The sequence below is a fragment of the Daphnia pulicaria genome, chromosome 3, assembly GCF_021234035.1.
Source record: "Daphnia pulicaria isolate SC F1-1A chromosome 3, SC_F0-13Bv2, whole genome shotgun sequence".
Classification (NCBI taxonomy): Eukaryota; Metazoa; Arthropoda; class Branchiopoda; order Diplostraca; family Daphniidae; genus Daphnia; species Daphnia pulicaria.
This window is the reverse complement of record NC_060915.1, coordinates 13,260,721-13,403,230: the sequence shown is the minus strand read 5'-3', so window position 1 is coordinate 13,403,230 and position 142,510 is coordinate 13,260,721. Positions and strand designations below refer to the sequence as shown.

The 142,510-nt window shown below is 40.4% G+C and overlaps 10 protein-coding genes, 8 long non-coding RNA genes and 1 pseudogene across 23 annotated transcripts; 11 read left to right on the top strand and 8 right to left on the bottom strand.

Moving 5' to 3' along the window:
* Positions 1-63,223: 63,223 nt before the first annotated feature.
* On the top strand, positions 63,224-67,549 carry LOC124328603. Of its 3 annotated transcripts, none has more exons than XR_006916336.1 (10): positions 63,224-63,266; positions 63,336-63,534; positions 63,641-63,732; positions 63,794-63,918; positions 64,020-64,151; positions 64,222-64,321; positions 64,391-64,478; positions 64,659-66,703; positions 66,798-67,345; positions 67,432-67,549. It is a non-coding gene; the product is annotated as an uncharacterized LOC124328603 (long non-coding RNA). The 3 variants fall into 3 exon arrangements; XR_006916334.1 differs by having other exon boundaries at positions 67,404-67,549; XR_006916335.1 differs by having other exon boundaries at positions 66,798-67,356.
* Positions 67,550-70,240: 2,691 nt separating this feature from the next.
* On the top strand, positions 70,241-73,672 carry LOC124329481. The gene has a single exon (XM_046788541.1). It carries the CDS (start codon positions 70,241-70,243, stop codon positions 73,670-73,672), a length of 3,432 nt encoding a protein of 1,143 aa, XP_046644497.1.
* Positions 73,673-74,068: 396 nt separating this feature from the next.
* LOC124328612 lies at positions 74,069-75,151 on the top strand. Its single transcript, XR_006916358.1, has 5 exons — positions 74,069-74,286; positions 74,380-74,473; positions 74,536-74,662; positions 74,728-74,840; positions 74,909-75,151. It is a non-coding gene; the product is annotated as an uncharacterized LOC124328612 (long non-coding RNA).
* A 413-nt stretch (positions 75,152-75,564) lies between these two features.
* LOC124328618 lies at positions 75,565-77,030 on the bottom strand. 3 transcript variants are annotated; one of them, XR_006916375.1, is made up of 4 exons: positions 76,695-77,030; positions 76,492-76,631; positions 76,223-76,444; positions 75,565-75,835 (listed from the first exon to the last, which is right to left on the bottom strand). It is a non-coding gene; the product is annotated as an uncharacterized LOC124328618 (long non-coding RNA). The 3 variants fall into 3 exon arrangements; XR_006916374.1 differs by having other exon boundaries at positions 76,223-76,434; positions 76,757-77,027; XR_006916373.1 differs by having other exon boundaries at positions 76,223-76,434; positions 76,695-77,026.
* A 221-nt stretch (positions 77,031-77,251) lies between these two features.
* On the bottom strand, positions 77,252-78,026 carry LOC124329480 (mitochondrial cardiolipin hydrolase-like). Its single transcript, XM_046788540.1, has 3 exons — positions 77,788-78,026; positions 77,523-77,707; positions 77,252-77,466 (listed from the first exon to the last, which is right to left on the bottom strand). Exons 1-3 carry the CDS (start codon positions 78,024-78,026, stop codon positions 77,252-77,254), a joined length of 639 nt encoding a protein of 212 aa, XP_046644496.1.
* A 249-nt stretch (positions 78,027-78,275) lies between these two features.
* LOC124329479 (activating molecule in BECN1-regulated autophagy protein 1-like) lies at positions 78,276-79,186 on the bottom strand. The gene is made up of 3 exons (XM_046788539.1): positions 79,088-79,186; positions 78,880-79,045; positions 78,276-78,808 (listed from the first exon to the last, which is right to left on the bottom strand). Exons 1-3 carry the CDS (start codon positions 79,184-79,186, stop codon positions 78,327-78,329), a joined length of 747 nt encoding a protein of 248 aa, XP_046644495.1. The 3' UTR covers positions 78,276-78,326.
* Positions 79,187-81,169: 1,983 nt separating this feature from the next.
* Positions 81,170-81,852, bottom strand: LOC124328607. The gene is made up of 4 exons (XR_006916353.1): positions 81,738-81,852; positions 81,495-81,541; positions 81,373-81,436; positions 81,170-81,204 (listed from the first exon to the last, which is right to left on the bottom strand). It is a non-coding gene; the product is annotated as an uncharacterized LOC124328607 (long non-coding RNA).
* A 656-nt stretch (positions 81,853-82,508) lies between these two features.
* On the top strand, positions 82,509-83,357 carry LOC124328623. The gene is made up of 3 exons (XR_006916385.1): positions 82,509-82,711; positions 82,776-83,021; positions 83,081-83,357. It is a non-coding gene; the product is annotated as an uncharacterized LOC124328623 (long non-coding RNA).
* A 77-nt stretch (positions 83,358-83,434) lies between these two features.
* LOC124328650 lies at positions 83,435-83,740 on the bottom strand. The gene is made up of 2 exons (XR_006916419.1): positions 83,690-83,740; positions 83,435-83,628 (listed from the first exon to the last, which is right to left on the bottom strand). It is a non-coding gene; the product is annotated as an uncharacterized LOC124328650 (long non-coding RNA).
* A 1,135-nt stretch (positions 83,741-84,875) lies between these two features.
* LOC124328628 lies at positions 84,876-89,608 on the bottom strand. Its single transcript, XR_006916393.1, has 4 exons — positions 89,538-89,608; positions 89,326-89,474; positions 85,232-85,346; positions 84,876-85,159 (listed from the first exon to the last, which is right to left on the bottom strand). It is a non-coding gene; the product is annotated as an uncharacterized LOC124328628 (long non-coding RNA).
* On the top strand, positions 85,611-89,035 carry LOC124328490 (serine/threonine-protein phosphatase 6 regulatory ankyrin repeat subunit A-like). Its single transcript, XM_046787270.1, has one exon. The coding sequence runs from the start codon at positions 85,691-85,693 to the stop codon at positions 88,979-88,981; it is 3,291 nt and encodes a 1,096-aa protein (XP_046643226.1). The 5' UTR covers positions 85,611-85,690; the 3' UTR covers positions 88,982-89,035.
* Positions 89,609-91,737: 2,129 nt separating the features above from the next.
* On the top strand, positions 91,738-94,480 carry LOC124328599 (annotated as a pseudogene).
* Positions 94,481-96,621: 2,141 nt separating this feature from the next.
* Positions 96,622-103,970, top strand: LOC124329478 (ankyrin-2-like). Its single transcript, XM_046788538.1, has 3 exons — positions 96,622-96,944; positions 101,010-103,885; positions 103,938-103,970. The coding sequence occupies exons 1-3, from the start codon at positions 96,827-96,829 to the stop codon at positions 103,968-103,970; spliced, it is 3,027 nt and encodes a 1,008-aa protein (XP_046644494.1). The 5' UTR covers positions 96,622-96,826.
* LOC124328626 lies at positions 97,678-99,075 on the bottom strand. Its single transcript, XR_006916390.1, has 4 exons — positions 98,498-99,075; positions 98,350-98,435; positions 97,968-98,287; positions 97,678-97,791 (listed from the first exon to the last, which is right to left on the bottom strand). It is a non-coding gene; the product is annotated as an uncharacterized LOC124328626 (long non-coding RNA).
* On the top strand, positions 103,966-105,418 carry LOC124328576 (serine/threonine-protein phosphatase 6 regulatory ankyrin repeat subunit B-like). Its single transcript, XM_046787429.1, has 2 exons — positions 103,966-104,610; positions 105,072-105,418. Coding segments are annotated over exons 1-2 (621 nt in total). The 5' UTR covers positions 103,966-103,990; the 3' UTR covers positions 105,073-105,418.
* A 3,548-nt stretch (positions 105,419-108,966) lies between these two features.
* LOC124328529 (prostatic acid phosphatase-like) lies at positions 108,967-111,154 on the top strand. Its single transcript, XM_046787347.1, has 8 exons — positions 108,967-109,316; positions 109,390-109,488; positions 109,552-109,786; positions 109,849-110,039; positions 110,103-110,226; positions 110,299-110,513; positions 110,578-110,758; positions 110,827-111,154. Exons 1-8 carry the CDS (start codon positions 109,212-109,214, stop codon positions 110,949-110,951), a joined length of 1,275 nt encoding a protein of 424 aa, XP_046643303.1. The 5' UTR covers positions 108,967-109,211; the 3' UTR covers positions 110,952-111,154.
* A 2,477-nt stretch (positions 111,155-113,631) lies between these two features.
* LOC124328508 lies at positions 113,632-116,274 on the top strand. 2 transcript variants are annotated; one of them, XM_046787309.1, is made up of 6 exons: positions 113,632-113,719; positions 113,796-113,995; positions 114,053-114,203; positions 114,267-114,504; positions 114,565-115,173; positions 115,230-116,274. In XM_046787309.1, exons 2-6 carry the CDS (start codon positions 113,818-113,820, stop codon positions 115,869-115,871), a joined length of 1,818 nt encoding a protein of 605 aa, XP_046643265.1. In that variant the 5' UTR covers positions 113,632-113,719; positions 113,796-113,817; the 3' UTR covers positions 115,872-116,274. The 2 variants fall into 2 exon arrangements, with proteins under 2 accessions (XP_046643265.1, XP_046643264.1); XM_046787308.1 differs by having other exon boundaries at positions 113,632-113,724.
* LOC124328510 (serine/threonine-protein kinase Sgk2-like) lies at positions 116,228-119,149 on the bottom strand. The gene is made up of 9 exons (XM_046787311.1): positions 118,909-119,149; positions 118,682-118,779; positions 118,325-118,420; positions 118,116-118,252; positions 117,760-118,047; positions 117,407-117,680; positions 116,898-117,347; positions 116,697-116,837; positions 116,228-116,625 (listed from the first exon to the last, which is right to left on the bottom strand). Exons 1-9 carry the CDS (start codon positions 118,949-118,951, stop codon positions 116,455-116,457), a joined length of 1,698 nt encoding a protein of 565 aa, XP_046643267.1. The 5' UTR covers positions 118,952-119,149; the 3' UTR covers positions 116,228-116,454.
* Positions 119,150-119,259: 110 nt separating this feature from the next.
* Positions 119,260-131,767, top strand: LOC124328502 (importin subunit alpha-like). Its single transcript, XM_046787295.1, has 11 exons — positions 119,260-119,398; positions 119,600-119,728; positions 121,566-121,674; positions 128,127-128,274; positions 128,928-129,119; positions 129,185-129,368; positions 129,434-129,689; positions 129,748-130,254; positions 130,314-130,866; positions 130,930-131,210; positions 131,386-131,767. The coding sequence occupies exons 5-11, from the start codon at positions 128,951-128,953 to the stop codon at positions 131,437-131,439; spliced, it is 2,004 nt and encodes a 667-aa protein (XP_046643251.1). The 5' UTR covers positions 119,260-119,398; positions 119,600-119,728; positions 121,566-121,674; positions 128,127-128,274; positions 128,928-128,950; the 3' UTR covers positions 131,440-131,767.
* The last annotated feature ends 10,743 nt before the right edge of the window (positions 131,768-142,510 follow it).

Sequence of the window (142,510 nt, the reverse complement as noted above, 5' to 3'; positions counted from 1 at the left end):
ACCCATACAGCACACAAAACTGGCTCTGCTTTCAGGCCCATCTCAATTTGCGATTTAGCACAAAAATCCTAATTTAAAATCATTTAAACTAAATAGACACAACACTAGCTCTGCTTTCAGGCCCATCTCAATGTGCGATTTAGCACAAAAATCCTAATTAAAAATCATTTAAACTAACCCAAACAGACACAACACTGTCTCTGCTTTCAGGCCCATCTCAATTTGCGATTTAGCACAAAAATCCAAATTTAAGATCATTTAAAAACAGCACACAACACTGGCTCTTCTTTTGGGCCCATCTCAATTTGCGATTAAGCACAAAAACCACAATTTAAGATCATTTAAATCCAAACAGCACACAACACTGGCTCTGCTTTCAGGCCCATCCTAATTTGCGATTTAGCACAAAAATCCAAATTTAAGATCATTTAAACTAACCCAAACAGCACACAACACTGGCTCTGCTTTCAGGCCCATCCCAATTTGCGATTTAGCACCAAAATCCAAATTTATGAATTTTTTACTACCACACACAAATAACACGGCTCTTTTATTCTTCTCTCTTCTTCGGCCAAACCTGTCTAAAAGATTTTTATTTTTTTTCCTCAAACAATAAACTGACCAAAAAGTAGTGAACTCCGATGCAGACATGACAATGACCTCTGTGAGTCTGTTAGCATGACCCCGGAGGGACTCCTTTGACTTAAGGTATTACCACTTAGGTAACGTTAATAAGGCCTATCACATCCCCAACAGACGACCCGGGCTTCGTGCTCCATCTTATAAACAAATAAATGGCGTATTCTGCCTGCCATTGGCTCTTTCATTTCATCTACCTCGGCTGACAGGTGGGGGAGACCATTAACAAAGTATGGAGGACGATGTCGGCTTGGATTGGCGGACGCCTGGATAAGCGAATTCTACCTGTCAACCAAGTCCTCTACCGGGCGTTCGATCTGATATGACAATGGCAGGTGTTTTCAAAGCGGACCACGGCAATGCTCGTTTTCGTTGGCAGAGTCCCTGTGCGATGGATTCCTTTTGCTGGTTATGCCGCGGAATTTGAATAATTTTGTTACGAACATTTTCGTCTCTTCCATTTTCATTTATCTAAAGCGGACTAGTGGGGGAGACCATTAACAAAGTATGGGGAATAATGCCGACTTGGATTGGCGGACGCCTGGATAAGCGAATTCTACCTGTCAACCAAGTCCTCTACCGGGCGTTCGATCTGATATGACAATGGCAGGTGTTTTCAAAGCGGACCACGGCAATGCTCGTTTTCGTTGGCGGAGTCCCTGTGCGATGGATTCCTTTTGCTGGTTCTGCCGCAGAGTTTGAAATTTCTCTTACATAAAAACTGACTACTGAAAACTTCGGTTTCTCATTATCAAATTAATTTTGACAAGCCTCCGGCTCTATTTCCTTGTGTATTCCACTTAAAATCAATTCCGAATTTCGCTCCCAAAACTTACTTATCCCCGTTAAATTGAAATCTTTGGTTTCATATTACAAAATTATTTTTGACAAGCCTCCGGCTCTGTTTAATAGAACCTATTTTATTGTGTGTTCTACATTAATATAACCCAACCTAACCGGGCCTTACCTAACCCAACCTAAAATATTCGCCTCTCATACAATCTATTCATTATCACCCTGAACATTTGGGATAAGATAGGAAATTCATTTTATCTCCATTATTAGATTTCTCAATTAAAACACCCCGATTTCTTGTAAATCATTCCAGTCCTTGACTATCATTCTTTTCTGGACAGTGAAAACCTCCAGTTTTATAAAAATTCATTCGTTCTGAGCCTTCGGCTCAACTACTCTTTAAACAAAGTTTTTTAACATGACATTACCAAACCTAACTTAACCTAACCTAACCTGTCGCATCATATTAATTTCAGTGAATCCAATGAATTTCAAAAAATGACCGCTAGATGGCGCTGCAAATAGTCCTAAAAATGACCGCTAGATGGCGCTGCAAATAGTCCCAAAAATGACCGCTAGATGGCGCTGCAAATAGTCCCAAAAATGACCGCTAGATGGCGCTGCAAATAGTCCCAAAAATGACCACTAGATGGCGCTACAAATAGACTCACGCCGTGACTTTGGTTCATGCCGTTGGCAACGGAAACGGCAGACAAAGGCTTTGAAAAATTTGGTCGAAGTAACGCCACGACCCTTCAAACTCACGGCCATAAGGCTCCATAGATTGCATCAGCTTCCGGTTGGGGGAGTATAAAAAGGCAGCACAAGTGGCTGAGAACCACAGACGGCTCCCACAGCTCGGACGAATAACAAGGCCTCCTGGACGGCTCTTCTGGACCGAAGAAAATTCTCCCTGGATCACCGAGATCTCTTCTGGAATGTAATATATTTAATTTAATTCTTTTCCCTTGGATGTTTACTATGGCTATGGCTGGGCTAACTAAGGACCCCCCTTCCCCCCTAGTAAACTTTGAATTATTTTTTACCCGCGTTCAGCGAAGTGGCAAATCAGAGTAAACTAATTGCTATGCTCGTCTTTAAGAGCCGAATCTTTTATTCCGACTTAAGTCTGATTTTTACTTACATGTTCCACTCAATTTTAAATATTGTTCTCGTATTTACCCAACCATATTCTAAATATTTCTTTTTACCAATGTGCCTTTCCATGTTTCAAACCTTGCTTATAGTGTGAAGACGATTGCCTTGCTCTCCTCGACACCCCCGGGTATGGCCAATGTTAAGATGGGACTTGGAGCTAGTAATCGCTCACCCAGTGAGAATTACACAAGCCCAATTGCCCTAGCATGGTAAGATACACCCGTACCGTAACGATGTTTGATATGGGGTAGCTAGACTGCCTCATTTGAAAAGCACGTATGGGTATTGACACATCCCTGGTCCGCCTTCTCTGAATGGCTCCTTGGAATAGTCTTTAAGCTTGGTTACTAGCACTGGTCACTTGGTTTCCCTCCTTGCCCTTATTAAATTAAGTTTCAATATTAATTTAAAGTTCTTCTGGTATCCAGTGGGGATCGGCTCCTTCCGAGTCGTTCCCTAGTCCCGTCCAAATTTGAGTACTAAGATTTAGGGACCGAAACTCATCGTTTATGCCTATGGTATGAACAATTTGGATTCTTAGCTGAAGAGCTGGAAAAATACCATTTTTACTAAGAAATTAGTTTAAGCCCTTTCCCCATCTAAAAACCCCCTTTTTTTCTCTGTTTATAATTCAATTATGAACTATATGTTCCAAACTACAACCCGGGGTCCCAACCTCTGTGTCAACGAATTCTAGAATTCATTTTTATCAACAACACGGCTCTTGTATTTGACCAAACTCAACCAAAAAATCTACACAAAACACTGGCTCTGTTATCAGACTCATCTTAAATTATAAAATTTACAAATCATTCATTTAAAATAACCCAAACAAACACACAACATTGTCTCTGCTTTCAGGCCCATCTCAATTTACGATCTATCACAAAAAAATACAAATTTACGATCATTTAAACTAACCCATACAGCACACAAAACTGGCTCTGCTTTCAGGCCCATCTCAATTTGCGATTTAGCACAAAAATCCTAATTTAAAATCATTTAAACTAAATAGACACAACACTAGCTCTGCTTTCAGGCCCATCTCAATGTGCGATTTAGCACAAAAATCCTAATTAAAAATCATTTAAACTAACCCAAACAGACACAACACTGTCTCTGCTTTCAGGCCCATCTCAATTTGCGATTTAGCACAAAAATCCAAATTTAAGATCATTTAAAAACAGCACACAACACTGGCTCTTCTTTTGGGCCCATCTCAATTTGCGATTAAGCACAAAAACCACAATTTAAGATCATTTAAATCCAAACAGCACACAACACTGGCTCTGCTTTCAGGCCCATCCTAATTTGCGATTTAGCACAAAAATCCAAATTTAAGATCATTTAAACTAACCCAAACAGCACACAACACTGGCTCTGCTTTCAGGCCCATCCCAATTTGCGATTTAGCACCAAAATCCAAATTTATGAATTTTTTACTACCACACACAAATAACACGGCTCTTTTATTCTTCTCTCTTCTTCGGCCAAACCTGTCTAAAAGATTTTTATTTTTTTTCCTCAAACAATAAACTGACCAAAAAGTAGTGAACTCCGATGCAGACATGACAATGACCTCTGTGAGTCTGTTAGCATGACCCCGGAGGGACTCCTTTGACTTAAGGTATTACCACTTAGGTAACGTTAATAAGGCCTATCACATCCCCAACAGACGACCCGGGCTTCGTGCTCCATCTTATAAACAAATAAATGGCGTATTCTGCCTGCCATTGGCTCTTTCATTTCATCTACCTCGGCTGACAGGTGGGGGAGACCATTAACAAAGTATGGAGGACGATGTCGGCTTGGATTGGCGGACGCCTGGATAAGCGAATTCTACCTGTCAACCAAGTCCTCTACCGGGCGTTCGATCTGATATGACAATGGCAGGTGTTTTCAAAGCGGACCACGGCAATGCTCGTTTTCGTTGGCAGAGTCCCTGTGCGATGGATTCCTTTTGCTGGTTATGCCGCGGAATTTGAATAATTTTGTTACGAACATTTTCGTCTCTTCCATTTTCATTTATCTAAAGCGGACTAGTGGGGGAGACCATTAACAAAGTATGGGGAATAATGCCGACTTGGATTGGCGGACGCCTGGATAAGCGAATTCTACCTGTCAACCAAGTCCTCTACCGGGCGTTCGATCTGATATGACAATGGCAGGTGTTTTCAAAGCGGACCACGGCAATGCTCGTTTTCGTTGGCGGAGTCCCTGTGCGATGGATTCCTTTTGCTGGTTCTGCCGCAGAGTTTGAAATTTCTCTTACATAAAAACTGACTACTGAAACCTTCGGTTTCTCATTATCAAATTAATTTTGACAAGCCTCCGGCTCTATTTCCTTGTGTATTCCACTTAAAATCAATTCCGAATTTCGCTCCCAAAACTTACTTATCCCCGTTAAATTGAAATCTTTGGTTTCATATTACAAAATTATTTTTGACAAGCCTCCGGCTCTGTTTAATAGAACCTATTTTATTGTGTGTTCTACATTAATATAACCCAACCTAACCGGGCCTTACCTAACCCAACCTAAAATATTCGCCTCTCATACAATCTATTCATTATCACCCTGAACATTTGGGATAAGATAGGAAATTCATTTTATCTCCATTATTAGATTTCTCAATTAAAACACCCCGATTTCTTGTAAATCATTCCAGTCCTTGACTATCATTCTTTTCTGGACAGTGAAAACCTCCAGTTTTATAAAAATTCATTCGTTCTGAGCCTTCGGCTCAACTACTCTTTAAACAAAGTTTTTTAACATGACATTACCAAACCTAACTTAACCTAACCTAACCTGTCGCATCATATTAATTTCAGTGAATCCAATGAATTTCAAAAAATGACCGCTAGATGGCGCTGCAAATAGTCCTAAAAATGACCGCTAGATGGCGCTGCAAATAGTCCCAAAAATGACCGCTAGATGGCGCTGCAAATAGTCCCAAAAATGACCGCTAGATGGCGCTGCAAATAGTCCCAAAAATGACCACTAGATGGCGCTACAAATAGACTCACGCCGTGACTTTGGTTCATGCCGTTGGCAACGGAAACGGCAGACAAAGGCTTTGAAAAATTTGGTCGAAGTAACGCCACGACCCTTCAAACTCACGGCCATAAGGCTCCATAGATTGCATCAGCTTCCGGTTGGGGGAGTATAAAAAGGCAGCACAAGTGGCTGAGAACCACAGACGGCTCCCACAGCTCGGACGAATAACAAGGCCTCCTGGACGGCTCTTCTGGACCGAAGAAAATTCTCCCTGGATCACCGAGATCTCTTCTGGAATGTAATATATTTAATTTAATTCTTTTCCCTTGGATGTTTACTATGGCTATGGCTGGGCTAACTAAGGACCCCCCTTCCCCCCTAGTAAACTTTGAATTATTTTTTACCCGCGTTCAGCGAAGTGGCAAATCAGAGTAAACTAATTGCTATGCTCGTCTTTAAGAGCCGAATCTTTTATTCCGACTTAAGTCTGATTTTTACTTACATGTTCCACTCAATTTTAAATATTGTTCTCGTATTTACCCAACCATATTCTAAATATTTCTTTTTACCAATGTGCCTTTCCATGTTTCAAACCTTGCTTATAGTGTGAAGACGATTGCCTTGCTCTCCTCGACACCCCCGGGTATGGCCAATGTTAAGATGGGACTTGGAGCTAGTAATCGCTCACCCAGTGAGAATTACACAAGCCCAATTGCCCTAGCATGGTAAGATACACCCGTACCGTAACGATGTTTGATATGGGGTAGCTAGACTGCCTCATTTGAAAAGCACGTATGGGTATTGACACATCCCTGGTCCGCCTTCTCTGAATGGCTCCTTGGAATAGTCTTTAAGCTTGGTTACTAGCACTGGTCACTTGGTTTCCCTCCTTGCCCTTATTAAATTAAGTTTCAATATTAATTTAAAGTTCTTCTGGTATCCAGGGGGGATCGGCTCCTTCCGAGTCGTTCCCTAGTCCCGTCCAAATTTGAGTACTAAGATTTAGGGACCGAAACTCATCGTTTATGCCTATGGTATGAACAATTTGGATTCTTAGCTGAAGAGCTGGAAAAATACCATTTTTACTAAGAAATTAGTTTAAGCCCTTTCCCCATCTAAAAACCCCCTTTTTTTCTCTGTTTATAATTCAATTATGAACTATATGTTCCAAACTACAACCCGGGGTCCCAACCTCTGTGTCAACGAATTCTAGAATTCATTTTTATCAACAACACGGCTCTTGTATTTGACCAAACTCAACCAAAAAATCTACACAAAACACTGGCTCTGTTATCAGACTCATCTTAAATTATAAAATTTACAAATCATTCATTTAAAATAACCCAAACAAACACACAACATTGTCTCTGCTTTCAGGCCCATCTCAATTTACGATCTATCACAAAAAAATACAAATTTACGATCATTTAAACTAACCCATACAGCACACAAAACTGGCTCTGCTTTCAGGCCCATCTCAATTTGCGATTTAGCACAAAAATCCTAATTTAAAATCATTTAAACTAAATAGACACAACACTAGCTCTGCTTTCAGGCCCATCTCAATGTGCGATTTAGCACAAAAATCCTAATTAAAAATCATTTAAACTAACCCAAACAGACACAACACTGTCTCTGCTTTCAGGCCCATCTCAATTTGCGATTTAGCACAAAAATCCAAATTTAAGATCATTTAAAAACAGCACACAACACTGGCTCTTCTTTTGGGCCCATCTCAATTTGCGATTAAGCACAAAAACCACAATTTAAGATCATTTAAATCCAAACAGCACACAACACTGGCTCTGCTTTCAGGCCCATCCTAATTTGCGATTTAGCACAAAAATCCAAATTTAAGATCATTTAAACTAACCCAAACAGCACACAACACTGGCTCTGCTTTCAGGCCCATCCCAATTTGCGATTTAGCACCAAAATCCAAATTTATGAATTTTTTACTACCACACACAAATAACACGGCTCTTTTATTCTTCTCTCTTCTTCGGCCAAACCTGTCTAAAAGATTTTTATTTTTTTTCCTCAAACAATAAAATAACCCAACCTAACCGGGCCTTACCTAACCCAACCTAAAATATTCGCCTCTCATACAATCTATTCATTATCACCCTGAACATTTGGGATAAGATAGGAAATTCATTTTATCTCCATTATTAGATTTCTCAATTAAAACACCCCGATTTCTTGTAAATCATTCCAGTCCTTGACTATCATTCTTTTCTGGACAGTGAAAACCTCCAGTTTTATAAAAATTCATTCGTTCTGAGCCTTCGGCTCAACTACTCTTTAAACAAAGTTTTTTAACATGACATTACCAAACCTAACTTAACCTAACCTAACCTGTCGCATCATATTAATTTCAGTGAATCCAATGAATTTCAAAAAATGACCGCTAGATGGCGCTGCAAATAGTCCTAAAAATGACCGCTAGATGGCGCTGCAAATAGTCCCAAAAATGACCGCTAGATAGCGCTGCAAATAGTCCCAAAAATGACCGCTAGATGGCGCTGCAAATAGTCCCAAAAATGACCACTAGATGGCGCTACAAATAGACTCACGCCGTGACTTTGGTTCATGCCGTTGGCAACGGAAACGGCAGACAAAGGCTTTGAAAAATTTGGTCGAAGTAACGCCACGACCCTTCAAACTCACGGCCATAAGGCTCCATAGATTGCATCAGCTTCCGGTTGGGGGAGTATAAAAAGGCAGCACAAGTGGCTGAGAACCACAGACGGCTCCCACAGCTCGGACGAATAACAAGGCCTCCTGGACGGCTCTTCTGGACCGAAGAAAATTCTCCCTGGATCACCGAGATCTCTTCTGGAATGTAATATATTTAATTTAATTCTTTTCCCTTGGATGTTTACTATGGCTATGGCTGGGCTAACTAAGGACCCCCCTTCCCCCCTAGTAAACTTTGAATTATTTTTTACCCGCGTTCAGCGAAGTGGCAAATCAGAGTAAACTAATTGCTATGCTCGTCTTTAAGAGCCGAATCTTTTATTCCGACTTAAGTCTGATTTTTACTTACATGTTCCACTCAATTTTAAATATTGTTCTCGTATTTACCCAACCATATTCTAAATATTTCTTTTTACCAATGTGCCTTTCCATGTTTCAAACCTTGCTTATAGTGTGAAGACGATTGCCTTGCTCTCCTCGACACCCCCGGGTATGGCCAATGTTAAGATGGGACTTGGAGCTAGTAATCGCTCACCCAGTGAGAATTACACAAGCCCAATTGCCCTAGCATGGTAAGATACACCCGTACCGTAACGATGTTTGATATGGGGTAGCTAGACTGCCTCATTTGAAAAGCACGTATGGGTATTGACACATCCCTGGTCCGCCTTCTCTGAATGGCTCCTTGGAATAGTCTTTAAGCTTGGTTACTAGCACTGGTCACTTGGTTTCCCTCCTTGCCCTTATTAAATTAAGTTTCAATATTAATTTAAAGTTCTTCTGGTATCCAGTGGGGATCGGCTCCTTCCGAGTCGTTCCCTAGTCCCGTCCAAATTTGAGTACTAAGATTTAGGGACCGAAACTCATCGTTTATGCCTATGGTATGAACAATTTGGATTCTTAGCTGAAGAGCTGGAAAAATACCATTTTTACTAAGAAATTAGTTTAAGCCCTTTCCCCATCTAAAAACCCCCTTTTTTTCTCTGTTTATAATTCAATTATGAACTATATGTTCCAAACTACAACCCGGGGTCCCAACCTCTGTGTCAACGAATTCTAGAATTCATTTTTATCAACAACACGGCTCTTGTATTTGACCAAACTCAACCAAAAAATCTACACAAAACACTGGCTCTGTTATCAGACTCATCTTAAATTATAAAATTTACAAATCATTCATTTAAAATAACCCAAACAAACACACAACATTGTCTCTGCTTTCAGGCCCATCTCAATTTACGATCTATCACAAAAAAATACAAATTTACGATCATTTAAACTAACCCATACAGCACACAAAACTGGCTCTGCTTTCAGGCCCATCTCAATTTGCGATTTAGCACAAAAATCCTAATTTAAAATCATTTAAACTAAATAGACACAACACTAGCTCTGCTTTCAGGCCCATCTCAATGTGCGATTTAGCACAAAAATCCTAATTAAAAATCATTTAAACTAACCCAAACAGACACAACACTGTCTCTGCTTTCAGGCCCATCTCAATTTGCGATTTAGCACAAAAATCCAAATTTAAGATCATTTAAAAACAGCACACAACACTGGCTCTTCTTTTGGGCCCATCTCAATTTGCGATTAAGCACAAAAACCACAATTTAAGATCATTTAAATCCAAACAGCACACAACACTGGCTCTGCTTTCAGGCCCATCCTAATTTGCGATTTAGCACAAAAATCCAAATTTAAGATCATTTAAACTAACCCAAACAGCACACAACACTGGCTCTGCTTTCAGGCCCATCCCAATTTGCGATTTAGCACCAAAATCCAAATTTATGAATTTTTTACTACCACACACAAATAACACGGCTCTTTTATTCTTCTCTCTTCTTCGGCCAAACCTGTCTAAAAGATTTTTATTTTTTTTCCTCAAACAATAAACCTTCGGTTTAAAGCAAACATTAGTTTTTCAAACGAGCCTCCGGCTCTGCTTAATAGAACCTATTTTTCTATCAATATTAAACATATCAGTAAAACCTAACCGGACCAAACCTAACCTAACCTACAAGATTACTCTGAATTACAACTTTCAAATACCCCTACTGGTCGGATATTTTAACAAATCCGATATTGGCAATATTCCTGGGTCAAGATCGATGTGTTTACTTTTATAGTTTTTTTAAATTCCCAAGGATTAAAAATAAATGGCGCTAAAGCTGAAGACTTCAAATATTAATTTGAAACATTTCTATTGGCCGGAATAATTTTTAAACTCGAAATTGGCGCCCCCTGGGTCAAGATCTATAAGATCGGTTATTTTTTTGTCTATTTTTTCAATTTTTTTATAAAAATAGAGGGCGCTGGCTAAATTACTGAGCAGACCGCTCTTGATCTGTACTACCTTCCCAGGAACAGGCTCCATTCAACAGGCATGTTGAATTTTTTGGTCAGAATCATTTGAAATTTTTCAAGAAATTGAACGGATTAAGTACCTTTCATGGAACGAAACACCGACTACGAAATAGCTAAACAAAATGTAACGCAATCTCCTTCTATTTTATGAGAAAAATTTAATTTTTTCATTCGAACGGGTTCAACTGAAGACTATAAACACAGCTCATATTGCCATTTCGACGCATACCATGAATTAAACTCACAAAACATACTTTTATATAGCTGTGACCTCGTTTCACGTCGTTACTTTGGCTTTTGCCGTATGTTAAGATCACGCCGTGAGATGAACTCACGGCGTGACTTCGACAAAAAAATAAAAAAGATAGCCCTTGGTCTCTACTATCCTCTCCTGCAATTTCCTGCAATTGGTCGAACTCACGCCGTGAGTTCGACTCACGCCGTGACTTTGGCTTTGGCCGTATGTTAGGATCACGCCGTGAGGTGAACTCACGGCGTGACTTCGACAAAAAAATAAAAAAGATAGCCCTTGGTCTGTACTATCCTCTCCTGCAATTTCCTGCAATTGGTCGAACTCACACCGTGAGTTCGACTCACGCCGTGACTTTGGCTTTGGCCGTATGTTAGGATCACGCCGTGAGGTGAACTCACGGCGTGACTTCGACAAAAAAATAAAAAAGATAGCCCTTGGTCTCTACTATCCTCTCCTGCAATTTCCTGCAATTGGTCGAACTCACGTCGTGAGTTCGACTCACGCCGTGACTTTCATGCACCCATGGCGCCGGAAACGGCAAACAAAGGCTTTGAAAAATTGGTCGAAGTAACGCCACGACCCGTCAACCTCACGGCCATAAGAAACAATGGTTTTAAAAAATTGGTCGAAGTCACGTAGCGACCCTTCAACCTCACGGCCATAAGGCTCCATAGATTGCATCAGCTTCCGCTTGGGGGAGTATAAAAGGGCAGCACAAGTGGCTAAGAACCACAGACGGCTCCCACAGCTCGGACGAGTAACAAGGCCTCCTGGACGGCTCTTCTGGACCGAAGAAAATTCTCCCTGGACCACCGGGATCTCTTCTGGAATGTAATGTCTTTAATTTAATTCTTTTCCCTTGGATGTTTACTATGGCTATGGCTGGGCTAACTAAGGACCCCCCTTCCCCCCTAGTAAACTTTGAATTATTTTTTACCCGCGTTCAGCGAAGTGGCAGATCAGAGTGAACTGATTGTTATGCTCATCTTTAAGAGCCGAATATTTTATTCCGACTTAAGTCTGATTTTTACTTACATGTTCCACTCAATTTTAAATATTGTTCTCGTGTTTACCCAACCATTTTCCAAAATTTCTTTTTACCAATGTGCCTTTCCATGTTTCAAACCTTGCTTATAGTGTGAAGACGATTGCCTTGCTCTCCTCGACACCCCCGGGTATGGCCAATGTTAAGATGGGACTTGGAGCTAGTAATCGCTCACCCAGTGAGACTTACACAAGCCCAATTGCCCTAGCATGGTAAGATACACCCGTACCGTAACGATGTTTGATATGGGGTAGCTAGACTGCCTCATTTGAAAAGCACGTATGGGTATTGACACGTCCCTGGTCCGCCTTCTCTGAATGGCTCCTTGGAATAGTCATTAAGCCTGGTTACTAGCATTGGTCACATGGTTTCCTTCCCTTATCTTATAGAATTAAGTTTTTAGTTTAAAATTACGGGTATCCAGTAGAGAATGGCTCCTTCTGAGTCATTTTCTGACCCCGTCCAAATTAGAGTATTGAGATTTAGGGGTCGAAACTCGAAGTTTATGCCTATGGTATAAACAATTTGGATTCTCAACTGAAGAACTGGAAATAAATTATACCCTTTGTACTAAGTCATAGATTTAAGGTCTTTCTATCCCAAAAACCCTGTTTCTTAATATCAACCCCACCACTTTCCAAAAAGGAATTAATTTTTTATTCCAAACACAACAAAAAAAACTGACTACATCTATCTTTACTCTGTTTATTGGATCTCAAATTTCCAATAGCTCAAAGAAATGGCCCTAACGTCAAAGTAAAACTTTAAATTAAATTTTAAAAGCACTTCCTCTGGTCGAATATTTTTTAAACCTAATATTCATGTTCCCTGGGTATAATCTATATGATTGGCCACTTTTTTTATCTCCAAGTTGTTACAACTAAGATGGCGCTAACACCAGAAACTTCAAATTTATATTTAAAGCATCGGATGAATTTTAAAACACGATATTCGTGCTCCCCGAATACAAATCTAAATTACCAAAAACCTAATTGAATTTCCAATAACTAAAAATGGTTGGCATTAACGCCTGAAACTTTGAATTAATATTTGAAGCATCTTTACTGACCCAATGAATTTTTAAACTTGTATTTGTGCTCCCTGGATACAAAAATTTATCACCAAATACCTTTTTGAATTTACAATAACTAAAAATGGATGGCATTGACGCCTAAAACTTCTAAATTAATTTTTAAAGCACTTCTACTTGTCTGATTTTAAAAAAATCCAATATTCATGTTCCCTTGGACAAAATCCATATGATTGGCTACTTTTTTCGTTTATTTCAATCTCCCAATGATTGAATATAAGATGGTGCTGGCGCCGGAAACTTCGAATTAATATTTGAAACATTTCTACTGTTTTAAAAAAAATTTTAAACAAACTTAATATTTGTGCTCCTGGATGGAAATATATTTTACCCAAATACTCTTTCAAATTTCCAATATTTAAAAATAGATGGCATTGATACCTGAAACTTTAAAAATCGTAACCAACATTTGGAACCTAATTAACTCTTTTCACCAAGATACGAAAATTTGAATACATTCAATTTTTTGAAAAACTTTAAAAAAAAAGCCAACCTGGAATATACTTGTCTTAAACACTTGCAGCATATTTCTTTACAAAAAATACACCTGAAAATAAATATTTTTTCCGACACAAATATTCTACTTTTGACAATAACACAGTCTGTTTTTTTTCGGCGTAATATCCGATCTGTCAACAATCTTTTTTTGATTAAATTCCCTTGCAAAATAATGAAACTTCTCTTCAAATCCTTTTTTATAAAAGGTCTCTTAATCTCACCAGGACCTCTTACGTTATCGGAGGATCTCACATCAACCTGGATTTCATAATCCTTGCTTCTGACAATGGGCAATGGACTGAATTTTTCCAACGAGTCCCTTGGAATACATTGATACAACCACCAACAAATCTTCTTCGAATAGACCTGGATTCCCAAGGAGCTCTTATTTTTCGTCGCTGCCCTCCTTTCTTTTTAGAACAGGATCCATGTAGTACATGGCTAGAATGGATCATTCTAGAACCCCCCATTACCTCACGAGCTATCAAGGTACTGCGGATCAAATCTGGAAGAAACCCAGCTAACATTAGAAATAGCACGTCTATCTGTACTCATATCAACTATGAATTATATGTCTCCCAAATACAACCTGAGACCCGACCCCCTGTACCGGCCCCAACTAGAATCCGTCTTTGTAGACAAAGCTAAATTGATCTTTTTGTAATAATAAAAGAAAAAACCTGAAATCAACCATAAAACTAACATTTAAAAAAACACCCATCTTTTAATATTTCATTGGCTCTATTTTTAAAGATCTCATTTCAACCACACAAAACACTGACTCTGTTTTTAAGCCCATCTTTTCATTTCATAAAAACCACAAAAAAAACTGGCTCTATTTTTAGGCCCATCTTTTAAGATTTCATTCCATGAAACACGCAAAGAATTGGCTCTATTTTTAGGCCTATCTTTTAAGATTTAATAAAAATCACACGAAAAATGGCTCTATGAGTAGACCCTTCTTTCAAGATGTCTTTTATAAAAACACACACAAAAATTGGCTCTATTTTTAGGCCCATCTTTTAAAATAAACACACACAAAATTGGCTCTATTTCTAGGCCCATTCTTTTTAGAAAAACAAACAATTCTACACAAAAACACGGCTCTTTTATTCTTCTCTCTCCTTCGGCCAAACCTGTCTAAAAGATTTTTATTTTTTTTCCTCAAACAATAAACGGAAGGTCCCTAAATTTCACGAGAACTTCCTACAACAGGTTAATAAAATTGCACAACAAAACTGGCTCCTTATTTCAGGCCCAATTTATTAAAAACAACACACGAATTATTCTTGAAATGGAAAAATGGCTCTATGAGTAGACCGTTCTTTCAAGATCTCTTTTATAAAAACACACACAAACATTGGCTCTATTTTTAGTCCCATCTTTTAAAATAAACACACACAAAATTGGCTCTATTTCTAGGCCCATTCTCTTTAGAAAAACAAACAATTCTACACAAAAACACGGCTCTTTTATTCTTCTCTCTCCTTCGGCCAAACCTGTCTAAAAGATTTTTATTTTTTTTCCTCAAACAATAAACTGACCAAAAAGTAGTGAACTCCGATGCAGACATGACAATGACCTCTGTGAGTCTGTTAGCATGACCCCGGAGGGACTCCTTTGACTTAAGGTATTACCACTTAGGTAACGTTAATAAGGCCTATCACATCCCCAACAGACGACCCGGGCCTCGTGCTCCATCTTATAAACAAATAAATGGCGTATTCTGCCTGCCATTGGCTCTTTCATTTCATGTACCTCGGCTGACAAGTGGGGGAGACCATTAACAAAGTATGGAGGACGATGTCAACTTGGATTGGCGGACGCCTGGATAAGCGAATTCTACCTGTCAAACAAAGTCCTCTACCGGGCGTTCGATCTGATATGACGATGGCAGGGGTTTTTAACAAAGCGGACCACGGCAATGCTCGTTTTCGTTGGCGGAGTCCCTGTGCGATGGATTCCTTTTGCTGGTTATGCCGCGGAATTTGAATAAAGCGGTAAATAAACAAATAAATGGTGTTATTGGCTTAAACATGGGCCCTTCCATTTCCACTATCAAGTACTGACCGAAGAAGAAGAAAGGTTGATTTTCAACGGAAGGAAAGCTGGGAATTCGGAACTGGTTCAGGCTCCCTCGCGGGCATCACGACTGTCCGAGATAGCCTAAGAGCTCGGCATGATCTGGGGGTGACGGGTTCGGTGAGCCTGGACTTCTTCACGTGCCCTTTGGCTCCTCCATTCTAGAGATAATCAACGTAATAAACAGAAGAAAAAAAATGAAGAACATTTTATTTATTTCAGTTCCGAATATCGGACACACAGCAGATTTATGATCAACCTTAAAGAAAACACAGGAAGTTGATTTTATTCCCCCTATTGAAACCTTCGGTTTCATGTTAAATAATTATTTGGCGAGCCTCCGGCTCTGATTAATAAAACCTATTTTGGCATTTAACGTATTAATGGAACCCAACCTAACCAAACCTAACCTAACCTGAACTAACTTTATTTAGTTCCCACCCTGAACATTTATGAAAACAAACCTTCGGTTTAAAGAAAATATTGATTTTTCAAACGAGCCTCCGGCTCTGGTTACTAGAACCTATTTTGTTCCAAACGTCGGTCACCAAGCAGGTTTATGATCACCCTAATCATTTATGAAAATAAACCTTCGGTTTAAAGCAAACATTAGTTTTTCAAACGAGCCTCCGGCTCTGCTTAATAGAACCTATTTTTCTATCAATATTAAACATATCAGTAAAACCTAACCGGACCAAACCTAACCTAACCTACAAGATTACTCTGAATTACAACTTTCAAATACCCCTACTGGTCGGATATTTTAACAAATCCGATATTGGCAATATTCCTGGGTCAAGATCGATGTGTTTACTTTTATAGTTTTTTTAAATTCCCAAGGATTAAAAATAAATGGCGCTAAAGCTGAAGACTTCAAATATTAATTTGAAACATTTCTAATGGCCGGAATAATTTTTAAACTCGAAATTGGCGCCCCCTGGGTCAAGATCTATAAGATCGGTTATTTTTTTTGTCTATTTTTTCAATTTTTTTATAAAAATAGAGGGCGCTGGCTAAATTACTGAGCAGACCGCTCTTGATCTGTACTACCTTCCCAGGAACAGGCTCCATTCAACAGGCATGTTGAATTTTTTGGTCAGAATCATTTGAAATTTTTCAAGAAATTGAACGGATTAAGTACCTTTCATGGAACGAAACACCGACTACGAAATAGCTAAACAAAATGTAACGCAATCTCCTTCTATTTTATGAGAAAAATTTAATTTTTTCATTCGAACGGGTTCAACTGAAGACTATAAACACAGCTCATATTGCCATTTCGACGCATACCATGAATTAAACTCACAAAACATACTTTTATATAGCTGTGACCTCGTTTCACGTCGTTACTTTGGCTTTTGCCGTATGTTAAGATCACGCCGTGAGATGAACTCACGGCGTGACTTCGACAAAAAAATAAAAAAGATAGCCCTTGGTCTCTACTATCCTCTCCTGCAATTTCCTGCAATTGGTCGAACTCACGCCGTGAGTTCGACTCACGCCGTGACTTTGGCTTTGGCCGTATGTTAGGATCACGCCGTGAGGTGAACTCACGGCGTGACTTCGACAAAAAAATAAAAAAGATAGCCCTTGGTCTGTACTATCCTCTCCTGCAATTTCCTGCAATTGGTCGAACTCACGTCGTGAGTTCGACTCACGTCGTGACTTTGGCTTTGGTCGTATGTTAAGATCACGCCGTGAGGTGAACTCACGGCGTGACTTCGACAAAAAATAAAAAAGATAGCCCTTGGTCTGTACTATCCTCTCCTGCAATTTCCTGCAATTGGTCGAACTCACACCGTGAGTTCGACTCACGCCGTGACTTTGGCTTTGGCCGTATGTTAGGATCACGCCGTGAGGTGAACTCACGGCGTGACTTCGACAAAAAAATAAAAAAGATAGCCCTTGGTCTCTACTATCCTCTCCTGCAATTTCCTGCAATTGGTCGAACTCACGTCGTGAGTTCGACTCACGCCGTGACTTTCATGCACCCATGGCGCCGGAAACGGCAAACAAAGGCTTTGAAAAATTGGTCGAAGTAACGCCACGACCCGTCAACCTCACGGCCATAAGAAACAATGGTTTTAAAAAATTGGTCGAAGTCACGTAGCGACCCTTCAACCTCACGGCCATAAGGCTCCATAGATTGCATCAGCTTCCGCTTGGGGGAGTATAAAAGGGCAGCACAAGTGGCTAAGAACCACAGACGGCTCCCACAGCTCGGACGAGTAACAAGGCCTCCTGGACGGCTCTTCTGGACCGAAGAAAATTCTCCCTGGACCACCGGGATCTCTTCTGGAATGTAATGTCTTTAATTTAATTCTTTTCCCTTGGATGTTTACTATGGCTATGGCTGGGCTAACTAAGGACCCCCCTTCCCCCCTAGTAAACTTTGAATTATTTTTTACCCGCGTTCAGCGAAGTGGCAGATCAGAGTGAACTGATTGTTATGCTCATCTTTAAGAGCCGAATATTTTATTCCGACTTAAGTCTGATTTTTACTTACATGTTCCACTCAATTTTAAATATTGTTCTCGTGTTTACCCAACCATTTTCCAAAATTTCTTTTTACCAATGTGCCTTTCCATGTTTCAAACCTTGCTTATAGTGTGAAGACGATTGCCTTGCTCTCCTCGACACCCCCGGGTATGGCCAATGTTAAGATGGGACTTGGAGCTAGTAATCGCTCACCCAGTGAGACTTACACAAGCCCAATTGCCCTAGCATGGTAAGATACACCCGTACCGTAACGATGTTTGATATGGGGTAGCTAGACTGCCTCATTTGAAAAGCACGTATGGGTATTGACACGTCCCTGGTCCGCCTTCTCTGAATGGCTCCTTGGAATAGTCATTAAGCCTGGTTACTAGCATTGGTCACATGGTTTCCTTCCCTTATCTTATAGAATTAAGTTTTTAGTTTAAAATTACGGGTATCCAGTAGAGAATGGCTCCTTCTGAGTCATTTTCTGACCCCGTCCAAATTAGAGTATTGAGATTTAGGGGTCGAAACTCGAAGTTTATGCCTATGGTATAAACAATTTGGATTCTCAACTGAAGAACTGGAAATAAATTATACCCTTTGTACTAAGTCATAGATTTAAGGTCTTTCTATCCCAAAAACCCTGTTTCTTAATATCAACCCCACCACTTTCCAAAAAGGAATTAATTTTTTATTCCAAACACAACAAAAAAAACTGACTACATCTATCTTTACTCTGTTTATTGGATCTCAAATTTCCAATAGCTCAAAGAAATGGCCCTAACGTCAAAGTAAAACTTTAAATTAAATTTTAAAAGCACTTCCTCTGGTCGAATATTTTTTAAACCTAATATTCATGTTCCCTGGGTATAATCTATATGATTGGCCACTTTTTTTATCTCCAAGTTGTTACAACTAAGATGGCGCTAACACCAGAAACTTCAAATTTATATTTAAAGCATCGGATGAATTTTAAAACACGATATTCGTGCTCCCCGAATACAAATCTAAATTACCAAAAACCTAATTGAATTTCCAATAACTAAAAATGGTTGGCATTAACGCCTGAAACTTTGAATTAATATTTGAAGCATCTTTACTGACCCAATGAATTTTTAAACTTGTATTTGTGCTCCCTGGATACAAAAATTTATCACCAAATACCTTTTTGAATTTACAATAACTAAAAATGGATGGCATTGACGCCTAAAACTTCTAAATTAATTTTTAAAGCACTTCTACTTGTCTGATTTTAAAAAAATCCAATATTCATGTTCCCTTGGACAAAATCCATATGATTGGCTACTTTTTTCGTTTATTTCAATCTCCCAATGATTGAATATAAGATGGTGCTGGCGCCGGAAACTTCGAATTAATATTTGAAACATTTCTACTGTTTTAAAAAAAATTTTAAACAAACTTAATATTTGTGCTCCTGGATGGAAATATATTTTACCCAAATACTCTTTCAAATTTCCAATATTTAAAAATAGATGGCATTGATACCTGAAACTTTAAAAATCGTAACCAACATTTGGAACCTAATTAACTCTTTTCACCAAGATACGAAAATTTGAATACATTCAATTTTTTGAAAAACTTTAAAAAAAAAGCCAACCTGGAATATACTTGTCTTAAACACTTGCAGCATATTTCTTTACAAAAAATACACCTGAAAATAAATATTTTTTCCGACACAAATATTCTACTTTTGACAATAACACAGTCTGTTTTTTTTCGGCGTAATATCCGATCTGTCAACAATCTTTTTTTGATTAAATTCCCTTGCAAAATAATGAAACTTCTCTTCAAATCCTTTTTTATAAAAGGTCTCTTAATCTCACCAGGACCTCTTACGTTATCGGAGGATCTCACATCAACCTGGATTTCATAATCCTTGCTTCTGACAATGGGCAATGGACTGAATTTTTCCAACGAGTCCCTTGGAATACATTGATACAACCACCAACAAATCTTCTTCGAATAGACCTGGATTCCCAAGGAGCTCTTATTTTTCGTCGCTGCCCTCCTTTCTTTTTAGAACAGGATCCATGTAGTACATGGCTAGAATGGATCATTCTAGAACCCCCCATTACCTCACGAGCTATCAAGGTACTGCGGATCAAATCTGGAAGAAACCCAGCTAACATTAGAAATAGCACGTCTATCTGTACTCATATCAACTATGAATTATATGTCTCCCAAATACAACCTGAGACCCGACCCCCTGTACCGGCCCCAACTAGAATCCGTCTTTGTAGACAAAGCTAAATTGATCTTTTTGTAATAATAAAAGAAAAAACCTGAAATCAACCATAAAACTAACATTTAAAAAAACACCCATCTTTTAATATTTCATTGGCTCTATTTTTAAAGATCTCATTTCAACCACACAAAACACTGACTCTGTTTTTAAGCCCATCTTTTCATTTCATAAAAACCACAAAAAAAACTGGCTCTATTTTTAGGCCCATCTTTTAAGATTTCATTCCATGAAACACGCAAAGAATTGGCTCTATTTTTAGGCCTATCTTTTAAGATTTAATAAAAATCACACGAAAAATGGCTCTATGAGTAGACCCTTCTTTCAAGATGTCTTTTATAAAAACACACACAAAAATTGGCTCTATTTTTAGGCCCATCTTTTAAAATAAACACACACAAAATTGGCTCTATTTCTAGGCCCATTCTTTTTAGAAAAACAAACAATTCTACACAAAAACACGGCTCTTTTATTCTTCTCTCTCCTTCGGCCAAACCTGTCTAAAAGATTTTTATTTTTTTTCCTCAAACAATAAACGGAAGGTCCCTAAATTTCACGAGAACTTCCTACAACAGGTTAATAAAATTGCACAACAAAACTGGCTCCTTATTTCAGGCCCAATTTATTAAAAACAACACACGAATTATTCTTGAAATGGAAAAATGGCTCTATGAGTAGACCGTTCTTTCAAGATCTCTTTTATAAAAACACACACAAACATTGGCTCTATTTTTAGTCCCATCTTTTAAAATAAACACACACAAAATTGGCTCTATTTCTAGGCCCATTCTCTTTAGAAAAACAAACAATTCTACACAAAAACACGGCTCTTTTATTCTTCTCTCTCCTTCGGCCAAACCTGTCTAAAAGATTTTTATTTTTTTTCCTCAAACAATAAACTGACCAAAAAGTAGTGAACTCCGATGCAGACATGACAATGACCTCTGTGAGTCTGTTAGCATGACCCCGGAGGGACTCCTTTGACTTAAGGTATTACCACTTAGGTAACGTTAATAAGGCCTATCACATCCCCAACAGACGACCCGGGCCTCGTGCTCCATCTTATAAACAAATAAATGGCGTATTCTGCCTGCCATTGGCTCTTTCATTTCATGTACCTCGGCTGACAAGTGGGGGAGACCATTAACAAAGTATGGAGGACGATGTCAACTTGGATTGGCGGACGCCTGGATAAGCGAATTCTACCTGTCAAACAAAGTCCTCTACCGGGCGTTCGATCTGATATGACGATGGCAGGGGTTTTTAACAAAGCGGACCACGGCAATGCTCGTTTTCGTTGGCGGAGTCCCTGTGCGATGGATTCCTTTTGCTGGTTATGCCGCGGAATTTGAATAAAGCGGTAAATAAACAAATAAATGGTGTTATTGGCTTAAACATGGGCCCTTCCATTTCCACTATCAAGTACTGACCGAAGAAGAAGAAAGGTTGATTTTCAACGGAAGGAAAGCTGGGAATTCGGAACTGGTTCAGGCTCCCTCGCGGGCATCACGACTGTCCGAGATAGCCTAAGAGCTCGGCATGATCTGGGGGTGACGGGTTCGGTGAGCCTGGACTTCTTCACGTGCCCTTTGGCTCCTCCATTCTAGAGATAATCAACGTAATAAACAGAAGAAAAAAAATGAAGAACATTTTATTTATTTCAGTTCCGAATATCGGACACACAGCAGATTTATGATCAACCTTAAAGAAAACACAGGAAGTTGATTTTATTCCCCCTATTGAAACCTTCGGTTTCATGTTAAATAATTATTTGGCGAGCCTCCGGCTCTGATTAATAAAACCTATTTTGGCATTTAACGTATTAATGGAACCCAACCTAACCAAACCTAACCTAACCTGAACTAACTTTATTTAGTTCCCACCCTGAACATTTATGAAAACAAACCTTCGGTTTAAAGAAAATATTGATTTTTCAAACGAGCCTCCGGCTCTGGTTACTAGAACCTATTTTGTTCCAAATGTCGGTCACCAAGCAGGTTTATGATCACCCTAATCATTTATGAAAATAAACCTTCGGTTTAAAGCAAACATTAGTTTTTCAAACGAGCCTCCGGCTCTGCTTAATAGAACCTATTTTTCTATCAATATTAAACATATCAGTAAAACCTAACCGGACCAAACCTAACCTAACCTACAAGATTACTCTGAATTACAACTTTCAAATACCCCTACTGGTCGGATATTTTAACAAATCCGATATTGGCAATATTCCTGGGTCAAGATCGATGTGTTTACTTTTATAGTTTTTTTAAATTCCCAAGGATTAAAAATAAATGGCGCTAAAGCTGAAGACTTCAAATATTAATTTGAAACATTTCTAATGGCCGGAATAATTTTTAAACTCGAAATTGGCGCCCCCTGGGTCAAGATCTATAAGATCGGTTATTTTTTTTGTCTATTTTTTCAATTTTTTTATAAAAATAGAGGGCGCTGGCTAAATTACTGAGCAGACCGCTCTTGATCTGTACTACCTTCCCAGGAACAGGCTCCATTCAACAGGCATGTTGAATTTTTTGGTCAGAATCATTTGAAATTTTTCAAGAAATTGAACGGATTAAGTACCTTTCATGGAACGAAACACCGACTACGAAATAGCTAAACAAAATGTAACGCAATCTCCTTCTATTTTATGAGAAAAATTTAATTTTTTCATTCGAACGGGTTCAACTGAAGACTATAAACACAGCTCATATTGCCATTTCGACGCATACCATGAATTAAACTCACAAAACATACTTTTATATAGCTGTGACCTCGTTTCACGTCGTTACTTTGGCTTTTGCCGTATGTTAAGATCACGCCGTGAGATGAACTCACGGCGTGACTTCGACAAAAAAATAAAAAAGATAGCCCTTGGTCTGTACTATCCTCTCCTGCAATTTCCTGCAATTGGTCGAACTCACGTCGTGAGTTCGACTCACGTCGTGACTTTGGCTTTGGTCGTATGTTAGGATCACGCCGTGAGGTGAACTCACGGCGTGACTTCGACAAAAAAATAAAAAAGATAGCCCTTGGTCTCTACTATCCTCTCCTGCAATTTCCTGCAATTGGTCGAACTCACGTCGTGAGTTCGACTCACGCCGTGACTTTCATGCACCCATGGCGCCGGAAACGGCAAACAAAGGCTTTGAAAAATTGGTCGAAGTAACGCCACGACCCGTCAACCTCACGGCCATAAGAAACAATGGTTTTAAAAAATTGGTCGAAGTCACGTAGCGACCCTTCAACCTCACGGCCATAAGGCTCCATAGATTGCATCAGCTTCCGCTTGGGGGAGTATAAAAGGGCAGCACAAGTGGCTAAGAACCACAGACGGCTCCCACAGCTCGGACGAGTAACAAGGCCTCCTGGACGGCTCTTCTGGACCGAAGAAAATTCTCCCTGGACCACCGGGATCTCTTCTGGAATGTAATGTCTTTAATTTAATTCTTTTCCCTTGGATGTTTACTATGGCTATGGCTGGGCTAACTAAGGACCCCCCTTCCCCCCTAGTAAACTTTGAATTATTTTTTACCCGCGTTCAGCGAAGTGGCAGATCAGAGTGAACTGATTGTTATGCTCATCTTTAAGAGCCGAATATTTTATTCCGACTTAAGTCTGATTTTTACTTACATGTTCCACTCAATTTTAAATATTGTTCTCGTGTTTACCCAACCATTTTCCAAAATTTCTTTTTACCAATGTGCCTTTCCATGTTTCAAACCTTGCTTATAGTGTGAAGACGATTGCCTTGCTCTCCTCGACACCCCCGGGTATGGCCAATGTTAAGATGGGACTTGGAGCTAGTAATCGCTCACCCAGTGAGACTTACACAAGCCCAATTGCCCTAGCATGGTAAGATACACCCGTACCGTAACGATGTTTGATATGGGGTAGCTAGACTGCCTCATTTGAAAAGCACGTATGGGTATTGACACGTCCCTGGTCCGCCTTCTCTGAATGGCTCCTTGGAATAGTCATTAAGCCTGGTTACTAGCATTGGTCACATGGTTTCCTTCCCTTATCTTATAGAATTAAGTTTTTAGTTTAAAATTACGGGTATCCAGTAGAGAATGGCTCCTTCTGAGTCATTTTCTGACCCCGTCCAAATTAGAGTATTGAGATTTAGGGGTCGAAACTCGAAGTTTATGCCTATGGTATAAACAATTTGGATTCTCAACTGAAGAACTGGAAATAAATTATACCCTTTGTACTAAGTCATAGATTTAAGGTCTTTCTATCCCAAAAACCCTGTTTCTTAATATCAACCCCACCACTTTCCAAAAAGGAATTAATTTTTTATTCCAAACACAACAAAAAAAACTGACTACATCTATCTTTACTCTGTTTATTGGATCTCAAATTTCCAATAGCTCAAAGAAATGGCCCTAACGTCAAAGTAAAACTTTAAATTAAATTTTAAAAGCACTTCCTCTGGTCGAATATTTTTTAAACCTAATATTCATGTTCCCTGGGTATAATCTATATGATTGGCCACTTTTTTTATCTCCAAGTTGTTACAACTAAGATGGCGCTAACACCAGAAACTTCAAATTTATATTTAAAGCATCGGATGAATTTTAAAACACGATATTCGTGCTCCCCGAATACAAATCTAAATTACCAAAAACCTAATTGAATTTCCAATAACTAAAAATGGTTGGCATTAACGCCTGAAACTTTGAATTAATATTTGAAGCATCTTTACTGACCCAATGAATTTTTAAACTTGTATTTGTGCTCCCTGGATACAAAAATTTATCACCAAATACCTTTTTGAATTTACAATAACTAAAAATGGATGGCATTGACGCCTAAAACTTCTAAATTAATTTTTAAAGCACTTCTACTTGTCTGATTTTAAAAAAATCCAATATTCATGTTCCCTTGGACAAAATCCATATGATTGGCTACTTTTTTAGTTTATTTCAATCTCCCAATGATTGAATATAAGATGGTGCTGGCGCCGGAAACTTCGAATTAATATTTGAAACATTTCTACTGTTTTAAAAAAAATTTTAAACAAACTTAATATTTGTGCTCCTGGATGGAAATATATTTTACCCAAATACTCTTTCAAATTTCCAATATTTAAAAATAGATGGCATTGATACCTGAAACTTTAAAAATCGTAACCAACATTTGGAACCTAATTAACTCTTTTCACCAAGATACGAAAATTTGAATACATTCAATTTTTTGAAAAACTTTAAAAAAAAGCCAACCTGGAATATACTTGTCTTAAACACTTGCAGCATATTTCTTTACAAAAAATACACCTGAAAATAAATATTTTTTCCGACACAAATATTCTACTTTTGACAATAACACAGTCTGTTTTTTTTCGGCGTAATATCCGATCTGTCAACAATCTTTTTTTGATTAAATTCCCTTGCAAAATAATGAAACTTCTCTTCAAATCCTTTTTTATAAAAGGTCTCTTAATCTCACCAGGACCTCTTACGTTATCGGAGGATCTCACATCAACCTGGATTTCATAATCCTTGCTTCTGACAATGGGCAATGGACTGAATTTTTCCAACGAGTCCCTTGGAATACATTGATACAACCACCAACAAATCTTCTTCGAATAGACCTGGATTCCCAAGGAGCTCTTATTTTTCGTCGCTGCCCTCCTTTCTTTTTAGAACAGGATCCATGTAGTACATGGCTAGAATGGATCATTCTAGAACCCCCCATTACCTCACGAGCTATCAAGGTACTGCGGATCAAATCTGGAAGAAACCCAGCTAACATTAGAAATAGCACGTCTATCTGTACTCATATCAACTATGAATTATATGTCTCCCAAATACAACCTGAGACCCGACCCCCTGTACCGGCCCCAACTAGAATCCGTCTTTGTAGACAAAGCTAAATTGATCTTTTTGTAATAATAAAAGAAAAAACCTGAAATCAACCATAAAACTAACATTTAAAAAAACACCCATCTTTTAATATTTCATTGGCTCTATTTTTAAAGATCTCATTTCAACCACACAAAACACTGACTCTGTTTTTAAGCCCATCTTTTCATTTCATAAAAACCACAAAAAAAACTGGCTCTATTTTTAGGCCCATCTTTTAAGATTTCATTCCATGAAACACGCAAAGAATTGGCTCTATTTTTAGGCCTATCTTTTAAGATTTAATAAAAATCACACGAAAAATGGCTCTATGAGTAGACCCTTCTTTCAAGATGTCTTTTATAAAAACACACACAAAAATTGGCTCTATTTTTAGGCCCATCTTTTAAAATAAACACACACAAAATTGGCTCTATTTCTAGGCCCATTCTTTTTAGAAAAACAAACAATTCTACACAAAAACACGGCTCTTTTATTCTTCTCTCTCCTTCGGCCAAACCTGTCTAAAAGATTTTTATTTTTTTTCCTCAAACAATAAACGGAAGGTCCCTAAATTTCACGAGAACTTCCTACAACAGGTTAATAAAATTGCACAACAAAACTGGCTCCTTATTTCAGGCCCAATTTATTAAAAACAACACACGAATTATTCTTGAAATGGAAAAATGGCTCTATGAGTAGACCGTTCTTTCAAGATCTCTTTTATAAAAACACACACAAACATTGGCTCTATTTTTAGTCCCATCTTTTAAAATAAACACACACAAAATTGGCTCTATTTCTAGGCCCATTCTCTTTAGAAAAACAAACAATTCTACACAAAAACACGGCTCTTTTATTCTTCTCTCTCCTTCGGCCAAACCTGTCTAAAAGATTTTTATTTTTTTTCCTCAAACAATAAACTGACCAAAAAGTAGTGAACTCCGATGCAGACATGACAATGACCTCTGTGAGTCTGTTAGCATGACCCCGGAGGGACTCCTTTGACTTAAGGTATTACCACTTAGGTAACGTTAATAAGGCCTATCACATCCCCAACAGACGACCCGGGCCTCGTGCTCCATCTTATAAACAAATAAATGGCGTATTCTGCCTGCCATTGGCTCTTTCATTTCATGTACCTCGGCTGACAAGTGGGGGAGACCATTAACAAAGTATGGAGGACGATGTCAACTTGGATTGGCGGACGCCTGGATAAGCGAATTCTACCTGTCAAACAAAGTCCTCTACCGGGCGTTCGATCTGATATGACGATGGCAGGGGTTTTTAACAAAGCGGACCACGGCAATGCTCGTTTTCGTTGGCGGAGTCCCTGTGCGATGGATTCCTTTTGCTGGTTATGCCGCGGAATTTGAATAAAGCGGTAAATAAACAAATAAATGGTGTTATTGGCTTAAACATGGGCCCTTCCATTTCCACTATCAAGTACTGACCGAAGAAGAAGAAAGGTTGATTTTCAACGGAAGGAAAGCTGGGAATTCGGAACTGGTTCAGGCTCCCTCGCGGGCATCACGACTGTCCGAGATAGCCTAAGAGCTCGGCATGATCTGGGGGTGACGGGTTCGGTGAGCCTGGACTTCTTCACGTGCCCTTTGGCTCCTCCATTCTAGAGATAATCAACGTAATAAACAGAAGAAAAAAAATGAAGAACATTTTATTTATTTCAGTTCCGAATATCGGACACACAGCAGATTTATGATCAACCTTAAAGAAAACACAGGAAGTTGATTTTATTCCCCCTATTGAAACCTTCGGTTTCATGTTAAATAATTATTTGGCGAGCCTCCGGCTCTGATTAATAAAACCTATTTTGGCATTTAACGTATTAATGGAACCCAACCTAACCAAACCTAACCTAACCTGAACTAACTTTATTTAGTTCCCACCCTGAACATTTATGAAAACAAACCTTCGGTTTAAAGAAAATATTGATTTTTCAAACGAGCCTCCGGCTCTGGTTACTAGAACCTATTTTGTTCCAAATGTCGGTCACCAAGCAGGTTTATGATCACCCTAATCATTTATGAAAATAAACCTTCGGTTTAAAGCAAACATTAGTTTTTCAAACGAGCCTCCGGCTCTGCTTAATAGAACCTATTTTTCTATCAATATTAAACATATCAGTAAAACCTAACCGGACCAAACCTAACCTAACCTACAAGATTACTCTGAATTACAACTTTCAAATACCCCTACTGGTCGGATATTTTAACAAATCCGATATTGGCAATATTCCTGGGTCAAGATCGATGTGTTTACTTTTATAGTTTTTTTAAATTCCCAAGGATTAAAAATAAATGGCGCTAAAGCTGAAGACTTCAAATATTAATTTGAAACATTTCTAATGGCCGGAATAATTTTTAAACTCGAAATTGGCGCCCCCTGGGTCAAGATCTATAAGATCGGTTATTTTTTTTGTCTATTTTTTCAATTTTTTTATAAAAATAGAGGGCGCTGGCTAAATTACTGAGCAGACCGCTCTTGATCTGTACTACCTTCCCAGGAACAGGCTCCATTCAACAGGCATGTTGAATTTTTTGGTCAGAATCATTTGAAATTTTTCAAGAAATTGAACGGATTAAGTACCTTTCATGGAACGAAACACCGACTACGAAATAGCTAAACAAAATGTAACGCAATCTCCTTCTATTTTATGAGAAAAATTTAATTTTTTCATTCGAACGGGTTCAACTGAAGACTATAAACACAGCTCATATTGCCATTTCGACGCATACCATGAATTAAACTCACAAAACATACTTTTATATAGCTGTGACCTCGTTTCACGTCGTTACTTTGGCTTTTGCCGTATGTTAAGATCACGCCGTGAGATGAACTCACGGCGTGACTTCGACAAAAAAATAAAAAAGATAGCCCTTGGTCTCTACTATCCTCTCCTGCAATATCCTGCAATTGGTCGAACTCACGCCGTGAGTTCGACTCACGCCGTGACTTTGGCTTTGGCCGTATGTTAGGATCACGCCGTGAGGTGAACTCACGGCGTGACTTCGACAAAAAAATAAAAAAGATAGCCCTTGGTCTGTACTATCCTCTCCTGCAATTTCCTGCAATTGGTCGAACTCACGTCGTGAGTTCGACTCACGTCGTGACTTTGGCTTTGGTCGTATGTTAAGATCACGCCGTGAGGTGAACTCACGGCGTGACTTCGACAAAAAATAAAAAAGATAGCCCTTGGTCTGTACTATCCTCTCCTGCAATTTCCTGCAATTGGTCGAACTCACACCGTGAGTTCGACTCACGCCGTGACTTTGGCTTTGGCCGTATGTTAGGATCACGCCGTGAGGTGAACTCACGGCGTGACTTCGACAAAAAAATAAAAAAGATAGCCCTTGGTCTCTACTATCCTCTCCTGCAATTTCCTGCAATTGGTCGAACTCACGTCGTGAGTTCGACTCACGCCGTGACTTTCATGCACCCATGGCGCCGGAAACGGCAAACAAAGGCTTTGAAAAATTGGTCGAAGTAACGCCACGACCCGTCAACCTCACGGCCATAAGAAACAATGGTTTTAAAAAATTGGTCGAAGTCACGTAGCGACCCTTCAACCTCACGGCCATAAGGCTCCATAGATTGCATCAGCTTCCGCTTGGGGGAGTATAAAAGGGCAGCACAAGTGGCTAAGAACCACAGACGGCTCCCACAGCTCGGACGAGTAACAAGGCCTCCTGGACGGCTCTTCTGGACCGAAGAAAATTCTCCCTGGACCACCGGGATCTCTTCTGGAATGTAATGTCTTTAATTTAATTCTTTTCCCTTGGATGTTTACTATGGCTATGGCTGGGCTAACTAAGGACCCCCCTTCCCCCCTAGTAAACTTTGAATTATTTTTTACCCGCGTTCAGCGAAGTGGCAGATCAGAGTGAACTGATTGTTATGCTCATCTTTAAGAGCCGAATATTTTATTCCGACTTAAGTCTGATTTTTACTTACATGTTCCACTCAATTTTAAATATTGTTCTCGTGTTTACCCAACCATTTTCCAAAATTTCTTTTTACCAATGTGCCTTTCCATGTTTCAAACCTTGCTTATAGTGTGAAGACGATTGCCTTGCTCTCCTCGACACCCCCGGGTATGGCCAATGTTAAGATGGGACTTGGAGCTAGTAATCGCTCACCCAGTGAGACTTACACAAGCCCAATTGCCCTAGCATGGTAAGATACACCCGTACCGTAACGATGTTTGATATGGGGTAGCTAGACTGCCTCATTTGAAAAGCACGTATGGGTATTGACACGTCCCTGGTCCGCCTTCTCTGAATGGCTCCTTGGAATAGTCATTAAGCCTGGTTACTAGCATTGGTCACATGGTTTCCTTCCCTTATCTTATAGAATTAAGTTTTTAGTTTAAAATTACGGGTATCCAGTAGAGAATGGCTCCTTCTGAGTCATTTTCTGACCCCGTCCAAATTAGAGTATTGAGATTTAGGGGTCGAAACTCGAAGTTTATGCCTATGGTATAAACAATTTGGATTCTCAACTGAAGAACTGGAAATAAATTATACCCTTTGTACTAAGTCATAGATTTAAGGTCTTTCTATCCCAAAAACCCTGTTTCTTAATATCAACCCCACCACTTTCCAAAAAGGAATTAATTTTTTATTCCAAACACAACAAAAAAAACTGACTACATCTATCTTTACTCTGTTTATTGGATCTCAAATTTCCAATAGCTCAAAGAAATGGCCCTAACGTCAAAGTAAAACTTTAAATTAAATTTTAAAAGCACTTCCTCTGGTCGAATATTTTTTAAACCTAATACTCATGTTCCCTGGGTATAATCTATATGATTGGCCACTTTTTTTATCTCCAAGTTGTTACAACTAAGATGGCGCTAACACCAGAAACTTCAAATTTATATTTAAAGCATCGGATGAATTTTAAAACACGATATTCGTGCTCCCCGAATACAAATCTAAATTACCAAAAACCTAATTGAATTTCCAATAACTAAAAATGGTTGGCATTAACGCCTGAAACTTTGAATTAATATTTGAAGCATCTTTACTGACCCAATGAATTTTTAAACTTGTATTTGTGCTCCCTGGATACAAAAATTTATCACCAAATACCTTTTTGAATTTACAATAACTAAAAATGGATGGCATTGACGCCTAAAACTTCTAAATTAATTTTTAAAGCACTTCTACTTGTCTGATTTTAAAAAAATCCAATATTCATGTTCCCTTGGACAAAATCCATATGATTGGCTACTTTTTTCGTTTATTTCAATCTCCCAATGATTGAATATAAGATGGTGCTGGCGCCGGAAACTTCGAATTAATATTTGAAACATTTCTACTGTTTTAAAAAAATTTTAAACAAACTTAATATTTGTGCTCCTGGATGGAAATATATTTTACCCAAATACTCTTTCAAATTTCCAATATTTAAAAATAGATGGCATTGATACCTGAAACTTTAAAAATCGTAACCAACATTTGGAACCTAATTAACTCTTTTCACCAAGATACGAAAATTTGAATACATTCAATTTTTTGAAAAACTTTAAAAAAAAGCCAACCTGGAATATACTTGTCTTAAACACTTGCAGCATATTTCTTTACAAAAAATACACCTGAAAATAAATATTTTTTCCGACACAAATATTCTACTTTTGACAATAACACAGTCTGTTTTTTTTCGGCGTAATATCCGATCTGTCAACAATCTTTTTTTGATTAAATTCCCTTGCAAAATAATGAAACTTCTCTTCAAATCCTTTTTTATAAAAGGTCTCTTAATCTCACCAGGACCTCTTACGTTATCGGAGGATCTCACATCAACCTGGATTTCATAATCCTTGCTTCTGACAATGGGCAATGGACTGAATTTTTCCAACGAGTCCCTTGGAATACATTGATACAACCACCAACAAATCTTCTTCGAATAGACCTGGATTCCCAAGGAGCTCTTATTTTTCGTCGCTGCCCTCCTTTCTTTTTAGAACAGGATCCATGTAGTACATGGCTAGAATGGATCATTCTAGAACCCCCCATTACCTCACGAGCTATCAAGGTACTGCGGATCAAATCTGGAAGAAACCCAGCTAACATTAGAAATAGCACGTCTATCTGTACTCATATCAACTATGAATTATATGTCTCCCAAATACAACCTGAGACCCGACCCCCTGTACCGGCCCCAACTAGAATCCGTCTTTGTAGACAAAGCTAAATTGATCTTTTTGTAATAATAAAAGAAAAAACCTGAAATCAACCATAAAACTAACATTTAAAAAAACACCCATCTTTTAATATTTCATTGGCTCTATTTTTAAAGATCTCATTTCAACCACACAAAACACTGACTCTGTTTTTAAGCCCATCTTTTCATTTCATAAAAACCACAAAAAAAACTGGCTCTATTTTTAGGCCCATCTTTTAAGATTTCATTCCATGAAACACGCAAAGAATTGGCTCTATTTTTAGGCCTATCTTTTAAGATTTAATAAAAATCACACGAAAAATGGCTCTATGAGTAGACCCTTCTTTCAAGATGTCTTTTATAAAAACACACACAAAAATTGGCTCTATTTTTAGGCCCATCTTTTAAAATAAACACACACAAAATTGGCTCTATTTCTAGGCCCATTCTTTTTAGAAAAACAAACAATTCTACACAAAAACACGGCTCTTTTATTCTTCTCTCTCCTTCGGCCAAACCTGTCTAAAAGATTTTTATTTTTTTTCCTCAAACAATAAACGGAAGGTCCCTAAATTTCACGAGAACTTCCTACAACAGGTTAATAAAATTGCACAACAAAACTGGCTCCTTATTTCAGGCCCAATTTATTAAAAACAACACACGAATTATTCTTGAAATGGAAAAATGGCTCTATGAGTAGACCGTTCTTTCAAGATCTCTTTTATAAAAACACACACAAACATTGGCTCTATTTTTAGTCCCATCTTTTAAAATAAACACACACAAAATTGGCTCTATTTCTAGGCCCATTCTCTTTAGAAAAACAAACAATTCTACACAAAAACACGGCTCTTTTATTCTTCTCTCTCCTTCGGCCAAACCTGTCTAAAAGATTTTTATTTTTTTTCCTCAAACAATAAAATGACCGCTAGATGGCGCTGCAAATAGTCCCAAAAATGACCACTAGATGGCGCTACAAATAGACTCACGCCGTGACTTTGGTTCATGCCGTTGGCAACGGAAACGGCAGACAAAGGCTTTGAAAAATTTGGTCGAAGTAACGCCACGACCCTTCAAACTCACGGCCATAAGGCTCCATAGATTGCATCAGCTTCCGGTTGGGGGAGTATAAAAAGGCAGCACAAGTGGCTGAGAACCACAGACGGCTCCCACAGCTCGGACGAATAACAAGGCCTCCTGGACGGCTCTTCTGGACCGAAGAAAATTCTCCCTGGATCACCGAGATCTCTTCTGGAATGTAATATATTTAATTTAATTCTTTTCCCTTGGATGTTTACTATGGCTATGGCTGGGCTAACTAAGGACCCCCCTTCCCCCCTAGTAAACTTTGAATTATTTTTTACCCGCGTTCAGCGAAGTGGCAAATCAGAGTAAACTAATTGCTATGCTCGTCTTTAAGAGCCGAATCTTTTATTCCGACTTAAGTCTGATTTTTACTTACATGTTCCACTCAATTTTAAATATTGTTCTCGTATTTACCCAACCATATTCTAAATATTTCTTTTTACCAATGTGCCTTTCCATGTTTCAAACCTTGCTTATAGTGTGAAGACGATTGCCTTGCTCTCCTCGACACCCCCGGGTATGGCCAATGTTAAGATGGGACTTGGAGCTAGTAATCGCTCACCCAGTGAGAATTACACAAGCCCAATTGCCCTAGCATGGTAAGATACACCCGTACCGTAACGATGTTTGATATGGGGTAGCTAGACTGCCTCATTTGAAAAGCACGTATGGGTATTGACACATCCCTGGTCCGCCTTCTCTGAATGGCTCCTTGGAATAGTCTTTAAGCTTGGTTACTAGCACTGGTCACTTGGTTTCCCTCCTTGCCCTTATTAAATTAAGTTTCAATATTAATTTAAAGTTCTTCTGGTATCCAGTGGGGATCGGCTCCTTCCGAGTCGTTCCCTAGTCCCGTCCAAATTTGAGTACTAAGATTTAGGGACCGAAACTCATCGTTTATGCCTATGGTATGAACAATTTGGATTCTTAGCTGAAGAGCTGGAAAAATACCATTTTTACTAAGAAATTAGTTTAAGCCCTTTCCCCATCTAAAAACCCCCTTTTTTTCTCTGTTTATAATTCAATTATGAACTATATGTTCCAAACTACAACCCGGGGTCCCAACCTCTGTGTCAACGAATTCTAGAATTCATTTTTATCAACAACACGGCTCTTGTATTTGACCAAACTCAACCAAAAAATCTACACAAAACACTGGCTCTGTTATCAGACTCATCTTAAATTATAAAATTTACAAATCATTCATTTAAAATAACCCAAACAAACACACAACATTGTCTCTGCTTTCAGGCCCATCTCAATTTACGATCTATCACAAAAAAATACAAATTTACGATCATTTAAACTAACCCATACAGCACACAAAACTGGCTCTGCTTTCAGGCCCATCTCAATTTGCGATTTAGCACAAAAATCCTAATTTAAAATCATTTAAACTAAATAGACACAACACTAGCTCTGCTTTCAGGCCCATCTCAATGTGCGATTTAGCACAAAAATCCTAATTAAAAATCATTTAAACTAACCCAAACAGACACAACACTGTCTCTGCTTTCAGGCCCATCTCAATTTGCGATTTAGCACAAAAATCCAAATTTAAGATCATTTAAAAACAGCACACAACACTGGCTCTTCTTTTGGGCCCATCTCAATTTGCGATTAAGCACAAAAACCACAATTTAAGATCATTTAAATCCAAACAGCACACAACACTGGCTCTGCTTTCAGGCCCATCCTAATTTGCGATTTAGCACAAAAATCCAAATTTAAGATCATTTAAACTAACCCAAACAGCACACAACACTGGCTCTGCTTTCAGGCCCATCCCAATTTGCGATTTAGCACCAAAATCCAAATTTATGAATTTTTTACTACCACACACAAATAACACGGCTCTTTTATTCTTCTCTCTTCTTCGGCCAAACCTGTCTAAAAGATTTTTATTTTTTTTCCTCAAACAATAAATTGATACCTGAAACTTTAAAATTAATTTTGAAGCACTTCTACTGGTCGGAATTTTTCGTGGTCTGTTTGATTGGCTACTTTCTTGTTTTTTTAATCTCCAAATGATTGAAAAATAATGTGGCGCTGACGCCAAGAACTTTGAATCAATATTTCGAGCATTTCTACTAGTCAGATCCTTTTAAAACATGATATTTGTGTTCCCTGGATAAAAATATCTGTTTCCAAATACTTTTTCGAATTTCCAATAGTTTACAATGGATGGCATTGACGCCTTAAAAACTTTGAAATTAATTTTGAAGCACTTCTACCCTAAAAATTGATTCTACCGCATATCCTTATTGCATTTTTTTACTCTTTCTTCTCTGACCAAGTCCGTTTTAACGGGTTTCTGATTTTATCACCAACTTCTCAACACAACACACCTATTCTGCAGATTTTTATATTCACACAAAGAAATACGGCCCTCCTTTGGCTCAACTTGTCTAAAAGACTTTTATTTCATAACTGTTTTGTTCCCTATCACTAACCCTAAAAATTGCATTCTTTCTCATAAAAATTCAATTGGAATTCACAATAAATTAACATCTTTATTGTAACTTTTCCATTTTCAAAAGGCCTTTTCCGCTAAGAAATCCGACTACAATTACCTGTTCCCCAACTGATATTTACCGAATAAACGAAGAAGGGAACGGACCCACACAAATCGTCTGGCTTAAAGTAATTGCAGTCAAAGAAGATGATGAAAATGATGGACCTAGAGCCACTTTCTACGGCCTAACACATATTGATAATATTGCCATCACACCAAAAAATACTACGATCCCGAACACTGCCACTACTTGTGAACTGGTTATGCCCATTGTGAGCCGTTATAATATGTCCCGGATGACTTTTTCCTTCATCCCGACTGCCTCTAGCGATGACGATTATTTAACTGAGCTAAACAAATACTGTTCCCCACTCGTAAATGTCAAATGGAACCTTTTAGCTGGTTTTGAGAACTCCAATATTTATGCACTTCACCTACTCACTCTTCCATTTCTTGAAAATAGTCGAGTCCAGTTTATAAGCCCTCCTTCCATTACGTTCACTTTTCCCATTCTGGACACATTGGAAGATCGAATGGAACTCGAAGAACTAGCATCAACTAGACATCATTGTAGTCTTGTCCCTTGTTCAGAATTTATTATCTGTCCGGCCACTTTTGAAGAACCCATTGCCGAACTTGATTTGCACAAACATTGCACTAATAAAACTTGTGTCCGTTTCTTTGAAAAAATTACCACGGAAGGTCCCTAAATTTCACGAGAACTTCCTACAACAGGTTAATAAAATTGCACAACAAAACTGGCTCCTTATTTCAGGCCCAATTTATTAAAAACAACACACGAATTATTCTTGAAATGGAAAAATGGCTCTATGAGTAGACCGTTCTTTCAAGATCTCTTTTATAAAAACACACACAAACATTGGCTCTATTTTTAGTCCCATCTTTTAAAATAAACACACACAAAATTGGCTCTATTTCTAGGCCCATTCTTTTTAGAAAAACAAACAATTCTACACAAAAACACGGCTCTTTTATTCTTCTCTCTCCTTCGGCCAAACCTGTCTAAAAGATTTTTATTTTTTTTCCTCAAACAATAAACTGACCAAAAAGTAGTGAACTCCGATGCAGACATGACAATGACCTCTGTGAGTCTGTTAGCATGACCCCGGAGGGACTCCTTTGACTTAAGGTATTACCACTTAGGTAACGTTAATAAGGCCTATCACATCCCCAACAGACGACCCGGGCCTCGTGCTCCATCTTATAAACAAATAAATGGCGTATTCTGCCTGCCATTGGCTCTTTCATTTCATGTACTTCGGCTGACAAGTGGGGGAGACCATTAACAAAGTATGGAGGACGATGTCAACTTGGATTGGCGGACGCCTGGATAAGCGAATTCTACCTGTCAAACAAAGTCCTCTACCGGGCGTTCGATCTGATATGACGATGGCAGGGGTTTTTAACAAAGCGGACCACGGCAATGCTCGTTTTCGTTGGCGGAGTCCCTGTGCGATGGATTCCTTTTGCTGGTTATGCCGCGGAATTTGAATAAAGCGGTAAATAAACAAATAAATGGTGTTATTGGCTTAAACATGGGCCCCTCCATTTCCACTATCAAGTACTGACCGAAGAAGAAGAAAGGTTGATTTTCAACGGAAGGAAAGCTGGGAATTCGGAACTGGTTCAGGCTCCCTCGCGGGCATCACGACTGTCCGAGATAGCCTAAGAGCTCGGCATGATCTGGGGGTGACGGGTTCGGTGAGCCTGGACTTCTTCACGTGCCCTTTGGCTCCTCCATTCTAGAGATAATCAACGTAATAAACAGAAGAAAAAAATGAAGAACATTTTATTTATTTCAGTTCCGAATATCGGACACACAGCAGATTTATGATCAACCTTAAAGAAAACACAGGAAGTTGATTTTATTCCCCCTATTGAAACCTTCGGTTTCATGTTAAATAATTATTTGGCGAGCCTCCGGCTCTGATTAATAAAACCTATTTTGGCATTTAACATATTAATGGAACCCAACCTAACCAAACCTAACCTAATCTGAACTAACTTTATTTAGTTCCCACCCTGAACATTTATGAAAACAAACCTTCGGTTTAAAGAAAATATTGATTTTTCAAACGAGCCTCCGGCTCTGCTTACTAGAACCTATTTTGTTCCAAATGTCGGTCACCAAGCAGGTTTATGATCACCCTAATCATTTATGAAAATAAACCTTCGGTTTAAAGCAAACATTAGTTTTTCAAACGAGCCTCCGGCTCTGCTTAATAGAACCTATTTTTCTATCAATATTAAACATATCAGTAAAACCTAACCGGACCAAACCTAACCTAACCTACAAAATTACTCTGAATTACAACTTTCAAATACCCCTACTGGTCGGATATTTTAACAAATCCGATATTGGCAATATTCCTGGGTCAAGATCGATGTGTTTACTTTTATAGTTTTTTTAAATTCCCAAGGATTAAAAATAAATGGCGCTAAAGCTGAAGACTTCAAATATTAATTTGAAACATTTCTAATGGCCGGAATAATTTTTCAACTCGAAATTGGCGCCCCCTGGGTCAAGATCTATAAGATCGGTTATTTTTTTTGGTCTATTTTTTCAATTTTTTATAAAAATAGAGGGCGCTGGCTAAATTACTGAGCAGACCGCTCTTGATCTGTACTATCTTCCCAGGAACAGGCTCCATTCAACAGGCATGTTGAATTTTTTGGTCAGAATCATTTGAAATTTTTCAAGAAATTGAACGGATTAAGTACCTTTCATGGAACGAAACACCGACTACGAAATAGCTAAACAAAATGTAACGCAATCTCCTTCTATTTTATGAGAAAAATTTAATTTTTTCATTCGAACGGGTTCAACTGAAGACTATAAACACAGCTCATTTTGCCATTTCGACGCATACCATGAATTAAACTCACAAAACATACTTTTATATAGCTGTGACCTCGTTTCACGTCGTTACTTTGGCTTTTGCCGTATGTTAAGATCACGCCGTGAGATGAACTCACGGCGTGACTTCGACAAAAAAATAAAAAAGATAGCCCTTGGTCTGTACTATCCTCTCCTGCAATTTCCTGCAATTGGTCGAACTCACGCCGTGAGTTCGACTCACGCCGTGACTTTGGCTTTGGCCGTATGTTGAGATCACGCCGTGAGGTGAACTCACGGCGTGACTTCGACAAAAAATAAAAAAGATAGCCCTTGGTCTGTACTATCCTCTCCTGCAATTTCCTGCAATTGGTCGAACTCACGCCGTGAGTTCGACTCACGCCGTGACTTTGGCTTTGGCCGTATGTTGAGATCACGCCGTGAGGTGAACTCACGGCGTGACTTCGACAAAAAAACAAAAAAGATAGCCCTTGGTCTGTTCTATCCTCTCGTGCAATTGGTGAAACTCACGCCGTGACTTCGACTCACGCCGTGACTTTCATGCACCCATGGCGCCGGAAACGGCAAACAAAGGCTTTGAAAAATTGGTCGAAGTAACGCCACGACCCGTCAACCTCACGGCCATAAGAAACAATGGTTTTAAAAAATTGGTCGAAGTCACGTAGCGACCCTTCAACCTCACGGCCATAAGGCTCCATAGATTGCATCAGCTTCCGCTTGGGGGAGTATAAAAGGGCAGCACAAGTGGCTGAGAACCACAGACGGCTCCCACAGCTCGGACGAGTAACAAGGCCTCCTGGACGGCTCTTCTGGACCGAAGAAAATTCTCCCTGGACCACCGGGATCTCTTCTGGAATGTAATGTCTTTAATTTAATTCTTTTCCCTTGGATGTTTACTATGGCTATGGCTGGGCTAACTAAGGACCCCCCTTCCCCCCTAGTAAACTTTGAATTATTTTTTACCCGCGTTCAGCGAAGTGGCAGATCAGAGTGAACTGATCGTTATGCTCATCTTTAAGAGCCGAATATTTTATTCCGACTTAAGTCTGATTTTTACTTACATGTTCCACTCAATTTTAAATATTGTTCTCGTGTTTACCCAACCATTTTTCAAAAATTTCTTTTTACCAATGTGCCTTTCCATGTTTCAAACCTTGCTTATAGTGTGAAGACGATTGCCTTGCTCTCCTCGACACCCCCGGGTATGGCCAATGTTAAGATGGGACTTGGAGCTAGTAATCGCTCACCCGGTGAGACTTACACAAGCCCAATTGCCCTAGCATGGTAAGATACACCCGTACCGTAACGATGTTTGATATGGGGTAGCTAGACTGCCTCATTTGAAAAGCACGTATGGGTATTGACACGTCCCTGGTCCGCCTTCTCTGAATGGCTCCTTGGAATAGTCATTAAGCCTGGTTACTAGCATTGGTCACATGGTTTCCTTCCCTTATCTTATAGAATTAAGTTTTTAGTTTAAAATTACGGGTATCCAGTAGAGAATGGCTCCTTCTGAGTCATTTTCTGACCCCGTCCAAATTAGAGTATTGAGATTTAGGGGTCGAAACTCAAAGTTTATGCCTATGGTATAAAAAATTTGGATTCTCAACTGAAGAACTGGAAATAAATTATACCCTTTGTACTAAGTCATAGATTTAAGGTCTTTCTATCCCAAAAATCCTGTTTCTACATATCAACCTCACCATTTTCCAAAAAGGAATTATTTTTTATTCACATCACAACAAAAAGAACTGAATACATCTATCTTGACTCTGTTTATTGGATCTCAAATTTCCAATAACTAAACGAAATGGCACTAACGCCAAAGAAAACTTTAAATTAAATTTTAAAGCACTTCCTTTGGTCGAATACTTCTCAAACCTAATATCCGTGTTCCCTGGGTATAATCTATATGATTGGCTACTTTTTTTATCTCCCAGTGATTACAAATAAGATGGCGCTAACACCAGAAACTTCAAACTTGATATTTAAAGCATCGGATTAAATTTAAAAACACGATATTCGTGCTCCCTGAATACAAATCTAAATTACCAAATACCTAATTGAATTTCCAATAACTAAAAATGAATGGCATTGACGCCTGAAACTTTGAATTAATATTTTAAGCATTTCTACTGGTCCGATAAATTTTAAAACTGAACTATTTGTGCCCCCTGGATACAAATATATATTACAAAATACCTTTTTGAATTTACAATAACTTAATATGGATGGCATTGACGCCCTAAACTTTTACATTAATTTTTAAGCACTTCTACTTGTCTGATTTTTCTAAAAATCCAATATTCATGTTTCCCGGGGACAAAAATCTATATGATTGGCTATTTTTTTTGCTCATTTCAATCTCTCAATGATTGAATATAAGATGGTACAAACGCCATAAACTTCGACTAAATATTTGAAGCATTTCTACTGATTCAAAATATTTTAAACAAACGTGATATTGTGCTCCCTGGATGGAAATATATTTTACCCAAATACCCTTTCGAATTTCCAATAGTTAAAAATAGATGGCATTGATACCTGAAACTTTAAAATTAATTTTGAAGCACTTCTACTGGTCGGAATTTTTCGTGGTCTGTTTGATTGGCTACTTTCTTGTTTTTTTAATCTCCAAATGATTGAAAAATAATGTGGCGCTGACGCCAAGAACTTTGAATCAATATTTCGAGCATTTCTACTAGTCAGATCCTTTTAAAACATGATATTTGTGTTCCCTGGATAAAAATATCTGTTTCCAAATACTTTTTCGAATTTCCAATAGTTTACAATGGATGGCATTGACGCCTTAAAAACTTTGAAATTAATTTTGAAGCACTTCTACCCTAAAAATTGATTCTACCGCATATCCTTATTGCATTTTTTTACTCTTTCTTCTCTGACCAAGTCCGTTTTAACGGGTTTCTGATTTTATCACCAACTTCTCAACACAACACACCTATTCTGCAGATTTTTATATTCACACAAAGAAATACGGCCCTCCTTTGGCTCAACTTGTCTAAAAGACTTTTATTTCATAACTGTTTTGTTCCCTATCACTAACCCTAAAAATTGCATTCTTTCTCATAAAAATTCAATTGGAATTCACAATAAATTAACATCTTTATTGTAGCTTTTCCATTTTCAAAAGGCCTTTTCCGCTAAGAAATCCGACTACAATTACCTGTTCCCCAACTGATATTTACCGAATAAACGAAGAAGGGAACGGACCCACACAAATCGTCTGGCTTAAAGTAATTGCAGTCAAAGAAGATGATGAAAATGATGGACCTAGAGCCACTTTCTACGGCCTAACACATATTGATAATATTGCCATCACACCAAAAAATACTACGATCCCGAACACTGCCACTACTTGTGAACTGGTTATGCCCATTGTGAGCCGTTATAATATGTCCCGGATGACTTTTTCCTTCATCCCGACTGCCTCTAGCGATGACGATTATTTAACTGAGCTAAACAAATACTGTTCCCCACTCGTAAATGTCAAATGGAACCTTTTAGCTGGTTTTGAGAACTCCAATATTTATGCACTTCACCTACTCACTCTTCCATTTCTTGAAAATAGTCGAGTCCAGTTTATAAGCCCTCCTTCCATTACGTTCACTTTTCCCATTCTGGACACATTGGAAGATCGAATGGAACTCGAAGAACTAGCATCAACTAGACATCATTGTAGTCTTGTCCCTTGTTCAGAATTTATTATCTGTCCGGCCACTTTTGAAGAACCCATTGCCGAACTTGATTTGCACAAACATTGCACTAATAAAACTTGTGTCCGTTTCTTTGAAAAAATTACCACGGAAGGTCCCTAAATTTCACGAGAACTTCCTACAACAGGTTAATAAAATTGCACAACAAAACTGGCTCCTTATTTCAGGCCCAATTTATTAAAAACAACACACGAATTATTCTTGAAATGGAAAAATGGCTCTATGAGTAGACCGTTCTTTCAAGATCTCTTTTATAAAAACACACACAAACATTGGCTCTATTTTTAGTCCCATCTTTTAAAATAAACACACACAAAATTGGCTCTATTTCTAGGCCCATTCTTTTTAGAAAAACAAACAATTCTACACAAAAACACGGCTCTTTTATTCTTCTCTCTCCTTCGGCCAAACCTGTCTAAAAGATTTTTATTTTTTTTCCTCAAACAATAAACTAACCTAACCTAACCTAACCTAACCTAACCTAACCTAACCTAACCCCCGATTTGAACCACGACCCGAACTGTGGCCGCTCCTTTGGTGATGGGCCGCTGGCCACACGCCACCATCGACATTAGCCAAAAAACCAGTTGCTCATCTTCCACTCATACTTCGGTATGAACGGATTGACTGAAATAAAACTGATCCTGCTACAATAGAGACGGACCACTTGGCTACCAAAAATAAAAAAGGTTTCCACCACAACAAAACAGACGTGGCATTTCGCCCTAGAACACTCCCGTAACTCTACGTTCGTGGACGTCTGATTGAGACTATCACACCTGTCGATGTGACTGGGACATTGCTGCCCCACCGTTTATAGTCGGGTTAGACTCGGTTGCCAACTCCCAGCCCAGCTACCTGGAGAACCGATACCGTCCGCTACGACCGGCACCGCAAACTCACAGGACTGAACCTCGGACTATCTATGAACGTCAACCACAGCATGCATCTCAGAGATGGTAGCGACCCCCGGTTTTAGGAGGCACCCCTTTGACACACACCACAGCCTTCGCCCAACAAGTCATGGACTTACATTGGCATAATCGCCCCGTCACCCACCATTTAAGCGGTGTCTCCGAGATTCGAACCCGGCTCTACTGAATACCAATTCAGCGCACTAACCATTGTGCTAAGTGACATATCAACCAGCTAACATATTTGTGACCACTATGTTGAATCTTAGATACTCAGGGCCATAAATACACTTTTCTGCTGGAGAAAAACATTTATTGGACAACAACTGGGACTTGCCCACCTCTCTCCGGGATAATCTGGAGATTGGATCCACCGGGATTTGAACCCGGACGTTCTGAACACGAGTTCAGCGCTCTACCAACTGAGCTAAGTGACATATCGATCAACAAATCTTCGATTAATCACTATATTGGATTCTTTGCACTTGGTACAACCACTGCAAATTTTAAACGCTATATTGGACGACAAGATCCAACCCGTAGAAATAAACACTGCTGTGCATATACCGGCTACGCCGGAATAAATTCTATGGCCTCGAAAGCAAATAGAAAATAAAACACCGGCTACGCCGGAATAAACTCTATGGCCCCAGTAGCAAATAGAAATGATTTCTATTTTACATATAATCCTAAAACTGGCCCACCTAACCTGACAGGCGGTCTACACATTAAAAGCCGAGCTTAGGTAAAATATCACAACACACCGGCGTCGCCGGAATTAATTCTATGGCATCGGAAGCAAATAGAAACGATTATTACATATAATCTTTAAACTGGCCTACCTAACCTGACAGGCGGCCCAAACATTCAAAACAAGACTAAGGAAAAATATCACAAAACATCGGCGTCGCCGGAATTAAATCCTAAGGACTCGGAAACAATTAAAAACGATTAAAAATGTTACGACGACCCAACCACATCCTGAGACATGGCTAAAAATAGCAAATGTTAAAATAAACTCAAGAAAGCCGCCGAGCCTTGGCAAGATTCGAACACGGAGCGCCTGGACTCGGATCTGGAACTCTGCCAACTGAGCTAGATATCATGCCGGCTGAGGAAAAATTAAATTAACACTATATTGGACGACCAGACCAAAACCTACAATCAAACCTGTAGTAACGAATAAGGCAAAATTCTTCAAAATCGATCCTGGCAAAGCTTAGAAAGCGACCAGATCAAACCTACATTAACGAATCAGGCAAAAATTCTTCAAAATCGATTCTGGCAAAACTCAGAAAACGACCAGATCAAACCCACAGTAGCGAATCGGCAAAAAATTCCTCAAAATCGATTCTGGCAAAGCTTGGAAAACGACCAGATCAAACCTGCAGTAACGAATCAGGCAAAAATTCTTCAAAATCGATCCTAGCAAAGCTTGGAAAATATTTTCCAGCAACACAAAAAATACAAATACGGCATTTTTAATTATCCGACGGTCGACAATTGGCCACCGGCAGCAAACCAGTGGGGAAAGCGGAGAAAACTGAACTCCCTCGCGGACATTACGACCGCCCGGGATAGCCTTAGAGCCCGGGGGGATCAGGGAATGACGGGTTCGGCGAGAACGGTTACTCTTGCGCCCAGTGCTCGGCCCGCTTAACCGGACCTTTTTAGACCAGACGATTCAGCTTAAATGAAAAGCTCACAATTTTAAGCCGAAAATGTATCCAGGGGATACGCCGTAATTTCACGGCTTTTATTTATTTTATAAAAAACATAAGAAAACCTTTCAAAAAAATATAAAATATGGACGACATATCTTGGATTAGTGCAACTTCCACATGAATCCAATACGGAATGTTCTAGAAGATTCTAGAAAGTTCGGGAAGGTTCGAGAAAAATCCTCGAACGCCCGCGATTTATTAACTGACACTATTGTCTACCCAACCCACGGGGAATTCCTTACCCCCTGAACTTTAAACGCCACCGCTGCGAATCTGGGTATATAAACCCCCGACGTTTATCGTTCCTACATCATTCGACTACAAGAGAGCCAAGAACAAGCTCGTTCCGGAATAGTCTAAGTATCCTCCGCCTCTTTTGGTATACCAAACTTTTTTGTTTAATTTTTTTGTTAAAATGTATCCAAAACAGGTGTTTCTGCTCGCGTCGTGTCTGGCTCCCCATAGTCGGCACTTGGTTTGCGGAATTTCGCCACTCTACCCAACGCCACCGCTGCGAATCTGGGTATATAAACCCCCGACGTTTATCGTTCCTACATCATTCGACTACAAGAGAGCCAAGAACAAGCTCGTTCCGGAATAGTCTTCAAAAAAACTCCACTGTTTGGTATACGCTTTTTGTTTTTGATTTTCTTCATTTGTATCCAAATTAGTGCTCGTCTTGCGTCGTGTCTGGCCCCACCAAAAGTCGACACATGGTTTGCGGTTTTTCACTACTCCAACCAACCTAACCTAACCTAACCTAACCTAACCTAACCTAACCTAACCTAACCTAACCTAACCTAACCTAACCTAACCTAACCTAACCTAACCTAACTTGCCACTAGGTGGCGCTGATTTCAATACTTAGAAAATGGCACTTCTACTGCGCAGAACCATTTGAAACAAACATATTCTTGATCAGAATTTAACGCTGAACACGATGCGATCATAATGAAATTTAGTTCCAAAACTTGCCACTAGGTGGCGCTGATTTCAATACTTAGAAAATGGCACTTCTACTACTCAGAACCATTTGAAACAAACATATTCTTGATCAGAATTTAACGCTGAACACGATGCGATCATAATAAAATTTAGTTCCAAAACTTGCCACTAGGTGGCGCTGATTTCAATACTTAGAAAATGGCACTTCTACTGCGCAGAACCATTTGAAACAAACATATTCTTGATCAGAATTTAACGCTGAACACGATGCGATCATAATAAAATTTAGTTCCAAAACTTGCCACCAGGTGGCGCTGATGTCAATACTTAGAAAATGGCACTTCTACTGCTCAGAACCATTTGAAACAAACATATTCTTGATCAGAATTTAACGCTGAACACGATGCGATCATAATAAAATTTAGTTCCAAAACTTGCCACTAGGTGGCGCTGATTTCAATACTTAGAAAAAGGCTTCTACTGCTCAGAACCATTTGAAACAAACATATTCTTGATCAGAATTTAACGCTGAACACGATGCGATCATAATAAAATTTAGTTCCAAAACTTGCCACCAGGTGGCGCTGATGAAAAAGGCACTTCTACTGCTCAGAACCATTTGAAACAAACATATTCTTGATCAGAATTTAACGCTGAACACGATGCGATCATAATAAAATTTAGTTCCAAAACTTGCCACTAGGTGGCGCTGATTTCAATACTTAGAAAATGGCTTTTCTACTGCGCAGAACCATTTGAAACAAACATATTCTTGATCAGAATTTAACGCTGAACACGATGCGATCATAATAAAATTTAGTTCCAAAACTTGCCACCAGGTGGCGCCACCAGGTGGCACTTCTACTGCTTAGAACCATTTGAAACAAACATATTCTTGATCAGAATTTAACGCTGAACACGATGCGATCATAATAAAATTTAGTTCCAAAACTTGCCACTAGGTGGCGCTGATGTCAATACTTAGAAAATGGCACTTCTACTGCTCAGAACCATTTGAAAAAAACATATTCTTGATCAGAATTTAACGCTGAACACGATGCGATCATAATAAAATTTAGTTCCAAAACTTGCCACCAGGTGGCGCTGATTTCAATACTTAGAAAAAGGCACTTCTACTGCTCAGAACCATTTGAAACAAACATATTCTTGATCAGAATTTAACGCTGAACACGATGCGATCATAATAAAATTTAGTTCCAAAACTTGCCACTAGGTGGCGCTGATTTCAATACTTAGAAAATGGCACTTCTACTGCGCAGAACCATTTGAAACAAACAAATTCTTGATCAGAATTTAACGCTGAACACGATGCGATCATAATAAAATTTAGTTCCAAAACTTGCCACCAGGTGGCGCTGATGAAAAAGGCACTTCTACTGCTCAGAACCATTTGAAACAAACATATTCTTGATCAGAATTTAACGCTGAACACGATGCGATCATAATAAAATTTAGTTCCAAAACTTGCCACCAGGTGGCGCTGATGAAAAAGGCACTTCTACTGCTCAGAACCATTTGAAACAAACATATTCTTGATCAGAATTTAACGCTGAACACGATGCGATCATAATAAAATTTAGTTCCAAACATTGCCACCAGGTGGCGCTGATGAAAAAGGCACTTCTACTGCTCAGAACCATTTGAAACAAACATATTCTTGATCAGAATTTAACGCTGAACACGATGCGATCATAATAAAATTTAGTTCCAAAACTTGCCACTAGGTGGCGCTGATTTCAATACTTAGAAAATGGCACTTCTACTGCGCAGAACCATTTGAAACAAACAAATTCTTGATCAGAATTTAACGCTGAACACGATGCGATCATAATAAAATTTAGTTCCAAAACTTGCCACTAGGTGGCGCTGATTTCAATACTTAGAAAAAGGCACTTCTACTGCTCAGAACCATTTGAAACAAACATATTCTTGATCAGAATTTAACGCTGAACACGATGCGATCATAATGAAATTTAGTTCCAAAACTTGCCACTAGGTGGCGCTGATTTCAATACTTAGAAAATGGCACTTCTACTGCTCAGAACCATTTGAAACAAACAAATTCTTGATCAGAATTTAACGCTGAACACGATGCGATCATAATAAAATTTAGTTCCAAAACTTGCCACCAGGTGGCGCTGATTTCAATACTTAGAAAAAGGCACTTCTACTGCTCAGAACCATTTGAAACAAACAAATTCTTGATCAGAATTTAACGCTGAACACGATGCGATCATAATAAAATTTAGTTCCAAAACTTGCCACTAGGTGGCGCTGATTTCAATACTTAGAAAAAGGCACTTCTACTGCTCAGAACCATTTGAAACAAACATATTCTTGATCAGAATTTAACGCTGAACACGATGCGATCATAATAAAATTTAGTTCAAAACATTGCCACCAGGTGGCGCTGATGAAAAAGGCACTTCTACTGCTCAGAACCATTTGAAACAAACATATTCTTGATCAGAATTTAACGCTGAACACGATGCGATCATAATAAAATTTAGTTCCAAAACTTGCCACTAGGTGGCGCTGATTTCAATACTTAGAAAATGGCACTTCTACTGCGCAGAACCATTTGAAACAAACAAATTCTTGATCAGAATTTAACGCTGAACACGATGCGATCATAATAAAATTTAGTTCCAAAACTTGCCACTAGGTGGCGCTGATTTCAATACTTAGAAAAAGGCACTTCTACTGCTCAGAACCATTTGAAACAAACATATTCTTGATCAGAATTTAACGCTGAACACGATGCGATCATAATGAAATTTAGTTCCAAAACTTGCCACTAGGTGGCGCTGATTTCAATACTTAGAAAATGGCACTTCTACTGCTCAGAACCATTTGAAACAAACAAATTCTTGATCAGAATTTAACGCTGAACACGATGCGATCATAATAAAATTTAGTTCCAAAACTTGCCACCAGGTGGCGCTGATTTCAATACTTAGAAAAAGGCACTTCTACTGCTCAGAACCATTTGAAACAAACAAATTCTTGATCAGAATTTAACGCTGAACACGATGCGATCATAATAAAATTTAGTTCCAAAACTTGCCACTAGGTGGCGCTGATTTCAATACTTAGAAAAAGGCACTTCTACTGCTCAGAACCATTTGAAACAAACAAATTCTTGATCAGAATTTAACGCTGAACACGATGCGATCATAATAAAATTTAGTTCCAAAACTTGCCACCAGGTGGCGCTGATGAAAAAGGAACTTCTACTGCTCAGAACCATTTGAAACAAACATATTCTTGATCAGAATTTAACGCTGAACACGATGCGATCATAATAAAATTTAGTTCCAAAACTTGCCACCAGGTGGCGCTGATGAAAAAGGCACTTCTACTGCTCAGAACCATTTGAAACAAACATATTCTTGATCAGAATTTAACGCTGAACACGATGCGATCATAATAAAATTTAGTTCCAAAACTTGCCACTAGGTGGCGCTGATTTCAATACTTAGAAAATGGAACTTCTACTGCGCAGAACCATTTGAAACAAACACATTCTTGATCAGAATTTAACGCTGAACACGATGCGATCATAATAAAATTTAGTTCCAAAACTTGCCACCAGGTGGCGCTGATGAAAAAGGCACTTCTACTGCTCAGAACCATTTGAAACAAACATATTCTTGATCAGAATTTAACGCTGAACACGATGCGATCATAATAAAATTTAGTTCCAAAACTTGCCACGAGGTGGCGCTGATTTCAATACTTAGAAAAAGGCACTTCTACTGCTCAGAACCATTTGAAACAAACATATTCTTGATCAGAATTTAACGCTGAACACGATGCGATCATAATAAAATTTAGTTCCAAAACTTGCCACCAGGTGGCGCTGATGAAAAAGGCACTTCTACTGCTCAGAACCATTTGAAACAAACATATTCTTGATCAGAATTTAACGCTGAACACGATGCGATCATAATAAAATTTAGTTCCAAAACTTGCCACCAGGTGGCGCTGATTTCAATACTTAGAAAAAGGCACTTCTACTGCTCAGAACCATTTGAAACAAACATATTCTTGATCAGAATTTAACGCTGAACACGATGCGATCATAATAAAATTTAGTTCCAAAACTTGCCACCAGGTGGCGCTGATTTCAATACTTAGAAAAAGGCACTTCTACTGCTCAGAACCATTTGAAACAAACATATTCTTGATCAGAATTTAACGCTGAACACGATGCGATCATAATAAAATTTAGTTCCAAACATTGCCACCAGGTGGCGCTGATGAAAAAGGCACTTCTACTGCTCAGAACCATTTGAAACAAACATATTCTTGATCAGAATTTAACGCTGAACACGATGCGATCATAATAAAATTTAGTTCCAAAACTTGCCACTAGGTGGCGCTGATTTCAATACTTAGAAAATGGCACTTCTACTGCGCAGAACCATTTGAAACAAACAAATTCTTGATCAGAATTTAACGCTGAACACGATGCGATCATAATAAAATTTAGTTCCAAAACTTGCCACTAGGTGGCGCTGATTTCAATACTTAGAAAAAGGCACTTCTACTGCTCAGAACCATTTGAAACAAACATATTCTTGATCAGAATTTAACGCTGAACACGATGCGATCATAATGAAATTTAGTTCCAAAACTTGCCACTAGGTGGCGCTGATTTCAATACTTAGAAAATGGCACTTCTACTGCTCAGAACCATTTGAAACAAACAAATTCTTGATCAGAATTTAACGCTGAACACGATGCGATCATAATAAAATTTAGTTCCAAAACTTGCCACTAGGTGGCGCTGATTTCAATACTTAGAAAAAGGCACTTCTACTGCTCAAAACCATTTGAAACAAACATATTCTTGATCAGAATTTAACGCTGAACACGATGCGATCATAATAAAATTTAGTTCCAAAACTTGCCACCAGGTGGCGCTGATGTCAATACTTAGAAAATGGCACTTCTACTGCTCAGAACCATTTGAAACATACATATTCTTGATCAGAATTTAACGCTGAACACGATGCGATCATAATAAAATTTAGTTCCAAAACTTGCCACCAGGTGGCGCTGATGAAAAAGGCACTTCTACTGCTCAGAACCATTTGAAACAAACATATTCTTGATCAGAATTTAACGCTGAACACGATGCGATCATAATAAATTTTAGTTCCAAAACTTGCCACCAGGTGGCGCTGATTTCAATACTTAGAAAATGGCACTTCTACTGCTCAGAACCATTTGAAACAAACATATTCTTGATCAGAATTTAACGCTGAACACGATGCGATCATAATAAAATTTAGTTCCAAAACTTGCCACCAGGTGGCGCTGATTTCAATACTTAGAAAAAGGCACTTCTACTGCTCAGAACCATTTGAAACAAACAAATTCTTGATCAGAATTTAACGCTGAACACGATGCGATCATAATAAAATTTAGTTCCAAAACTTGCCACTAGGTGGCGCTGATTTCAATACTTAGAAAAAGGCACTTCTACTGCTCAGAACCATTTGAAACAAACAAATTCTTGATCAGAATTTAACGCTGAACACGATGCGATCATAATAAAATTTAGTTCCAAAACTTGCCACCAGGTGGCGCTGATGAAAAAGGAACTTCTACTGCTCAGAACCATTTGAAACAAACATATTCTTGATCAGAATTTAACGCTGAACACGATGCGATCATAATAAAATTTAGTTCCAAAACTTGCCACCAGGTGGCGCTGATGAAAAAGGCACTTCTACTGCTCAGAACCATTTGAAACAAACATATTCCTGATCAGAATTTAACGCTGAACACGATGCGATCATAATAAAATTTAGTTCCAAAACTTGCCACGAGGTGGCGCTGATTTCAATACTTAGAAAAAGGCACTTCTACTGCTCAGAACCATTTGAAACAAACATATTCTTGATCAGAATTTAACGCTGAACACGATGCGATCATAATAAAATTTAGTTCCAAAACTTGCCACCAGGTGGCGCTGATGAAAAAGGCACTTCTACTGCTCAGAACCATTTGAAACAAACATATTCTTGATCAGAATTTAACGCTGAACACGATGCGATCATAATAAAATTTAGTTCCAAAACTTGCCACTAGGTGGCGCTGATTTCAATACTTAGAAAATGGCACTTCTACTGCGCAGAACCATTTGAAACAAACATATTCTTGATCAGAATTTAACGCTGAACACGATGCGATCATAATAAAATTTAGTTCCAAAACTTGCCACCAGGTGGCGCTGATGAAAAAGGCACTTCTACTGCTCAGAACCATTTGAAACAAACATATTCCTGATCAGAATTTAACGCTGAACACGATGCGATCATAATAAAATTTAGTTCCAAAACTTGCCACGAGGTGGCGCTGATTTCAATACTTAGAAAAAGGCACTTCTACTGCTCAGAACCATTTGAAACAAACATATTCTTGATCAGAATTTAACGCTGAACACGATGCGATCATAATAAAATTTAGTTCCAAAACTTGCCACCAGGTGGCGCTGATGAAAAAGGCACTTCTACTGCTCAGAACCATTTGAAACAAACATATTCTTGATCAGAATTTAACGCTGAACACGATGCGATCATAATAAAATTTAGTTCCAAAACTTGCCACCAGGTGGCGCTGATTTCAATACTTAGAAAAAGGCACTTCTACTGCTCAGAACCATTTGAAACAAACATATTCTTGATCAGAATTTAACGCTGAACACGATGCGATCATAATAAAATTTAGTTCCAAAACTTGCCACCAGGTGGCGCTGATTTCAATACTTAGAAAAAGGCACTTCTACTGCTCAGAACCATTTGAAACAAACATATTCTTGATCAGAATTTAACGCTGAACACGATGCGATCATAATAAAATTTAGTTCCAAAACTTGCCACCAGGTGGCGCTGATTTCAATACTTAGAAAAAGGCACTTCTACTGCTCAGAACCATTTGAAACAAACAAATTCTTGATCAGAATTTAACGCTGAACACGATGCGATCATAATGAAATTTAGTTCCAAAACTTGCCACTAGGTGGCGCTGATTTCAATACTTAGAAAATGGCACTTCTACTGCTCAGAACCATTTGAAACAAACATATTCTTGATCAGAATTTAACGCTGAACACGATGCGATCATAATAAAATTTAGTTCCAAAACTTGCCACTAGGTGGCGCTGATTTCAATACTTAGAAAAAGGCACTTCTACTGCTCAGAACCATTTGAAACAAACATATTCTTGATCAGAATTTAACGCTGAACACGATGCGATCATAATAAAATTTAGTTCCAAAACTTGCCACTAGGTGGCGCTGATTTCAATACTTAGAAAAAGGCACTTCTACTGCTCAGAACCATTTGAAACAAACATATTCTTGATCAGAATTTAACGCTGAACACGATGCGATCATAATAAAATTTAGTTCTAAAACTTGCCACCAGGTGGCGCTGATGAAAAAGGCACTTCTACTGCTCAGAACCATTTGAAACAAACATATTCTTGATCAGAATTTAACGCTGAACACGATGCGATCATAATAAAATTTAGTTCCAAAACTTGCCACCAGGTGGCGCTGATTTCAATACTTAGAAAAAGGCACTTCTACTGCTCAGAACCATTTGAAACAAACATATTCTTGATCAGAATTTAACGCTGAACACGATGCGATCATAATAAAATTTAGTTCCAAAACTTGCCACCAGGTGGCGCTGATTTCAATACTTAGAAAATGGCACTTCTAATGTTCAGAACCATTTGAAACAAACATATTCTTGATCAGAATTTAACGCTGAACACGATGCGATCATAATAAAATTTAGTTCCCAAACTTGCCACCATAGGTGGCGCTGATTTCAATACTTAGAAAAAGGCACTTTTACTGCTCAGAACCATTTGAAACAAACATTTTCTTGATCAGAATTTAACGCTGAACACGATGCGATCATAATAAAATTTAGTTCCAAAACTTGCCACCAGGTGGCGCTGATTTCAATACTTAGAAAATGGCACTTCTACTGCTCAGAACCATTTGAAACAAACATATTCTTGATCAGAATTTAACGCTGAACACGATGCGATCATAATAAAATTTAGTTCCAAAACTTGCCACCAGGTGGCGCTGATTTCAATACTTAGAAAATGGCACTTCTACTGCTCAGAACCATTTGAAACAAACATATTCTTGATCAGAATTTAACGCTGAACACGATGCGATCATAATGAAATTTAGTTCCAAAACTTGCCACTAGGTGGCGCTGATTTCAATACTTAGAAAATGGCACTTCTACTGCTCAGAACCATTTGAAACAAACATATTCTTGATCAGAATTTAACGCTGAACACGATGCGATCATAATGAAATTTAGTTCCAAAACTTGCCACTAGGTGGCGCTGATTTCAATACTTAGAAAATGGCACTTCTACTACTCAGAACCATTTGAAACAAACATATTCTTGATCAGAATTTAACGCTGAACACGATGCGATCATAATAAAATTTAGTTCCAAAACTTGCCACTAGGTGGCGCTGATGTCAATACTTAGAAAATGGCACTTCTACTGCTCAGAACCATTTGAAACAAACATTTTCTTGATCAGAATTTAACGCTGAACACGATGCGATCATAATGAAATTTAGTTCCAAAACTTGCCACTAGGTGGCGCTGATTTCAATACTTAGAAAATGGCACTTCTACTGCTCAGAACCATTTGAAACAAACTTATTCTTGATCAGAATTTAACGCTGAACACGATGCGATCATAATGAAATTTAGTTCCAAAACTTGCCACTAGGTAGCGCTGATTTCAATACTTAGAAAATGGCACTTCTACTACTCAGAACCATTTGAAACAAACATATTCTTGATCAGAATTTAACGCTGAACACGATGCGATCATAATAAAATTTAGTTCCAAAACTTGCCACCAGGTGGCGCTGATTTCAATACTTAGAAAATGGCACTTCTACTGCTCAGAACCATTTGAAACAAACATATTCTTGATCAGAATTTAACGCTGAACACGATGCGATCATAATAAAATTTAGTTCCCAAACTTGCCACCATAGGTGGCGCTGATTTCAATACTTAGAAAAAGGCACTTTTACTGCTCAGAACCATTTGAAACAAACATTTTCTTGATCAGAATTTAACGCTGAACACGATGCGATCATAATAAAATTTAGTTCCAAAACTTGCCACCAGGTGGCGCTGATTTCAATACTTAGAAAATGGCACTTCTACTGCTCAGAACCATTTGAAACAAACATATTCTTGATCAGAATTTAACGCTGAACACGATGCGATCATAATAAAATTTAGTTCCAAAACTTGCCACCAGGTGGCGCTGATTTCAATACTTAGAAAATGGCACTTCTACTGCTCAGAACCATTTGAAACAAACATATTCTTGATCAGAATTTAACGCTGAACACGATGCGATCATAATGAAATTTAGTTCCAAAACTTGCCACTAGGTGGCGCTGATTTCAATACTTAGAAAATGGCACTTCTACTGCTCAGAACCATTTGAAACAAACATATTCTTGATCAGAATTTAACGCTGAACACGATGCGATCATAATGAAATTTAGTTCCAAAACTTGCCACTAGGTGGCGCTGATTTCAATACTTAGAAAATGGCACTTCTACTACTCAGAACCATTTGAAACAAACATATTCTTGATCAGAATTTAACGCTGAACACGATGCGATCATAATAAAATTTAGTTCCAAAACTTGCCACTAGGTGGCGCTGATGTCAATACTTAGAAAATGGCACTTCTACTGCTCAGAACCATTTGAAACAAACATTTTCTTGATCAGAATTTAACGCTGAACACGATGCGATCATAATGAAATTTAGTTCCAAAACTTGCCACTAGGTGGCGCTGATTTCAATACTTAGAAAATGGCACTTCTACTGCTCAGAACCATTTGAAACAAACATATTCTTGATCAGAATTTAACGCTGAACACGATGCGATCATAATGAAATTTAGTTCCAAAACTTGCCACTAGGTAGCGCTGATTTCAATACTTAGAAAATGGCACTTCTACTACTCAGAACCATTTGAAACAAACATATTCTTGATCAGAATTTAACGCTGAACACGATGCGATCATAATAAAATTTAGTTCCAAAACTTGCCACCAGGTGGCGCTGATTTCAATACTTAGAAAATGGCACTTCTACTGCTCAGAACCATTTGAAACAAACATATTCTTGATCAGAATTTAACGCTGAACACGATGCGATCATAATAAAATTTAGTTCCAAAACTTGCCACCAGGTGGCGCTGATTTCAATACTTAGAAAAAGGCACTTCTACTGCTCAGAACCATTTGAAACAAACAAATTCTTGATCAGAATTTAACGCTGAACACGATGCGATCATAATAAAATTTAGTTCCAAAACTTGCCACTAGGTGGCGCTGATTTCAATACTTAGAAAATGGCACTTCTACTACTCAGAACCATTTGAAACAAACATATTCTTGATCAGAATTTAACGCTGAACACGATGCGATCATAATAAAATTTAGTTCCAAAACTTGCCACCAGGTGGCGCTGATGTCAATACTTAGAAAATGGCACTTCTACTGCTCAGAACCATTTGAAACAAACATATTCTTGATCAGAATTTAACGCTGAACACGATGCGATCATAATGAAATTTAGTTCCAAAACTTGCCACTAGGTGGCGCTGATTTCAATACTTAGAAAATGGCACTTCTACTACTCAGAACCATTTGAAACAAACATATTCTTGATCAGAATTTAACGCTGAACACGATGCGATCATAATAAAATTTAGTTCCAAAACTTGCCACCAGGTGGCGCTGATGAAAAAGGCACTTCTACTGCTCAGAACCATTTGAAACAAACATATTCTTGATCAGAATTTAACGCTGAACACGATGCGATCATAATAAAATTTAGTTCCAAAACTTGCCACCAGGTGGCGCTGATTTCAATACTTAGAAAATGGCACTTCTACTACTCAGAACCATTTGAAACAAACATATTCTTGATCAGAATTTAACGCTGAACACGATGCGATCATAATAAAATTTAGTTCCAAAACTTGCCACCAGGTGGCGCTGATGTCAATACTTAGAAAATGGCACTTCTACTGCTCAGAACCATTTGAAACAAACATATTCTTGATCAGAATTTAACGCTGAACACGATGCGATCATAATGAAATTTAGTTCCAAAACTTGCCACTAGGTGGCGCTGATTTCAATACTTAGAAAATGGCACTTCTACTACTCAGAACCATTTGAAACAAACATATTCTTGATCAGAATTTAACGCTGAACACGATGCGATCATAATAAAATTTAGTTCCAAAACTTGCCACCAGGTGGCGCTGATGAAAAAGGCACTTCTACTGCTCAGAACCATTTGAAACAAACATATTCTTGATCAGAATTTAACGCTGAACACGATGCGATCATAATAAAATTTAGTTCCAAAACTTGCCACCAGGTGGCGCTGATTTCAATACTTAGAAAAAGGCACTTCTACTGCTCAGAACCATTTGAAACAAACATATTCTTGATCAGAATTTAACGCTGAACACGATGCGATCATAATAAAATTTAGTTCCCAAACTTGCCACCATAGGTGGCGCTGATTTCAATACTTAGAAAAAGGCACTTTTACTGCTCAGAACCATTTGAAACAAACATTTTCTTGATCAGAATTTAACGCTGAACACGATGCGATCATAATAAAATTTAGTTCCAAAACTTGCCACCAGGTGGCGCTGATTTCAATACTTAGAAAATGGCACTTCTACTGCTCAGAACCATTTGAAACAAACATATTCTTGATCAGAATTTAACGCTGAACACGATGCGATCATAATAAAATTTAGTTCCAAAACTTGCCACCAGGTGGCGCTGATTTCAATACTTAGAAAATGGCACTTCTACTGCTCAGAACCATTTGAAACAAACATATTCTTGATCAGAATTTAACGCTGAACACGATGCGATCATAATGAAATTTAGTTCCAAAACTTGCCACTAGGTGGCGCTGATTTCAATACTTAGAAAATGGCACTTCTACTGCTCAGAACCATTTGAAACAAACATATTCTTAATCAGAATTTAACGCTGAACACGATGCGATCATAATAAAATTTAGTTCCAAAACTTGCCACTAGGTGGCGCTGATTTCAATACTTAGAAAAAGGCACTTTTACTGCTCAGAACCATTTGAAACTAAAATTTTCTTGATCAGAATTTAACGCTGAACACGATGCGATCATAATAAAATTTAGTTCCAAAACTTGCCACCAGGTGGCGCTGATTTCAATACTTAGAAAAAGGCACTTCTACTGCTCAGAACCATTTGAAACAAACATATTCTTGATCAGAATTTAACGCTGAACACGATGCGATCATAATAAAATTTAGTTCCAAAACTTGCCACCAGGTGGCGCTGATGAAAAAGGCACTTCTACTGCTCAGAACCATTTGAAACAAACATATTCTTGATCAGAATTTAACGCTGAACACGATGCGATCATAATAAAATTTAGTTCCAAAACTTGCCACCAGGTGGCGCTGATTTCAATACTTAGAAAAAGGCACTTCTACTGCTCAGAACCATTTGAAACAAACATATTCTTGATCAGAATTTAACGCTGAACACGATGCGATCATAATAAAATTTAGTTCCAAAACTTGCCACCAGGTGGCGCTGATTTCAATACTTAGAAAATGGCACTTCTAATGTTCAGAACCATTTGAAACAAACATATTCTTGATCAGAATTTAACGCTGAACACGATGCGATCATAATAAAATTTAGTTCCAAAACTTGCCACCAGGTGGCGCTGATTTCAATACTTAGAAAATGGCACTTCTAATGTTCAGAACCATTTGAAACAAACATATTCTTGATCAGAATTTAACGCTGAACACGATGCGATCATAATAAAATTTAGTTCCCAAACTTGCCACCATAGGTGGCGCTGATTTCAATACTTAGAAAAAGGCACTTTTACTGCTCAGAACCATTTGAAACAAACATTTTCTTGATCAGAATTTAACGCTGAACACGATGCGATCATAATAAAATTTAGTTCCAAAACTTGCCACCAGGTGGCGCTGATGTCAATACTTAGAAAATGGCACTTCTACTGCTCAGAACCATTTGAAACAAACATATTCTTGATCAGAATTTAACGCTGAACACGATGCGATCATAATAAAATTTAGTTCCCAAACTTGCCACCATAGGTGGCGCTGATTTCAATACTTAGAAAAAGGCACTTTTACTGCTCAGAACCATTTGAAACAAACATTTTCTTGATCAGAATTTAACGCTGAACACGATGCGATCATAATGAAATTTAGTTCCAAAACTTGCCACCAGGTGGCGCTGATTTCAATACTTAGAAAAAGGCACTTCTACTGCTCAGAACCATTTGAAACAAACATATTCTTGATCAGAATTTAACGCTGAACACGATGCGATCATAATAAAATTTAGTTCCAAAACTTGCCACTAGGTGGCGCTGATTTCAATACTTAGAAAAAGGCACTTCTACTGCTCAGAACCATTTGAAACAAACATATTCTTGATCAGAATTTAACGCTGAACACGATGCGATCATAATAAAATTTAGTTCCAAAACTTGCCACTAGGTGGCGCTGATTTCAATACTTAGAAAATGGCACTTCTAATGTTCAGAACCATTTGAAACAAACATATTCTTGATCAGAATTTAACGCTGAACACGATGCGATCATAATAAAATTTAGTTCCCAAACTTGCCACCATAGGTGGCGCTGATTTCAATACTTAGAAAAAGGCACTTTTACTGCTCAGAACCATTTGAAACAAACATTTTCTTGATCAGAATTTAACGCTGAACACGATGCGATCATAATAAAATTTAGTTCCAAAACTTGCCACCAGGTGGCGCTGATTTCAATACTTAGAAAATGGCACTTCTACTGCTCAGAACCATTTGAAACAAACATATTCTTGATCAGAATTTAACGCTGAACACGATGCGATCATAATGAAATTTAGTTCCAAAACTTGCCACTAGGTGGCGCTGATTTCAATACTTAGAAAATGGCACTTCTACTACTCAGAACCATTTGAAACAAACATATTCTTGATCAGAATTTAACGCTGAACACGATGTGATCATAATAAAATTTAGTTCCAAAACTTGCCACCAGGTGGCGCTGATGTCAATACTTAGAAAATGGCACTTGTACTGCTCAGAACCATTTGAAACAAACATATTCTTGATCAGAATTTAACGCTGAACACGATGCGATCATAATAAAATTTAGTTCCAAAACTTGCCACTAGGTGGCGCTGATTTCAATACTTAGAAAAAGGCACTTCTACTGCTCAGAACCATTTGAAACAAACATATTCTTGATCAGAATTTAACGCTGAACACGATGCGATCATAATAAAATTTAGTTCCAAAACTTGCCACCAGGTGGCGCTGATTTCAATACTTAGAAAAAGGCACTTCTACTGCTCAGAACCATTTGAAACAAACAAATTCTTGATCAGAATTTAACGCTGAACACGATGCGATCATAATAAAATTTAGTTCCAAAACTTGCCACTAGGTGGCGCTGATTTCAATACTTAGAAAAAGGCACTTCTACTGCTCAGAACCATTTGAAACAAACAAATTCTTGATCAGAATTTAACGCTGAACACGATGCGATCATAATGAAATTTAGTTAGGCACTTCTACTGCTCAGAACCATTTGAAACAAACATATTCTTGATCAGAATTTAACGCTGAACACGATGCGATCATAATAAAATTTAGTTCCAAAACTTGCCACCAGGTGGCGCTGATGTCAATACTTAGAAAATGGCACTTCTACTGCTCAGAACCATTTGAAACAAACATATTCTTGATCAGAATTTAACGCTGAACACGATGCGATCATAATAAAATTTAGTTCCAAAACTTGCCACCAGGTGGCGCTGATGAAAAAGGCACTTCTACTGCTCAGAACCATTTGAAACAAACATATTCTTGATCAGAATTTAACGCTGAACACGATGCGATCATAATAAAATTTAGTTCCAAAACTTGCCACTAGGTGGCGCTGATTTCAATACTTAGAAAAAGGCACTTCTACTGCTCAGAACCATTTGAAACAAACATATTCTTGATCAGAATTTAACGCTGAACACGATGCGATCATAATAAAATTTAGTTCCAAAACTTGCCACCAGGTGGCGCTGATTTCAATACTTAGAAAAAGGCACTTCTACTGCTCAGAACCATTTGAAACAAACATATTCTTGATCAGAATTTAACGCTGAACACGATGCGATCATAATAAAATTTAGTTCCCAAACTTGCCACCATAGGTGGCGCTGATTTCAATACTTAGAAAAAGGCACTTCTACTGCTCAGAACCATTTGAAACAAACAAATTCTTGATCAGAATTTAACGCTGAACACGATGCGATCATAATAAAATTTAGTTCCAAAACTTGCCACTAGGTGGCGCTGATTTCAATACTTAGAAAAAGGCACTTCTACTGCTCAGAACCATTTGAAACAAACAAATTCTTGATCAGAATTTAACGCTGAACACGATGCGATCATAATGAAATTTAGTTCCAAAACTTGCCACTAGGTGGCGCTGATTTCAATACTTAGAAAATGGCACTTCTACTGCTCAGAACCATTTGAAACAAACATATTCTTGATCAGAATTTAACGCTGAACACGATGCGATCATAATGAAATTTAGTTCCAAAACTTGCCACTAGGTGGCGCTGATTTCAATACTTAGAAAATGGCACTTCTACTACTCAGAACCATTTGAAACAAACATATTCTTGATCAGAATTTAACGCTGAACACGATGCGATCATAATAAAATTTAGTTCCAAAACTTGCCACCAGGTGGCGCTGATGTCAATACTTAGAAAATGGCACTTCTACTGCTCAGAACCATTTGAAACAAACATATTCTTGATCAGAATTTAACGCTGAACACGATGCGATCATAATAAAATTTAGTTCCAAAACTTGCCACCAGGTGGCGCTGATTTCAATACTTAGAAAAAGGCACTTCTACTGCTCAGAACCATTTGAAACAAACATATTCTTGATCAGAATTTAACGCTGAACACGATGCGATCATAATAAAATTTAGTTCCAAAACTTGCCACTAGGTGGCGCTGATTTCAATACTTAGAAAAAGGCACTTCTACTGCTCAGAACCATTTGAAACAAACATATTCTTGATCAGCATTTAACGCTGAACACGATGCGATCATAATAAAATTTAGTTCCAAAACTTGCCACCAGGTGGCGCTGATTTCAATACTTAGAAAAAGGCACTTCTACTGCTCAGAACCATTTGAAACAAACATATTCTTGATCAGAATTTAACGCTGAACACGATGCGATCATAATAAAATTTAGTTCCAAAACTTGCCACCAGGTGGCGCTGATTTCAATACTTAGAAAAACCCCTTCTACTGCTCAGAAACATGCAATCTAGGGTATATTCTTGATCAGCATTTCACGCTGAACACGATGCGATCATAATAAGGTCAAGGAGAACTAGATGCAATCAATTATGGGCTTTTTTATGTTCCCACTAGTTGTCAATAGATGGCGCTGATGTTGAAAATTTTAAATTGCATTCTAACGCACTTCTACTGGTCGGATCATTTTAAAAAAAGTATATTCTTGTTTCCCAGGTCAAGGAGAACAAGATGCAATCAATCCTGGGCTTTTTTCACGTTGCCACTAGTTGTCAATAGATGGCGCTGATATAGAAAACTTTGAATTGAGTTTTAAAGCACTTCTTACTGGTCAGATAATTTTTTAAATCCTATATTCGTGTTCCCCATATCAATTATTATCTTTTGAGTACATTTTGGCAAGTTTTTAAGGTCTTTTTATTTTAAAAAAGATGGCGCTGCATAAAACTTTATTGTGTGCGATTGTCGTCTGCATTATTGTCACGTGATAGCATTCGGTGTTGGCGTGTGAAACTGTGACGGCGTAGGATTGTTGGTAATGGAAAAAGAACAGTTTCTTGAGATTGCCTTGATCTTCTTATTATATTTTTTTTTTATGGTTTAGTTGTTACTGAGAGTATGTACAAGTTTAAAGGACACAGTCAAATTGTCATTATGTTGGTGCACTTTGTTCCCAAAACCGAAACAAAATTTAAACAGCAAGTTTTTGTCATGGCTAGTTGTTGTGTTGGACGTTTATGATGAAACTGATGGATCAGAACTTTGATTATCACCTTGAATGCCGAATAACTGTGACAGAATCAGTAAATTCTATGCACATCCACTCTGCTTAATGAACAATTTGTTTTTCGTTACTTGCTATTTTTCATCTCTTAACTTTTATGAAATTTTTCATTTGTTGATTAACAGATAAGGAAGGACCATATAAAGGCATCACATGTTCACATCACTATTTACACCAAAATTTCAAAGCAAGACATTGAATTTGCCCAACTTGACAAGTAATTTTAATACTTCAGTTTCTATTCCTGTCTGAAGATCAACCTGCCTTTTTCCCTATAGGTTTTGATGGCCATTTGATGTTCAAGGTGATAATGTAGATGCTGAATTTCTGTGAATTTCAATGTCATGGCTTTCTACTAGTAGCGATTGCATGTCTCAACCCATGCTGAAACACAACAGCAAAAGTAAATGTGTTATATTGACCAATTTCTATTTAGGTTTAGTTTATTGGTGATGTTATGGTTAGTTGGCCAACCATTATAATTCATATTTTCATATATTGTAGGTATTCTTGCTCATGGACCATAGGATCTTTTCCGAATCTTGGAATTTTGGTAGTGAAACCTGTGACAGCATACTCGTTATGACTGTTTCTACATCCCTGTATGTGGTTGGAGGCAACCCATCTGAGAGATAGGTATAATTTTATTTTCATTGATAAATTTGTAAATAATTTAGATAATTATCCTTATCCCATTGCTACTTAGAGTTTCAGTTACAGTCACATGACGAGTGTGAAGTGAATGGAATTCTCATTTACTTTGCTGTTTGTGAAAATCTTCAACACATGACATACACTAATTGAAGGTCAGTAGGTGACTGTTATCCAGTTGAGATTTTACAATAATGTGCTTAAGCTTTGATTCCATTGGTTAGTTTCAACATTTCGAAATTTCATCAAGTCAACAGCTATTACCTTCAATCACATGTGTGCTGTTGTAAAGGGGAGTTTGTTGTTCCACTGGTGAGTTTTCTATATTTCTATTGATTTGTATTTATATCTTATTGTCACCCAGTTTTGTGTAAATTTTAGTTTCAACAATACTAAAATAGATATCGGATAATATTGCCATATTATATTTGGGTTGACTATTTTAAGTGATAAAATGCAACATTTATTTTTTTATTTAATTTTTTTTTGTAGGTTCATGTGTAGCAGTGATATAGCTGTCCAAAGTGTATTGTTGCAGCCTGTGGTGAAAGATATTGTGCAACGAATTGCGAAGGAAGGAGCTGCGGTGGTGTAATATCCTGTACTACTGTATGGGGCTGTGGTGTAGTAAGTTGGACTCTCTTGCAGGTACCGCGTAACTTTGTTGGCGTCATATTCAGAAGAGTCCTGCTGGTAGGACGGCGTAGCAGCTGAGTAATATGAATCAGTTTCCTCGGGTAAATCGCCGGCATTATAGTGGGAAGAAGATTCTTCGTAGGCCTACCGGGAGTAGATTCCAGGTCGTATGGGCTATAGTAATCGCTGGGCAAATAGTAGCTCGCTACAGCTTGGGTGAAGGGAGCAGGTCCATATGCGTAGCTAGAAGTAGTGGTATGGTAACCATGCTCTTCGTACCGGTAGCCATCAGTGGTAAAAGTTGGCGCTGAATAATAAGAACTCTTTGTGAGGGGCTCGTACTCGTGATGGTCGGATTCAGCTCCATAATTCGGTGCAACATCGTAGTGAGGAGCAGCTGTTGTGTAAGCGAAATAGGCAGTACTCTCGTAGTAATAACCAGCTGTGGTGTAGTAGCCAGAAGTGGTGTAAGCTGTTGAAGTATAATAAGTAGCCGTTGTTGCGTAATGGGATTCGGCTTCAGCTTTGTAGCTAAGAGAGGCGTAAGATGGAGCAGAGAAGTAAGAAGCTGACGTCGAGTAGTAAGTTGGAGCCTCAGTTCTGTAGCCAGCAGTGGAATAAGACGGCAGAAAATAACGAGAAGTCGTTGACGCGGATAGTACGAAGGAGCCGGAGTGGAGTAGTACGAATTCGACTTGACAGTAGTCGTTTCGTATTTCTGTAAATAACAAAAAAAAAATCTGGGTATGAATGACTCTTTTTAAAACGTTCACATCTACAGTGACGTACCTGATAAGGCGTGTTGGTTGTCGTGTAGCTCTCGCCGTAAGTAGAAGAAGGTTTTAATATATATGACGCCACTCCGATCCCGTATCCAGGTTTGACGACGCCACAGGAGACATTAACAACGCTAGTCATTAGCAGAACAAGTGAAAGAGTCAATCCCAATCTTCCTAATGCATTTCAAACAGTAGGGAAGCATAACTATTGTTAAAGTACTAAAGTTTCAACTTTCAACAAAGATCAAGAAGTTTCTTAATTACAGAATTTAAAAAAAAGCAGACGAAATTAAATAAGGCAAAGAATGTAAACAATGGACAAGGCGAAAGCTAATTATACTTGATGGTTTGTTTGAATACACCACAATGTTAAATAATAATAATAACTTACCTATGACGATTTCAAAAAGTACCAAAGTTGAATGAAGCTCAACTAAGGGTTTTCACACGTTTCTGATTTTTATATACCTGTGCCCTCTTTGATGCAATGCCTAATTACTCCCCCAAAACAGATGATCCTTAATGGCGCGTTAAAATTTCAACATTTTTTACAGTTTTTCAGTATACAATTTTTCAGTTGATTGAAAACTGACACATTGGTACAATTCCCTTACACTGAATTAATTTTGTATTAGTCCAATCCAAATCCTATTTTTTTAGGGCATTTGTCTAAATTATAAATGTGGAATTCTCAGTAGAATGGTTTTCTCAATAGATGGCGGTATTGATTCATGATTTTTGTTCTCAATAGAGGGCCTGACTGACTCTCCACCAGGAACTAGCACAACAGCAGGTGTGTGTCTGTGCTAACAAAACTGCGTATTTTGAAATTTAATTTAATCCGTTTTAAACGGGTCATTTCGATAAATGGGTTAATTCACCCACAATCTTAACATACTTCAGTACAGGTTGTAAATAGGATGTGTAGTAACAGTATTTGGGAAACTGTTATGTGTTATTATTAGTCCATTATGTGCATGTGCATCCAGCATTTGGTTGACATGAGATCAAAAATGCGCTTTTCAAGTTTTGTGGGTATGTTAAGACCAGTCCTTCAACTACGGCGGTTTGCTGTCAAAAGTTAAGCTATCTTTTCTTCGAAAATTTCCAATGAATTCATAGGTAAATTCGAGTGATTTTGTCTGTAACTTGTCAGTAATGTGTTCTATTCCGTGTACATGTTGGATAACCTTAATGTTTTTCATCAAACTTACAGTCTGAGGAAACATGAAAGTGGTGCAGCCTACCGTCAACTATTTTGTTCAAATTCATTCTATTCTACTGAACGTGCCATTGAAATGATACAGTTAACAACCAACACTAGCTTAAACTAACCTACATTCTTCTCATGTTTTATTAGAATTTATCTTAATTATCGGCTGTTTCTTTTGGACTTGCTAGATCACCGACCCCAGAATGGACCATTCTCTCATTCCATTTTCTAGAGAGCCTTGGATAACTGATTTATGGTTTCATGTGTAAGTTCACTTATCATGTTACTGAACTTTCTTCGTTCAAAAAGGTCAAAGACTACACGTTCAACAAGATTCCTTGTTTGCTAACCCGTTGTCTGCCACCCTTGAATCTCTCTGTTTGTCAACAACTGAAAAAGAGGTTCCTGAATGGATGGAAATGATGAAAAATCGCCCGGAATTGGGCCTCAAGGCCAACCAGAAAATAGCTCAACGGATGAAACACGGGCAGTTTCCTTACTCCAAAGAATTTGAACAAGATTCTGATGGCTTAGCATAATCCTGCTTGGTGGTGAGGAACTAGTAACACATTTCTACTTACTGTTCTAATTTTAATTTCCTTACTTTAGTCTTTAGATATCCTTTTTTTATTTAAAGAAAGGTTTTCGGACGGCATTTCTTTTAAACCTGGAAAAGTTGTTCAAGTTACTTGGGGCTCAAAGAAAAACAGAGACATCATCTTATACAAGACACTCAATACTTCATTAAGTGCAACTGAACAGTTAAAATTTCAGTGTAGAATTGTGTATCTCTTTTTGAAAACAAAGCATTTCAATTTCGGCTGCCATTTTGCTTAAACTCTTCTTTTTCCTTGGTGTAAACATAGGATCAATATATTTTTGTTTGCATTAATGTAAACTGCTAGGTTGATTTTTTTTTGTAACTGATGGACTACAACTTTTCAATGCCTGTTAACTGATTTCGTCAGGGGAAACTTGTCAGCAACACAGAAAGTATCTGAAATTTGAAAATTATTCTTCTGATGTTTACATTAATAACCGATTTTTTTAAGTTAACACGTTGAATGCCACGTATTTTCCCCTGTTGTCAGTTCCTGAGGTTCACTCTGATCAGTTTTGGTGCTTCTATGAGTGGGAATGGGAAGGATCTCTCGCTGGCGTAATGGGTCTTTTTCTAACAGTTTTGTTTCGTTTCTTTGTTTTTAGTCTCTGATGCAATGGACTCTTTGTATATTGCAGAATAGATCAATAAATGTGCAAATAAAAATAATTTGCTATATGGCCTTGTTTTTTTTACTTTATAAAGGGTGTTCATGGCAGACTGAGCGGGAGCGCGAGTGTTGCAGATCACTGGAATGATCGCCATTTGGAGTTTAGTGTTTGGCTGTTGAAGATGTGTTGCGATTTCTTGGTGATGAAAATATGATGATTCTAGTGAAGAGGATATTGCGTAAGTTTCGACGTATGCCTTTATTATTTCAATGAGTGTCAAATTGTCAATGACCTAGAGCGGGAATTGTTTACAAACAATTTTAAACGTTTCTTCTTTCTAACGCTAGACGGCCTATTTCAACGGTTTTTTTGCAATTATTTTGAATTACTTTGCACATCTCTAAAACATTTATCGGCAGTTGCTGTTAGACAATTTTTAGTGAAAACTGACGATAACGATTCCACCAACAAAGCTCACTTGTTAGAATTTTGAAAAATTGCTTTTTTTTCTACTTCCGGTTTTCTCATTTCAGACAGTAGTTCAGTAAATATTCATCCCACGCACAAAAGAACGACATATTCGTGATCCTCGTCAAATTTGTGGTAAAGTTCATGTTTTGTTTTGTGCGTTTTCGTACTTCCGGTTTCAAAAATTTTCCTGAACTATAGTTCATTATTGAATAAAAAGATTGAGTCGTCTGCTGTCGAACCGATCGGACGTGTGTAAGAGGTGCTCCTCCTGGATTGAATTTTTAGAGTGGAAAAACTTGATTTCTGTGCTGTGTAATCCACCACCAACATTAAACTTGCAGTGCTCTTCAATCTGAACTCAGTTTTGTCCACTTTGCTGCATATACTTTATTTTGCCATTCCATGCTAATCTCGTCCCTACGCACCACGCTACGGCTCGAGTCATCTCTCTTCTCCGCCAGATGGCTGCTATCCAGCACGCCAACAACGCCACTAGATGGCAGTAGCCACCGTTCCTTGAACGGCTACTTCATATTGAGAAACCATATTGGCATATGGGAATTGGAAGTTACTGATCAACCAATTGGACGAATTGCTCACTAGGCTTACTCGGCACTCGCCTAATTGCTTCGGCACGAGTGATTGGGCAAGTCAAGTTTTATACAGTTCCTCTTCTCATTTAATCAAGCCGGCGGAGCCGCCTTTTCTCTCAGTGACCAGACCAACACCTAGCGGGATAACTCCCACTGACTCACCGATCATACTACACCAGAGCTACTACACCGACCAAACTACACCACCCCTCCTACTACTGCGACATTGGCGAATTTGGACGACATTGGAAGTGAAGTAGAAGTTAGACTGGCGTCCATCATCACCTGGGAATTTCGTCTGTTGTGATCTGCGATTGGCTTCTGGGTGAAATGTGGCAGGGAGAAAATTATTCAGTAGTTTAGTAAATATTCATTCGACGTACAAAATAACCACGAAGAAACTGGCCAGCTGGCAGTTTACGTCGCAGTCGTCCAGATCTCAATACGTCGCAGTCGTCCAGATCTTCAACCCGAAGAAAGCAACATTTACAATTATTATATTTCATTCTTGATCGTCCGTTTGTCCTGTTCAATATAATAATTGCTGTGTGTCGTGTGACGAGAGTTCATTGGTCGATCTCGTCAGATCGTCCGTGGATATTCCCCCCGTTTGTTTGAACTCATTGGTCGATCTCGCCAGATCGTCCGTGATTTCTCCTTTTATCTCCCGCCCGATTGCGTTGGTCGGTTCCGCCGGACCGTCCGCAAAATCCTGTTTCACTCCGTCGTCTTTCGTCAACGCCCTTCCAGTCAGCTGTCACAGTGTCCAGTGTCCAAGTGTCCAGTGTCAGTGTCCAGCTATTCAGCCCGTCATCTGTTTCCGTCTGCTGTTTCTACGTTCCAGTTGTTCCAGCATCACAGTTTGTCCGGCTTCATTGCCCGTCAGCTGACTCTTCACCTCCGCTCAGTTTGTCCGGCTCGTTGGCCCGCGTCAGCTGATTAATTTTCCGCCAGCTTGTCCGCCTTCCGGCCAGTGTCAGCTGGTTTTTTCATCCGTCAGTTTGTCCGGCTCGTTGGCCCGCGTCAACTGACCGGCTCTACTACACCGATCCTACTACACCGACTCTACTTCACCGACTCTACTACACCGACTCTACTACACCGACTCTTCTACTCCGACTCTACTTCACTGAATCGGGGCAGCCTCTGGCCATCCGTCTATCCGTCGACATGGAGAAAGCCTGTGGCAACAGTGCCTGCAGAAATACCTTCATCTGCCACAACGACAAGAAGAAGTTTTGCTCCAACCGCTGCTACCCTTCTGTCATTGCCCGTGCGGCTGCTAAACAGGCCAGCAGGAATGGTGCCCTGGCTGGGGCAACTAACTGTGCCTCTTTGGATACTGTGAGGACTACACCTGCTCATACTCCTGCTCCAACCTACTACGAGACGCCTGATGACACCTCTACTCGAAGGACAAGGGACGATTCATGGATCCCATCACCACACTCGGGCTGCTCTCCCCCCACGGCACGCTTTGGCAGGCCCCGTCGGGATCCTGCTCCTTCGGCTAACTTCCCACTGGCAGGCATTGATGCACCACATCCGGCTCTTTTCCCTTCACACGCTAGGCCACAGCCAACGCCTCCAGCGACAAGACGAGCTCCTGCTCCACCTACCATCAATCTGCCAGCATGCGTCTCTCACCAAGGCCCTGTCGTTCCATACCAGCCAATTTCTTCGCCTCAGTCTCCTCTCGGGACTTCGCCTACCACGAACTCCGGCGCTTCCAGTCCCTCTCTCGAACTAGGAGTAGACGATCTGGACGGCAGCTTGCCTGACGAAGAAGACGGTCCAACTCCTGCCAACCTCTTCTACGAACACTGGGCTCCCATAATCATGGAGTGCTCCTCCAGGACTGAGCTGGACACGATCGCATCTGATCTCGCTGCCGACTGGCACTCTCGCACTTCGAAAGACGACCCATCTAACAGTGAGGCCTCTAGACCTCCTCGTCCTCCTCGTACGTCACCTCAAAGGTCCAACACGCATAGGCACCAGTCCAGGCAACAACAGCGAATCCGTCAGAAGAACAATGCCAAGCGATGGGAGGCGGCCAGCAAACTCCAAGCACTCTTCAAAAGATACCCGAAGAGGGCCGTACGCAAGGTTCTGGGCGAGACATCGCAGTGCTACACTGGCTCCATCGAGTCCGCCACACTCTTCCTCAAGGCCACCTATGAGCAGCCTCGCCCTCCGGAAGCGGACATTATGGTAGCGAAAGCGGCGTACGACGCATGCTCTTGGGCCCCTCTGTCCGATGACGACCTCTCCTTGCTCTCACTTCCACCATCGAGCCAGGAGGTCGCACACAAGCTCAAACGGGCCTCCAATACTTCTCCTGGAGCTGACGGCGTTGAATACAAAGACATTCTTCGTCTGGACCCTTTTGGGCGGCTGCTTGAGCTCCTCTACGCTGCGGTCTGGCTCTACGGCATTCCTGCCTGTTGGAAATCGGCTCGCACCATCCCGGTATACAAGAAGGGCCCTACTGACGACTACGGCAATTTCAGGCCCATATCGCTGCTTTCCACCATATACAAGCTCTTCTCGAGCTCCATAGCATCCCGCCTTACCGCAGTCGCGTCCGACAATGACTGGTTGTCATTTGAACAGAAGGGCTTCCTTCCTGGGGTCCATGGAATACAAGAACACACCATGCTGCTGGAATCGGCCATCGAACAGGCCAAGCTCAAGAAAAGCCGACTCACCATCTGCTGGCTCGACCTTGCCAACGCCTTTGGCTCGCTCCCCCACGATTTCCTCCATCAACTCTTTCAGAGTCTTCCGATCCCGACAGAGCTCCGTGACATTCTCACTGACATCTACACCAACAGCATCTTCCAGTTTGTTGTCAACAAGGAACTGGTCACCGTTCATCCCACGTCCGGTGTCCGTCAGGGAGATGGACTAAGCTCCATCATCTTCAACCTTGCCGCTGAGCCCCTCATCCGCTGCGCCAAGGATCCTACCAACCAAGGCTTTAATCTCTTCGGCTCCCTGCTGAAGGCCACTGCTTACGCGGATGACCTCTCCCTCATTGGATCCTCTCCTGATCAGCTTCAGCCTACTCTTGACGCCATGCTTGCTGTGGCGGCGAAACTCGGGCTCAGGTTCAACGTCGCAAAATGCTCTTTCCTCTCCCTGTCCAAGGGTAAGGCCACCAACTCATCTCTCCTGCACATTCATGGCACCTCTCTTCGCTGCTTGGAGGAAGGAGAGAGCGAGTGCTACTTAGGAGTCCCCATGGGCACTCGTCTAACATTTCGACCCGTCTGTGATCTGCCCGACAAGCTGATTAAGGTCGCCGATTCTGACTTGGCGCCTTGGCAAAAACTGGAGGTTTACAGAGCCCACCTACTGCCGTCTCTCTCTCATCATCTCGCCACAGGGAGGGTCCTTCGCGGTTTTCTCAATGAGATGGATGCTCGCTGTGCCGAATTCCTCCGTTTCGTTGCCAACGTCCCCCACACTGCTCATAACGGCTTCCTCTATTCTGATCGCAGGGCTGGCGGCTTAGGTGCCTCTCAACTGGCAAAAGATTCGGACATCTGGATCATCGCTCGTGCCACTCAACTCCTCGATAGCAACGATCCGGTTGTCCGCCTCACTGCCAGAGCCCAGCTCAGCCAAAACATCTCCAGGGGATTCGACGGCAAGCCACCTGATCCGCTGCCTCTTTCTAACTACCTCTCTGGCTCGTTAGAAGGTGGACTCTATGACACCCGTTTCTACAAGTGCGGCTCCAATACCTGGTCCCGTGCCAGGAAATCAGCACGAAGACTCGAGGTTAGGATCGATGTATCCGGCGATGAATCGACCAAAGTGATCGCCGACGACGTCTCCTGCCTCTCTCTGAAAGCTGTAAGGGGCCTCCGCACAGTCATCCGGAAACGCTGGACAATCTCCCTCACGAATGCCTTGCATCAGGGCAGGGTAGCAAGGGGGCTACTACTTGACCCATCTAACGACGTTGCCCGCCTCTCATCTCATCGGACCTGCCTCTCATTCAACGAGTGGAATCTCATCCACAAGAGCCGCCTCGGCCTGCTTCCGCTCCTCGGGAATCCTGGTTGCTCTGCTCCCAACACCAAGTGCAGGAGATGCAAGGTCGATGCCGAGACTACCTCACACGTGACCAGCCATTGCCGCAGTAATCTTCCGGCCATTGGCCGCCGACACGACCTTGTGCTGGCGGAAATTGTGAAAACCATCACCAGGGCCGGCCATGCAGCGTCTGTCAACAGAGTCTTCCCTGGCTCAACCCTGAGGCCGGACATAGTCATCTTCTCGACCGACCCACCAACAATAATTGATCTCACCATCACCTTCGACGCTCCTGAGTCCCTCGACGCTGGCCATGCCAGAAAAATAGAGAAATACAGCTGCCTGGGGTTAACTCTCCCCTTCGTTATTGGCGCCTTGGGATCCTGGCTCCCTTCAAACAACGCGGTTGCTGTCGCCCTCAACATCCCCCCGGCTCCTTGGCGCCGCCTCCGGAGGAAGTGCCGTCTGATGGCTATCCAGGGATCTGTCTCCATTATTCATCGCCACATCCGCGGACATGGGGATGACCAGGAAGCCTATACTCCAGCTCCTTAATGGTTTTGCATGTGATTATATGACATGTATCGCATGAATTTGTTCTCCATCGTTGCATCGTAGTGTATTATCTCTCGTTTTTCATCGCTCTGTATACTATTTCCATTGTTCCATCTCTCGTCTAACTTCGCCTAGTCAATTGAAATTCCTCATCGTACATCTACTAATCTTTTATAATGATATGTCTTTGTCACGCCGTCGTGAAATACAGCTCTATGTCTCAGGAAAATTCTCGATTTTGACCAAAATCTGGATTTCATTTAAATAACACTTTTTCGACCCCAAATTTCATGGAGATCACGAATATTTGGTTTGTTTGATCATCAGCTCAATGGTTAAGGCGCTATCGCTTACTTCCGGTCTACTTCCGGAAAATTTGCATAAAACTAACAAGTGAGCTTTGTTCTCTGTAGAGTTCTAAAGATACCGTGCTAGGTTTAAGCAAACAAAAATCATGTTTTCAAGTTTTGTGACTATCTAAAGGTTAGCCCTTTAGATACTGAGTTTTAGATGTGTCAAACAGATGGCGTGATGATTGTAAGTTATGGGCTAATGGCGGTTCGTTGTCAAAAGTTTAGCTTTAGCTATTTTCTTCGTAAATTACCAATTAATTTGTAAGTAAATTAGATTGATTTCGTGTGGAATTTGCTGAGCATGTGTTCTTTTTCTTGAATATGTTGGATAACCTAAATATCATTAATTTGCAGGAGAAAACGTGAAAGAGGCTTGCAGGCTACTGTCAACTTTTTTTGCCAAAATCATTGTATGCCTGCTGAATATGTCAAATGATACAGCATACAGGTATTAACCAACAATAGCTTTATTAAAGTATTGCTAAAACATATTCTTCATCTTTGGTATAGGATTCAACACAATTATCGGCTGATTTTCATTGGACTCGCTAGATCACCATAACCCCAGTTTGGAGTTTGGACCAATGTTGGCTGTAGCAACATCTTTTTCTAACAAATTTACATTGGCAGTGTTGTGGTATTATATTCTTATATCAGAAATGAAACTTTATGTTGTGTCTTAACTTGAACATTCTGTCGTAGAGAAAGCTGTGACCAAAGTAATTTTCTCTGGACTCATTCCGTCTATTGGAGACCTTGAGAATGGGAACTACTACATCTACTGGGGAAACCTGATTGGTGTCAACTCATCATGTGTAAGTTCAGTTGCCATGTCCTGAATTGAATTCTTGTTATTATCTTGTTGTTCTTGATCTCCATGTAGGTAATAGCCAAGAGGTGAACATGGAAAGTGGGTTGGCATCTCTACAACATCAATTTGGCGTTGACTTCTCTACAACATCAACTTGGCGTTGACTCTACGATATCAATTTGGCGGTGACATCCGACATGTGCTTCGCAGATCATCTATTGTTATTGGTATGATGTTTTGTTAGTTAACCCGTTGTCTGCCACGCCTTTGTTCTCCCCTAGCTCCTTAGCACGGGCCGCGCTGTTCGGTCTCGTGGTTTTCATGCCGCGGGGTCGGACAGTCGCACCAGCCCCAGATTCGCCGAAAGGCCCCGTTAGGCAATGCACCATAGGGACTTCCCCCTTGTCGATGCGGTGATGGATTCTAGAGGTTGTGCATTCCATCTTCTCCTGTCACCGTGTCAGCCCGGACTTGTCAGCAATGGCAAGTCCCACTTTGGTCATAGATCCTTCAGACGTGGCGCGTAGAGTAGTAGAGAGCAACCTACGGGTTGTATGGCGTGGCAGCCAACGGGTTAACTTAAGTGTATGTATGTGTGTGTGTGTATGTGATTGTAAAATGTGGTGGAATTGTGGGTGGAGGTGGGACAATAAAGCAATTCCTTTTAAAGTTTCTTGTTTGCTGTGTCTTATAACTTATAATAAAATCATGTTTAGAATAAAATCATGTTTAGCACTTGACTTGTATATTTCTTACAACTTTGAAGTTTCACATAAGTTATAGTCAGAAGTGGATGATCATCTCCAAACTCTTTAAACAAACTTCTATGAGGAACCAAACACTATCTGCAACTCCTGTGGCACAGCAATTTCAGGAGAACACCAGCACAGCTACTTCAGTTCTTTTTCTTCAATCCTGTATCAGCTGCATAATCACATCTCTCAACTGGAAACAGGCTGCAAAACCACTGCACAGGCATAGTTTAAGTATCATCAAGTCCTATGGGGAAAAAGGAATATTATTTTCCATGATCAAACATCAGATGCAAAAGAAATTGTGTAAAACAAATGACAGACATTTTTCCAAGATTCCATTGGCATTTGGCAATGAAATTTTAAATGGAGATTAAATCCCAGGAAAAGAGAATTCTGTACATCTAATTCTTAAGGGTTAGAAAAAGTTTGCAATACAGAGAGGAAAATGTTGTTCTAGTTTGATCAAAATAAAGTTGTTAACTCAAGGAATCTGATATCTTTCACGGAAACTATAATTTGGAAGCAAGAAATAGCACCACTTGTTGTCTACATCAGATCAGAGTTCACTTGTCAGTTGAATTTCACAAAAATAAGACTTCCCAAGTTACAACCAATAAATTCATCAACTTACCATTTCAAAAAGTCTTCCTGCAATGACACTTCAGGATAACACCAGCTCGATAAACTGCATGCAGCAGCAGCAGCTCAACTTGACTCGATTACACCTTTTACCAGCTGGCTCCAACGAAATCACTGTAATGATGCCGACCATGTAGCTCAGACTTTGTTGAGTTCTCACATTCTGCAACAGTTAAGCAACGGGATCTCCAACCTGAACACCAACTAATAAAATCTATAGCATCATTGCAGGGAAATTTATCATCAAAATTACTCTACTACCTCTGTAGTGTTTCGGCGTGAGATAAGACGTGCATCCGAACAGGTAAAGCTAATAACCGACGACATTTCGGCAAATTGGAAAGCAGTTTCAGTCCACGTGATCGATTATTTGGCCAAATGAAAATTATATGCCAGATTGCCTGTAAATTCACACAGCAACGTCTAGGGTTAACTACATTTGAGAAATCCAAACTAGAATTTACCATTAAATTTCACTTCTGAAAATGTAGATCGACATCTCAATTCCGTAACGAATTTGTAATACCTTTTCACTTGGCGTTTCGGAACAAAATGGCGAAAATTTCGTCCCCTCAACGACACTCGCGTCATCTGGCGGCTGGGGGGACAACTTGATTTTAGCCACCTACTGACGGAGCCAAAAGATTCCTCCACGTTTGACTGTACGGAAAGGAATCAAGGATGGATGGATTGTCGGACACTTGGAGATATTCAAAATTCAATGAAGTTCTTCTATTCTACTATCGGACATGAAAATAGTTTTAAAATCGTTGGAGTTCTATTGTCGGACATTTAAAATATTTAAAATTCAATGTAGTTCTATTGTTAATCATGAAAATAATTAAAGAATTTATTGGAGTTCTACTGTCTCTGAGCAGGTATCGGAATCGCATGTGCTATAAGTAAAATTTTGGCAAACAAAAATTCAAGGTCCCTTTAAGAGATAAAGAAGAAGTCCCCCTAATAAAGGTGAAGATTAGAATAAACAGAAAATCTATGGTATTAGCTATAAATACAAGAGTTAATTTCCAGGCTTAGTTTCTTGCCACAATTTTTGAAATTCAGCACAAAAAGGTTCAACGGTCCAGGGATCATTAGTGATTATGACAGATTCGTTGTTACCAGTGACAGCTTGTGAAGTCCAGTTGAAGGACCCAGAGCAAAGCAGCTCATCGTCAATAATAAAAAACTTGTGGTGCATTAGAAATGGGGGTTTGTTGGTATGTACCCTGATCCCTGTTTGATAAGTGGAAAATAAGCATGCTTCCTAAAATTTGTATAAAGTCCTTTACCATCTTTCATAAAACGGTGATTCTGGGATCCAAAAGCTATCTCCATGCTCTGGTCTGTAATCACTCTGACTCTGACTCCAACTTTGTGACGTTGCAACACAACATCTGCAATCTCAAAACAAGAGATGCAGTAAACAGCAATGTCGATAGATTTCCTTGCTGACTTTATGTGGGAAAGTAGTTGCCTGCATTGCAAAAAGTGATAAAATAAAGGTTATCTTCTACAGTCAAAGACCGACACACAATAAACTCATATATGTCCAACCTGAAGCCAGTTGTTGTGTGGCTGAAATCGCAGCGAATCCTCGAACAGCCTTCGACTGAATCGAAAAAGTCTTTACAGGCAATTTGTTTATCAGGAAAGAATATCACTTGTCTAATCACTGGCTTTGAATTTTTTCGCTGCAGGTAATTCAAGCCTTGCCGAGTGCATTCTACCAACACAATTCCTACTACGACTAGACCAAGTTCGGGGATAAAACCAGAGATTTCTACCGAATTCATTTCGTTTATCGAATTTTCTTCAACGAGTTTTGTTGTAAGCCAACTTACTTAACAAATTTGAAATTTCGACTAGGAAATAAATTAATAACAACGTAAACGTGTGCAGAACGAAGAAACGAAAATGGGATTTGAAAGGGAAGGGAAAATAAATCAACGTTGCCGGGTTATTAAAAACAGTTTTCAAAGTTTCGGAAAAAATAACATTTTAGAAACGCGTCTGGGAAATGTATTTTCAATTTTTATAGCTTCTACACATGAAAAAATAAAGAAAAAAAAACGAATAAAAATCCCAACAGAATTTCAATCAATCACCTTGAGATGACCTTTATTGGTTCCCAATACAAATCCCTGTCCAGCAGTAGGAATCCAGCGAATGCAATTGAGACTTGTCAATCCAACGTCAGTCGTTTGACTTAAATCACGTACGTGGAGCAAACTGCCTTGTGGCGGTGGAATGCTCTGCTTCTTTTCTAACAGCGGATGCATTTGGTCAGCCGGAAGGTCGCCGACACTATTTAGGCCAGCAGCAGTTGCAGCATTAGCAGCCGTAGTTGACGGATTGTTTCTCTGAGCTTGAAAGACTTTGGTAGGAATCTGATACACCTGGGCCCAGAGTGTTGGAAGAGCATGATCACGACTGGCCACAGACAGGGCGCGGGAACTTGCCAAGCCCAGCAGAAGATGGCGACAAGTTGGTGAAATGCTGACGGACACGACAAACTGGTCGACATTGACTTGTGCAAGGCACAAACCCAACCGAGACGGTTCTAAACTATGCAGACCTGGTAAAAATACAAAAAATATAATCAATTCAATTCAATAATAAACAATTAAAATTCTGTTTTGTTAGTACTAATGAGAGCTCCAGTGAGTGAAGTGCAAGGGACGAGCGTAACGAGGAACCGGCCGTCAGCTGAAACATCGACACTGGCGTCATTGTGGATTTTACTTTCGGGAACGACAATGTTGCCGTAAGGATCGCGGTTGTCGGGGATGCATCCGTCTCTGGCGCAGAAATCCTAGGCCTGGATGCGGTACGTCAGATGGGCGCTGAGTGACACTTGTGATTCCGCATTCCGGCGGAGAGTCCAGCGCTGCTGCCCTGGTCCTTGTTCGGCTCCCACGAAAGCAATTCCGACAGCTCCAGCGCCTCCTCCCATGACATGTCCGACACGCGGGAAACGTAAGGGAATCACTGGGAAACGGCCGAAGTTCCAGGTCTGGGTGGAATTCCTGGAAATGGTCCGGCCTGACTGCTTCCGGCTACCGATGTTGTCGTCGTTGCTGTTGGTGGTTGCGGAGTAGGAGCAGGAGTCGCATCGACCGAATCAGATGAATTGATTCCGTGTTGGGAAAAGAAACTGGTGAGACTTTCCACCATGGTCGAGAGCCAGAGACGATAACGAGTTCGTTCTTGGTCGTTGTTATCGCCTCCGCTATCCGGCGCTCCTGGCTGTTGAGAGCTGGGAGCGTTGCTGCTCCCTCCACCGTCACCCATATTATTTAGCTGCACATTAACTACCTGAGACAAATACTCTCTCCACAAAAGCCTGTCAAATATAATTGGCAGATTAAAAACTGCTGTCCCAATGAAGCGATTAACATTCGTTTACCTCATTCGCTGCTCTACACCCCGGGGTGAACGAATGGGACTCGACTGTCGCCAACGATTCGCTGCCGTTGCGGCGGATTCGGCAGTTACATCTGAAAGAGTGGGCCAGTAAATTAAAAACATGAACATTAACAGTCAAATCAATGATAAAATGTTAAATGTTCGTCCCAACAGAACGAAAATTTTACCAGTGTCTGTATCGGAACTGTCTTCATCTTCTACAAGGCGAAATGGGCGATAACGTGGGGAATTCCAATGTTTAGGCTACTATCCATCCGCCTGGGCGGTTGACAACGATCCAAGCTGCCACCCGAGGATAATCTAATTCGAATAAAAGTGATAATATTTCACTTGTAAGGAAGTCATACAACGAAACCAAATTTACCTGGACTCGAAAGAACGAGCTCTTTCAAGGCCAATCTCTTCTGGCTCGCCAATGGCGTATGCTGTGCAGGACATCAGAGGCCCACGGCCCGCCACGGGATGATACGCTGCTATCACTAAAACTGGCCGTGAACGCACCACCGCCGTCGACCAAACTTTCTCCAGCAGCCGTGGAACCATCGGTAGTTGTGCCAATGCCGTTGGCTACAGCGGCTTCGTCAGCTGGGCCAATATGTCCATTGTCTGACGTTGAAGTCGGAAATGCGACTCTAGACGCTCCATCAAAGGATGAAGTGACTGAAAAAAAAATGGCAAAAATAACAAATCAATCCACGACAGTTTCATTATAAACTCAAAATGTTACCTGATCGCCGGAAAATGGCTGTCAAACAATATTTGGTCAGACGGTATCCTAAGTTTCACGGCATCTGAGTGGAGTCTGAAGTAAATTCGAATTCTTAAAATATAACCTGAACGAGCTTAACAGCTACGCGGCTTACCTCGTTACACACTTGCATGGGCTAGACAACACGCAGACGATTAAATTAACGACTTAACGGGGTCCTTGTAACCTCATTTATCATTTCGTTATCGGTTTTAGGGCAACAGCCTGATCAGCTTTTGAAACGTTCCTAAATGAAACAGAGCTACCGACAGTACACAGCAAGCAGATCTTGAAATATTACCTTAGCATTTAAAGAATTCTATTCTGCACCATGAAAGACCTATGGAGATTCAGGAACAACAGATGGGTCCAACTAAACTTTAAAAAGCATAGCGCCGACAAATGACTGAAAGTGTTAAGATTAAATTGTAGTAGAAAGTAACAAGAAGATCACGAAAATAGACTTGATTGGTAGTAACCTACACAAACAGTTGAAATGTATTGGCTTTTATTTTACAGATCCATACATTGTTGAGATTTACATCCAGTCACAAATCCAGTAACCAGTAGAAATAAAACAAATAGTGAACAAAATGTCTATGGTGGAGAAAAATATAGGATAACTTTGAAAATTCAGTATTAAAAAGCTCGTAATTTGGTAGTCAACATCATGATCTGCCAAATGTTGGTTCATCATTAACCCAAAACTAAACAGTAAAGAGATAGGTAGTCACCTTCTGCATTTTAAGGTGATCTTTTTAGCTTGTGCCAATCAGCTAATCACTCAGTAAAGTTATCTAAAACAATAAAACAAACCATTAATCCTATATCATAAGTTAGATGTAAATAGATGCCAATTTAGGAGTCAGTATTAAAAAGCTCGTAATTTGGTAGTCAACATTATGATCTGCCAATAATTTGTTCATCACAAACATAACATATAATCAACAAAGAATTCTTTTTACCTGGTTTTCACACCCGATTTTAACTCATACCAGCGATGACACTTGTAACTACAAAAGACTTTCCCTAGAAAAGAAAGAGCAATTAAATAGAGAATACAGGTGGAATTGATATTAACACTTACAAATTCAGGATTCCAATCCATTGTTGCTCATTTTGTGGATAAGGCATCTATAAAAATTCAATAAAAATTTAGAACCATCTCTAGAGACAAAAGCGAAAGCATGCAGAAGTAAACGTGTTCTAATTGGCAAGTGTTCAGTAGACAAATAAGTCAACAAGGTTGTTCAGTATAGCGTATAATAAAGCATCACGACACTAGCAAAGAAACAGGTCAATAGAATCAATTCAAGTTTAAACATGTTACCATAATTTCAATTAAGTGGGGTCTACAGCAACAGAGTCAGTCAGATTCGGAGATTCCATATTTTACTCTACAATCTTATAAGCATGCTCAATGAGAATGAGTCCACTCCTTCCTGGCATGTTTGACAGAGAGAACTCAAAAAAGGCTTCTGCTTATAAATGTCTTTCAAATCCAGCCAATACTGACCAAGAGTCGGTCGCTCCCTAAACACAAATGACAAAAACACCAGAAAAATTATTTCAGATACTTTTCGTTATTCTTTTTACTTCAATTAAACTAAAATATATCTTCTCCATCAAATATATTTTTGAATTAAAAATTAAGTCAAAATTGTAAAAAATTAAATGTGTTCCCGCAAATTGGATTCTGCATTTTAGCAGAATTTCATCTGTAGTCTGCTACAATGTTTTTGAAAAATCACAACAATGAAATAGATGTCAAAATGCCTTCGTGTTGCGTTGCTTACTGTCAAAGTGATTCTAGATGTAATACCAGCCTTGTTTCATCCTTTGGAGTACCTCAGGTCCAGTCTTTGTTTGAAGAATGGAAAAGGGTTATCCCCATCAAAAGAAAAGCTCTCAATCCAAAGTCACTGGTCTGAGTGGTCTCTTTCAACTCCACTTCCAAGAAAAATGTATTAAGTAAACCAACAGGAAACACAGTCCTAGGCGTTTGAAGGCTTGTTCCTTTCCAATACGTAAGCATCAAGCTTTATACGTAAGCAACGTGTGGATCTAACAAGTTGCTGGAAAATAATAATTTGTCTTATTGCAGCTGAATCAAACCATTCCCATCAGGACACTGAAAATCAAGCGAGCTTGTCGATGGTCTTCTCAGTACCTGGTGGATTGACTATATTAAAGCAGACAAAAACTGTGCATGGATCGGCTGATACTGCCTGGGGAATCTTGGTGATCTGTAAAACAAGTGAATGACCAACGAATGAAATTCCAAGGAACTTGGAGAACCGACTTGTAAGTCAAACATTTACTTCACTTGTTCATGATGACTACTAACAATTCATTTTTATGTTTGAAGTTAGTTGCTGCAGTCAAACAAAAAACAGAGAATGACCTTCTGAAAAGTGCCTGTTCAAAATGTAATAAAACGCTGAGGACAACTCTGTAGCCGCATCTTGACAAGACCAAGCAAAGTCCAGCTAATGTTTTCAAAAACCAATATTTGCCAAGGGAGGCTCTACTCGCGAAATTGACTGACCTCCAGAAACAAAACCGGACGTTGGAATTGGCACTGAAACGTCAATAAGAGCCTGAAATGGCCATGGTAATTTCACCGTCTAAAGATGCACAATTTGGACATTTTTTTATTTTTTTAAATTCTAGACGGATGTTATGGAAGTGGAAATGTTTCAACCGATCGATAACGACGAAGAAATCACAGGAAATGCCAGCTGGAAATAAGAAGCGGAAATACTTGAGAGAAAGAATTTAGGTTAATTTGGTTTTCACCATACTGATGATTTTGCCGCTCGTTACATTTTTGTTATTAGTTTAGTTGTCTGTAAACTAATTTTACACAAAGAAATTTTGAATTTTGTCAAATAAATCGTGTTTAAAATATCATTTACATCATTGATTAGAAATTCCCGTTTGAAACCGTTGTGTAGAAATAACGCGGCCATTGACATTTCCCGGTATAATATTCATTAATATAATTTGCATCAGCTACACGCATGAGACGTATATTATTATTATTCTACAGCAATAGATCTAGTACATCAACATTTTCAAATGAATGGCAAGTTATGGGTTTTAAGAAGTGTACCACATATAGTTATATAGGTAACAGTTGCTTTGTGCTCACGAATGGTACCAGCATGTTTGTTGACCATCTTGGGCTGCTATTGAGATTCAATCGTACTATTGCTGGGCTTCGTGCTACTGCCGGCCGAGCTCTAGTTGTTGCAGTTGCTGGCTGCTGACTGCTGAGACTGTCCCGTTGTTAGTTGCTGATTGACGACGACACATCGATGGAAATGGTAAACGACACTGCTGGGCAGGGATCGTTCCAGGCTGTTCACTGGGCTCTGCTGCTGCTGCTGGACCTGGTGGTACAGCAACAGACTGCCACGGTTCTTGCTGTTGGCCTTTCTTGATGTTGTTTTATAATAATCGTCCACTTTATTATTATCCGGCTGCAGTTGCTGAAGGTGTGGCTGCTCTTCAGACGACGACAGCGAATCCTTTAGAGCCAATCGGGTCCTTAATTTGTGAGATGATCCAATCGACAAACAAACCTAAAGAATAAAAATTGCCGGAGCAAATGGAGATGTCAACCGTCAGGTCTTTGATGTACTCAGGGCGCGCTTTGCCCCGTCGACTGGCGGATAAAAAGTCAAACGCCACAAATCCCAGACGATCCGGTTCCTCCTGTCGCCCGACACCAGGATCTCACTGGGTAATGCATCAGGTCGTTTTACCAACCTTTCGCCCATCAAGCCGGTAGACTACTCCACATTGGCCGCCCACTTCAGGCTGGCCGACCGACTGGCTGGGCGAGTAGGAAAGTGCCGTGGCCTTGGCCAGTAACCGCTAGTAGACACTTAGCGGACGCATGGCGGGAAGGCCAGCAGCAGGGGGTTGATGGACATCGTTGGAGAAGATCTCATCAGGCAATGGGCTGGAGGAGGTACTGCACCCCGCGGATGTCCTCGTAGCCCGGCAGGGAGCACTGGTGAACCGAATTCAATTCGTGACGGTTGTTGCGGCGGGAACGCCTCCCGGGAAATTCAAAACGTTGCGGATACCTCGCGACGGAGTCTGACCAAAGCCTTCCAGCACCACGTACTGTTGAAGTGCTAATTTCCTGTTTTATTAAAGTAATGAGATTAAAAATCCTGGCCAGCAATTCGGGAAAGTGCAAATAAGTAATTACCTAAGAGGAGGAGGGTTCGTCCATCGATTCCAGGCTCTTGTACGCGGGCCGAGCTTGATGGAGCTGGGCTTCCGGTTCCTGGGCCCAATCCATCGGCTCCTCATCCTGACGTCCAATTCCTCCTAGATGCGCTAGGCAGCCACGGCGGCAAAATGTTCAATCAAAATACTTAGAAGGAAACTGATAAAGAATTTCGATCTATATGAAATCATTTATAAATGAAACAAATGGCACACACCTGTGATTAGGCAATTGGTGAAGGACTTCCAGCAACGACATTGGCTCGCTGATCCGAGTTGGCCGGCCGAAAGAGGAGGAACAGGAATCAAACGATGGAGACGGGCAGTAAAATGTTGTCCAGTAACTGAGAGAGTCCAGGCCGGAAGAGCCCGAACCGCTGCTGGCGCTGTTGGCGCTGACGCTCGATGTTCGCTTCTTGGCTTTCGTGATTAGCTGGACGACAAAAAGTCGAAGACGTGGTTGACGCAGACACCTGAAAGGCCGGGATATTCCTCACACGCTCGACCCTGGAATAAATTTAAAAAAATGTAAAAGCAAACACGAAAAAATCGCATGAAAATGATGACACAATTGGATACCTTTGCCCAGTGGATGAGTGGGGAAGTACGTATAAAGTAGAAAAATCCAATTCCTCTGAGCCTCTGGAGATTCCACGACCGCGTCGTGTGCCGCTTTAATCCGACAGAATTATTCCTGTTTAGAAATATAATAAATCACATCAATCAAATCAAGCGTCAAATTAACCTGCCACTTTTTGTAAAAATATGTGTTATACCAATGAGACCAAAACATATTTTTAAATCATTCTTCTCTCATTTTGGCCCATTTCATCCATGCCCCGATGTGCACTCTTACTTTCTTTTGAGGCAGAATTCCTCTAAACTTGCAACTCTGCATCTGTTGCACAATCCAAACTGCCACGTATTATTAGACAGAGCCACACTCTTGAGCCACTACAAAAAACAGTGATTACACCGGATTAAACACGTCAGTTTGGTTTTGTTGATTTTGCTGCTGAATCAAGAACTTATATTGTCATGGCGAAATCCTTTAAAAGTACGCGAAGTTTAACTGGTGGCGATTACAAGCAAAAGTTATATTTCGTGCCCTGTGCTGATAACGAACCGAAAGTGGGTCACGAAATCTCGGAACCTGCGATTTTTCGTTTTTTACTCAACGAAGAGACAATGGGAAAATTCGATGAAGCTGATGAAGTTGAAATCGTCAAAATGTTGGACGTTTTAAAAGACATCGACAAACCATCGAAAATCACTCAAGTCGAAGCCTACCAAAGCAGCATGAGGAAAATGACAGATGCAGTCAAAGCATATCACGTTTTCATTGTTTTTAAATCGACAAGTGAAACAGCAGACGATGGAATCCACTGGTGGTCGTTGGAAAAAAACTCGGAATACATCGTCTTGCAACGATCACGCAACCAAAATAACGTCATAAACAATTTGGAAGGCAAACAGCGAAAAAAAGTTAAGCCCATTTTAAAAGAATTGGTAGGAAAAGGTACGATTAAAGATCTTTTTGCAATTCTTTGGGCCCATCAGATGATTCCAGAAAAGTACAACATCTTGTACTCAAACTGCCAGTTCTTGGTCACTTTCGTCGGCGAACAAATTACCGAAATAGGATACAAATTCAAGGGGTATTTCAAGTACTATCCTCCTCCTGAAAAAGGCCGGGACAAACAAATGTTGGATTTAATCAACGTCATAACAGGTTGTTCTGATTGGTCCCCTTTATTCCATCTCATTAAAATGGGAAATACCGATCTTGTTGATAAAATAGTAGCGAGTGGCAAGTACGACATCAACGCCTCCTGCAATGGACTTACTCCTCTTCACTTAGCCATTAAGTTGAAGAAAACCAAAATGGTCAAACATCTTCTCGAACATCCAGCAATGAATGCCGATCCCACAAAACGTGACGCATTCGGGAAGAGCGCCCTTCTATTTGCTGTCAGCAAGTACGGAACAAATGCAGAGATCATCGATTTGCTACTGGCACATGACAAAGTCAAGGTGGACGATGTAGACGAACACGGACGAACGGCTCTCCATTTGGCCGCTGATCGATCCAACGTCGTCGCTGTTCGAAAATTAATCGAAAAAAGAGCCAATCCCAATATTTACGACAAATGGGGTCAGTCTCCACTTCATGTGGCAGCTGAGCGAAGAGACCTTAACGAGATCATTGATTTGCTCCTAGTTCACCCAAAAGTCAAAGTTGATGATGTAAACAAATACGGACAAACTGCGCTTCATGCTGCCGTTTCTGCATCCAACGTCATGGCCGTCGAACACTTGATAAACAAAGGAGCCAATCCCAATGCTGAAGACAAATGGGGTGAATCTCCCCTTTTAGTGGCAGCAGGGCAAAGAGATGGTATCCCTATCATTGATCTACTCCTGGAGGCTAAAAATGTCAAAGGATTGGGCGATGTCAACGATGCAAATAAACAAGGGAGGACTGCACTTCATTACGCCGCCGCCTATTCCAATGAAATCACGGCCGAGCATTTAATCAAAAAGGGAGCAGATGTCAATTGTCGAGCCAATGTTGGCCTTACTCCACTTCACTATGCTGTACTTGGTGCAAAAGACATGAAAATCATCGACTTGTTATTGCAGAACATTAACGAAGGAGATATTAGACAGTATAGAAACGATAAAAGACTTTTCTTCTTCGCCAGGCATAACTTGCACGGACTAGGCAATTCAATTCTTGATCGGTTGGTGGAAAAGGGCATACAACCTCCGTGTACTGAAACTGACCATTGTACTGGAGAATCCGGCCTCAATACTCGCCGTTTTGTAGACAAAGGCGCCGATGATACTTCAATTGACTTGACGGGATTTGATGGACTTAATTTCTTAATAACGCGAGTCAAGAAATCACAGGAAATCGACGAAATTCTGAAAGATGAAGATTTTGATATCAACGGCCGCAATCAAATTGGTGAAACTCTTCTTTTAGTTGCAATACTCGGAAACAACGTGAATGCGGTTAGACGTTTGCTGGAAAGAGGAGCCGATCCCACCATACGAGACGAAGAAAGCTACACTCTGATTCATGAGGCAGTGTTCAACCATACAGATTCCGGTATTATAAATTTACTTCTGGAAAGTGGAAAAGTTGACATCAATGAAACAGACCCTATATATGGAGTGACTGCCCTCCACATGGCAGTCAGGGACTCCAACACAGCTACAGCAGGATTTCTTTTATCAAAAGGAGCCAACCCCAACATCGCTAATAAATATGGATATACGCCACTTCATTATGCGGCCAGTTGTGCAAAAGACATGGACATTGTCGAACTACTCCTCAATCACAAAGATGTCGATGTCAACTTGATGAACGAAGACGTATCTAGTGCGCTATGTTATACAAAGTACAACGCACACGGGCACGGCGAAAGAATTGCCAATCTGTTGAAAGAGAAAGGCGCAGTGGAAAGAGAAAACGGACTGCCCCATAGAAACAATGATTCCTTAGAAAAACTACTGCGTACTTTCAGCCATACACAGCCCGACGAAATTGAAAACCTTTTGAGTGACAATACAAAGACAATGGAGGACAAAATCTCTAAATTTTCGGAGGAAAATTTGATTTCAGTAATTATGAATTCGGACGTAGAAACACTTTGTCGACTATTGAAAAATGGAGCAGATATCAGCAGGGGAAAATATGGAAAATATGGAAAGAATGCGCTTCATTTGGCATCACGTTATGCAAAGACGACTGTGGTCATCGACGCCATTCTGGAAACGGGAAAATTTGACATCAACGGCGTTGACAATCGTGGATGGACACCTCTCCATTTGGCAATTTTGGGATCTAATGCAGTAAAAAATGCTCGTCACCTGATTGGAAAAGGAGCTGATCCCAACATTGCCGACAAGAATGGAGTCACCCTACTTCATTTAGCGACCATATTTGCAGAGACTACAGAACTCATCGACATCTTTCTGGAAACTGGACAATGCAACATCAACGGAGTCGACAACGATGGAAGGACACCTCTCTATTGGGCAATTGAAAGGTACGCCCCTGTTACAATCAATGTTCGTCGTCTAATTAAAATGGGAGCCGACCCAGGCATCGCTGACAAGAAAAGAGTCACACCTCTTCACGTGGCAGCGAAAAATGCAAAATCGATGGACCTCATCGAAGTACTCCTTAACACTGAAGCGGTGAACGTGAATTGTGTCGACAATCAAGGCCGCACTCCTCTCGCTTGTGCTCGAGACAACAAACACGGACTAGGCGAGAGCATTATCGATCGTCTGAAGGAATATGGCGCAAAGGAATAGTCAGAAAATAAAATCCTCTTTATCTTTCTAGTTTCTCCCAACTCCTTATAAAAGGTAATCTTGCGAAATAATGGTTGCAGAGGCAAGAGTTTCTGAATATATAACAATAAATAAAATTTTTGTTTCGCCACTTGTACCCCTTGTGCCATCCCTTGTGCTAAATGTTACATTTGCATCATTATTGACTTCTCTCTCTGTATACGCCAGTGTTCTTTAAACGAATTGAGGTATCAACAATTGTCTTCTAGTTTATAGATAATTTTCAATATAAACTTGTGACGAGCTAATGGCGTCACATAATATATCCTGGTGTGTAGTACAAATATAAAGGAAAAGAAACTGACCTGAACAAAGGCAGTTGCGGTGTGTGTAGAAGGATCAATCACAGATTTCCTTTTCTTCCACACAGACACCTCCTCTTTGGCGCCTCGTCCGACAGCAGACTAATCACTGAAATAATCCAAAGGTGAGAGGGACGCCGGCAGAACATTTCCTGGATTGAATTAATCATACTATAAGTTTATGTCTTTAAAAAAATCCCAATCATACGCCTTACTCCGTTACAGTGTTGGTTTAGGCCTTATTTCGAGAGGACACTAATGAATTCGGCATAAAATTGTCCCGGTCCCCGATGGAATAGCTCCAATTATCCCTTCACATATTTGCCTTGAAATCTGACCAACCCATCCTAATAATAGCTTAGCAAAGGACTATGTATGATGGCCCTCCTCCTCCCCCATTGGTAAAATAAAATAGAACAAAATACTAATCTTTTGCTTGCTCTGTGCATCATAGCTACTTATCCGAACTGACAATACAAACGAAGTTGAACAGGTGTTAAATAACTAGCTAGCGAGCAACGTTTGAAGTGGGAATTGAAATTAGATAACGTCAGAAGTCAATTCAATCAGTGAACAATTTTTTAGCACATGAGTGGGCAATCTTGATAATAATAAAAAGACTTACCTGTTTCACGAGAAACTCGTCAGTCGGCTACGGAATGGCGACTGATTTTGTTTCAACAAATGACCACACATGGAAAGAATCAGAATTCGCCAGAATAATTCGATTGTCACTCCAATTGTTTTAGTCGGTATCGCCCGTGGGACATCACTGGGAAAATATGAATCTTTCTCAATTAACAACAGTTTAACAGATCAAATCCAACGAGGACCACAAGTCCAGACTACATAGTACACACCCGAACATTTTCAGAAAAACATTTTACACGAGCCATGGCGTAGGCTACAGACGACACACAACAGCAGTCAGATGCTCAGAGTCATTTCTGATGATATTGTTGCCATCTGGCGCAATTTATTGATGGCAATCTAAAAAATTTAATCAAAATTAAGGATTTGCTAAAGTTTGAACCAACCTTGACTTGTGTATGGTGTGTCACTGAATTGTAAATGACTTAATAAAATATTAGAACCAGATTGCGTTTGAACTTTGAATTCAAACCCGCACAAAGAACGCCATCTATCAACAAACATTACACTTGATACTACAGGCTTGACACAAAAATGTGTCGTCTGCAAAATTCTTGTCTCATCTCAAAAACCACATCAATAGTATAGTCAAATTGGCGATTTGACCCCAAACAAATTATTACCTGAATTTTTGTTCGTGAGCACTGTGTGTACTATAAAAATGTAGTTATTTTTAAAATACTAGTTAAAACTATCGTGTAGAACATGTATAAATCGTGATTTGAAATTTTATTTCCCGTGTAAATATCCTTTCTTGTTGAAATAAACCATTTAAAAAAATATTAAATTTTAGAAAATCTTTCATTCTATAAGAACCCAACTTTTTGTGCAGTTATAACGATATTTAGTATTTAAAAAAAAATTAAACGTAAAACCCAATTTTTTCCCCCGCGAAAAAGTGTTTCCGTATTTAACACAGCCGCTTATGGGAAAATTGGTTTTTTTAAAAACAGTATTTACATGACATCTTAGCACATAGAAATCCCCCCTTGGGTTCATTTTATAGCTAAAGAGTCATTCTATCTTATTCATTTATATTTATTCAAAAGGGGACATTCGTTTAGAAGTTATAACCGATATTCTAGGCACTAATTTTGCATATTTTCCAAGTGTTTTGCATTAGTGAGTAACACACCCGCTTGGAGTGCAGCCCCTTCTAGCGGATAGCGGCTGTGCTAATCACCACCAAGCGGGTGTGTTACTCACTAATGCAAAACACTTGGAAAATATGCAAAATTAGGGCCTAGAATATCGGTTATAACTTCTAAACGAATGTCCCCTTTTGAATAAATATAAATGAATAAGATAGAATGACTCTTTAGCTATAAAATGAACCCAAGGGGGGATTTCTATGTGCTAAGATGTCATGTAAATACTGTTTTTAAAAAAACCAATTTTCCCATAAGCGGCTGTGTTAAATACGGAAACACTTTTTCGCGGGGGAAAAAATTGGGTTTTACGTTTAATTTTTTTTTAAATACTAAATATCGTTATAACTGCACAAAAAGTTGGGTTCTTATAGAATGAAAGATTTTCTAAAATTTAATATTTTTTTAAATGGTTTATTTCAACAAGAAAGGATATTTACACGGGAAATAACATTTCAAATCACGATTTATACATGTTCTACACGATAGTTTTAACTAGTATTTTAAAAATAACTACATCTTTATAGTACACACAGTGCTCACGAACAAAAATTCAGGTAATAATTTGTTTGGGGTATACCCACTTTTTGGGCACAATTTGACTATACTACAAGATCAGATTACTAACAAAGAAATGCTAATGCGCCAATCGGCACTTTTTGCCTTTCTCTTTCAAAGTTGATCGACCCTCTCACATTAATTCACTTTATCTAACGTCGTGGGCTGAGAAAGAGTGAGGCGTTTTTCCTCCGTTGCTAAACCCCATCGACCAGGTCCACTGCAACTCCTTCACCTTCCTTTGACACTACCGATTTTACCTCGAAATATATTCCTATTTTCGCTACTTTGTCGTAAATTTACAACATGTACTGGTCCACGTTGGCACTAAGTCTCGCCATGTTACTATGTGCATCAGGGGAAACAGAGTATTTAGGAAAAGCAAGCAACACCCTCAGACTTCTGCACATGGTATGTAGTAACTTGTTGATTCTGTCTAAATGTTTCGTGTATGTATAACTATCAAGGTGATTTCTGTTTCTAGTTGTATCGTCATGGTGACAGGACTCCAGTGCGACCATATCCCTTGGACCCCTACCTCAACCTAACTCATTGGCCTGTATCGTGGGGCCAGCTGACCAAAGTGAGTTTCACATTCTCCATGCATATTTCTCCAAGCTTAATTATCTTGAAATTTCTCTCACAGGAAGGCAAAGAGAGGCATTTTAAACTGGGACAGTTGAACCGGGAACGCTATGGAGATTTCCTCTCAGAAACTTACAACCCTGATGAAATTTACGTCAGATCCACTGATGTCGACAGGACCTTGATGAGTGCAGAGTGTCATCTGGCAGGACTCTACCAGCCCAATGACAATCAGACTTGGCATCCAGATCTAGCCTGGCAGCCCATTCCAGTCCACACTATTGCAAAAGAACAAGGTCAGTTTGAATATAAGTCGTGTGTAATTGAGAAGATTCCTTCAATTTTCTTGTCATTCAAGATCTGCTGCTGGTGTTGGAATCGGAGTGCCCTCGTTATGACGAGCTCCTCGCCCAGCTCAACTCTTCACCAGACGTTCGCAAACGCATGGACAGCAACAAGGAAATGCTGGATTATTTGGCTGTCAAGAGTGGCCTGAATATGACAGAGATTGATGACATCGAATACCTTTACGACACGCTCTTTATCGAGGTATATTTCATTTCAAAATCATATCATTGATGAGCAGAGATCCTTAATGCATCTTTTTTGCAGGATCGTTTCAACAAGACGCTGCCTGAATGGACTAGAAAGTACTTTCCCAGTCCAATGAAGGAATTTTCCGACTTTAGTTTCGAGATGAAAGCTTATAATTTGGAAATGCAGCGTCTTCGTGGAGGTAATTCATGAGTCAGACGGCCATTTCCACGTCATTTCCCTGTTGTAAAACCAAAATTGATGATGTGCAATGACAGGCCCGTTGGTGAAGGAGTTGGTTGAACATCTGCGAGCTTACGCCCAGTCGAAAACTGACCCCACCCAATAGGAAGCTGTTCATGTATTCGGCTCATGACGTCACTGTGGCCACTTTTCTTTCTGCCCTCAACATCTTTAACGGGATCCAGCCACCGTACGCGTCCATGGTCCTGGTGGAGCTGCACGAATTCAAACCCAACGACTTTTTCGTCAAGGTGAATTTGAAATCAATTTCAACATATTTCTTTATCATTCGAAATTTCATGCAACTTTTAAATTAGATTTTGTACAAGAACGTGTCGGATGATGGGCGGAATCCCGAAGTTCTTTCGCTGCCCGGCTGCACGCGATCCTGTCCCCTTGACAAGTTTTTCCAGCTCGTCCAAAATGCGACGAGCGACGACATCAAAGTCGAGTGCAAATTGGTGAAGCCTAATGCCTCCACCTTTGACACCATGCTAGGTGAGTCACTTGTTAACAAGAACTTTGACATTTCGGCCTGAAACTAAACCGCATACTTTTGTTTGTTCAACTAGTCATTAGCATTTTGGCTTCATTGAGCTGCCTATTGCTGGTTGCCTTGTTGGTGATTGGCGCCTTGTGGTTTCGAGAGGTAACTGGTCTATCAAGTCCACTTCCAAGAAAAATGTATTAAAAAAACCAACAGGAAACACGGTCCTAGGCGTTTGAAGGCTGGTTCCACCAACATTGCGCCTTACACGTAAGCAACGTGGGTATCTAACAAGTTGCCGGAAAATAATAATTTGTCTTATACATTGCAGCTGAATCAAATCATTCCTAACAGGACACTGAAATCAAAATCAAGCGAGTTTGTCCTCAGTACCCAATGGATTGATTGTATTAAAGCAGAAGAATACCAGAAATAACGAAAACAGATCTCTGTGCATGGATCAGTTGAAACTGTCTGGGGAATGTTGGCGATCTGTGAAACAAGTGAATGACCAACAGCATCCAGTCCTGATTTGTTACGAGACTATTATTGTTAGCTTGGATCCGGTCGTCAGGAAAACGGCACTGATAAACTTCGAGACGAAAGAGATCGAGCTCAAAGTGTTCGAGAGAAAATGTCCACCATTAAATACTTTTCTCTTCACAACATTTTCATTATCTGCACAAATGGAAAGTAGTCTCCAATATTTCGACTGTGTCAGGACGTGTCCAGGAATTATCGATGAAAAGTTGCACGAATTAAAGGAGTTCATTTTCCCATTTTGATTTTTCGAGAAAAGAACTTGGAGATCCGACTCGTAAGTCAAACATTTTTACTTCACTTGATCATGATGTCTACTAACAGTTCATTTTTATGTCTCAGATGTTTTCAGTTGGTCACTGCAGTCAAACAAAAAACGGATGATGACATTCTTAAAAGTGCCTGTTCAAAATGTAATAAAACGCTGAGGACAACTCTGCAGCCGCATCTTGACAAGACCAAGGAAAGTTCAGCTGAGGTTTTCAAAAACTAATATCTGTCAAGGGAGGCTCTACTCGCGAAATTGACGGACTTCCAAAAACAAAACCGGACGTGTCAGGAAGAGCCTGAAATGGTTATGGTAATTTTGCTGTATAAAGATGCACAATTTGGACATTTTTTTTTATTTTGTAAAATTCTAGACGGATGTCATAGAAGTGGAAATGTTTCAACCGATCGACAACGACGAAGAAATCTCAGCTAGGAAAGGCCAGCTGGAAATAAGAAGCGGAAATACTCGAGAAAGAATTTAGGTTAATTTGGTTTTCACCATACTGATGATTTTGCCGCTCGTTACATTTTTGTTATCAATTTTGTTTTCTGAAAATTAAGTGTATACAAGGAAATTTTAAACTTTGTCAAATAAATCGGGTTCAAAATACTTACAATATCTATTAGAAATTCCCGTTTGAAACCGTTGAGTGGAAATAACGCGACCATTTGAAGCCGGCAAACCCGAACTTACCATTTACATATTCTTTCCCGGCATAATATTCATACAATATTATTTCCATCAGCTACACAGTAGAGAATTATATTATTATTATTATTCAATATACAGCAGTAGATCTACTACATCAACATTTTCATTTGAAAGCAGCTGGCGGCTATTGGTTCTTGTCAGAAATTATTAAATTGTCAAAAACCTTTCAAATAAACAATATGCTTCGTCAGCTAGGGCATGGAGAATACTCCCATCATTTATAATCTCTAATCAAACACAGACAAGATATTAATAAGCCACCGTCTGATTCAATCATACTATATTGCTGGGCGTCGTGCTACTGCCGGCCCTGTTGTAGCTGCGATTGTCTCGTTGTTCTTGTTGTTGCTGATTGACGACGACACTTCGATGAAAGCGGCAAGCGACACTGGGCAGGGACCGTTCCAGGCTGGCCACTGGGCTCTGCTGCGCTGCTGGACCTGTTGATACAGCAGCGGACTGCCAGCACGGTTCTTGCTGTTGGCGTTGATGCTGATGTCGTAATAATCGTCCATTTTATAGTCCGGCTGCTGAAGGTGTGGCTGCTCTTCAGAGGACGACAGCTAATCCGTCAGAGCCAATCGGGTCTTAAATTTTTGTGACGATCCTATCGGCAAACGAACCTTGAATAAACATTTAATCCAATAAAAAAAAAAAAAAAAACTGCTGGGGTCTGAAAAAATGACAAAACTAATTTAAAAGGCAAGTGCGAGTGCGGCCTATAAATCATTCTCCCATTTGGTATTTTTTTTAATAAAAATTTGAGGAGAGAAGAAAACAAACAAAGTTTTTGTTTGTCAAAAATTGAAATAATCAGCAAAATCTAAATCCCACCGCATTCGAGCGCTAATTTTCTTAAAATCAAATCAAAAGATATTTTCGGGGTAATCAATAAAGTGAGAGAGTCAGTTTCTTTTAAATATTTTTTTTTTATGGATTCGGCTTGCCATGGTTACCAAAAGCAAAAATTTGAATGAGAGGATTGCAAACGGAATGACATTAAAATTTGAAATTAACATTCAAAGCGATTATTTCCTATTTGGTTGAATTAATAAATTCAAAATCCTGGCCAGCAATTTGGAGAAGTGCAAGTAAGTAATTACCAAAGAGGAGGAGTCCGTCCAACGTTTCTAGGATCTGGACGCGGTCCGACTTGGATTTTGGCTTCCGGTTCCTGGGCTCGATCCACCTGATCCTCTTGCAGGCAGACTCTGCCTCCATTTCGAGTTGAGTTTGAAGTATCACTATAGTTGTCCAGGCTGGTGGCCAACTTGTACCGGATCGAGTTGTTCTCGTCCAGAGAGCTCGGTCCCATTTCATTAAAGCAAATCTTGGCATTGGCGCCTTCTTCCTTAATCAAATTATTCCTTCAACAATAACCAGCAGATTAGATTGTCTGTCACTTTGTAACTCACTCGAAGATCAACTTTGGCATGGGGACGAGGGAAGTTTAAACACCAATGTGCAGTGTCCAGAGCAAATTCATCCAGTGTTGTCCATGGGGAATGATCCTTGCCCTCCCCGAAATCTCGTCGTTGCCGTCGGTCCCAGCCGCGCGATAATCTGAATTTAAAAAAAATAAGAAGGTATTTATCAAATCTTTTTGATTCTCTTCACTCAAAGTTTAAAGGAGTGAGAGGGGGGACAAGTTTCTAGAATATTAGCTATGGGGAAGAAAAATAGCATGCAATGTTATCACGACCGATATTTGCAGGTATTTGCTAGTGGATTACATTGGGCGAATAGGACGACACAGTTTAGTTAGAATTGGACTTGATGCTTTTCTCCGGGACACAGTCAGAGAGCAAAAAGTCCACGACTGATCAACGCAAAACCAATCACTGGATTTTAACGTTGTTGGTTGTCCAGCAAAACACGACGACGTTGACGGGACGCAGATAGGGAATGATATAGGAGCAAGGCCAACAGAGAAGACATGTGAATGAATGAAACTAACCTGGAAATCAAATGGTGTGAACAGTGTGTCCATAAATGTTGTGGATGATGAACGAGACGTTGTGGTCGACAGGGAGAAAATTACTATCCTTCGGCCGATTGGGAGGCCAAGAGCTGCGCACAACATTTCAGTGCATTCTAGAAAAAGGTGGCAAACGTTATGTCAAGTGTCAACACAAACTAGAAGTTATCGCGAAATTTTCAACAAATAACTTTCTAATAAATTAGAGCTACAGACGACACAATTCAGATATTGAAACGAGTTATTCAATTTCAGAATTGATTTGTGATGGCACAACGGGGTTGTACCAGGATGAGGATTTGACAGGTCACGGATGGTTGGAACTGAAGTGGGGTTCGTGTAGTATCACACTGGATTGCTGCTGTGGTCATCGGAAGGTCGTCCTTTTTGGACGGAGTCGTTGCGGCTGCCAAAGTGCCAACGGCCGCGGAGGGCAATGCCTTGCTGCTGCTGCTGTTGTTGTTTTTGACATTGACGGCGCTAGGTGGTGAGGGACCGGTGGGAGTCACCAACAGAAATGAAAGCAACTGGAAACTTTCAACCAAAGAAGAAAAGGAAACACAATTTAAAAAAAAAAACTTTAAAGAAAAGGCCAAAACTTGTGATTAGAATAGCGTTGAATAAGAATAAGGAGTATATTTACCTTTGTAAAAGCAGAAAAATTATATTTTTTATAAAACTTCCTTATTCGAGGGGGGGGGGGAGATGGCTGATTGTTGAATTCGTCATTGCCACTCTGCGCCAACTCGGAATCTTGATCCCTCTGTCGAAATAAAAAACAAAAATATTACATAAAAATGAAGGGGATTTCAAAATAAAAATAATGTTTGAAAATCTCAGTAATGTGGTGAAGCTGTCAGCACAAACACTCTGAATGTGAACAGTTACGGGAATCATCGAAATAAAATTTTTAAAAAGGCATAAAATGGAATCACTTACGTAATTTGAGAAGTACTGCTCCAGAATGGGCAAGCGCTTAACTTAATTTCTTCTCCAGTTCGCCAATTTTCTCGGCTGCGGCCAAAATATTAGCTAAAAACCAACATTCCTAAAAACCAAACCATATCCAACACGACTGAGATAGTCTTGCTCGGTCTTGCTGTGATCCTTGGCCTCTAACAAAGCGCACAGCGGAGCGATGGCACGAAACTGGAGCAACATAGCGATCTGCTCGCAAGTGCCACCACAAGTTTGTTCTTGTTGTTCCAGCAGTGCTGGGTTCTCCCCCTCCTTCGGTTGGGCTGTGACGGGTGAAGAAGCTGGAAAATATAAACAGAATCGTCAATCAAACAAAAATACTTAAAAAAGAAAACTGGTTTACTGTTTACTGCTGTCGGGCTTTTCGTGTTTAGGGGCCTGGGCCACATCTTCCGTTCTCACTTGTGCCGACCTTTCCTCGTTGGGAACCTGGGCAACAATTTCAAACAATCAAAAAAAGAAATTCCAGAGAAAATCTCCTCTCGACTCACTCGTCAACTGCGAGCGGCCGATCTGGCCGACCAAGGGTGTGTACGCTGGCCAGCGGGTCACTGTTGATGGACCAGAGGTGGAGCAAAGTGCCCGAGCAGAGGCTGGCGATGTCGCCCGTCAGGTCGTTGATGTCGATGGCCGCCAGCGGCGCGTTGTGCCCCGTCAACTGGCGCGGATAAAAGTCAAACGCGACAAATCCCAGACGATCCGGTCCTTCCCTGGCAACGTCACCCGACACCAAAACCTCACCACCCGCTTCTATAGCCGGCCATTGACAGGCTGACCGAGTCCGAAAGTCCTGTGCACTTGTCCAGCAACCGCTGGTAGACCTTGTTGCTAAGGACGTTGGGCGGGAAGGCCAGCATCACGTGGTTGCGGCCATCGTTGGTGAAGATCTCCAGGGCGATGGAGCAAAGCAGCAATCTTCATGGAAATATAGCACAAAAACAAATAGAGAAATAGTACAGCTATGAGGAATAACTAAAAACAACAATGAAAAGAAGAAAAACCACAATTGTTATTTGCCACGTCTGCAGAACAAGTCAAGTTATTAACTGAACGTTATCTAACTTCTTTCTTTTAAAATTTGGGTTTTTTCGGGTTTTTCTAATTTTTCTGAAAACTAGGACACAGTTTCATGTGTTGAGCGCTAGGTGGACAACCAACAACCCCTTCCCCCTTTATTAAAACGCATCATTGTATTTTAAAAAGTATCTTTGAAGTTATTAAATTTAATAAAGGTGCTATAAGGAGACTAGATAAAATCAGTTTCTATTTCTCTATCGATTTCATCTCATCTAAACAATATTTGTAAAAAAAAACCACCCGACAAGCTAAACTGACACGGCGGGATAAGATGACAGATGAGTGGCGTGTCCCATCCCACTTTAGTAGTAGTCCACGAAACTGTTGCGTATAAGCACAGGCGTCAAACGCCCTTGGTGACAAACTCAGCCATTGAACACGTCCGTTTGATTTTCTCGAAAGTGAATCAAGAACTTGCCATGGCGAAATGTTTAGAAGATTTTCGAAACTTGTTCGATGCAGGGTCCCAGCCAAAATTGTGCTACAAGCCCGACGCTGATGAGAAACCTGTTAAAGAGGATCACGAAATATCGGAACCTGCCACGGACTTGCTTCCGTCTATTATGCTATATGGTTTGCTCATATTGTGTGTGTGTTTTGGACTATTGACATATTTCAGTGGCAAGTACAGGCACAAGTTGAGTGACTCATCAAGACTTGTACGCCGTTATATCGGATGGGTACTTGCAAGTCTATTTTCAAATATCCCATCTGTGGGAGACTATTATGGTGCAGGGTCCCAACAAAAGTTGCTCTTTGTGCCCGACGCTGATAAAAAACCTGACGTGGATCACGAAATCTCGGAAGCTGCGCTATTCCGATTCTTATTGAATGAAGAATCTTTGCAACAACTCGATGCGGCTGGAGCAGAAATACCTGACATGCTGAACGTTTTAAAAGACATCGACAAGAATTGGAAAATCACGGAATTCGAAACCCACCAAAGCAGCATGGACTCAGCCAAAGATTTCAAAGGAGCCTTTCACGTATTCATCGTTTTCAAAACGACAAGTGAAACAGATAGAGTCTATTGGTGGTCACTCGAAAAGGGAATGGACTACATCACTTTACAACGATGCCGCAACAAAGAAAACGTCAAGGACAAGTTGTATGGTGACTCGAGAACTAAAGTGAAATTCATTGTCGAAAATTTGAAAGGAAAAGGTACGATTCAAGATCTATTCGCTGTACTTTGGGCCCAACAGGTGATTCCAGAAAATTATCACATCTTGAAGTCGAACTGCCAGTCTTTCGTCACTTGCATCAGTCAACAAATTACCGAAATAGGATACGAATACGAGGGCTTTTTCAATTACACTCCTCGTGAAAGTGGCCGGGACAAAAAAATGTTGGATTTAATCAACATCTTAAGGGGTGGCCATGGCTCTGGATTGTCCCCTTTATTCACTGTAATTAAAATGGGAAATATCGATCTGGTTAATAAAATGATAAAGAGTGGCGATTACGACATCAACACCTGCATCAATGAACATAAAATTACTCCGCTCCAATTTGCGATTATGTTTTCGAAAACCGAAATGGTCAAACATCTTTTAAAACCTCCATTGAATGCCGACCCCACAATACGAGACGCACCCGGGAGGAGCGCCCTTCATGTGGCGGCCGTGTTCACAATGAAGATGGAGATCTTCGATTCGCTCCTGGCTCATAGCAAAGTCAACGTTGACGATGTGGACGAAAACGGAAATTCGGCTCTCCATTGGGCCGCTCGTATATCCAACGTCGTCGCTGTTCAAAAATTAATAGCCAAAGGAGCCAATCCCAACGTTTTTGACAAAACAAACAAGATGTCTCCTCTTCATATGGCAGCAGGGCAAAGAGATGGTATCCCTATCATTGATCTACTGCTGGAAGCTCAAAAAGTGAAAGGCATAGGCGATGTCAACGATGCAAATGAAAAAGGAGTGACTGCCCTTCATTACGCCGCCACCCATTCCAATGAAATCACTGCCGAGCATTTGATCAACAAGGGCGCAAATGTCAATCGTCGAGCCAATGATGGCCGGACGCCGCTTCACTTGGCTGCACTTGGTGCAAAAGACATGAAAATCATCGACGTTTTACTAAAGAACATTACCGAAGGAGATTTTGGACAGCATAGAAAGGATGACCAACTTTTTTTTCACGTGATGCTTAACATGCAAGGACTAGAAATGAAAATTTGCGGTCGGCTGTTGGAAAAGGGCATAATGGAACTAACTCCGAGTAGCGAAACTGACGATTGTACTGGAGAATCCGACGACGAAGCAACAGGCGTCAATACTCGCCGCTTCGAAGACAAAGGCGCCAATCCTTCAATTGACTTGACGGAATTTGATGACCATGACTTATTAATAGCGCGAGTCAATATATCACAGCAGGAAATTGATGAAATCCTGAAAGAAGGACAATTCGATATCAACGGCCGCGATGAGAATGGAGACACTCCACTTATTATTGCAATACGCGCACACAACGTGAAGACTGTTGGCTACCTGCTGAAAAACGGAGCCGATCCCACCATACGCAACAGCAAAGGCTTCACTCCATTTCATCTGTCAGTGGATAGCGATGAATTTTCCTATTTTATCAACTTACTTCTGCTGCAAAGTGGAAAGGTTGACATCAATGAAACAACATCTTATTGTGGATTGACCGCCCTCCATCTGGCAATTATGAACTCCAACCTTATTGGAGTATTTTTCCTATTAAGTAGAAGAGCTAACCCCAACGTCGCTGATGAAAATGGAGCCACTCCACTTCATTGGGCGGCAAGGAATGCCAAAGACATGAACATTGTCGAGTTACTCCTCAATCACAAAGACGTGGATATCAATTGCTTGGACAAAATAGGGCGAAATGCGCTAGATTACGCTACGATGAACACACACGGGCACGGCGAAAGAATAGCCAATCTGCTGTTGAAAGGGAAAAGCGTCGGGGAAAGTGAAAACGAACTGGCCAAAGGAAACAATGACTATTTAAAAAAACATATGCGTGATTACTTAAATGAAAAACCCAGCGAAATTGAAAACTGTGTAGCCGACGATACAATACCAATTGAGGCCAAAATCGATAAAATTTTGGAAAAAGACGACTATCTGGTTTCAGCTGTCAAAAATTCAAACGTAGAAAGTGTTCGTCTCCTATTGAAAAATGGAGCAGATACAAAGATATGGGGAGAAAAGGGAGAGAATGCGCTTCATTTGGCATCACTTAATGCAGAGACGACAGATGTCATCGACGTAGTTTTAGAAACTGAAAAATTCGACATCAACGGAGTTAACAATCGTGGATGGACACCTCTTTATTATGCAATCGCGACAAACAACTTGGAAACAGTTCGTCACCTGATTCAAAAGGGAGGCGATCCCACCGTCGCCAACAAGGATGGCAGCACCCCACTTCATGCGGCGGTCTATCATGTAAAATCGATCGAAACAGTCGGTCTACTCCTGGAAAACAAACAAGTCGATATTAATCGTCGTGACACAAATGGCTTGACTGCCCTTCATTACACAATAAAAGCAATGGAGAGAGAACAATCCAACAACGTGGAGATGGTTCGCTACTTGCTGGAAAAGGGAGCCGATCCCACCATACGCAACAACGACGGCACCACTCCATTTCATTTGTCAACAACATTTCTGACAAACACCGATGTTCTCGGTCTCATGCTGGAAAACAAAATAAAGATTGATATCGACGAAAAGAAAAACGACGGATTGACTGCCCTCCATATAGCAATTGGCATATCCAACCTGACTACTGCTCGATTCCTGTTGTCAAAAGGAGCAAACCCCAACGTCACTGATGGAAATGGACGCACTCCACTTCATGTGGCGGTATTACTGGCTAAAGACATGGACATGGTAAAACTACTCGTCAATCATCCAGACGTGGATGTAAACTATTTGGACAACAGAGGAATTCATGCGCTGGTTTACGCAATGGGCAACAAGCACGGGTTCGGCGAAGAAATTTTCAATCTGTTGAGGGAAAAAGGCGCCGTGCTGAAGGAAGAAGGAAACACCCACGAACCGGAGAACTTTGAGACATTGGTTGATTCGTTCCTGGAAAATATTATGCTAGAAAAAGCACAAGATAGTAGCGCGATAACAGAGGGAGAAAACGGAGCGAACGCACATCACCTGACGGCAACTTTTGAAAAGATAACGGGACTCATTGATTCCCTTCAGGAAACTAACCTGTACGCTGGGCCAACTGCTCCCAATTGCACATCAGATGACAACAACGAGAATATGGTGAAGGAAGTTCTAAAAGAGGCAATCAGACATTCAGATGCTGAAAAGGTTCGCAATCTGATAGAAATGGGAGCAGATCTCGGCAAAACGACGTGGAGAAAAGGAGTGAATGCCCTTCACGTGGCATCGCGTAATGCAAAGAAAACGGAAATACTTGACGTCATTCTGGAAACTGGCGATTTCGACATCAACGGAGGTGACGAAAATGGCAGAACTGCTCTTTACTACGCAATTATCGATAAAAACGTGGAGACTGTTCGCTACTTGCTGGGAAAGGGAGCCGATCCCACCATATACGCTAACGATGGCCTCACTCCATTTCACGTGGCGGCGGCATCAAGTCAAGAAACCGACATTCTCGACTTGTGTCTGGCGAATAACAACATACTTGATATCAACCATCCAGACCAATCTGGAATGACTGCCCTCCACTGGGCAGCCGCGGAATCAAACTCAGTTACAGCAAAATTTCTTTTAGCAAATGGAGCTAACCCCAACGTCACTGGTGGAAATGGACGCACTCCACTTCACGCAGCGGTATTACTGGCTAAAGACATGGACATTGTCAAGTTACTCGTAAATCACAAAGACGTGGATGTCAACTGCTTGGACAATTGGGTAAACAGCGCGCTAGATTACGCAATGGAAAACATTTACGGACTCGATAAAGCAATTGCTAATCTGCTGAGGGAAAAAATGGCCCTGAAGGCAGAAGAAATCAACCACGAAGTAGAGAACATGGCTGCATCGGTTCCAGCAGGAGGTCGCATCAAAGAAGATTCAGATAATGTTAAAACGATTCGTTTGCTGATAGAAGATGGACAAGATGTTAGCGCGATGACATGGGGAGGAAACGGAGCGAACGCACTTCACCTGGCGGCAGCTGACGAAAAGGCGGCGGAATTCATCGACGTCATTCTGGAGACTGGGAAATTTGACATTAACGGAGTTGACAACGACGGAAGGACACCACTCCATTACGCAATAAAGAGACCCAAGCCAATTACAATCAATTCTCGTCGTCTGATTAAAATGGGAGCCAATCCCAGTGTAACAGACAAGAACGGAGTCACCCCTCTTCACATGGCGGCGAGAAACGCAGAATCGATGGATCTCATCGAGATACTCCTCAATGCTGAAGCGGTGGACGTCAATCACTACGACCACAACGGAACTACTCCACTCGCTTATGCTCGAGCCAACAAACACGGAATAGGCCAGAGGATTATCGATCGTCTGAAGGAATATGGCGCAAAGGAATAGTAAGAAAATAAAATCCTCTTTTTCTTTCTAGTTTCTCCCAACTACTAATAAGCAAATCTTGAAATATAATGATAGCTATGGCCGATGATGGCAGAAGCAATAGTTTTTAAAATAATATTAAAAATGACTATTTTTTATCGTCAGTTGTACTGTCAGCCCATACGAATTGCGTACCGAAGCAAAGTTTAACGAGGCGAATGTGCTAAAACGCTATATTTCCAATCGTTATTATTGGCTTCCCTTTCGGTATTCAAATGTTCTTTAGACAATTTGAGGTATCAACAATTATCTATGAGTTTATAGATAATTGTCAATAATAACTTCTGACGCGCAATTGCCGTCATAACAATTGTCCTAGTGTGCATACTACTGTATAGGCTAAAAACTGACCTTAACCTTAACAAAGGCAGTTGCGGTGTGTGTACGGATTCATCTCACATTTTTCTTTTCTTCCGCATAGACATCGTCCAACAGCGGGAGCACTGCATGGCCATAATCCGGAGGTGAGCGGAAGAATATTGCCTGGATTAAATTGCCTTCGTTAGTAGTAGTGAAATGGGACAGTTGAAGATTTTCTTGGATATTTTAAATTTAGTACAAAATCCTTGGCTTACTTGGCTTACTTGATTCAATGCAACATCCCATGGAAAATAAGTCGCTCCCTTTTTACATTTAGTTGAATCCTTAATATAGGCTGGTTAGAATTGTAAAAGTGCAGCATAAAAACCTTATTAGATTCACCCTGCTATAAGCTTAACTCATAATTAAAATTAAACGTCCTTACCCTTACCCCAAAGATATTACATCTGCTACCGAAAATTCTATTGCACCGTCGGGCTGACGGTGCTCGAATGGGGTTTTGCGCTATTGCACCGTCAGGCCGCTAGGGGCGCTCTGACGGCTGACGGTTGGGGGGTACCCCTCTCTAGTCTCTACATCTGACGGCTGGAGCTACCCTACCCCTTTCTGACGGCTGGGTGTAGTACGGACTCTTTCCCCCCTTTCCTGAACCGTCAGGCCGGTAGAGGCGCTCTGACGGCCGGGTGTGCCCTCACCCTTTCTGACGGCTGGGTGAACCCTTCCTCTTTCTGACGGCTGGGTGTACCGTACCGTGTACCAGAACCGTCAGGCCGCTAGAGGCGCTGTGACATTTAATCGGGAATACCTTATTCAAAATGTTGTTTTTTTTATAAATATTTTTATGTTCCAGTTACCTATCTAGAAGTACTTTGCTCAGCGTTAAGTTCGAGTAATTTTAGTAAAAGTAAGTAATTTTTAGAAAAAAATAAAAATGAAATTGAATATGTTTACACAATAAGTACTCTCAGCAGAGCTCTGCTCTCAGCAACATATTTAAATGGCTAATATTTAAAGATTTGGCTGATAGCACATCATACTTTTACATTTCGCAATCCCTATTCCAATTTCTTTCTTAAAATTCTCCAAATTATTACTTTACTTCAAAGTTCAAACACTATATTCTTCCCTCGGCCTTACTGAAAGATTGTATTTCTACACTTCAGCTTTAACTACATTCTGTGCAGACTTGTGCTGAAATTGTACAATACAAATATTAACAAAAAAAACATAATGAATAATGTAATAGCAGAGATAAGGAGATGGGACACATAGTAGGGAATGCCGCCATGACACTTTTCGGCGCGCCATCTAGCGGCTAATGCCCTCCCTTCATCATTAGCAGCCGAATTCCCAGTAATTCTGGCCCCGGTTGATTTGAAGTTTCAACTTTCAAGGGAAACCCAGTGGAGGACTCATAGGATATAGCGAAATTTGCCTGTATAGTACGTTGCCAATCCCCTCTAGCATGAAAAAATTATGGCATGTCACCATAACAAATATTTGTGAGTGTTTGCTGGGCTAATTCGTAGATGTTGATTTTATTGTAAGGTAACAAGAATCAAGATGTCTGTTTTGTTGATAAATGGGAACGGTCCAACTCAAAATCTTTTTCATCAATCAGATTGAAAGTGACTCAAAAGAAGGGAACGGTCCAACTAAATTCTTCATTCACAGTCCATGACTTTATTACAAGTACTGTGAATAAGAAATTTATTTGGACCGTTCCCTTTTATACATTTATGCAGTCCATGACTTTATTACAAGTACTGTGAATAAGAAATTTATTTTGACCGTTCCCTTCTATTGGGTTTTTTCAAACATATTCTTGATGTAAAATGGTTAAAGTTGGACCGTTCCCAATTACACTATCAAGGTCTATTTCATCAAGAATATAAAGATGTGTTGAAATATTATTAGGGAACGGTCCAACTAAAATCCTACTCCACAGCCTGACTTCATGTAAAGAGACTGGAATAAGAAATTTAATTGGACCGTTTCCTTTTTTTGAGTCACTTGAAATCTTATTCTTGATGAAAAAGGGAGTTAGAACATTGTCATTGAGTTAACCAAAGTTACATAACACATAGGCTAATCTTCTTGATTATTATTATCTTACAATAATATCTATATTTTATTAAAAGAAGATAAACTTTCACTAATATTTGATGCGATGCCATGTCATGTTAGGCGAGGGGCAATATACGAGCATCATACCCTCATGAGTGTCGTCCTGCTCTAGCTTCCTTTCCCAAAATTCAAACAAGCCGCCAAGCCTACAGTGCCTTTGAGGGGGGATTGCTGGGAATTCGTCTGCTAATGATGAAGGGCGGGCATTAGCCGCTAGATGGTGTCGCGGAAACTGTCATGGCCGCTTTAACACGGCAGTGTCCCATCTCCTTATCTCTGTGTAATAGATCCCCGATTATATGTCACAGCGCCTCTAGCGGCCTGACGGTTCTGGTACACGGTACGGTACACCCAGTCCCAGCCGTTAGAAAAGGGAAGGGTTATTCCAGCCGTCAGAAAGGGGTAGGGTACACCCAGCAGTAGAGAGGACAGGGAACCCCCCAACCGTCAGCCGTCACAGCGCCTCTAGCGGCCTGACGGTTCAGGAAAGGGGGGAAAGGGTCCGTACTACACCCAGCCGTCAGAAAGGGGTAGGGTAGCTCCAGCCGTCAGATGTAGAGACTAGAGAGGGGTACCCCCAACCGTCAGCCGTCAGAGCGCCCCTAGCGGCCTGACGGTGCAATAGCGCAAAACCCCATTCGAGCACCGTCAGCCCGACGGTGCAATAGACTCGACCATCTGCTACTGAGCAACAGCTTTGGTTTGGTCTTTATTTCGCAAAAAACACTGATATCCCACATAAAACTGCCCTGGTTCTTGCGTACCTGATAAACTAAGGAAACTCAACCCAATAACCTGGCAGAAATCAAGGCTGTATCTGAATGCTCTTTGGTAAACACTGTAAAATGGAATGAAATATACTTTACAGTTAGTTATGTCATGTGAATACCTAACGTAGAAACAGAGAACCTTGAAAACTTTGAAATTTAAAAATAGTTTCCTCATGATCCTGTCCTTTCCTCTTAGTTTCCTTCCAATCCTTTGTATAAAAACTTTCAAAATTGGTATAATGAAAAAAAATATTAATCTTTTGTTTGCTCTAGACATAATAGCTACTTATCCGAACTGACAATACAAACGAAGTTGAACAGGTGTTGATAACCGGGAAGCGAGCAACGTTTGACCTGGGAATTGAAATTAGATAATGTAAACACAAGCAGGATATTAGAGTTTTTAATTTGAACGACCTTTTAACAGTTGAATTAACGAACTCGATAGTAATAAAAAGGATTAAGCCTACCTGTTTCACGAGAAAGTCGTCAGTCGGCTACGGGACGACGATTGAAAATGTCTTGAAAAATGACCACACATGGAATGAATCAGAATTCGAATTCGACAGAACAATTCGGTTGCAACTCCAATTGTGTTATTGTTTTTTGTCGGTATCGCCATGGAACATCAATGGGGAAATGTGAATCTTTCTCAATTAACAAAAGTTTTGCAAATCTCATCCAACTAGGACCAAAAGCCCAGCCCAGACTCTCCACACCCGAGGAGCCCGAGGATTATCAGAAAACTGAAAAATGTTGCTCACATATTTCACACGAGGCAGCTGACCAGACGACTGTACGCAATCTGCATGATTTCTAATCTTATTGTTGCCATCTGGCGCAATTTATTGATGACAATCTAAGAAATAAAGATTCAAGCTATAGGGATTTTCTGAAAATTTAAATAACCTTGATTTATGTGTGCCACTGAATTGTAAATGACTAAATAAAATATTAGACCCAGGTTGAGTTTGAATTCAAACCCGCACCAAAAAACGCCATCTATCAACAAACATTACACTTGATTCTACACGCTTGACACAAATGTGTCGTCTGCAAAATTCTTGTCTCGTCTCAAAAATCACATCAAGATCAGATTACTAACAAAGAAATGCTAATGCGCCAATCGGCACTTTTTGCCTTTCTCTTTCAAAGTTGATCGACCCCCACACATTAATTCACTTTATCTAACGTCGTGGGCTGAGTAAGAGTGAGGCGTTTTTCCTCCGCTGCTAAACCCCATCGACCACAGGTCCACTGCAACTCCTTCACCTTCCTTTGACACTACCGATTTTACCTCGAAATATTTTCCTATTTTTGCTACTTTGTCGTAAATTTACAACATGGACTGGTTCACGTTGGCACTGAGTTTCGCCCTGTTTCTATGTGTATCAGGGGAAACAGAGTATTTAGGAAAAGCAACCAACACTCTCAGACTTGTGCACATGGTATGTAGTAACTTGTTGATTCTGTCTAAATGTTTCGTGTATGTATAACTATCAAGTTAATTTCTGTTTCTAGTTGTATCGTCATGGTGACAGGACTCCAGTGCGACCATATCCTTTGGACCCCTACCTCAACTTAACCCATTGGCCTGTATCGTGGGGCCAGCTGACCAAAGTGAGTTTCACATTCTCCATGCATATTTCTCCAAGCTTAATTATCTTGACATTTCCCTCACAGGAAGGCAAAGAGAGGCATTTTAAACTGGGACAGTTGAACCGGGAACGCTATGGAGATTTCCTCTCAGAAACTTACAACCCAGATGAAATTTACGTCAGATCCACTGATGTCGACAGGACCTTGATGAGTGCAGAATGTCATTTGGCGGGACTCTTCCAGCCCAATGACAATCAGACTTGGCATCCAGATCTAGCCTGGCAGCCCATTCCAGTCCACACTATTGCAAAAGAGCAGGGTCAGTTTGAATTTAAGTCACGTGAAATTGAGAATACTCTTTCAATTTTCTTGTCATTTAAGATCTGCTGCTGGTATTGGAATCGGAGTGCCCTCGTTATGACGAGCTCCTCGCCCAGCTCAACTCTTCACCAGACGTTCGCAAACGCATGGACAGCAACAAGGAAATGCTGGATTATTTGGCTGTCAACAGTGGCCTGAATATGACAGAGATTGATGACATCGAATACCTTTACGACACGCTCTTTATCGAAGTATATTTCATTTCAAAATCAAATCATTAATGAGCAGGGATCCTTAATGAATCTTTTTTGCAGGATCGTTTCAACAAGACTCTGCCCGAATGGACTACAAAGTACTTTCCCAGTCCAATGAAGGAATTTTCCGACTTTAGTTTCGAGATGAAAGCTTACAATTTGGAAATGCAGCGTCTCCGTGGAGGTAAGTTAATATGAGTCACAAGTTCACGTCATTTTGCTGTTGTAAAACCAAATTGATGATGTGCAATGACAGGCCCGTTGGTGAAGGAGTTGGTTGAACATCTGGGCGCTTACGCCCAGTCGAAGTTGACCCCACCCAATAGGAAGCTGTTCATGTATTCGGCTCATGACGTCACTGTGGCCACTTTTCTTTCTGCCCTCAACATCTTTAACGGCATCCAGCCACCGTACGCGTCCATGGTCCTGGTGGAGCTGCACGAACTCAAACCCAACGACTTTTCCGTCAAGGTGAATTTGAAATCAATTGCAACATTTCTTGATCATTCGAAATTTCATGCAACTTTTAAATTAGATTTTGTACAAGAACGTGTCGGATGATGGGCGGAATCCCGAGGTTCTTTCGCTGCCCGGCTGCACGCGATTCTGTCCCCTTGACAAGTTTTTCCAGCTCGTCCAAAATGCGACGAGCGACGACATCAAAGTCGAGTGCAAATTGGTGAAGCCTGATGCCTCCACCTTTGACACCATGCTAGGTTAGTCACTTGTTAACAAGTTGACAAGCCTGAAACTAAACCGCATAATTTCTGTTTGTTTTAACTAGTCATTAGCCTGTTGGCTTCCTTGAGCTGCCTGTTGCTGGTCGCCTTGCTGGTGATTGGCGCCCTGTGGTACCGCAAAGTGAGGCAAGAGAACGGTTACGCCTACAGCACCATTCAAGCCGAATGAGCAGCCCCAAATCATTTCATTTTCCTGTGTTATTTTTCTTTCTTTCCCTCCATTGGTGACAGTATAAGTTCGAACCATCTTTTTCTTCATCTATTTTTTTTGAAACTCTTGTGTGTTATGTTGACCGTAATTCCTCTCTCAGTTGTCAATTTAAGTGGTAAAAAATGGCGAAAAATAATAAAAAAAAGGAAGAGAAATGTAAATGGCGTCATTCCAGATGTTGAACACGCACTCCACCTCTTTTTTATTATTATTTTTCATCTCTTCAAAATTCTTTTTAAAAAGGGGGTAGAATGTAGGCGAATATAAGATTTCTCTTCCGGCTCCCGGATGATGACAACTCGTCAACAACACGTTCAGTTAAAAAAAAAAATCGTTTGGCAGTTGGCACCTTCTACCCGATTTTCTCGAAGCCCATTTTTCTGTTTGTTTGTTCAAAAAAAGATTTCAGAACGTGTTTAGTTCCTTTTTTTTCTTCTCAACGAAAAAAGGTGAAACAGCCCCTTTTATTTTCTCCTAAACTGGGGGGGACCCGCTGGCAGACAGATCCGGGAGAAAGTGGAGTAGCCCGAGTGGAATAGTAGCTAGCTAGTAGAGATAGCATTGGTCGTGTTTTCTTATTTCCTCGACTCTTTTAAATATTTGTCGAAGAATAAAAGAAAAAAGCCAAAAGTTTTGAGTGTAGAAAAATCTGATTTGAAATTATTTTCCATTTTTTAACTTGAAAAATTCAGATGGTCCAAATTAAAAATGAAATAATAAAAGGTGTCGGTGAGTGCGTAACATAACTGGCGGTGATGAGATTAAGGAGGTTGTTGCGGGGTATATAGGGGCGTATCCGGCAGTCAGTCTAGGTGCTGTGTGCCACGCCGTCGGGAGAGACGACGACCGAGTGCAGTGACCGCGCAAGGACGTTCTCTTCTTCTTCTTTCTTCTTCTTCTGGTTTTCTCTTTTCTTTCTTGTGAGCTGAACGAACGAACGTTTGGAATGTCGGTCACAGGTGGCAAGGACGAGGACGCGACCAAAGAGTTTGGGGTTCTTGTCCTATTTATCGAACCGTCGTCCCATCGTCGGTCGTCGTCGTCGTTGGTCGTCCCTTTTGGCTATTCAAACACGCCAGACTACTCACGCGGGCCTTAATATTCTCTACTATACCAACTGCTGCTGCTGCTGCTGCTGATGGAAAGAAAGAGATCACTCCCTTTTTTTCTTTTCTCCCGGAATAAAAAATAAGGAGAAAGAAAAATAGGCACCTTTCTCCTGGCATACCTTAGCGGTTTTTCACCTCAATCACGGCTAAATATTCTTTTATTTATTTTTATTTATTTTAAAAATTAAAACGGATGTCGCCCAGTTTTGTATCTAAACTCCCAACAGGCCATTCCGTTGGACAGAAAAAGAGAAACATTAAAATTCCATTGAATCAACAAGTTGAATGGAGCCCATAATTAAATAAAATCGGCGTGACGTAACTACCGGATTGATTGGCCCCCACGTGACAGCAGAGTCGCCAACAAGAAGAAGTTAAGAAAAAGAGAAAACGAATTGTAAAAATTGAGGGCCTTTGGAGAAAAGAGTAGTATAAGATCCGGCTTTTCCCCCAAATAAGGCGGCCGCCTCACGCCGGATGCCCCCAGTTCTCTCCTCCTTGTTGTATTATTCAACCGAACGAATGTTGTACAACATACGCACAAGACTGACAGCCATGTGCTGTCGCTTGAGCATTTCAGCTTTGAGAGAAGAGAGAAATGTTTTAGTAGGGCTCACGTTCGGTTATAGGTGTTGGTTGGAATGACGTCACAAACTCGGCCCCAAGACTCGCCTTTTTTCCGCTGCTGGCCCGGCACTTTCAACCGTAGGGGAAGGAGGAGAGATAGTAGGGCATCAAAGATGGGACTAGCAGCAGCAGCTCACAAGGAGAGAAATTCACAAAACAACAAACGAGACCCAGCCAGCAAGAAAGAGAATGCAATCCTCGGCTGCATTGGCCCTTAGTCTCGCATCGGCAGCATCCGCGACATCATCTTCTTCTAGTGAAGCTCCTCATAATAATCAGAGATAATCATCGAGTCAATTTTGAAGTGTTTTCGTCACCTCCGGACAAGAGTCTTCCATCGGCCGTGCCCATTTTGTCGACAAGAATTCTCATCTCTCGACGACGGAGCATCTTTCGATTTAGTTCATTTTTTAAAATGTTGAAAAGTTTTCTCTGTTTTCGAGAGACGGAAGTCTTGCACAAGAAATTTGAAAAAAACAGGTCGGTGGGACTTTCGTCCGTGTGTGATGCACTTGACAACACCGCGCCATTTTATTTTTATTAAGTATTTTACTTTTATAATTTTAAAATAATTTTTGGTTTTATTTTTTTGAATATTTGATTTCTTTACAACGGAATTGCACTGGGGCGGTGGCGCCCCAGTGGAAAACGATTCGTATCGCAACATTGACACGTTGCGCCATCTCAAGTTGAGAAACAGCTGATTCAGCTTCCGGCCTCCCGCAACCAGCCACTTCATCAGCTGTGTGTGTATGTGTGTGTGTTGCTGGCGATAGGGAAAGAAAAAAACCCGTTAAATGGGCAAAAGATAAGCCCCAAATCGATTCTTGATTCTATTTAGTTCAGTCCCTGTCATATCGGGGAAAGCAGGGGCCATCTTGTTTGACGTTTCAGACTTTCAGGCTGAATTTACAGGCGACAGCTGGAGAGATCTTGCAGTGCAACAGGTGTCCAAGGCCAACAGGAAATAAACAGTTGATCAAACAGGTGGTGAGGTAAAAATTTGTCATCTCTTTATAATCTTCGTGTTCTCTGCCAGTTTCATTTTTGGCTTCTCTCCTCGCAGGTGTCTTCTTCTCTGATGATGAATGCGAGCGCAAGTCCTACCAATGAGTACCTGCACCATCAGTAAACGTATTTGCCAAGATGACGAAACCCCCTACCCCGCCACCAGCTACAACTCTTGCTGGGAGTGGGTGGCCTCTTTGCCCGGTGACCAAGACAATGCCAACCTGAATGTAGATTGCAGTCCCAACAACGAACCCAGTGAGTGTCATTCCACCATATCTTTATCCAGATTGCTGATAACTTTTTTCCCTGCAGTTTTGGCTGGTAGTGATTTTATCGTCAGGAAAAAGGGTATCCTCGGACTCCACAATGGTGGAGGTAAACACAATGCAGCAGACATTTATCAGTTGGCCCAGGCCACGAGGAAAGCCAGGGACAGACCATCGGTGGTTTCTGAAGGACCCAGGTGAGTGCAAATATCAACTGCAACTCTTGATAATATAATTCTAATTTCCAATCATTTCTACAGGGAAAGGGTCAGCCAGGACAGATCCTCAATGCTCCGTTCGGCGTTTGCAGCTCAGCGTTTGGACAAGACCAATTCGGAAGGAACTTTCTCTTTCGATTCGTCCACGACGGATGCGTTTGGTGTGTGCGATGACGAGTACAGCCTTCCATCAGCTGAAGAACTTCTCTTACAGATGGGATTTGGTGGGCCATCCCAAGGACTAGACAGGGTACCCGAACGTTTCCTCCAATCATCTCAGGTTATTACATAATTCAATCAAAACTAAACCAAAATCCTAATTAGTATATTTTTATTTCAGATGCGTGGTGTTGATATTGAACAGTTTTTCTTAACCCAACAAGAATTAAACGACACGTTTGAAACGGGTTCACTCGGTTACAGGGGACTGGCCGGACCTCCGACACGACGGCCTTCCGGAATTGTGGCCAGATTGTACGAGCGGATGCTGCGGAAGAGTTCCGGGCCGACGATATGCAGCAGTTTTGAAAATCCTCCTGGACCTAGCCACCCGATGGAGCCACTCACTTTGAAACTGCCCCAGCCGGAAGTGTTGATCGAGTCGGAAGAGTCGGCCGTCACGCCCACCAATAACAATCAGGGCGCTTACAATTTCAACACTCAATCGGGGACGATGATGCCGCCCAGCGGATCGCACAATTCCAGTCTGGCCAGCTCGAGAAGGTCCAGTTTGCGTCGACAGGAGTGTGTCGACGAGGAAACGTTGGCATCCGCCGAGCCGGCCGAAGAAATTCTCTGCCAGCAATCGGAGCAAAGTAGCGGATTTGTTAGTGGTCGAATGCTGGCCAACGCTTCGCAAGTCTTGCCCACTGTCTACGTGACTCCTCCCCCTTCTACAATTTTCTCACAGGCCAGTCTGGACATGCCGGAATCGGTCACTACTCACGAGGTTAATCATTTTTAATCATTTTAGAAGAATTCTGGCTAATGAAATTTTATTTCCAGATTGACCCCATCATCTCTGTGCTGCAATTGGCTGCCGAGGCGTACCGGGTCCGGATGGCCACCGCCCCACTTGCCCAGGAACTTCCTCACGAAGAAGATCCTTGCGATTGGAATCACAATCTGGAAGACGTCAAGGAAGAATTGCGGGGCGAGCTGGATAAAACGGACGATTTACTGCAGAGACTCCAGCAGCGTCTGTCTCACGCCCGTTCCATCCATCAAACGTACGACTCGTCTGCTCTGCGTGGAGTCCTGACGGACATGACGACTTTGCTCCAGCAGCAACAGCGTCTCTACCGTCGAGTCAACGAAATGAGAAACGACTCGCTGGAAACTGTCCAGCACTTTCACGTCAATCACCACGAATCCGTCATCGATCCAGCGAAAACAACAACGACATCCCTTCCGGCGGAAGAGTCTTCTAGTCTGCTCAAAACGAGCGCCAACGTCTCTTCCTCCTCCCCATCCAGCGACGACGATGAAGAAGAAATAATTTTTCCTTCCGGAATCCATTCCCGTCTGTGGATGAAATCGTTTGAGCGCCGACTGACTACCCACATTCGTAAAACGATCCGGCAAGAATTGCGTCGAGTCCGACCATCAGCTACTAGAATAACGGCACGCTCAAAGTTAAAAAAATAATTATAACCCATCAAATTATCAAATTTTGCACAATTTTTTCTATAATCATGTTAGGAATTCTTTTTCAATTATTTAAAAAATATAATTATGGTTCGCGTTTTTTCCTGCTTCCACAAAATAAGCTTTTTGTTATTTTGTTTTTGAATAATTTTTCAAAAAATGTTTTAAATTCAACGTGGGTTTCTTTTTTCTCAAACATTTTGGTAATTAGGGGAAATTTCAAACCGAAAAGAAGACGAAAAAGATGGAAAGGTAACAAAAACATGCCGGTATAAAGGGGTGGGACTATTAACACACACACAATTTTCTTTGTTTTGGCCCGTAGAGTATTTGGGTGATTGAAGTTATAATCGTGGAATTGTTTCTCAAGTGTGATGGCACAAATAGGACTAGGTAAAGTAAACGTAGGAGTGAGTAAGGTTATAATTGATATAAACGAGGGACTAGCACGAACAGTGCGGAATGATTTCCATTCGTAAAACGCGTTGGATTCTGTGGGTTGGAGGATGTGGGGGGTAGGGGGACGACAATGGGAACGGAAATTTGTTTTAATCAATAATTTCTCTCTTGATTCATTTTTCAATTAATTTATGAGGGTAGTGGGCACATAGGAAAATCCGGCAAAGACATTGTCGCCGTCACGGTTGCAACCCAGCGACGAAGCGGCGCGGACGGAACGGGCTTGAAGTAAAGAGGCCGGCACAGGTTCTCTCGTGAATTCAGGATCAATGTTGCGCAAATCGTAAGCGTCACTCTACGTCAGCCAAACAAACCCAACATTAATTCAATTTCTCTTTTAAAATATTGGCGGGAAATTCAAATTACCAATTCGGGACGGAACGGCGGAGTCATTTTGCGTTGCATCAAATCGTCCCAATTCAAACTGCGGTAAAAGGCGTGATTGCGCACATCATCGAAATCGGCTGGACCCGAACCCAGACGAGTTCGCCCGTCTTTCTGTAACAACTAAAGAAAACAAAATTTTTATTTACAAAACTGCACAGAAATTTAAAATGAAAAACTTACGGCACTGAGTAAATCCTTGCCGGCCGTGGAGACTTGAATGTGATCGCGAAAGTGGAGCGGCTTGTTGAGAATGGCGTCGTACATGACGGCCGTGTCTCGGCTGTAAAAGGGCGGCAGGCCGTAGAGCATCTCGTAGAGGACGGCGCCTAGACACCACCAGTCGACCGACCGACCGTAGGCCTCTTTGCGGATGACTTCCGGCGCCAAGTACTCGGGCGTGCCGCAGAATGTGGCCGTCGTCTGGTCGCTGTCCACCAGACCTTCTTTGCACAGGCCGAAATCTGTCAGCACCAAATGGCCCTCGCTGTCCAGCAAAATGTTTTCCGGCTTCAAGTCGCGGTACACGACGCCGGCAGAGTGCAAATAGCCCAAGGCAGAGGCCATTTCGGCGCTGTAGAAACGGGCCCGGGCCTCGCTGAAATGTCGTTCCCTTTGCAAGTGGAAAAATAACTGCAAAATCCAAATAAAATTTAATTTAATTCATTTGAATATTAAATTAAAGTAATCACCTCTCCACCGTTGACAAAGTCGAGAACGAAATAAAGTTTCTCCCTGGTCTGAAAAGAGGCGTGCAGAGAGACGAGAAAGGGGTGGAGTTGATTATTGCGCAACACGTTGCGCTCGGCCATAATGTGCTGAGTCTCGTTGCGTCTCACGACGGCCCTTTTCTCCAAGACCTTGACGGCGTAGAGATGCTGGTCGGCATAACGACGGGCCAGCAGAACTTTGCCGAAACTGCCCCGACCGAGCACGCGCAGGAATTCAAAATCATCCGGTTTCAACCTTTAATAGTAAACAAAGAGTTAAGAGAGTCCCAACAGGAAGTGGCTCGTTTGTTTACACCAAAAGAAAAAATCCTTACGGCCGTTCAGAGGGTCCCAGATTAATGTTTCCTTTGACGATGGGGACGGAACGCTGTTGGGTGATGCTGAGATGGTGGTTAGTCGTTGTGGTCGTGATGTTAATCATGGCGGAACCGGGTCGAGACTCGTCTGATTCATTTTCATCCTCTTCGCTGCTGCGGGTGGCCTGTCGGCCGTCACCGCCTGACTCATTGCCGCTACTCGTCTCGACGCCACTGTCGTCAGAATTGGCCGATTTCTTAGCGTTGCTGCGTTCGTCCAGCGACAGGAACTCCCTCACTTCCCGTCTGAACGTGTACGGAAATAAAGATTACTAACCACACGTCAAAAATGACATAACAAGGCAAATACTGACATGGAGAGGAGTCGGCCGTCGTTGATTATGAGCCGGATGTACTCTGTTAGTCCGTCACAACGTGACTTTAAAAAGGCTGGATCGAAATTACTCCCAAAGAGCCGCTTCCCTGGTAATTTCAGATTGAGTCCAGCTATCTGTTGACAATAAACGTTTGAATTCAATTAATAGGTTTTATCTGGATAAATTTGATAGAGTGGATATGATACCTGTTTCTTTAGGACGGCGTGGAGCCGGCAAAATTCAGTGTAACGCCGGTAAACGTCCCACGAGCGCCCTGCATCCTTCATTTCGACGTGATAAACCTGTCGGCGCATTTCATTAATGGAAAAAGAAAATTAATAATGCAGCGAGGAAATGATTCACAGATATTTGAAGGCTGGTCAAGTGGGAATAGGATCAAACCGGTTGTGCAATCCAAACTCTTCGTTTTGTCGGGTTTAAAGGTTATCTCCATTTAGAAAAGATTAGGAAATGCCCAAATAAGGAAAAGGAGGAAATGGTGGGCAATGCACATCAGTCGACTCGATCTCAAAATTTTGAAAAGGAAATTTTAAAACACTTACGGCGTATTTCTTGCTGGCTGTTTCCATAACCTGGGCCGAAATGACAAGGGCCGTCAGTGTGGGTTTCCTCGTGGGCGATGTGTTCTCCACCGTCAAAACTGGCCATCGTCGAAATAACACGAGGCAGGTATTAAGACAAAAGTTGCAAAAACAAAATAATGAGCAACACCGACACACACACACGTTTTGACACGACACGAGAGACAATATGGCCGACGACGACTAACCTGGTCGAACTATGGACATGAAATGTGACGTGATTTTGTGCATCTTGTTGACTCTTGATTTTTTGGCGTGCAGAATATAACTATCTTGATTCAATTAATTTTTTTTAAGGCACTATGAATTAAATGTCTTGATAAATATCACAGATGAAAATGCGAGTCGTAACGTGTTTTCTTTTAATGTGGCCGCGCCAGTTCGTGGAGCAGCACGTCGTTTGTCGACCGTTACCAACGTCGGAATGAATTGCCCACCAGCCTCTCCGTCTCATACTTGACTAGGCACCTAAGCCAGCGCTGCCTGGTGGCCGAAATTATCGACTGATTAGCACAATTAACTCGGGCGCAGTAGAGGCCCTGTGTTATCTTATTGACAATCCAACACACACGAACTGGAAACGACGAGGGGGTTTGAGTTTTTGTTTGTCTAAAAAAGAAGTTTCAAAGTCGAGGGGAACCATAGCAGCAGTTGGCTCTTCTGGGATATGAATTATTGGTAAAAGAGAAGAAGATTATTTCCATGTTGTTTCTACTATTTACACGAAGGGGCGGCCATGGCTTGTGGCTGTGACGTCACAGCCATTAAACGCCCCTCTCAGGCCTATCGACATTTTCCGTCGTGTTCATCAATGAACATTTCAAAACTAATTATTCTCCGAGCAGACTTTCAATTCACGATGACTTCATTTATTACCAGGCCCGTGAAATTCCTGTTTCATCAGAACAACGACCACAGGAATGTTAAGCTCACACGAGTTGGCAGCGGTTTAATCTGGCCAAGACCTTTGCATGACTCGGCGGCATTATTCGAAGTTTTCCAGCCTACGTAAGTATATTTATTTTTTTTACGATTCATAGGCGATTAAGAGAATAATGAGGGTCAATGTGTGCAACAACAACAACAGCACAAAATGAAATCTTTTTATGAAAGGTCCGGTCTAGTACTTGTTTCCATGCACAGAGACACACCAGTGATATCAACAGCACAGGTCGCCAATCTTATATTTTCTCTCTGTTTTATCGACACAACAACCTCACCAAATGTTATTTGTTCACTGTCTGGCGTAGATTGATACCTTGATACCTTTTCATACTGCCGATATTGAAATAGTTTGAGCCTGTAACTACAATATTATTTTTCGAGTCTTTTTCGACCATCACGTGCTGGAATTCAATTTTATTATCTAATCATTTTCACCTGTCAATAATGCTTAATCTCTTGAGACGATGACCAAGGGCTTTTTTTTCTAATTTCAAATAGATTTGACTCGAATTGGAAATCATTTCCCGGTAATAAACACTTGAAAACTGACGTGGCCAATGTCAACGTCAAGTGCCCATCATTAGCTTCAAAATGGGATGCGATTGACACTTGACGTCCATTTATTTGTTTATGTTACAGTAACATTTCCCAATCGACTTTTTTAAAATTCGTAGTCGGCGCCATTGATTCTTTAAAATGTGAATTTTTGATCGAGGCCAATGGCGGAAATAGATCGCCCATCTCGAATTCTTACAGTCGCCCTTGGCACGTTGCAAAGTTGACAGCATTGAATTATTTTTGACGTCATTTTAATCATTCAATAGATTTGATCGTAACCTTGACGTTGTCCAATAACGATTGGAAATTCATCCGCTATTTCACTTGCATTTACCTGGGACTATGCGAACTTGAATGTGATCCACTAACCCCATTCCGTGCATGTTTCCAAGTGACATAATCATTATTACGACACTGCCAATGCGAGATTCTTAGCTGGGCATCTCTGCCGCGTTATTGCTCGTTCCCCATGACGTTTGTGGGTAGTAAAAACAGCCGCAAACCAGTTTCTTTATTGTTTCCACTTTTAATTCTTTGATAATCCCACAAGGAAATGTTTTAATCTTAAATACCAGACGATCATGGTTCAATCCAGCAGCTGGATTAATCCTGAATTATTTTATTTCAGTCGAGTGAGAGCATCGCTATAGATAGACGAGATCATAAAATTAATTTGCCAGATCGAGCCGAGTAATAGTCTGATAACTAAAGGTGTGGTCTTATTTCTTTTTTCGTGTGCATTAACTTGCCCTTGTGCCTTGTGTCACGTTGGATTCCATTTTTATCAGTGAAATGTGGCGCTATAGGGCAGTTCAGCAGCTCAGGGGTTGGGTTTTTTCGATGTGAGTGTATAGTACGAGAGTCTAAATTACAACACCCAATGGGCCCAGGGAAAAAATAGCCGGGCAGAGATGTGTGTCGTTTCTCCCACTGTCCTCAAAAATATCCCCCAACCCGATGAAAGATCAAAAGTCCAAAGTCTCGATTGCCTATGGTGGTACAACCACTCGCCCGTCCGCTGCACGGCCGCACGCACTTTGCTCGTGATGGTAACTCGATACGGAAAAACAACACACACACACCGCCCGCTAAAGAAATGGACTTTTTATTATATTTAAAACATTCAAAGTCTATAACCTGAATTAGTCGAAACAAATAACGTGACATTTTAATTAACTTTTTTCAAAAACAAATTTTGGGATTTTTGTTGAGCTCAAATTCTTACCCACAGATGTCGTTGATGACGGCCCAAAATGAAATTTAGTTTAAATTCTTATTTTTTGCGCGTTTTATTTCTGAATTTTGACAATAATGCTTTATTTGTATTTGTTTTACTTGACAGGTGAACAGCAACCCATTGGAATTGGAACAGCCCCCATTCAACCCTTTGGATTGAATTATCCATTATCCACAGGACGACACTTGCCCTTAAATCCTCCAACTGCTCCAAGGTAGGACACAATCATTTTTCACTATTTGCGGGTGCCATTGCTATGGCCAAGGAACAACGTGGTTTATTTTGAAAACAGACAGGCATCTTTTGATCAGACTACAACAAACTAGCGATAGATTCTTTACATTTTTATTTGTTCAGACCTGGAGATCCGATCAATTCACTGTAGCCTTATTCAAATGTAAATGATGTCAAATGTTTCAATTTAATTTCTTATGCGTCAACTGCTGGACTGTTGGGTTAGGCCCTACCGTTTCTTGGTTTCGTATCGGTTCGGTTGGTCTGTAGGAAACGGTGATTCGACTCGACCATCTGGCGGACAGTATAGCGTTGACCTTCTCCAGCAAAAGAAAATTGTTGAATAGCGATGACATCTTTGTTGCAAGCGTCCAGTAATTTGCCCAGGCTCTCACTGTCCAGGTGACTTGATTTCCCCGTACTGACGTCCATTCAAAACTACGATCGGCGAACTCTGGAAGGTCATCACCTCTGATAATCCCTCGAGATGTGATATTAGTAAATCGACGCCAATTGATTAGCCACGGTCGACATTTGATTGGGTCTGACCATTTTATTTCGTATTTTCTTCATTTCATTTTCATTTCGAGACCTTTGATACCTTCGTTTAAACTCTTGAACGACCCAGTGCCGATCGTCATGTTCAGTTGCTTGATGAAATCGTGTTTCCACCTTCCTGGGATGGTCGTCGTCGTCCTCTCTCGGATCCTCAATTCTCTTTTCTCTCAACTTGCTCATCTACCCTTTATCATCTACGTTCACTGATCATTCACGTATCCCTATCTCATCTACCTCGCATCTACCCTCTTCTCCTGGCTCCTGGTCCAATCCGCCCTCTTTCCGCCCACCCTTTACCCACTCTCTTCCCATCCGGTACCCAACTAGACAAAACCTGAGAGACGAATATGAGCAAGTTGACCGATATTTAGTTAATAGCTCCGAAAACTTGTGGCACTGTCGACGCGTTTAACGATTCTTCGGGTGGAAATTCATTCGTCAAGAAACTCATCCAGCTTCCGCGTCAGGCTAATACGTTTTGGTACATCCGGTATCACATTCTCCACCGTTGGAGCAATCATTTCGCCTTCCTTTTGAGCTATTGCCTTTTGACCTGGGCCGGACTGGGAATCTCCACCTCAAGAAAAGCTTGGCCCACCGAGTTGCCCACTGGATTGCGAGACACTGGATTGTCGTACAGTCGCAGATGAGTGAGACTGTCGTCACAGCAGGACAAATAAATTACGGCAGAGCCGACCGTGATGCTGGACGTCTTCCAAAATGATTTCGACGACTTTTTAACTTTAAAAGTCATCATAGACCCTTCTTGATTTTGAGTTTTGATGGTGAAGTTTTGGTTCCATTCCGGCTGACTACCGCGGATGATTTTGGTTTTAATTTTCCTGACCTGGTCACGGTTCATGCCGTGCCATTCCTCGACCTGCATGGAAACGTAATATTGGTCAGAATCCTTTGCTTCTGGAAAGTTTACTCCTCTCACAATTTTTATTTGGAAATTCTTGGGCTTTCGGTTTCCTTCCCCGCAATCAGGTAGCGGCTCCTGTGCTTCCGGTTTCTCATCATCCATTTCCTGATTCTGTACAAGTTGAGATTCTTCGTGATTTCGGGGCAATGCGTGTGGGTCTTTTGTTATAGGGCGGGGCTGATTGTCAGTGGTCTTGGATTGAGCCTTTGTTGGCTGTTGCTCAACCTCAGGTATAATTGTTTCTTTGGCGATTTCAAGTAGTTCAGTTTCACCCAGCACCTGCTGATCTTTGTTAGTCACATATCCGATATTGTCAATCGTCTTCTGCCAATTCTCGTTCAGACTCTCCGGTTCTGTCTTTATCTCGTCCGTTTCAAATTGTTCGTTAGATGAAGGTACTTCAGCCGGAGTTTCCTTGGGTTCAGAAATTATCTCTGTGCTTGGAGTGCCTTCCGGCAGCATGTACTCGATCTTTATATCCAGCTCAACACAAGCTGTGCCCACTGGATTGTGAGACTCGTCGTACAGTTGCAGCTTATTGAGGCCGTCGTCCAAGCTGCACACGTCAAGTTGAACGAAGCCGACCGTGGACGTCTTCAAACCCAATTTTGACGACTTTTTCAGTTTAATTGTCAGCATCCACTTTTCCGGATGCTCAGTAATGATACTGGTCAAGTCTTTATTCCAATGCGGCTGGCTGCTGCGGATGGTTTTAGTTTTGTGTTTCTTGGAATGGACGTGGATCATGCCGAGCCATACATCGACCCGAATGGAAACATAATAATTGTCCTTTGCTTCCGGAAGGTTATCTCCTCTCGCAACTTTGATTTGGAAATTCTTTGGTGCTGTCCGGTTTCTTTCCCCGCAATCAGGTAGCGGTGTCATGTTAGTCATTTCACTTTTCTGTTTTTCAAGTTCACTTTTGGTAGTTTCCAACTCGTCGTGTACGTTCTGAAATATTTTCACCTTTGATGAGGAGTCTGTCAGTTGTGATTGAAGCAGACTCAACTCATTTTCCAAGCGTTCATTTTCCGATACAGTCAGGTTTTTATCATCGTCTTTCGCCATCAAAGGAAGACAACTTTGTTGGTTCAAGTCATCTCCGCTGGGAGTCGGAAGACCTTTGTCAATTGCAAGTTGGGTTGCGCATAAAACGTCAGGTTCAATCATCTTCAGGTTAACAGCCATAAGCCGAGTTGGGGTTTCAGTCAGTCGACTGATGGATTGGATCCTGTCTTCAATTTTTTCGCCTTGGTAGCGAATGAGTTAAGCGGAGATTTTTCTCTTGAATGTCAGGTAACACACAAATTACAAGTTTGTTATTTTCGAGTTTATTCCGATTTCTGAGGAGTCTGTCGGTTGGGATTGATCAGACTCAACTCATTTATCCAATTATTCGATTTCCAATAAAATCTGGGTTTGAAAAAAGATTCGCTTTGACGTCAGTAATAAGACGTTTGTTATTTTCGAGTTGACTTTTGGTGATTGCTAGCTCGTTTTGAGATTGTCGCAGCTTGGAGTTGGAGTCTATCAGTTGGTATTGAAGACGACTCAACTCATTTGCCAAGCGTTCTTTTTCCAATAAAATCTGGGTTTTTTCGTTGAATACTTTCGCCATCAAATGATGAAGACAATTATGTTGGTTCAAGTCATCATCTCCAATGGGAGTCGATAATTCATCGTTAATTGCAGGTTTGGTTGCGCAATAACGGTCAGGTATAATCATTTTTGGGGTCACAACTGAACGCCGAGTTTGGGATTCGGTCGATCTAGCGGTGAATGCATGCAGTGCTGCGGCATACAGTTCTTTCAATGAGTCTGTGAAACTCAAGAAGAAATAAATAGCCATTTTGAAAAGCAATAAAGCACTAGCAAGTATAAGTGAAGCGACTTCCACAATTGCGATCATTTTTACCACTGGTAGATTGGGTGTTTACAATCGAAAATTGCGATATTGTCTGTTGCCTATTTTCTTGCCTATTTATAGACTTGCCAGGGGAATCCTTTTTCGCACTGTCCCATTCCACCGTTTCAATCAGATTTCTAATTATGTTTATGCTATTTAACTTTTTATTTTGATGTGTTATCGTAGTTTAAGGTCTAACGGACATTGTTCAATTCGTTTTGAATTGATTGCAATTCATTGAAATATTTTAATTGCATTTTTGAAATGAAGGTTCTCGGAATTCCGGTTGAATTCACATGTTGCCGGTCTGGACATGTCTGGAAAACGACAGGGCGCCCCTAGCGGGGAATCCACAAACTAAAGAAGTATTACGTAATAGTATCACAGAATTTTTTAATTCTTATCATTTTTGTATTTTTATGCGTTCGGTTGTACCGTGTGTATTTTAATATATTTTGAAATACGTGGGAAGAATATGTTCGTTTTTTTTTAATGGTTAAAGTTTAGGTAAAAGTTAAAGTTTATTTTGGAAGTGTTTTGGCTTTCTTCTTCAGCGCTTTGCCTTCTGCTTTGATGTTGTTTGCATGATCTTGCAAAATTTTGGCCCTTTCTACCATTTGGAGCCCTGTCGTTTCCAGCAAATTCGCGTATCCATCTTCATACTCTCGGGTCTTGCGCTTGGCAATCAGTTTTTTAATCCAATTTCCCTTTTCCTTGTCTTCTCCTTTGGTTTTGGTCGCACCGGATTTCAACGATTCACGTTCGGTTTTCGTCGCTTTAGCTGCATTTTGGGTGTGCTTAGTTGCTTGTTGCATTGCAGCCAGAGCTCCCGATAGCGCCTCCACTTGCTCTTTAGCCAACTTTGTCGATTTTTGCACGGAAAACAAAGTTTCCTCTTGAGTGTCCAAAAGTTTTTGATTCTCTTGTTTTAGTCTCTCTAGTTCTTCTTGGCAATCTTCAGTCTCCTTCTTTAGGTTGTCATTATTTAACTCGAGTAAAGATTTATCGCTTTCCAGGTCCAAATTACGGGACGTTAATTCCTTATTTTCCCTCTCCTTTTCTGTGAGCGTAACTTTGACAGATTCCAAGCTTATTTTTAGAAAACTGTCATCTTGTTTGATGCGCTCCAACTCCGACATCGTTGATGACAGGGTCTCATTCTGAGTTCCTATTGTAGATTTCAAATGGACGATTTCGTTTCGGAGCAGTTTTTCGGTGATTTCCCACGTCGAGGCATTGCAGAGCAGAACAGATTTTTCTTTCTGGAGCTCGTTGATTTGAGACTCGAATGCAGTTAACTCTGATTTTAGTTGAGTTATATTCGACTGAAGGAGATCGACTGCAACTTGTCGTTCGTCGGCTAATTGTGCCGATTCTTCTGCTAATTTGTTGACTTTTTCCACGAACACGAAAGCAGCGGCTTTTTCCTCTGAAATGCGTCGAAATTCCGCCTGTATCACTTCCGTTGTCCTTTTCGAATCTGTTAACTCATTTTCTAATTGATCATTTAGACTTGTCAAAACCAGATTTTTCTGATGGGATACTTTAAGTTCGAGCTGCCATTTGTGCATCTCCTCAATTTTCTCATCGGCAACCTTTTTGGCCTGCAGGGTAGAATTCAAAATTGCTTCTTTTTCCTCCAAGATTTTCTGCTTCCTGTTCAACTGATCCTTTAATTCGTTTATCTCCTTTTCCAATTTCAATTCAGTCTTATGAAATTTATCTGTAATTGTCAGAGCCTTATCTCGTGAAGTAGCCAACTTCAAAATGAGCTCATCATTTTTCAAAGCTTTTCTCTGCAACTTGTTGTTCAGTTCGTTGGTTCTAGCCGTCAGGTTTTTAATTTCCTCCGATTGGAAACTCATCATACAAGCTGACGTCTCGAGATTAGTTTTCAAATTGGAATTCTCGTCTCTTAGTTGCTTCACAAGTTCATTGATATCTTCCGGTTTCTCTCCATCTAGCGGCTGAATTTTTTCGCTATCCGATTCGTCCTTAGCGACTTCCGAAGCCACGTCTTTATCCATCAGCTCATCGTATTGCAATAAGGTTTCCTTCAATTTATTGTTCAGATCGTTTGTCGTATCCATCAGGTTCTGTATTTCATCCGATTGGAGACTCACCGTACGATCTGACAGCTCGAGATTAGTTTTCAGCTTGGAATTTTCATCTCTGAGTTGCGTAAGTTCATCGGAATCCAGTTTCTCTTGATTCCGGCTATCCGATTCGTACTTAGCCACAGTTTCATTTAGATATTTCACCTCGTCTTGGAGTCTCTCCTTCTCCTCTACAATCTCTTCAACACCGTGTAACATGGCGCTGACATTGTGAAGCCTATTCTGACATACCCCAATTTCGTTTTTTAGATTCTGGTTGTCGTTTTCTAAGTTTTTCACATACTCTTCGCTTATTTTCGCCGCCGGGAAATGATCGACCGGCGACTTTTCGGTATTTTTATCCATAGAATCAGTACTGTCAGGTAATACGGCGGAAGCTTGTTCCGGTTTCCACATAACAGATTGGGGTGTTATGTGTGTCCGGCTGGTTGCCTCTTGCACTTTGGTTGTCGGAACTTGATTGTGACAAGATTCCGGATTAGGTTCTAGTCTGGTTTCAGTTGTGGTATCTGATTCAGAATTTTTGACCAGTAGAAACCAGACCCAAGCAAATATGGTTGCGCAAACGAATACTAAAAGAGCCATTTTTTCAATAGACGAATTGTTCGTAGTAATAGTATTTAGACTATATACTCTTCTAGCTATATTAGCCTATATAGCTTTTGACTCTTCATTATATAGACTCTGGCCGACAATGGAGAGTACGCACGAGAGGAATTTTCGTATTTTTGTTCAATATTTCAATTTTCTATGTAATTATTTCAAAATTTTTTATCTGAATGTAATCAGCAGAATTTTACGATCAATGTTCAAAAGAAATTATTGCGTTAAAGTTAATTTTGATTATTATATCGCCGATTTAATAATCGCTTAAGCTTGATTCTTAATTTCTAAGATTGCCGTCAATTAATTTGCGATTGATGTAGTTTTTTAGCGCCAGATGGCTACGATCAGGAATCGTAACTCGTGTCGTCTGCAGTCTGCTTCCTCGTGACTAAAACATTTTTCTGAAACTACTTGGGTGTGGAAGTTCCTCGTTGGGTGTGGTAAACTGACGATTTTCTCGTTAAACAGGTAATATTTTTTTATTTTTATCGAATTCTCATCTGTTAAAAGATTGTTCACATAGTCAAATTCTGTAATGTCCTTTGTGAATTCTGACGTTTTAAATTCCCACATCAAACGTTGCTCGCTTCCCAGTTATTAACACCTGTTCAACTTCCTTTGTATTGACAGTTCAGATATGACTGATGCCTAGAACACGAGGAAACTAATTTTATGCCAAAGTTTGCAAGGTTTTTCTGTTTTGGTGTTCCCATGTTAGGTATTCACATGACATAGCTGACTGTCAAGTTAATTTCATTCCATTTTTCACTATTACCCAAGATGCCAAGAGAATTTAGGTGATTCAGCCTTGATTTCAAGTTATCGGATGGGTTTTTGGTATTGAGTTATTCATTTTCCAGGTACACAAGAACCAGGACAGTTTTACGTAGGATATTTTGGTTTTTGTAATACTAGGCCTAAACCAACGCTGTAGCTCAGTAGGGAAATGTTTTCTTATTGGGCTGAATAGCTCCCGACTGCCTTCTCAATTTTTTCTCTCTACCTTTTCCCTTCTTTTTGTGGTAGGGGCTGAATAGTAGTTGTAAGATAGGGCATTCTTAGGTTGCAAATGACGATTTGATACCATATGTTTTAATATATATATTTAAATCTATGGACAGACTGTTCATTTTCTGTAAAGGAAATGAGGCGTATTGAGGTGAATGTTGAGTTGCGGAAGTCCCAGAAGGAAGACCACCTAGGTGTTCATCGACAGCTGTCGATGAAAATAATCGATGATAAGCCCCTCAGCCCTCTTCAAAAAAGAATTCATGTGGCTGCAGCCAATATGAGCATTGAGGACATAGTTAATGGTATGTGTGTGGCAGCTTTTGTTTTCTCCATATCCTATTTTCTCATATTTTTCTACATCACGTAGGTATCAATAGTGGTGATGAAAAGGAGGAAATTACTGCCACACACGCACTGCACACACACGCTGCACATCTAATCTTCAGCAGGGGACGTAATCCCCTAAAAGTAATTGTATGTAAATTAATTGACATCCTCATCGATACCAACGTCATTCCCAAGCTGGTAGAGTTTCTCAGTCGTGTCAATAAGTATGTCGTGTCTTAATAATTTGGTTTCCAAACCTCTCTGAATATAAGATTTCTTTATGTTTTAGACCTGATCTTCAGTATGCGTCAGCCTGGGCTCTCACCAACATTGTTACACTCACATCTGATCAGACGAAAGCTGTCGTCAGTGCTGGGGCTGTTCCAGTATTAATATCTTTGTTGGGATCATCTCATCAATTTCTGGCCGAGCAAGCTGTCTGGGCTCTCGGTAACATCGCCGGAAACGGACCAGAGCTTCGAGATCACGTCATCGAGCTAGGCATTATTAATCCTTTGATCACCTTGATTAAACCCGATGCTCCAGTAAGTTTATTTTGAAATTAAATACATGTGAACATTTAATAAGTGATTTTCTTATTAGGATACATTATTGCGTAAAGTCGCTTGTACTTTGCGTCACTTGTGTTTCAACAGTTATCCTCCACCCAGTGTCCATGCAGTCCGGCAGATTCTTCCCGCCCTTGCCCAGCTTATCCACAAGAACAACAGAGATATTCTCGTCGACGCTTGCTGGGCTCTGTCGTACCTCACCGATGGTGCGAATGAACGCATTCAAGAAGTTGTCGACGCCGGAGTCGTCCCTCGTCTCGTCGCTTTGCTGGACAACAATGAATTGGCCGTCATCGCCCCCACTCTGAGTGCTATCGGAAACATCGTTGCAGGAAGTGATATTCAGACGAAAGCTGTCGTCAGTGCTGGGGCTGTTCCTGTATTAATATCTTTGTTGGGATCATCTCATCAATTTCTGGCCGACCAAGCTGTCTGGGCTCTCGGTAACATCGCCGTAGACGGACCAGAGCTTCGAGATCACGTCATCGAGCTAGGCATTATTAATCCTTTGATCACCTTGATTAAACCCGATGCTCCAGTAAGTTTATTTTGAAATTAAATACATGTGAACATTTAATAAGTGAGTTTATTTTTTAGGATACATTATTGCCTAATGTCGTTTCGACTTTGTCCAACTTGTGTCGTAACAAGAATCCTCCGCCCAGTGTCCTTGCCGTCCGACAACTTCTTCCCGCCTTGGCCCACCTGATCCACAACAACGACAAAGAGATCCTAGTCGACGCTTGCTGGGCTCTGTCGTACCTCACCGATGGTGCGAATGAACGCATTCAAGAAGTTGTCGACGCCGGAGTCGTCCCGCGGCTTGTCGCTTTGCTGGAAAATAATGAAGCGGCCGTCATCATCCCCACTCTGAGGACTATCGGAAATATCGTTACAGGAAGTGATGTTCAGACCGATTCCGTCCTTGCTGCTGGTGCCTGCCCATTGCTGGCCAAGTTACTCGTTCATGCTAACATGAAGATCGTCAAGTTTGCTGCCTGGACCGTGTCCAACATTGCTGCCGGAAATGCCATCCAGATTCAGGCTCTCTTCACCAACAACGTTGTTCGTCCGTTGTTGGACGTGCTGGGCAAAGGTGACTTCAAATGCCAAAAGAAAGCAGCTAGGGCCATCACCAACATAACCTTGAGTAATACATTTCAGTTTAACTGGTGCTGATTGATATTTTTCAACTTCGTCTTTTTAATTTTAGATGGCACTGTCGAGCAGATCGCTTTGTTGCGCCAATTTGATGTCATTCCTCCGCTGTGCGCTTTGCTAGAGGCCAAGGAAGATAGCAAGACTATCTTGATCGTTTTGGATGGCTTGGCTAATATTTTGGCCGCTGCCGAGAAAATGGGTGAACTGGAGAAAGTTTCCCTTCACGTCGAAGATTGTGGTGGCCTGGATCGCATCGAAGATTTGCAGAGCCACGAAAACGATGAGATTTATCGCAAGGCGCATGCCATTCTGAAGCAGTACTTCTCAACTGACGTAAAAGATTCTTTTTTATTGCTTCTTTTCGGTTTTATTTCGATGATTATCACAACTGTTCACATTCAGAGTGTTTGTGTTGACAAATTCACCATGTACTGAGATTTTCAAAAATTATTTTTATTTTGAAATCCCCTTCATTTTTATGTAATATTTTTGTTTTTTGTTTCGACAGTGGGATGAAGATTCCGAGTTGGCGTTATCTCGATCGCAGAGTGCCCATTGCTAATTAAACAACCGGCCATCTCAAAAAGCCCGAATGAGGTTTATAATTCTAAATTTTGTCATCCAAAATTTTTTTTCTGCCTTTACAACGGTAAATATGTTCTTCACTTCTTTCCACGCTATCCTAATTCCTAACTTGTTTTGGCCTTTTTTAAGATTTCAAAATTTATTTTAATTTAAAGTTTCCATTTGCTTTCATTTCTGTTTATGCACGACGTCTTCTTTCCTCTTTCTGAATGCGCGATAAAAGAGCAATACAAAACAACTCAATCAAACATGGATCAACTTTGCATTGGGGTCGTTTGATGTTGCAAGTTGTTTTGTGTTTCAAATTGATTTCCTAATTGCAGGTTGTCGGTCGCTGTTTATCCATGTTCAGTCGTTTATATTTGTTTGTTAAAGTAGATATTTTCTGCAAGCATCCATGATGGAAGTCATTTCATCTGATATTGCAATCGAATTCAGGAATTATCTTACCACGCCTTATTACCAACTAAAGTCAAATTAATTTTCCGTCGTTAGTTATTTAAGTGTTAGCTAATATTTTACTGGACTCGGGACTTCCATTTCCTTTCTGAAGTTGAGCATCAAGTAGTTATCGATCCTTACGGCAGTTCCCATGCAACAACTGGGAGGAAAACTTTTTCGACTGCGTGTCACGACCTGTATACCCAAATGAAGGACAGTTAATTCAGATTTGCCACCGTCGTTGATGTCAACCTCTTCGTTTGCTAAAATTATTTAAGTAGAGAATCTCGAAATCTTTTTTCGTGTCGTTGCCACTTGCAAATGAAACGGAGGGATTCCATTCTCGTCATGCATGGTGGGATCGGTTCCTTTTTCCAGCATCCCCATCCAACCCATTCACGTTGTTGGCGAGTGTTGTAATGAAGTTTCCTCATTTTGATCGCAGTCATTGATATCGATTTCTCTTCTCAGGAGCTAATAAGTATATGACTGTATGAGTTTGAATCAGATCTCACAGGTTGCGCAACTGGTGATCCAGTTTTGTCAAAATATGGGATTTCAGGCAGATTTGTCCTATTTTTTCGCTTCGGTAATTTAAGTATTAAAGTTCTATTTTTATCAATTGATTTCGGAAATTGTTGGGTTGTTGCTGTTCCATAGACCAGGAGATGCTGAACTTGTTCGAGGTATCTTCTCATTATCTTTTTTTTTTTTACTGCACTCTTAATTAGTCTTTTTATCCAATTTCAGGTTCACCCTTCATCATTGTGCTAGGATTTTTTTAAGTTGTCCGGACGACGGATCTGGACTCTCTAGAGGCTGAGGTATTATTAGAGCTCTTTTCGTTGGTTTGCCGGCTATACTTTTTGTTGGTTGAATTCTATCCAGTTTAAATCAAGATGGAAATTTGTTTAATACGATTGCGTTTTATTCTTGATAGGATATTGTGTTCAATGCCCTAATATTAACAACGACAATTCATTCCAGGAAATATTCATCCCGACCTCAACTTCTGATTCCGCCTTGTGTTTTCTTCAACTTGTTGTGTTCCCGCCTGTGCTCCTCGACCACGAAATCTGTGATTGATACACACCACCACTATACCTTTGTTCAGGTGAAAACAGTTTATTTACTTCTGGTGCATGTTACTCCTAGTTGTTCGATGACACAGACACTTTTCTATGACTTTGGTTTTGAAAAGCGAAAACAGGTCATCTATTGTAACATTATTTAGTTAATTGCTTTGGAAATTCAAAGTTCAATGTTTGCATATAGACGTTGCCATGCCAAGAAAGGTGATGAATCCATTTTTGTTAGCAATGCCGGGGTCGGCTCCCAGTTGAATTTGTTGACGAACGTTTATCGTAGGACGTTTATTGTAGACTCTCATTATTACCATCGCATTCGCCGGTTTGTTTTCTCTTTTTCCGTTGCGCTTTTCTCTTTCAACAAATTGGCAATTTTTTCACCGTGGCCATTCTCGTTGATCGTTGTGTAATATAGCGCCTTTCTGTGTAGACTTTAAAACTCAGGAAATCAGTCATTGATCAAAAGCAATATCGATTTGCCATGACACGAGGATAATGTGTAGCTTTTTCGCCATTTTGGTGGAAGGTTCCATCCCTATTACCTACATAGTTGGATGGATTTTCTTTTCCACGTTCGTGGACGGATGCAGCTACTTGTGTTCTGGTTGTCTTTCGTTCTTGGAAAAGGTTTGGCGCTGCTGGGGGGAAAAAACTTTGCTCTTTAATTATCTTTTCCTCATTGTGTCACTTTATGGCACGAATAAACCTTGCCTATTTTCAAAAGAGGAATAATCGCAAATCAATTTTGTGCCGGGAATTTCGACGTTGCTCCCCAAGGCTTGAATTGTCGACAGCTCAATATCGCCATTTTCCATAAAGTTTTATTGCTAAAATTGACCGAAATTAGTCTTCTACATTGTCGTTTAATAGCCGGACAGCACAAGACAAAGACCTTTTTTGTTCGTTGTTATTAATCAAAAGTAAATCGTTTCATCTTTTCGTCAAGATCTTGTGACTCTGCTTCTTGACTTTTTTATTCCTCCTCAATATTCGCTTTGATGGAAAAAAAAATCTAGACATTGCAAAGACGACAACCTCTTGTTGACGTTTTCTCCTTTTTACCATTTTCGTTTAATATTCAACATAAAATCAGCTAGGAATCTGTTTTTTCTTTTTCCCCTTGGCCTAGTAAAATGAATGACACAACGAAACTAAAAGATTTGAAATTTAAAAATGAAATTTTATTTGAGTCGAAAAAGAGAGGGAAAAACAAAATCAAAGGGTAAACAAAAGAAACTACTGGACCAGCCCTACCATCGATATAGTCGTCATCTTGCTCGACTACCTCCACCCGAACGCACGTTAGAAACTGATGGACTCGTTTAAGGGTAATGAAACCCCCCGTCAAGGTGTTAGTCAACTGTACACTGGCGTGCGAGTGAAGACGATCTAATTCCTTTCACCGTGTATAGAGAAGTCATGATAACTCAACTCGTACACAAGTGCCAGGAATTTCGAAAGTCTTCACTCACATCACACCAGCGACCAGCTCACCAACTCCGTCGACGGGTTCATCCGCCAATCCCTTTGGATTGTCACGAGAGGAGGTAACGTCATCGCAAGATGACAACTATACTGATAGGCAAAACTGACGTCCAGCTTCAATTGTAACTTAACTTTAGTTTAAGAAAAAATAAATCAAAAATTAGCGAGTTCCGTTTTGAAGAATTGCGTACACTCTTTTGCAATTGGCTAGTGCACCCCAGATCGTGACGTACTTATTTTCTCGACACGGACGATAAATCTGAACATTATGGTTAAACGCTAATTCGCTCAACAAATAATCCTCGGAAAAGATGTTTCTTCTCAAATTGATTGTAGGACACTCGATGGTGACTGGCAGGTTGTCGATAACGTCGTAGCAAGCGGCCAGTCGGCTTTCAGCATCTCCGCCGGTGATGAAAAGATTCCCATTGATAAAGTAGACACTTACCCAATATTCATTTTCTAGCCTTTTTACATTTGTTCCATGGCGTCCAATAACTCGCCCGCAATCCTTATTCGCTATCCCAGTCACTACGATTCGATCGACGTAGACTTCTTTTTCTATAGTGGTTGTGATGGAAAATTCGGGTAATGAAGCCTGCGGTTGTTTAGTGCACTGCTTGACGGCTTTCTTTTCATTAATGGTGCGGGCCGGGGAATTCTCCATTGCGTCAGTTACTAGAGGCTGTGGTTCGGTCAGTGGTGGTTTAGCTTGAACTGCAGTGGAATTACAAGCTAAGAATGGCGTTAAGATTTCAGTAATTTCTGTGTCTGGAGGGATGATGGGCTCTTCGATTTGGAGTTGGTTGAATACCTCCTCATCGGTGCTGCATCCAACGTCCACTGTCAATTTTGGTTTCATTTGTTTCTGATTATTTTCCACTTCTGCCAACTTCTGGAGGGCCTCGTCTTTTTCCTTTTCTAGACTTTTTACTTGATCCTGTAGTTGCTCGATTGTGTCTGTCTGGTTGGTAAGGGATGCCCGTAGTTCATCCACTTCCGCTTTACTGGATAAAAGAAGACGATTGGTATCTTCTATTTTTCGCCTCAGCTGTGAATCATTTTCGGATAAACGGAGATTGTTTGCTTCGAGTTCAGAAATGGTTCTACTCTTTGACTCCAGCTCTCGTGTAGCCACGGTCAACTGCGAGGTGTCTAATTGTTGTTCACTTAGGCAAGTCCGCAGTTTCTCCAATTCTGCTCGACTTTCTTGATTTTGCTCTTGAAGTTTAATAATGGCTCTGTTTTTGGATACCAGAGCACGTTGACTTGAAGCTAGCTCATTGTGTACCTTGTGCAATTTTTTTTCTTCATAACAATTATGAAGTTCCTGCAATTTCGTTCGTTTATATGCGATAAGTCGATCTCTGGCTTCAATTTTTCGCATTAGCCCCGAATTCTCTTTTGTCAAATGGAAATTTTCCCCTGCAATGTCAGTAATTTCACGTTTCTTTTCTTCGAGTTCGTTTTTGGTGGTTGCCAACTCGTCTTGTACATTTTGGTACTGTTGCAGCTTTGATGAGGAGTCCGTCAATTGTGATTGAAGCAGACTCAACTCATTCTCCAAACGTTCTTTATCCAAAACAAATAGATTATTCTCAATCGCTCGACTGGATGCTAAACATGCAGTTTCGATTTCGGGGATTTCAATGACTGGAGTGCTGGGCTCTTCAATTCGCATCAGTTGTGAATCGTTTTCGTCCAAGGTGACATTTTTCACTTCGAGTTCAGAAATGGTTTTATTCTTTGACTCAAGCTCTCGTGTAGCCACGGCCAACTCGCGAGTGTTCAATTGTTGTTCGGCAAGGCAAACGCGAAGATTTTCCAATTCCGCCCGACTGGATGCGATCAGTCTATCCCTGTCTTCAATTTTTCGTCTTAGACGCGAATCATAATTTGCCAAGCGAAGATTTTTCTCTGTCATGTCAGTCATTTCAATTTTTTTTTCTTCGAGTTCGCTTTTGGTAGTTGCCAACTCGTCGTGTACATTTTGGTACTGTTGCAGCTTTGATGAGGAGTCTGTCAATTGGGATTGAAGCAGACTCAACTCATTCATCAGGCGTTCATTTTCCAATACAATCAGGTGGTTTTCTGCCATCAAACGAAGAAAACTTTGGTTGTTCAAGTCTTCTCCGCTGGCAGTCGAAAATTCATCGTTAATTACAGGTCGGGGAAGTGCATGCTGGTTAGTGCATGCAAAGTCAGGTTCAATCATATTCAGGTTATCAGCCGAATGCCGAGTTGGTGATTCGGTCAGTCGACTGAGGATGAAGGCACACAGTGCATTGATGATTAAGGTATACAGTGCATTCACTGTCCATATGAGCTCCAAGATGATATACAGTGCAGCCATAAGCGAAAGGAAAGCCAATATAGTGACTGCCAAAAGGATGATCATTTTCACTGCTGTTAGATGGTTTGTTTGCAATTGAAAACTGCGATGTTGACTATTGCCGTTGGGGTTGCCTTTATAGACTTGCCAGGGGGAATTCCGTTTTGCACTGTCCATTTCCACCGTTTTCATCAGATTTCTACTTATGTTTATACTATTTAACTTTTTGTATTAAATTGTAATCATACTTTAAGGTGTAACGAACATTGTTCAATTAGTTTAAAATTTATTGCTATTCATTTTAATCTTTTAATTTCATTTTGAAATGAAGTTTATTCGGAATTCCGGTTGGGATTCAAATGTTGCCGGTCTGGACAAGTCTGGAAAACGACAGGGCGCCCGTAGCGGTAAGTCCACCAACTAAGAAGAATAAAAGTTAAAGGAATCATTTTTCATTGAATTGAGATTCTACACGGCAATTATTTTGTTTCTAGTTGGGTTTGCCCTAAAAAACCGATAACGAAATGATAAATGAAGTTACATGAATACATGACCCCAAGAAGTCGTTAATTTAATCGTCTGCGTGTTGTCATCTAGCCTAATGTAAGTGTGTAACGAGGTAAGCCGTGTTAAGCTCGTTAGGGCGTTAAGATCGTTCAGGTTATATTTTAAGAATTCAAATTTCAGTTACTCCATACTCCACTCGATGAGAGACGACGTGAAACTTTTGATACCATATCTGACCAAATATTGTTTGACAACCGTTTTCCCGTAAACTAAAATCAGTAACAAAACTCGTTAACGTTAATCACTTCTTCTTTTAATGGGTTTATCCCTGAGGTATATTTATATACGAAGGTCCTTAACAATATAGGGTGTGGGGTATAGGGGGTAAGGTAGTAGTAGCTAGTAGTGAAATTCAGAGGGTTTAATGTCCATTTAGTTATCCTTTATACGTTTCTTCCCTGAATGACCAATCGTCACCAAATTTTGTACATAATTCTGTCAAAATTTGATACATGTCCTAACGGGGTTTCATTTGTTTTCATTACTGTTTTAAAAATTTAATTTGCGTACTTGTTACCTAGCTGGTTGCCGAATCCTAGGCAGTGAATTCGCTTTTTTTGCGTAACCTTCCAACTGTCAGTGCATGCTCAGCAGTGTAAACAAAAAGAAAAAAAAGTTTGGATCTTCCCTAGCAAGACAAGTTTTCTGCTATGGGAGTGGAGAGTATTAATTATTTGATTTGGTTTTTGTTGTTCGATTTCGATTTCGTCTTTATTCATCTTTTTACTTTGTATTTTCCCACTTTTATTTTTTTAACCCTTTTTGTTTTATTATTAACTCTTTTTGTTTACTATTTTTTTCTTGATTTTAATAAATTTGGTTGTCAGTAAAATTTCTATGCCTCCTTTTTTAACAGTTAAGTCATCAACCAAGAAGTTGAGGAACATTTTAAAAATGTTAGATTATATTCATTTTGAAGCTCTGGGTCATCTCTCCCTTCTTCCTCTCTCCTCTCCTCGCCGTCCTCGGTCATCAAGATCTTCTTGCGGTCGTGAAGAGTTACCACCGATCTTCCACTTCCATTTACCTCCGAAAGCTTATTAAGAGGAATTTTTCAAAAATTACAAACTTAGTTTTCTTTTCCGACTTGATTGAGATTCGAACCCCGAACCATGCGAATGGCAGCCTGGGTTGATGACCATTAGACCATCATTGTTACATTAATAGAAGGGATAAAATAGGTATGATGGTAGTTCACTATCTATTAGCCAAGACTCATGTAATGCAACATGTGACCGCATGATATAATTGTATTGTTATTATAGTAATAAGTGTTACTTTAACTTAATCTAAACATGAAGTGCGACGTGGGGTAGTGGGGCGAATCCTCCGCCACACCTAAGTCGCACCACTCATAATATTATGAGTGGTGCGACTTCGAATATTACGAATATTATGATAATATTGACAGATTATTAGTCAATTAGTTATTAAGAATCAATTAATTTAAGAGAATAAAGGGAAACAAAATTTTCCAAACATAATAGTATGTATTTATCTACTATTTAACCTTGATTTTCTGTCTCTTTAACGTTTAAAAACATTCCCGAAGGACATTACCGAAAGAATCTTGTTTCGAGATCTTTTTGGTGTTTGTTTTATAATGGAAATAATTGGACATTATCATGAAAAAAGTACCTTCCGTATAATCAAGTCATTCTGACCAGATCAAGCGACGGAGAAGAGGACGAACGTTACCACATTATATACATAAGTAATTATACAAAACGTTTCCATTACTATATATTGGGCCGGTCTTAAAGTAATTATCTCTGCACGGGTTTCGTGCAAATTTGTATTTTTATCTGGACTATGGTAGGGAGCTCAGTGTAACTTGTTCACGAACAGATACTAAAATAATCCCAATCCGTTCAACTGTCGAAGATGTCGAGAGCTAAACTGAGAAAAAAGGTTTGATCGTTTTTGATCGGTTTGTTTAATTGTGAAAAGGGTCGATTTTTTAAATTGCTATCGATATCTTAAGCTTAGTGTCGTCTGCTCTCATTTCGTTATTCGTTTGCAAGTTGCACGTTTACCAGTTCCGAAAAAGACTAAAAGAGACAAAGTTTAAGATTTCAAATTAAATGAAACGATACGTGGGCTGCACGAAAAATAGCAGTGAGTTCACATCAAATTACAAACAAATGTGTTCGTCGAGTAAACTTTGTGTCGTGGCACTTTAATAGAATCACCTAAATCACACTCCATGCTTTTTAGCGGGTAAAAAAGATAAAGTTTACATAAAAAGAATGATTATGGTGGGATCTTAAGTGAAAGAGTTATCCAAAGTTATGAATAGTTTCTTACTAGCTTTTACTGCATTTAACCAGCATTAATGAAAGCCTTCTGTCAATCATGGCAGTTTGTTCGCACTGACTAACCTTTTTCTTTGTGCAGATTTGAGTCCTGAACCACAGCCAACGTAACAACAAGATATTCCAGTTTTGCTTCTGCTTCACATGTCAACAGCAACAATCTTAGCATCATCGCTTTGGTAAATTATTTTCAGTACTGTTATTCCTGTGACCTGATAGATTTTCAACTTTGCCTTACTTGTTGTCTCAAAATTTTTCGTAACCCAATTTTTATTTTTGATTTAGATAAACAAACAGCATCCCTGTTGATTGGAGATTCTACCCGATGGCCGAGCTATGTATCTCTTCCTTAACGTCCCCCTTTCTTTAAATGTCCTCGTGTACACTTCATGTGAGTGTGGGTGTATTCACGAGGACCCCCTTTTCTCCCTATCCCGACTGGTGAATTCAACTTTTCGGTGGATGGATGGAGCACTTGTGGTTGTGGTGCCTGGCTGAATTTCTTAGGTTCAAAGGTAGGAAAAATATTTATCTCTATTCTTCCTATTTGACTATTGAGTGGGCGTTGATTGTACATTGTTACCGAGTACGATTACTCCTGAGATATAGGCAGTTATTGACTGGGACTGATTTGTCTTGTCGTTTTTGTTGAATCGGTCAGGGTTCATTTATTAGCATTTTATAGTACGACTACAGATCAGACTTGTTTTTTTTCCCAAAAATATTTCCAATTTGAATTGTTCAATAAAAGTTCAACTAGGAGATTTTATTGAGCAAGAGGGGGACCTTCCGCCACACTGCGTGCACCTCCTTGTATATAGATGCTGGTCGGTCATTGTCGGTTTACCGTTTTTGATTGCAGTCACTTTTTTTTTCGGTTCTTCTTTCCGGGAAAGGAGAATAGAACAAATGAACAATGTACTGCGCACACGTTGATTGTTTGCGCTGCACTGTTGATCCGCATCAATCGATCGGTCGTTAGTTTTTTCGTTCGAACAGGAAAGAGATGAGACACAAATATCTACAGCACAGTGGGACTTTTGTTGCCATTGTGGTATGGTACGGATAATCCACACTAGACTTTTTCTTTCTTTTTCTTTCGGGAAAGAATAAAAGGGCCCCTCGTGAATTTTTGATTCTTTTTTTCCCCTCCCTGTGTGTACTGAAATACCGGTTTATTTTGGCGGCGTGTTGCTTTTGTGGCGCCCTGTTTATTTCCCTGCGTTTCTTTCATTTCTCTCCTCCATTCTCGCTGTTCCATCAAAGGATGTGATGATGATGACTTGTCGACTGATGAATGATGATCGAGTGGCTAAGCATTACAGGGTCACGAGCTCATCGGTTCGGCTTCTGGAACTTGCTGGTCGACATAAAAAAAATGAGAAATAACAGCTGTTTTCGTGAAAAAAAAGAAGGCGAAAAGGTTGGCTAATTTGGAATTATTTTCTCTAGAAGAGGAAGTGGGTAGTAAATCAGACCATAATGGCCGTTCCCTATCAAGCCTATCCTCCTTTTCTAATAGCAGTTTCTGAGTTAAAATCGGATCTTTCTTCTGTTTTTTCACCTTGCCAGTTTCTCGAAGCGTAGTATATCAAGGTGTAGTAGTTGGTGGAATGAATTGAAATAATCCCAATTCCCAATCAATGTGATCAAGGGAAACTGATTTTTCTATTAGTTATAGATCCGCCAAAGATCGCTATGGTGACGTAAACTGAGGACGAACTGTGTCACGAAAATGAACTGCCGTTTCATCACCTCCAACGACATCCGAATGGAATGCAGAAAATCCAAGGCCAGCCCGGAATGGACGCAACTATAGACGAGTTGGATCTGCAGTCTGCACGGTTGGATCGGCACCCAATCCAGAGTCCGGCTGTTTCGTCGACCATCGCTGATATCCAATCAGTTCAAGGTATGAAATCATGTCAATTCATTTACCACCATAGAATATTGCGCAGCTCAGTTTGGAATTCGTTGGCAATGGTCGAATCGATGGATGACGGAAGTCCAGCTGATCTACAGCTATGATAGGCCTCTTTATTTCTTCCTATACTCTTTATTTTTCCTTCAAGTTTGTGATTGGCCATCGTGTTTATTTTTAGGCTTGTTGACTTGAATCATTCGAATTTGATTTAGACTTGCTGCTTTTCTTATTGCCTTACTGCCGAAGTTTTTTTTAAAGTTTGCTTTCATATTTTTATTTGAAATTTGAAGCACATTGTCAGCTATAGGTCTTGGTGAGTAATAGGAGCGAGTCAAAAGAATTTAGATGGAATATGATGGGGAGCTTTATTCATTCGGGGGTGCAGGTATATGGGAAAAGAGAGGTAATGGAGAGTGGGGGTTAACATTTGAAGTTTAAAAGCTAGAAAAGAAAAAGAAAGTGAAAGATAGAAAAGAAATCGGGTTGGAATACTAACACGTTCACCCAACAAAACTTAATAATTCGACACCAATTATTCGACGCATCTTCAACAAGCAAAGCAACTTCATTTCCACAATGGTCTATAAATAGTTCGACAACAGAGATGTAGCGTACAATTACTTTGACCTAACCTAACTTAAACTTATCTCAACTAACTTAACCTAATCTTAAAAACGAATTGTCAAAGTACTTTTTTGCTACACTGTGTCGACGTATTTTGTCACCAGTCGAAATAAAGTTTGCCTTATGTCGGAAGGTACATCAAATCGGTGTCGAATTAAAGTTTGGTCGGATGAAACTTTTAATATCCGACCCAATTATGAAAGAAGATGAAGAAAAAGATTGAAAAAAAATTATGAAGGTAAAGAATTTAGGGGAAGAAAAAGAATAAGAAA

Bases quoted from the DNA above. Each gene is read 5' to 3' on its own strand.
- LOC124328490 (XM_046787270.1), top strand. From the start codon at position 85,691: ATGGCGAAATCCTTTAAAAGTACGCGAAGTTTAACTGGTGGCGATTAC.
- LOC124329480 (XM_046788540.1), bottom strand. From the start codon at position 78,026: ATGAATTCGGTAGAAATCTCTGGTTTTATCCCCGAACTTGGTCTAGTC. The intron at 77,708-77,787 runs GTTGGACATATA...TTTGCAATGCAG, and splicing joins CACACAACAACTGGCTTCAG to GCAACTACTTTCCCACATAA. The intron at 77,467-77,522 runs GTAAAGGACTTT...CTTATCAAACAG, and splicing joins TCACCGTTTTATGAAAGATG to GGATCAGGGTACATACCAAC.
- LOC124328502 (XM_046787295.1), top strand. From the start codon at position 128,951: ATGAGGCGTATTGAGGTGAATGTTGAGTTGCGGAAGTCCCAGAAGGAA. The intron at 129,369-129,433 runs GTATGTCGTGTC...TTTATGTTTTAG, and splicing joins TTTCTCAGTCGTGTCAATAA to ACCTGATCTTCAGTATGCGT. The intron at 130,255-130,313 runs GTAAGTTTATTT...TTTATTTTTTAG, and splicing joins TGATTAAACCCGATGCTCCA to GATACATTATTGCCTAATGT.
- LOC124328508 (XM_046787309.1), top strand. From the start codon at position 113,818: ATGCGAGCGCAAGTCCTACCAATGAGTACCTGCACCATCAGTAAACGT. The intron at 113,996-114,052 runs GTGAGTGTCATT...TTTTCCCTGCAG, and splicing joins CAGTCCCAACAACGAACCCA to TTTTGGCTGGTAGTGATTTT. The intron at 114,505-114,564 runs GTTATTACATAA...TTTTTATTTCAG, and splicing joins GTTTCCTCCAATCATCTCAG to ATGCGTGGTGTTGATATTGA.
- LOC124328529 (XM_046787347.1), top strand. From the start codon at position 109,212: ATGGACTGGTTCACGTTGGCACTGAGTTTCGCCCTGTTTCTATGTGTA. The intron at 110,514-110,577 runs GTGAATTTGAAA...CTTTTAAATTAG, and splicing joins CCAACGACTTTTCCGTCAAG to ATTTTGTACAAGAACGTGTC. The intron at 110,759-110,826 runs GTTAGTCACTTG...TGTTTTAACTAG, and splicing joins CACCTTTGACACCATGCTAG to TCATTAGCCTGTTGGCTTCC.
- LOC124329478 (XM_046788538.1), top strand. From the start codon at position 96,827: ATGCTTTTCTCCGGGACACAGTCAGAGAGCAAAAAGTCCACGACTGAT. The intron at 96,945-101,009 runs GCAGATAGGGAA...ATGAAAAAGGAG, and splicing joins CACGACGACGTTGACGGGAC to TGACTGCCCTTCATTACGCC. The intron at 103,886-103,937 runs GTATTACTGGCT...TAAATCACAAAG, and splicing joins GCACTCCACTTCACGCAGCG to ACGTGGATGTCAACTGCTTG.
- LOC124328576 (XM_046787429.1), top strand. From the start codon at position 103,991: ATGGAAAACATTTACGGACTCGATAAAGCAATTGCTAATCTGCTGAGG.
- LOC124329479 (XM_046788539.1), bottom strand. From the start codon at position 79,186: ATGGGAGGAGGCGCTGGAGCTGTCGGAATTGCTTTCGTGGGAGCCGAA. The intron at 79,046-79,087 runs GTGTCACTCAGC...ATCCAGGCCTAG, and splicing joins GCCGGAATGCGGAATCACAA to GATTTCTGCGCCAGAGACGG. The intron at 78,809-78,879 runs GTACTAACAAAA...TATTTTTACCAG, and splicing joins ACTCACTGGAGCTCTCATTA to GTCTGCATAGTTTAGAACCG.
- LOC124328510 (XM_046787311.1), bottom strand. From the start codon at position 118,951: ATGCACAAAATCACGTCACATTTCATGTCCATAGTTCGACCAG. The intron at 118,421-118,681 runs GTAAGTGTTTTA...ATGCGCCGACAG, and splicing joins CAGCCAGCAAGAAATACGCC to GTTTATCACGTCGAAATGAA. The intron at 117,348-117,406 runs GTGATTACTTTA...TGGATTTTGCAG, and splicing joins ACTTTGTCAACGGTGGAGAG to TTATTTTTCCACTTGCAAAG.
- LOC124329481 (XM_046788541.1), top strand. From the start codon at position 70,241: ATGGAGAAAGCCTGTGGCAACAGTGCCTGCAGAAATACCTTCATCTGC.